Source organism: Schistocerca gregaria, chromosome 11 (assembly GCF_023897955.1).
Source record: "Schistocerca gregaria isolate iqSchGreg1 chromosome 11, iqSchGreg1.2, whole genome shotgun sequence".
In the NCBI taxonomy this organism is placed as follows: domain Eukaryota; kingdom Metazoa; phylum Arthropoda; class Insecta; order Orthoptera; family Acrididae; genus Schistocerca; species Schistocerca gregaria.
In genome coordinates, this window is record NC_064930.1 from 112,837,582 (window position 1) to 112,981,760 (window position 144,179).

General features: G+C 44.8%; 1 protein-coding gene across 1 annotated transcript; it reads left to right on the forward strand.

Annotated features, from left to right (window-relative positions):
* The first annotated feature begins 15,556 nt into the window (after window positions 1-15,556).
* LOC126295053 (uncharacterized) lies at window positions 15,557-106,222 on the forward strand. The gene is made up of 6 exons (XM_049987301.1): window positions 15,557-15,564; window positions 17,734-17,906; window positions 38,769-38,896; window positions 52,602-52,777; window positions 78,672-78,880; window positions 103,317-106,222. The coding sequence occupies exons 1-6, from the start codon at window positions 15,557-15,559 to the stop codon at window positions 104,780-104,782; spliced, it is 2,160 nt and encodes a 719-aa protein (XP_049843258.1). The 3' UTR covers window positions 104,783-106,222.
* The last annotated feature ends 37,957 nt before the right edge of the window (window positions 106,223-144,179 follow it).

Below are 144,179 nucleotides of genomic sequence, written 5' to 3' on the forward strand. Positions count from 1 at the left end.
CTGTTTCAGCTCCTCGCCTGCACTGAGTGCTTAGCGAGTGGTGGTCTTCCAGTCCCTCTGCAACCAGTGACCAGGTGCTCTGAAAGACTGAGATATCCAGAGGACTTTCCAGGAGGCAGTGGTGGGTGGAGTTGGGCGGGGGATGGGAAACACAATAGAGGTACAGAATTTAGCACAGAGTTTTACTGCGAGTGGCGTCAGTAATGGTTCTATTCCAGTTGGGCTTTGAGTCGTGTTATTCGGTGCTTCTTCAGCTCCTCGCCTGCACTGAGTGCTTAGCGAGTGCTGGTCTTCCTCTGCAACCAGTGACCAGGTGCTCTGAAAGACTGAGATATCCAGAGGACTTTCCAGGAGGCAGTGGTGGGTGGAGTTGGGCGGGGGATGGGAAACACATTCGAGGTACAGTATTTAGCACAGGGTTTTACTGCGAGTGGCGTCAGTGATGGTTCTATTGCAGTTGGGCTTTGAGTCGTGTTATTGGGTGCTGCTTCAGCTCCTCGCCTGCACTGAGTGCTTAGCGAGTGGTGGTCTACCAGTCCCTCTGCAACCAGTCACCAGGTGCTCTGAAAGACTGAGATGTGCAGAGGATTTTCCAGGAGGGCACCAATTGAACATTGACTCTATCAAGTTGGGGCAGAGCAGCACTGTGACATGCAGCGTCCGATTACTTTGTGAATGTGAATACCGTGTGGCGAGGGCCTGCCATTTAATAGACTGATCACCTGGTGCAGGTCTTTCGAGTTGACAGAACTTCGGCGACTTGCGCGGCGATGGGAATGAAATGATGGTGATTAGAACAACACAATAGACAGTACCTGAGTGGAGAAAATCTCCGGGAATCGATCCCGGGCCCTTAGTATTGACATTCTGTGGCGCTGACCACTCATCTACTGGGGACGGATAATTATTTTATGGAAAGGCGTGTCCCATAGATGTCGAAAACAGGGCAAGTGAACAGTCTAGAAATGTAATGGCTGTAATCCATATTACCGGTTATGTACCTCCTCATTTTCAGATATTTTAAACCAGCATCCCGACCATGTACCTGTATTTACGGATGGCTCTAAACAGGGGGACTCTGTTGGTTGTGCTGTTGTTTTCCCTGATCGAATCGTCAAGTTGCGGCTTCCTGCAGCGTTTACTATCTTTGATGCCGGTTTGCGATCTTGCGGGCATTGGAGTGGATGAGATGTGTTCCCAGTCTTAAGTTCATCATCTGTTCTGACTCCCTGAGTGCCCTTCAGACCATGCAACACTTGTACCCAGCGGATACGGTCGTCCAGAACATCCACGATGCCCTACACCACGGCAGGGGAAGGTGGTTTCTTTCAGCTGGGTGCCGGGGCACGTGGGTATTTGGGCAAACAAACTGGCGGATGTGGCTGCCAAAGATGCATGTTCCCTCCCTCACGTTGTTGAATGTGGCATCCCACTCCATGCTGTTACCTCCCTTTTGCGTTTTCGTGTTATGCGTCAATGGGAAGAGGTGTGGCTGGCAGTTGGTGACAATAAGCTGCGTCTGGTAAAGGCCTCTGCGCGGCCATGGCGTACGTCCCACCAGTCATGCAGGCGGGATGAGGTTCTCCTGACTCGCCTCCGCATCGGGCACAGTCCCTTAACGCATGGTTTTTTACTCCGGCGGGAGGACCCCCCAATCTGCAGTGCTTGTGGCGTCCAGATTACTGTCCGCCACATTTTACTTGACTGTCTTCTATTCTCTGACCAGAGGGCGGTGGTTTCCTTGCCACCGGATTTGCAAGACGGCGCAACGACTGTGGTTAATGTCTTACGGTTTTGTGTCCTGTCCAATCTGTTGCCTCGGATTTTAGGGAGAGGATTTTAATGTGCTGCTGGATGGGTGGTTCACCTAGGTTTTCGGTGAGAGGTCCGCCAGTCACGATTACGTGCTTGTTTCACTTCGATTTCTGTTCTCTTTTCCTTGTGTTTCCTCTCCTTTTTTAGTGCATTTCTTCTCCTTTTGTTTTGCTTCTGTCTGTGAGGATTTGGAACTGCGTCAGGTCTGTGTAGTTTTAGCCGTTCTCTTTGTTCGCTGTCCGTCTTCGTCCCTTCACCGCATGTGTTCCTGTTTCTATGAGTTTGGGCGCTACACACACACACACACACACACACACACACACACAGAGACACGCGCGCGTATTCTACACCAAGTGGCTGCCCATACAGTGATGCCAGGTGATGGGTGAGACTGAGAACGATGAATGCAACATGGCACCATCCACTCCGCTCGGAGCCACGGATCGTTCACAGTGATGCCAGGTGATGGGTGAGACTGAGAACGATGAATGCAACATGGCACCATCCACTCTGCTCGGAGCCATGGATCGTTCACAGTGATGCCAGGTGATGGGTGAGACTGAGAACGATGAATGCAACATGGCACCATCCACTCCGCTCGGAGCCACGGATCGTTCTCAGTGATGCCAGGTGATGGGTGAGACTGAGAACGATGAATGCAACATGGCACCATCCACTCCGCTCGGAGCCACGGATCGTTCATAGCGATGCTGCAAACAGAACGAGGGCTCATACGGAATGAGGTGAGCCACAGCAGCGGCCGCCATGTTCACAGTCAGCTGACTCGCTGACAGTTTGCTTGTAAGAGTGTGCAGTAAAACTGTCGCCTCCAGCCGCTGTAACGGAGCGGTTCTAGGATGGAACCGCGTGGCCGCTGCGGTCGCAGGTTCGAATCCTGCATTGGGCATGGATGTGTGTGATGTCCTTAGGTTAGTTAGGTTTAAGTAGTTGTAAGTTCTAGAGATCTGATGACCTCTGATGTAGTGCTCAGAGCCATTTGGACCAATTGAACACATCCCGCCGTGTCGACTGTTATTGACTGCTGCTCTGTTAGTGTTTCACCCTCAGTGGCTGATGTGGACAGGAGTACTGTATGGAAGCGCGGATGAGTGGCCAGAGCGCAGACCTCGGGGTGTTTTGCAGACCGGCTGCCGGAGTTTGTGTCGTGCGGCGCCCTGGAGCAGGAGCCGGCGCCGTGGTCGGCGCTGGTCCGCGCGGCAGACGGCATCAGCGGCCACGGACTGCCGCCGCCTGCCGCTGGGGGCGAGGAGGGGGCGGCGTGCGCCGACGCGCTGGCCGAGCTGCGCCGCCTCACGCGGAACGAGTCCTTGCAGCTCGTCGGGGAGCTCATCTGCCGGATGGCCGACGACTGTGCCCACTCCTGCTCTCTACCGGGGTACGTACCCCACTAACCGTGCGACTAATCTCCTCTCCTTCATTCTGTTCTCAACGCTCTCACTTACTTTCCCTATTCTCCGCCAATCTGCCAATAAGCAGACATTAGTGAGACCCGAGGAAGCAGCCCGCTAATGCGATGGTCACTCCAAAAGATATGCACAGTATTATTTGTAAATACAATTCTCATACTGCATACTTGCACTGTGTAGATACATCCTTCCCGCTTGTTTTCAAACTTAGTTCAACCTGTTCCCGTGAGTGGCGCCGTCACAGCATGTCTTCAAGATGGCTGCTACACTTGACGTTCGTCAGAAGCAACGTGCTGTCATACAATTCCTGTGCTGTGAAAACGACACAGTAGGAAACATCCGCAAGGGCTTGAAAAATGTGTACGGAGATGCTGCTGTCGATCACAGTACAGTTACTCGGTGGACAAGCAGGTTACGTGACGAAAGCGGGCACGGTAATATTGAGAATTGCCCTCGCAGCGGCAGGCCTCGTACTGCACACACTCCAGACAATCTGCAGAGTTAACGAATTGGTGACTGCTGACAGACGCTTCACAGTGAGCGAATTGTCACGCTACGTTGGGATAGGGGAAGGAAGTGTTTGCAGAATACTGAAAGTGTTGGCGTTAAAAAAGGTTTGTGCCAGGTGGGTTCCCAGGATGTTGACAATGGCTCACAAAGAAACAAGAAAAACGGCATGCAGCGAACTTTTGGAACAGTACAAGATTGGTGGAGATGAATTTCTTCGAAGAATTGTTACAGCCGATGAAATGTGGCTCCGTCATTTTTCACCAGAGACGACGAGGCAATCGATGCAGTGGCATCATGCAAATTCACCCAAGGAAAAAAAAATCAAAACCACACCTTCTGCTGGAAAAGTTATGGCTACTCTCTTTCAAATTCTGAAGGTGGCAGGGGTAAAATACAGGGAGCGAAAGGCTATTTACAATTTGTACAGAAACCAGATGGCAGTTACAAGAGTCGAAGGACATGAAAGGGAAGCAGTGGTTCGGAAGGGAGTGAGACAGGATTGCAGCCTGTCCCCGATGTTGTTCCATCTGTATATTGAGCAAGCAGTAAAGGAAACAAAAGAAAAATTCGGAGTGGGTATTAAAATCCATGCAGAAGAAATAAAAACTTTGAGATTCGCCGATGACATTGTAATTCTGTCAGAGACAGCAAAGGACTTGGAAGAGCAGTTGAACGGAATGGACAGTGTCTTGAAAGGAGGATATAAGATGAACATCAACAAAAGCAAAATGAGGATAATGGAATGTAGTCGAATTAATTCAGGTGATGCTGAGGGAATTAGATTAGGAAATGAGACGCTTAAAGTAGTAAAGGAGTTTTGCTATTTGGGAACCAAAATAACTGATGATCGTCGAAGTAGAGAGGATATAAAATGTAGTAAAATGTAGACTGGCAATGGCAACGAAAGCGTTTCTGAAGAAGAGAAATTTGTTAACATCGAGTATAGATTTAAGTGTCAGGAAGTCGTTTCTGAAAGTATTTGTATGGAGTGTAGCCATGTATGGAAGTGAAACATGAACGATAAATAGTTTGGACAAGAAGAGAATAGAAGCTTTTGAAATGTGGTGCTACACAAGAATGCTGAAGATTAGATGGGCAGATCACATAACTAATGAGAAGGTATTGAATAGAATTGGGGAGAAGAGGAGTCTGTGGCATAACTTGACAAGAAGAAGGGAATGACTTCCATGGTACTAGAGCGAGCTGTAGAGGAAAAAATCTTTAGAGGAAGCCAGATTCTTGGAGGATACATCCAGAAAATAATTGAGGACATAGTGGCCAAGTGCTACTCTGAGATGAAGAGGTTGGTACAGGAGAGGAATTCGTGGCGGGCCACATCAAAGCAATCAGGAGGCTGATGACCCAAAACAAAAAAAAAAGGGGGAGGTCCCTAAAGTTTCGTCTCCAAATGTTGGAGACATCGTCAAAGGCTATAAAGGGTCAGGCAGCAGTGCAGCAGTTTGAAAGCTCTACAAACTCAGCAAGCGGAACTGTTGGTTCGCATCCACCCAGCAGTCCCAAATGCGACTGTTGCCGAGCTTGTGCTGGGGAACACTTGGCGCTGGTGTTCAGCACTAAGGCCAGCAACGTCTAATTTCAGTCATTCTTCCTTCCGTTAAAGTTGCTTGCGTGCTTTGTAATTTGTATGTCCTCTCTGTAAATTCGAGCACAGTAATATTGTTTCTGTATCGCAGAGATGAATTTTCAGTTTCCCTGGTCCCGGTGGAAGTTCTGCAACTGCTCATTTAGCTCTGTTTCACATGTGAAAACTGCTCTTCTGTTCATTAAGCAAAAAGCGAATACTTCTGTTTGTACAACATATGTGTGCTTCACCGTGTGTGCAAGACATTCTATACAGGGTGTTACAAAAAGCTATGGGCCTAACTTTCACGAAACAATCCTCACTCACAAAGAAAGAAAATATGTTATGTGGACATGTGTCCGGAAACGCTTACTTTCCATGTTAGAGCTCATTTTATTACTTCTCTTCAAATCACATTAATCGTGGAATGGAAAGACACAGCAACAGAACGTACCAGCGTGACTTCAAACACTTTGTTACAGGAAATGTTCAAAATGTCTTCCGTTAGCGAGGATACGTGCATCCACCCTCCGTCGCACGGAATCCCTGATGCGCTGATGCAGCCCTGGAGAATGGCGTATTGTATCACAGCCGTCCACAATACGAGCACGAAGAGTCTCTACATTTGGTACCGAAGTTGCTTAGACAAGAGCTTTCAAATGCCCCCATAAATGAAAGTCAAGCGGGTTGAGGTCAGGAGAGCGTGGAGGCCACGGAATTGGTCCGCCTCTACCAATCCGTCGGGCACCGAATCTGTTGTTGAGAAGCGTACGAACACTTCGACTGAAATGTGCAGGAGCTCCATCGTGCATGAACCACTTGTTGTGTCGTACCTGTAAAGACACATGTTCTAGCAGCACAGGTAGAGTTTCCCGTATGAAATCACGATAAGGTGCTCCGTTGAGCGTAGGTGGAAGAACATGGGGCCCAATCAACAAATCACCAACAATGCCTGCCCAAACGTTCACAGAAAATCTGTGTTGATGACGTGATTGCACAATTGCGTGCGGATTCTCGTCAGCCTACACATGTTGATTGTGAAAATTTACAATTTGATCACGTCGGAATGAAGCCTCATCCGTAAAGAGGACATTTGCACTGAAATGAAGATTGACACATTTTTGGATGAACCATTCGCAGAAGTGTACCCGTGGAGGCCAATCAGCTGCTAATAGTGCCTGCACACGCTGTACACGGTACGGACACAACTGGTTCTCCCGTAGCACTCTCCATACAGTGACGTGGTCAACGTTACCTTGCACAGCAGCAACTTCTCTGGCGCTGACATTAGGGTTATCGTCAACTGCACGAAGAATTGCCTCGTCCATTGCCGGTGTCCTCGTCGTTCTAGGTCTTCCCCAGTCGCGAGTGATAGGCTGGAATGTTCTGTGCTCCCTAAGACGCCGATCAATTGCTTCGAACGTCTTCCTGTCGGGACACCTCCGTTCTGGAAATCTGTCTGGATAGAAACGTACCGCCCCTCGGCTATTGCTCCGTGCTAATCCGTACATCAAATGGGCATCTGCCAACTCCGCATTTGTAGACATTGCACTGACTGCAAAACCATGTTCGTGATGAACACTAACCTGTTGATGCTACGTACTGATGTGCTCGATGCTAGTACTGTAGAGCAATGAATCGCATGTCAACACAAGCACCGAAATTGACATTACCTTCCTTCAGTTGGGCCAACTGGCGATGAATAGAGGAAGTACAGTACATACTGACGAAACTAAAATGAGCTCTAACATGGAAAGTAAGCGTTTTCGGACACATGTCCACATATTTTCTTAGTGTGTGAGGAATGTTTCGTGAAAGTTAGGCCATAGCTTTTTGTGACACCCTGTATACTCCTCCTGTGGCAAGTATTGGGCGTACATGCTTTACAGCGTTCAAAACATTCACGCTCCTTTGTTACTGGTGCACACACTGCAGCAGTACTGCGTTTTCTTCGTACTCTGATGATGTGGACGGTGACTGCTTCTACGAATGGGAGTAAATCTTTGGTTATTTTTGCTTGAGTAGCTCCATATCTTTAAGGAGATATTGCCCTATTTATCTATTCTCAGATTAATCATTTCTTCTGAAAGTAGTGTTCAAGTGGTCAGAGTGTTCCTCTAACTACTGTGGTGAGAGATTATTTAAGCCCAGCCCACCATGTTTTCATCACTGCTCTTTTCAATTTATGACAATGACAAATTCGGCAACTGTTGTTTTAGATATAATGCGATGTTCGGTTTTTTTGTCGTTACCATTGTTCTGCTTTGTATCAACACCACTAGTATTGCACCCTATGTGATCAAAAGTATCCGAACATCCCCAAAAAGGCACGTTTTTCATACTAGGTCCATTGTGCTGCCACCTGCTGCCAGGTTCTCCATCCCTGTTTCCGATATGACAGTCAAGTGGGAACGTGAAGGGATACGGACAGCACAAAAGCGTACAGGCCGACCTCGTCTGTTGACCGTCAGAGACCACCGACTGTTGAAGAGGGCTGTAATGTGTAATAGGCAGACATGTATCCAGACCATCACACAGGAATTCCAAACTGCATCAGGGTCCACTGCAAGTACTATGACAGTTAGGTGGGGTGTGAGGAAACATGGATTTCATGGTCGAGCGGCTGCTCATAAGCCACACGTCACGTCGGTAAATGGCAAATGACGCCTCGCTTGGTTTAAGGAGCGTAAACATTGGACTATTAAAGACTTGAGAAACGTTGTTTGGAGCGACCAATCACGGTACACAATGAAGCGATTAGATGGCAGGGTGTGGGTATGGCGAACACCTGGTGAACGTCATCTGCCAGCGTGTGTAGTGCCAACAGTAAAATTCGGAGGCGGCGGTGTTATGGGGTGGTTGTGTTTTTATGGAGGGGGCTTGCTGCCCTTGTTGTTTTGCTTGTCACTATCACAGCACAGGCTTACATTGGTGTTTTAAGCACTTTCTTGCTTCCCACTGTTGAAGGGCTATTCGGGAATGGCGATTTTATCTTTCAGCACGACCGAGCACCTGTTCATAATGCACGGCATGTGGCGGAGTGGTTACACAACAATAACATCCCCGAATGCACTGGCCTGCACAGAGTCCTGACCTGAATCCTATAGACCGTTGGGATGTTTTGGAACGCCGACTTCGTGCCAGGCCTCACCGACCGACATCGATACCTCTCCTCAGTGGAGCACTCCGTGAAGAATGGGCTGCTGTTCCTCAAGAAACCTTCTAGTACCTGACTGGAGGTATGCCAGCGAGAGTGGAAGCAGTAATCAAGACTGAGGATGGGCCAACACCATATTGAATTCTAGGATTACCGGTGGAGGGTGCCACGATCTTGTAAGTCATTTTCAGCCAGGTGTCCGGATACTTTTGATCACATAGTGTACGCCACGATGGACATTAGTCGACTGATCGGTGGAAAGTGTCAACAGAAGAGGCATCGGCGGAAAATACGAAGGTCACTCCAAAAGAAATCCACACAACTTTTTTTTAAAATTCATCATTTATTCTACATCTTTGAAAGTTTTACAGTGTGTAGATACATCCTTTAGGAACAATATTTTCATTTGTCCATATAATTTCATTGCGTCCCAACTGCGCCATCTTGGAACCAGGACTGTATACCCGCACGGTAAAATTCTGGACCGATCTGTTGGAGGCACTGTTTGGCAGCATGCACAAGGGAGTCATCATCTTCAAACCTTGTTCCAAGAAAAGAGAGTCTTTCAGCTTCCGAAAGAGATGATAGTCACACGAAGCCAGGTCAGGAATGTAATGCGGGTGTTTCAGTGTTGTCCATCCGAGTTTTGTGATCGTTTCCACAGTTTTTTTTTTTTTTTTTTTTTTTTTTACTGGCACGTGGCCGTGCATTGTCATGCAACAGCAAAACATCCTGCTTTTGCCGATGTGGTCGAACACGACTCAGTCGAGCTAGAAGTTTCTTCAGTGTCGTCACATACGCATCAGGATTTATGGTGGTTCCACTTGGCACGAGGTCCACAAGCGAGAGTCCTTCGGAATCTAAAAAGACCGTGTCGTTGTTGTGGTCTTCAGTCCTGAGACTGGTTTGACGCAGCTCTCCATGCTACTCTATCCTGTGCAAGCTTCTTCATCTCCCAGTACCTACTGCAGCCTACATCCTTCTGAATCTGCTTAGTGTATTCATCTCTTGGTCTCCCTCTACTTCTTATAAATAAATAGACACCCTAGCTGAAAACAGGCGTTGGTGTACTTCATTGGGGACATGTTGAAAATGTGTGCCCCGACCACGATTCGAACCCTGGATCTCCTGCTTACATGGCAGACGCTCAGTCCATCTGAGCCACCGAGGGCACAGAGGATAGCGCGTCTGCAGGGACTTCTGCCTTGCACGCTCCCCGTTCTTTCGGGAACAGATACTACCGTCATATATAGTTAAACACGGCTTCCCGGCCATTGACCTTCTTGTGCGAACGCACACGCTATGCCCGAACTTGGTAGATTAATCTGCCACGAGTAATGAGTGTGATGGGCAAACATCTCTTAGGCGCACTACGAATGTAGTGGTGTAGACATGTTGGGAATGTGGGTGTCACGGGGAGCGTGGAAGGGATAAGTCCCTTCAGGCGCACTATCCTCTGTGCCCTCGGTGGCTCAGATGGATAAAAAATAAAAAAATAAAAAAAGATGCATAGAGCGTCTGCCATGCAAGCAGGAGATCCCGTGTTCGAGTCCCGGTCGGGGCACACACTTTCAACATCTCCCCAATGGAGTACATCAACGCCTGTTGGCAGCTAGGGTGTCCATTTAATTATCATTTCATTTCTAGCAAAGCTGCATGGTCATCTGCGGTAACTGTTCTTTCGGGAACAGATACTACCGTCATATACAGAATTCCTTAACTTCATTGACTTCGTGACCATCAATCCTGATATTAAGTTCCTCGCCGTACTCATTTCTGCTACCTCTAATTCCTTTCGTCTTTCTTCGATGTACTCTCATTCCATACTCTGTACTCATTAGACTGTTCATTCCATTCAGCAAATCATGTAATTCTTCTTCACTTTCACTAAGGATAGCAATGTCATCAGCGAATCGTATTACTGATATCCTTTCACCGTGAATTTTAATTCCACTCCAGAACCTTTCTTTTATTTCTATCACTGCTTCTTCGATGTACAGATTGAACAGTACTGCCGAAAGACTGCATCCCTGTCTTACACCCTTTTTTAATCCGAGTACTTATTCTTATCATTCCATCTAGCTTTTTGTACATGTTGTGTATTATCCGTCTCTCCCTATAGCTTACCCCTGTCTGTCTCAGAATTTCAAACGTCTTGCTCCATTTTACATCGCTCAACGCCTTTTCTAAGTCAACAGATCCTACGAGCGTCTCTTGAGTTTCCTTTACTCTTGCTTCCATCAACAGCAACGTCAGAATTGTCTCTCTGGTGCCTTTACCTTTCCTAAAACGAAACTGATCGTCATCTAACAGATCTTCAATTTTATTTTCCATTCTCCTGTATATTATTCATGCCAGCAATTTGGATGCATGAGCTGTTAAGCTGATTGTGCGAGAATTCTCGCACATGTCAGCACTTGCAGTCTTACGAATTGTGTGGGTGATATTTTTCCAAAAGTCACATGGTACATCTAGGTGCCAAGTTGAGCAGCCGTTTTGTTGCACTTCCCGTAATGGTTCTAGAATTCCTAATGGAATGTTATCCATCCCTTCTGCCTCATTTGACCTCAAATCCTCTTAAACTCCTTTAAATCATGATTCTAATACTGGATCCCATAGCTCTTTTAAATCGACCCTTGTTCTTCTTCTATCACATCAGACAAATCTTAACCGTCATGGAGGTCTTCAATGTACTCCTTTGCATTTCACAGTGGAATTCCTGTTGCACTCTTACTGTTACCACCCTCGCTTTTAATTTCACCCAAAGTTGCTTTGACTTTGCTACATGCTGAGTCAGTCCTTCCGACAATCATTTCTTTTCGACTTTTTCACGTTTTTCATGCAGCCATTTCATCATAGATTCCGTAATTTTATCATTTGTTTCACCCTTTAGTGACTTGTATTTCTGTATCATCTGAACATTTTTGAACTTCCTTCTTTCATCGATCAACCAAAGTATTTCTTCTGTTACCCATAGCTTTTTTGCAGTTATCCTTTTTGTATTCTGTTTTTCTTTCCAACTTTTCAGAGATGTCTTCAACTGTACTATATACTGAATTATTCCTTACTGCTGTATCCATAGATTTACAGATCTTCAAACCTATCTCATCATTCCTTACTCCTATACCCCACATCTTTGTGTATTAATTCTTCCTGACTGATCTCTTATACTTCAGCCTACTCTTCATCACCACTACATTGTGATCTGAGTCTACATCTACTACTGGGTATGCCTTACAATCCATTGATTTCGGAATCTCTGTCTGACTATGATGTAATCTAACTGTAACCTTCCCGTATCTCCTGCCCTTTTCCAAGTATACATCCTCCTCTTTTGAGTCTTGAACAGAGTACTTGCTATTAGTAGCAGAAATTCGTTATAGAATTCAGTTAGTCTTTCTGTTCCCTCATTCCTTGGCCCAAGCCTATACTCTCCTGAACCATTTCTTCCACTTCTTCCTCTACACATGCAATCTCTTCTGGCATGGTTATTAGATTTTCATCTCCCTTTATGTACTGTATAAACCTTTCAATATCCTCATATACTTCCCCTATCTCTTCAGCTTGCGACTATCGATGTCGGCGTTGGTTTGCTGTCGATTCTGATAAGAACAATGGCGTCATTGAACAGTTCGCAGTAACACACTCTCTGCCCTACTTCACTGACTCTCTGCCCTACTTCACTGCTCACAGTGAACCCTACTCATGTTGTGCCATTTTCTGCTCACGTTGAAATTACCATATACTCATCCGAGCAGAAATCCTTGTCTTCTTTCCATTTCGCTTCACTGACCCCTAGTATATCTAGACTGCGCCTTTACATTTCCCTTTTCAGATTTTCTAGCTTCTCTACCGCAGTCCAGCTTCTGACATTCCACACCCTGACTGGTAGAACGTTATCCTTGGCAGTCCCGACCCAGATATCCAAATGGGGGACTATTCCGGAATCTTTTGCCAATGGAGAGATCATCATGACACTTCTTCAACTACAGGCCACATGTCCTGTGGATACACATTACGTGCCTTTAATGCTGTAGTTTCCATTGCCTTCTGCATCCTCATGCAGTTGATCGTTGCTGATTCTTCCGCCTTATAGGGCCAGTTTCCTCCGGTAGTAGAAGAGAGTGCCCTGAACCTCTGTCCACTCCTCCGCCATCTTTGACAAGTTGGTTGGCAGAAATAGGGTGACTTCTTATGCCAGAAGTCTTCGGCCACCAATTCTGATCATGAAGAAAATTTAAACGGTGGTGGGATTGAACCTGATCCACTTCTGGCACCAAATAAAGGGAGTTGGGGCTTTCTGGCACTAGATATGCAGCATCAGTCACAGAGGGGAGCAAAGACCATTATTTTGTCAGGGATGGCGGGAGGGAAAGCGACACTTTGCGGATGGTGGAGGTGTTTCTTCAAATGGTTCAAATAGTTCTGAGCACTATGGGACTTAACATCTGAGGTCATCAGTCCCCTAGAAGTTAGAACTACTCAAACTAACCTAAGGACATCACACACATCCATGCCCGAAGCATGATTCGAACCTGCGACCGTAGCAGTCGCGCGGTTCCAGACTGAAGAGCCTAGAACCGCTCGGCTACACCAGCCGGCTAGTGGTTTGTTCCTTTGACTCAGTGAGTGAGATGTGAGTGAAACCTTGGTGGTTCCACCATCAGTCATTTATTGACACATAAGGGCCTTTAAACAAAGAGAGTAATACATTGCATTTTAACTCGCAGCAGCGGTGTGGCGCGTAGTCGAAGCGTGCAGATTTCTGTGACTGCTGATGCGGCAATAGCTCGTGTTGCAGTGGAGCGCCAGACTGCGCATTCTTCCATTCAGTGCTGTACTCATGAGGCGCTGCGATGGCGGCGAGGTCTTCTCCTTGTCAATTCGCCCGTTCCGTTGCTGACATGCATGATGCGGGGTGCCCTTCCGGGAATCGAACCAGCGACCCTCAGTTTCGGAATCTCCTGGTGAAGTTCATTAACCTCTAGGCTCACAAGTGCCCATTTGGGGAGGTCGCACGCCCTTCGTCCTCACTAGCCGCCTACATAAGTACCACACGAATTTTATCTAATAACATCTAGGATGGCATCTTCTGCGTTGAGCCATTGACACGGTACCGACATCTCCTTCTATCGAACAATGTAGTGGCTAAGACGTTGCAGTGAAGTATGATGTCCTGTAACTAACCATCAGTCCATCTGTCCAGGCGACGTTTGTATGTCTCTTGTTTCTCCCCTCAAAGGACCCTGACACGCCCATTTGCCAGAGGTACTTCTTCACTGTTTTCGCCTATCTCTAGGGTGGCAACAGATTCTTGAGTCGTTGATCTATGCTTCTCACGCTGGGTAGAAATGTTACGAATGTCAACACATGCGCCGCCTATCCACGCTGGCGTGGTTGGGCATTGCCCTGTCGTCCTCTCCGGGTCGCCGCATACGTCACGTATATGAATTCAGTATGCTGACAGTTCCTGGAGCAGTGATTGCTGCTGCGCAAACTCCACTGGTCATCAGCCTCCTTGTTCAGCTATATTGTGTATTATGTGTTGACAGTGGGGACCTAGAAACGACGGAGAGGCTTCGTCCCACCGTAGTGGTTCACAACCCCACAACAGGCCACAGCAGTCCACCCACCCCACCGCCGCCCCACACTGAACCCAGGGTTACTGTGTGGTTTGACTCAAAGTGGACCCCTGGGAAGGTCTCACACCAGACGAGTGTAACCACAAACGTTTGCGCGGTAGTGGTATGATGGTGTTCGCGTACTTGGAGACAGTGTTTGGACAGCCGACATAGTGTAACTGAGGTGGCGTAAGGGGAACCAGCCCGCATTTGCAGAGGTAAATCGCCTTAAAAACCGCCCACAGGCTGGCCAGCGCACCAGACCTCCACAGTAATCCGCCGGCCGGATTCGTGCCGGGGACCGCACCGGCACGCCTTCCCCCCCCCCCCCCCCCCCCCCCCCCCCCAGGAAGCAGCGCGGTATACCGCGCGGCTAGCCGGGCGGGCGCTCGTTGGACTGCTACCGCTTCCGAATGTTGTGGCTTAAGGGGGGCAGGACGTCAAACAGGCCGACTTGGAGCAGGAGAGGCACCACAGGACATTTTAATTTCCACCGTCTATACTTTTACAAATAAAGTCATAAAACTTTGTCAGCATGAGCACGAATTCACACTATTAGCAGTGGAACTTCGAAAATAATAACGAAATGATTTTTATTACGTGTGAAATTTCATCATTTTTTTCACTTCTTAATAGCAGCATTTGTTGCTATAGGTATACTTTTCTTCATAAGTAAGAGAGATCCTTTGATGATTTTGCACAGCATACAAACCATACTTAAAGGTTTATAAAACTCTAGAATTTTCCAAGTCTATTAAAAACTGTGGTAAAAATTGAGGTAAATAACTTTAAAATTTGTGTTTTTTTGTAATCATGAAGTTTAAAATATAACAGCTCATTCGCTTCTTCATAAATTAAATAAATTCTAGAGTTTCATACACCTGTAAGTACGGTGTGTATGCTGTGCAAAATTCATCGAAGAATCTCTCTAGCTTATGAAGAAAAGTGAACCTATAGCAACAAATGCTGCCACTGGTAAGTGAGAAAAATGATGACATTCCACAAGTAAAAAAATTTATTTTGTTATGTTTTCGAACTTCCACTGCAATTAGTGTGAATCCTGAATCCTTGCTGGTCATGCTGACAAAGTTTTATGAGTTTATTTGTAAAAGTATAAACAGTGGAAACTAAAATGTCCTGTGATGCCTCTCCTGCTCCAAGTCGGCCCGTTTGACGTTCTACCCCCCCTTAACGTATCAAAGTCTCTAAAATGTTCACTTAACCTGTAATAAGTTTTTACGCAATTTTTCTGCCGGATCCCTGCTTTGAACAACCATAAAAAACACATAATTACTATACACAACTATTTGTAACAAGTAATTATAATACAAATTATTATAAACCTTAATAAGGGGCCATGTTATTAATAGCATTGCGACAACAGCATCCACTCAGTGGTTGCCTCTCCTATCCAGTTTTGTCCCTACTAATCTCGCAATCGGAGATGGCAAGGTACTAATTCTTCAGACAGTGTCCAACAAGAATTGAGTCCTAAATAGCGTGCCACAGTAGAGCAACTGAGTATCATTGCACAGTGTGGTCTTCCTCGTCACGAAAGCTCAAGATTCAACCTCATCCAAATGGCACACAGGAGACACGGCTACGTCCTGGAAAAGTGGCTTTTGGTGGAAGCGCTGCCTGAGGCTGTGGTGCCGAGGAGCAGACGCTGAGACATGTCGTGCGGGCAGCGCCCGCCCCACGTTTTCGAAGGTGGTCTGCCGTGCTGGTCTAGTCATAGTTCTGGCTGATGGCTGTACAGGGTGTCCAGAAAAGGACTCCCTGATTTCAAAATTAAATATCTCGAAAACAAAGATCGATGGAGGAGTGCAGTAAACGGTATGTTTGAAGTAATAGTTACAAAACCTGCTAACAGATGGCGCTGTAATCGCCATACGTAATGCCTAGTTTAAATAGTGATCCGAAGCCCAGAGCGATCAGTTCCACTACTGAAACTTGAAAGGAGGTTAGCGTACCGAAGGAAGAGATTAAAACCATGTACTCCGTTGAACAACGCGTGTTTCTGGTGCTCGAGTACCACAGGTTAGAAGAGAGTCCTACGGCAACAAGGCGAAGTTTTCAAGCACGATTTAATATTCCAGAGGGACCAGATGCGAAAACCACTCGTACGCTCTTCGCACAATTTCAAGGAACAGGCAGCGTAACTGATGATCTAGTGGGGCATGTTGGCCGCAACCAAACCGCAGTTAGCCTGAAAATATCGCCACAGTTTCTGGAATTATTCAGCGACATCCAATGTCATCCGGCCGTAGAATTACATCTGAGACTGGTTTGAAGCGTTCCTGCGCGCAGAAAATACTGAGAAGGAGCCTACTCGTGTTTCCATTCAAAATTCAAACGCACCAGGCCATACCCGTACGAATTGTGCAGCAAAGGGTTGCCTTTGCTAATCAGATGCTTACAGTGATTGATAGTGAAGGATTTGATGTTGGCTGCATCCGGCTTACAGATGAAGCACACTTCCACCTGAATGGATACGTGCATGAGCAGAACTGGCGATTTTGGGGTTCCGAAAAGCCATATTGGTGTGAAGCGAAACGCCTGTATTCTCCTAAAGTTACTGTGTGGGCTGCAGTATGCAGGAGAGCCATTGTGAAGCGAAACCCCTGTATTCTCCTAAAGTTACCGTGTGGGCTGCAGTATGCAGCAGAGGCATTATTGGGCCTTTTTCATTCGAGAAACGGTCGCTGGTACACGTAACGTTGTAATTTTGGAACAATTTGTCGCCACACAACAAGCGTTAGAGGATCGACCAGGTACTGAATGGTTTATGCAAGATGGAGCCCGACCACATCGGACCGAACAAGTGTTTCGCTCTCTTGAGGAATACTTCGGGAATCGAGTCACTGCTTTGGAATATCCCAAATTTACTGGTGCAGGCACGGATTGGCCTCCATATTCGCCGGATTTGACTCCCTGTGACTTTTTTTTGTGGGGCACAGTGAGAGACACGGTCCACCCAAAGCATCCCGCCACGCTGGGCGAGCTCGAATCGGCCATGTCTGATCCATTTCGGCTGAGACACTACGAAACGTGATGGCGAATTTCATTCTTCGTTTGCGCCACCTCTGTAGTGCCAATGGTGAACATTTTGAAAACATTGTGATGTGATTGTTTGCAAAGATTGTTTTCATAAGATTATTTCACTTATGTATGCTGATTTGAGCTGTACAGCGTTCAGCGCCATCTGTTAGCAGCTTTTGTAACTAACATTTTAAACTGCTGTATAAACTTCTTACAGCTTTCACAATAAACATACCGTTTACTGTATTCCTCTATTGATATTTGTTTTCGAGATATTTAGTTTTGAAATCAGGGAGCCCTTTTCTGGACACCCTGTATGTGAATTCTTGCATTTCATCAGCAATGATCAGTTCGCCAGAATATGTCAGCAGACTCGCGTACCTGTCATAATTTACGCCAGGATACCCGTCTGGCACCTTGACCCGTCACTAATGGGCTGGCAACGTCTGTCAATGGGAAAAATAAAAGCTGAACAAAGGGCAACTTGGGTTAAGCTTACACTATTCTATTCTACAAAATACGGTTAAGTTCCAGAATATGGTCTGTTGCGTCAGCTGACTGCATTTTATTGTTTGAAAGGTTGGACAACTTGGCATGGAACACGACAACGCTGCAGACACAGGACCTGCGGCACCGCGTCCTGTCCCGGACGTGGCACGCTGTTCGCCGCATCACCAGAGCCATGGTCGCCAGGAAAAGCTGTGAGATCAACTACGGACCTACTTACGAGTGGAAGGACTTCAACAAAACTGGTGAGTATCACATCTGGAAGTACGTTATTGCTAAATAACGCGCAATGTGCTCATTAAGGTATTCCACAAAAAATCTCCTCTAAGTTAATGGACGAAAGAAGATGGAGTTCCTCCAGATTGAAAACCCTGTCTGTATTACTGTACATAAAAATAAAAACATTAGAACTAAATAATAACGGCACTGGAGAGAAGAAATAGTTATCAACTAACAAGCTATTGCATCTAACAAGGGGAGATCACCAACATGGTCTCGTATTAAAAAAGCACACTTGCAAGATGTCAGTCCCAGCTGTCGCCCTTGGGCGGAGATTTGGTCCATAATACTGACACTACACCGTTATGACCTTCTGAACAAGCAGATTTGGGCCATAATTCTGACACTACGCAGTTATGACCTTCTCAACACGGAGATTGGGGTATAACTGACACTATGCAGTTATTACCTTCTGAACACAGATATTTCGGCCATAATTCTGACACTACGCAGTTACGAGCAACTGAACATGGCGATTTGGGCAATAATGCTGACACTATGCAGTTATGACCATCTGAACATGGGGATTTGGACCATAATCATGACAATACACAGTTATGACCTTCTGAACACGGAGATTTGGGCCATAATTCTGACAATACGCAGTTATGACCTTCTGAACAAGGAGATTTGGGCCATAATTCTGACACTACACAGTTATGAAATCCTGAACATGCAGATTTGGTCCATAATTCTGACACTATGCATTTATGACCTTCTGAACACAGAGATTTGGGCCATAATTCTGACACTATGCACTTATGACCTTATCAACACGGAGAATTGGGCAATAATGCTGACACTATGCTGTTATAACGTTCTGAACAAGGAGATTTGGGCCATAATTCTGACGCTGTGCATTTATGAAATCCTGAACACAGAGATTTGGGCCATAATTCTCACAATACACAGTTATCACCTTCTGAACACAGAGATTTGCGCCATAATTCTGACACTACGCAGTTATGACCTTCTCAACACGGAGATTGGGGCATAACTCTGACACTACGCAGTTATTACCTTCTGAACACAGATATTTCGGCCATAATTCTGACACTACGCAGTTATGACCTTCTGAACACGGAGATTTGGGCTGTAATTCTGACAATACGCACTTATGTCCTTCTGAACAAGGACATTTGTGCCATAAATCTTACCATACACAGTTATGACCTTCTGAACACCGAGGTTTTGTCCATAATTCTGACAATACGCACTTATTTCCTTCTGAACACGGACATTTGCGCCATAATTCCTACCATACACAGTTATGAAATCCTGAACATGGAGATTTGGGCCATAATTCTGACAAAACGCAGTTATGATCTTCTGATCATGGAGATTAGGGCCATAATTCTGACATTAGGCAGTTGTCACCTTCAAACACAGAGATTTGGTCCCTAATTCTGGCACTACATAGTTATCACCTTCTGAACAGAGAGATTTGGGCTACAATTCTGACACTACATTGTTATGACCATGTCAACAAGGAGATTTGGGCCATAATTCTGACAATACACACTTATGTCTCTCAGAACACGGAGATTTCGTCCATAAATATTACCATACACGGTTATGAGCTTCTGAACACAGAGTTTTGGTCCATAATTCTGACAATGCGCATTTATGACCTTCTGAACAAAGAGATTTGGCCCATAATTCTGATAATACGCAGTGATGACCTTCTGAACACAGAGATTTTGGCCATAATTCTGACACTACATAGTTATGACCTTTGAACATGGAGATTTGGGCCATAATTCTGACAATATGCGATTTTGACCTTCTGAGCATGGAGATTTGGCACACCATACACAGTTATGAACTTCTCAAAACGGTGATTTGGGTCATAATTCTTACCACACACAGTTATGACCTTCTGAACACAGAGATTTGGGCCATAATGCTGACATTATGCAGTTATGACCTTCTGAACACGGAGATTTGTGCCACAATTCTGGCAGGACACAGTTATGACTTTCTGCACACGGAGGTTTTGGCCATAATTTTGACAATACGCAGTTATGACCTTCCCCAACTGAAACAAGCGATGTCACTCTATCATTATATCATTACGTGGTAACCAATGCGAGGATGTGTTGGAAAAGACACCGCCCATGTACTGTAATATTAAGCAACAGACTTGACAGCACAAAGATGGTTGGTTGGTTTCGGGGAAGGAAACCAGACAGCGAGGTCATCAGTCTCATTGGATTAGGGAAGGATGGGGAAGGAAGTCGGCCGTGCCCTTTCAGAGGAACCATCCCGGCATTTGCCTGGAGTGATTTATGGAAATAACGGAAAACCTAAATCAGGATGGCCGGACGCGGGATTGAACCGTCGTCCTCCCGAATGCGAGTCCAGTGTCTAACCATTGCGCCACCTCGCTCGGTACAGCACAAAGAATTTTAAACTAAGTGTGAAACGCCCCTTTGAAAAATTGTGCACGACTGTGCTTAAACTGACACACAATATTTTTAGCGCAACGCAATCTGACTTTCAATAATCCCTACAAAAGAATGGCCCTGACTAACAATAACCTATACCTTTCACAAATCACTTACCTCACAAAAATCTTCGTTACTCAAACTACTGCAATACAGCGAGCGCCACTACTGCCAGCAAAATAAAAGATTCAAACTACTGAATGCACCAACTACTGATAGGCATAGTTAGCAAATGAAAGATTTTAATAGAGAACAAACAATGTATTTACCTTAAGAGTCATAATATATATATATATATAAGTTCATGACATCCAGTCTTACAAATTTCAAAACTCCGCCATCTCTCTCCCCACGTCCACCACTGCTGGCGGCTCACCTCCAACTGCGCAACGCTACGCGCTGTTAGCATCCAGCTGCCGTTGCCCAACACTACAATGGCAGACAACAATGCCAACCGGCCACAGACTGCACACGGGACAGCCAGTGATTTTTCATACAGAGCGCTACGTGGCGGCGGCGTTACCAATAAAAAAACCTAAACAGCCTACTTACAAGTGCATCACCGGCCAATGGTGTGACATGCTTCCCAAACTTCAGTATCATAGCAACACCTTGCCCTCTCCACGTTGCGAGTATCATTGCGAACATGGATAGATGACTGAGCAGTACGTCCATTAACACTTAATTCTTGAACACATGATCATCAACGTACACGAGACAGCGCTCAACATATTTCTGTCCCCTCGAGCATAGCGTTTAGTTTACGAGCTATCTCTCCGCGTATGGGCGTCTCAGAGCATTCTCGCCATCTTAGGGTAAAAGACCATCCTCACACTGTCATTGACCAACCAGCCCCGCATTACAGATAGCGAATTAATCTGCAACCGGCCGTAAGAAGGCCACTACTCTCCACGTCTCGTAAATGGATTGAGCTTTCCGAGTCCTAACCCGCCCACGTGCACGAGATCCGACCGTGTCGAGGAGCGTAGCGTCCCTTATCGAAGTATAGTAACAGATTCCAAAGTGCGGCCATATAATAGCAGACAGTTAAGAAGCACAACAAACGATTGATTTTATACGCGATGGAGCCCCAGACGGATGGTGCACGATGCATTTTTACATAAATCAACCAAGCTATCAACTCTAAAGCACTGTTCGACAGTCTAGGATCCGCACCTGGAATGTAATGGTAAGAGAGAGAACGTAAACACACGCACTCCTAAGATTACAACGTTCTGCACTGAAAACCTGGCTATAATGTCAGATCGCATACGTTTCCGACCCATCAGACACACATCCTTCTTCCCGGTTTCTCTATGCTGAACTATGTTTTCGAATAGTAAAACATTTGAGTTGCATGATACGAGCACAATATAGCTTTGCGGAGACGTATAGTGTTCACTCTTCACATCCGATCACGGTTCAGAAATTATACGATGTCTGCATTAGTCCTATATACACTCCTGGAAATTGAAATAAGAACACCGTGAATTCATTGTCCCAGGAAGGGGAAACTTTATTGACACATTCCTGGGGTCAGATACATCACATGATCACACTGACAGAACCACAGGCACATAGACACAGGCAACAGAGCATGCACAATGTCGGCACTAGTACAGTGTATATCCACCTTTGGCAGCAATGCAGGCTGCTATTCTCCCATGGAGACGATCGTAGAGATGCTGGATGTAGTCCTGTGGAACGGCTTGCCATGCCATTTCCACCTGGCGCCTCAGTTGGACCAGCGTTCGTGCTGGACGTGCAGACCGCGTGAGACGACGCTTCATCCAGTCCCAAACATGCTCAATGGGGGACAGATCCGGAGATCTTGCTGGCCAGGGTAGTTGACTTACACCTTGTAGAGCACGTTGGGTGGCACGGGATACGTGCGGACGTGCATTGTCCTGTTGGAACAGCAAGTTCCCTTGCCGGTCTAGGAATGGTAGAACGATGGGTTCGATGACGGTTTGGATGTACCGTGCACTATTCAGTGTCCCCTCGACGATCACCAGAGGTGTACGACCAGTGTACGAGATCGCTCCCCACACCATGATGCCGGGTGTTGGCCCTGTGTGCCTCGGTCGTATGCAGTCCTGATTGTGGCGCTCACCTGCACGGCGCCAAACACGCATACGACCATCATTGGCACCAAGACAGAAGCGACTCTCATCCCTGAAGACGACACGTCTCCATTCGTCCCTCCATTCACGCCTGTCGCGACACCACTGGAGGCGGGCTGCACCATGTTAGGGCGTGAGCGGAAGACGGCCTAACGGTGTGCGGGACCGTAGCCCAGCTTCATGGAGACGGTTGCGAATGGTCCTCGCCGATACCCCAGGAGCAACAGTGTCCCTAACTTGCTGGGAAGTGGCGGTGCGGTCCCCTACGACACTGCGTAGGATCCTACGGTCTTGGCGTGAATCTGTGCGTGGCTGCAGTCCGGTCCCAGGTCGACGGGCACGTGCACCTTCCGCCGACCACTGGCGACAACATCGATGTACTGTGGAGACCTCACGCCCCACGTGTTGAGCAATTTGGCGGTACGTCCACCCGGCCTCCCGCATGCCCACTATATGCCCTCGCTCAAAGTCCGTCAACTGCACATACGGTTCACGTCCACACTGTCGCGGCATGCTACCAGTGTTAAAGACTGCGATGGAGCTCCGTATGCCACGGCAAACTGGCTGACACTGACGGCGGCGGTGCACAAATGCTGCGCAGCTAGCGCCATTCGACGGCCAACACCGCGGTTCCTGGTGTGTCCGTTGTGCCGTGCGTGTGATCATTGCTTGTACAGCCCTCTCGCAGTATCCGGAGCAAGTATGGTGGGTCTGACACACCGGTGTCAATGTGTTCTTTTTCCATTTCCAGGAGTGTATAAGATGATAGCTAGTAGCGGGGGATACATCGTAGAAGGAAACATAAACGCGTAGCAGCAGCGTCCGACATGTGAAAATTACAGGTCATTCCGTCATTAACTCTGTAAACAGCACATGAGTCCGGCAAATGTGTACACAGGGTTTGCACCGCATCACAAGCTCTTACCACTAAGTTATTTATGACCCTGAAGTCTCCATTTTACACTCAAGATGCGACAGGAGGTCGCATAAAATCAAAATTCGTTTACAGGAATGTGCCACGTTTCAACAGACATGAGATGAAAGTCCTCTGATGACCGAGAGGTTTACCGTTAACGATCGCAAATAGACACTGTTTTAAACCACATACGGAACACGTAGCTCTATACGAGTAGAATGCAGGCTATGTCACGTGAATCATGCATCCGGATGGAACACGGCAAAAAAAAAAAAAAAATGACCTGCACCAACTTCTCCTTCTCTAGAATGAACCAGTCAACCTTTAAAACGCATCTCGTTACAGCTCTTTCTCAATCGATGGACACCTCCACTCTCTGTTATCCTGTAACGCAGATGCAAGTAAGTTTAAAGGTGAGACGATCTCTGAACTCCTCAAAAGCACCAAGTACACTACTCAACTCCCATTTATCACTGATATCTCAATAGACATACAGTATAACACTGACTCAACGGGAAACAATTGACTACCTCCCTGATTCCCTTTTGTTTCGATGTCGATGTTTCCTCGCATTCCTCTTTTTGGCCTGATACCATGTACAAAGTGTTCTGTGCGAACCAGAACATACACAAGTACTTCCTCAATTTCCCCGCATTTCCGTCTTTGCGTGTCAATGTAACACAGCTGCCAACACCTGGCCCAAATGCAGTAATCGGGAGGCGTAATATAGCACTGTACTCGACTGTATCCAGTCACCTCCAAATTCGGGGAGCATTTGCTCTGTCTTCTGCGTGTCTGTGTATATGCACGCCTCTCAGACGATCTCAGAACACGTAGTAGACCCGAGTTAGCATTGGCATGCATATAGACTTGGTGGAGGTGCTGCCTCTAACTGTTTAAATAAAGACTGGTGTATGATTTCGACAGCTGATGCTTAACAAGCAGAGTCTTTTAGATGGACTTTCATTTTGACAATTTACGACTTGTTTGGCTACCTGGACGTAAATGTATTATTTACGACTGGTTCGCATGTCTGTAGGCTGTGCAATGCGTTATTTCGGACGGTTTCCAATTAGCAAGAGTGTGTGTAGAGCTTTATAAATGAGTTATGTAGGAGTATTTTGCAGGCCTCTATGCTATGGGGCATGTCAGAGCGTGTGTTCTGTGAAACATATTCTCCATACCTACATAAATTGCTCCCAACTAAATAAAGTGAACTCCTTCCTCTCTCCATCAGCCTAGTGCCGGATGAGTCCTTTTACCAGCAACCCCTAAGAAGAGATTGCGCCTTGGAGGCTTAGGTTAGTGGTGGTGAGGTTTGTTTGCAACAGTTTTCTTAGGTTGGTAGCGAAATCCCAAGTGAACTTTCTTTACTGCCAGAATTCAAACTCGTCGCCGGTTCCTAGGAAGAGGTGGCGGTCGGGACCTTGAAAAGTAGTTGAAAGTATAGTGAGCCCCTGTTCTTACCTATATGAAGTCGAATCACGTGGCTAATGCAGTAGCCAGCAGGAATGCAGCACTGTAAGGTTACAGGGGGGGAGGGGGGGGGGAGCTGCTAGGTCATGAATGAACACCGTGCTGATAGTGGGAAAATGTGGAACTTCTCATTTGACAATTGAAAATTAAACTTTTAAATTGACTTATTGAATATGATTAAAATTGAAATGGAATTAAGTACTTAGGTAATTGATAGGTTACATGCACAATGTGAGTGTTATTTTAGTTAGCATATTTATAGAAGAGTGCATCTGGCACAAGCATAAAGCTGCGGGCTTGAGGCTGCGATGTAAGCGGTCGCTCACGAGTCGCTGATGCGGCGAGTATCCGGTTACAGAGTGCGTGTGGGAAGAGCAGACGAACTTCTGTCATCAGCACCCTCTGGTGGGCACGATATGAAGTAAGCCAATTGGGCTCTGGAGCTCATGGTGGATACACCGGTTGCAGCCATGTTGAATGATGGTACTTGCGTCATGATCTCACATCACGGTGGCGTCCTCTGGTGGCGACGATATGACTAAGCTAGTAGGAGTCCAGACTCAGTGGAGAACACACCTGCTTGAAATTGGTTAAATAATATTCCTTTTTTCCCGCCATTTCCTTTGCTTAGTAGAGACAAGTGTGGTGTGACGAATTATCATCTTGGAATTTGAACTTCACGCCCTTTTTATGACCGAGGGGGGCGTCGCACTTTCCTGCCAAAATTCAAACTTTCCACCAACTGATAGTGCAACTGTATCGGCATCATACTGGCATATTGGTGAGGCATTCGCCTTAATGGACGACAATTGGCTCCCCATCGTGCACATCTTGTGAATGACTTCCTCCAGCATAACGACATTGCTCGACTAGAGTGGCCAGCATGTCCAGACACGAACCACATCGAACATGCCTGGGATACGTTGAAAAGGGTTGTTTATAGGCGAAGTGACCCACGAAGCACTCTGAGGGATCTACGCCAAAGCGCCATTGAGTAGTGAGGCAATCAGGACCAATAGTGCCTTGATGATGGCTTGGTTTGTGTGGGTTGAAGGGACGAAAAGCCGTCGGTGCCTGCCCTGATGAACTTTTGGATAGTATGCCGCGAGAAACACAGGCATGTATTAATCCAAAAGGACGTGCTAGTGGGTATTAGAGGTGTGTACAACAAACTCGACCACCACTTCTGAAGGTCTCGCTGTGAGGTGGTACAACATGCAATGTGTGGTTTTCATGAGCAATAAAAAGGGCGGAAATGATGTTTATGTTGATCTCTAATTTTCTGTACAGGTTCCGGAACTCTTGGATTCGAGGTGATGCAAGCCTTTTTCTGATGTTTGTATGTAAGTGCTGGAGAATATCAGTACTAGAATATTGCTAAACAATGTTGACCATATAAGTGCATGACATTGACATACTATCTGCTGATATTGCTTACATGTTTCTCATGTGTTCTACTTGTAGAACAAAGGTACTAAACACATGGGGCAGATGTGACCGGCTCCACACACCCACTCCCACGCTTTCAACATGAAGCGGTAGTAGGGCTCCGGATGTCTCCCCAGTGTACAGTACTTTGCACTTGCGCGTTAGGCAGTTGCAGTAGGGCGGAGCCAGTGACAGGCAACCTTGCATGTGCAGAACTTTAAAAGCTGTGCATTCAAGAGGACTAAATTGAATATTATCATAATTATGGCCATTTTGTAAGAGGGAGCGGGGGTTTGGTTGCTAGGGTTGAGATCTTGCTAGTGTACCTTTTGTTCTTAAGACACAAGGTCAAGTTGGTTGTGTTTACTTGGAAGGTTGCAAATAATAAATATGTACGTCGAGGACAGATTTCAGTTGGTGTCAGATAAGAAGAGATCATATTAACACAGGCAGTACAGCACACCGCCTCTGGCCTGGACAAGGGCCTGAGTCCACGAGTCTCTCCAGTCGTGCCGTGTTCCGCTGACGTCACTCAACAGGTCCCGTAGAGCCGCCAGATCGCAGGGACGTTGAGACTTCTGCTTTCCACACCCCCGGTGCCAGACATTTCGTGTGAGACTGAGATCGGACGGTTTTGCGGGCGCATCGGGGTGCGACAGGAAGCCTGGGTGGTCATCAAGCCAGGAGCGTCTCCAAGCGGTCCTGTGAACACGGCTGCTGTCTTGGGACCGTCCACAAAATACTGAGCATGAAGATAGGGCACAGGTCCGGGATTTAAAAAGTCACTACGTGATGTGATGCGATCTACACTGCACGTACTCAAAACTTCAGCACAAATCTCTAACACATGACGTTTTAAGACTCCTGTTCCTTGTTGTTCTGATAAAAGCGACAATTCAGAAAGGTGCTGTCATTTTCTTCCGAAATGTTCCGATCTTTGAGGCCATATGGTTCGAAGATTGACCTGCTAACACACGTACGCTGCAGAGGGTATGGGGATCAAATGATAATTAAATCGACACCGTAGCTGCAAACAGGCGTTGATATGCATCATTGGGACATTTTCCAAATATGTGCCCCTACTGAGACTCGAACCCGGGATCTCCTGCAATGTAGTTGTGTGGACATGTTAGGAATGTGGATCTCACGGAGAGCGTGCAGGGGATAAGTCCCTGCAGGCACACTCTCCTTTGTGCCCTCGGTGGCTGACGTGGATAAAGCGTCTGTCATGCAAGCAGGAGATCCCGGGTTCGAGGCCCGGTCAAGGCACACATTATCAACATGTCCGCAATGACGTATATCAACGCCTGGTTGCAACTAGGGTGTCTTCATTCTAGAGATGCTGCACTGTCATCAGTGGAATCTGTTCTTTCGGGAACAGACACTACCAACATATAACGGTATGGGAATCCACTACACGATGCCAACCCCAGCAGAACAGACTGGTAGATCCGGTGTCCTTAGAAATAGTTTAAGGGAGATTACAAGCAGTAGCCGATTTTGGCACATTTTGTACATTTATTAATTTCTTTATGCGTTTCTTTCATCTGATAAAATTAAGGCATTCTTGCAGTCTCTTTCATATAACCTGACATCTTAGTGATTCAACATTACAATATACGTAGTACACGAGTAGCACGCAGTAGTCATAATTATACTACTACTAACAATAACAATGTAGACAGATATGAACGCATGTTTCTCTAGATGGGACTTGCACAACTGTTGATATTCACCATCAGAGATAAAATCAAATACAGTTGTAAAATTTTGCAACGGCAGAAGGTTTTATCATTCATGACAGAAATTAACGTATGGAGTTTCGTAAATTCCATATGTTATGCTTTATATCAGAAAACACATACTACTAAACCTGTACCTCATCCGCGCGGGATTAGCCGATCGGTCTGAGGCGCTGCAGGCATGGACCGTGCGGCTGGTCCCGGCGGAGGTTCGAGTCCTCCCTCGGGCATGGGTGTGTGTGTTTGTCCTTAGGATAATTTCGGTTAAGTGGTGTGTAAGCTCAGGGACTGATGACCTTACCAGTTAAGTCCCTTAAGATTTCACACACAGTTGAACATTTTTGAGCTGCACCTGTGCATCTTTATAAGTTGACATAGATGTAAAACAGTGTAAAACATCAAATTTGCAACAACTGTTTCAAACTGTCGATGCATTATTTTATATTTTTCTTCGACTTTCTATTAATAATTTACATAATCAAAAAAAGAAAAAATAAATACCCACGCCAGGTTTGACCTTACAGCGTAGTGAAAGAGAGGGAAGTCCCTCTCTCTCTCTCTCTCTCTCTCTCTCTCTATCTCTGTCTCTGTCGCTCTTTGTTTTAACTTGCAACAGTCGCTAGCTGTCGAAAGCTCTTGCTTCCCCACAGGAAGTATGCTTGGAAAAGGATCGTGGCAGAGGGAAGTTACAGGTGAGGTTACCTCCTGGTCAGACAGAAATTGGACTGTGAGACATACCCTGGGGCAGATATAAGCTGAGATGTCAATTCAATAGCGGTGAAGAATGGATTGAAGTGTAAGAGAATGGTCTGGAAGAATGAATGCGGAAAGAAGTGGGTCACTGATGTGAAGGGCAATCATGAAATGCATCTGAATTTCTCATAGGCTGTAGATACTACGTTGATGGAAACCACATAGGCAGTTCAGCTGAACAGTAATGGACACCTATGAAAAAAAAAAAAAACAAAGATATAAGGCGTCAACGGAAAAAAAACCTTAGGAAACAGAAAAAACACTTCAGTTCAGGTGTGAAGAAGAAATGACAATGGTAAATGGAAGACACTTGAGATCTCATATAAGAGTCATAGAGTAAACAGTTTTAGAAGGCTGAAGCGACAGGTAACATGCCTTCGCAGTCTCTGAAATCATTGGCGGAAATGTCAACCCTAACTATTCATGTTGGCGTCTAGAATATACGAGGATGGCGGTATACTCTTAGACACAATCCTGAAGACCAGAGCAGATATTTGCGAGGCCTGTCACACAATTAGAATAACACGTCATGTATGAAATTTGTCGAAGGGAATAATACACTATGTGGTCAAAAGTATCCGGACACCTGGCTGCAAATGACTTACAATTTCGTGACGCACTCCATCGGAAAGGCTGGAATTCAGCATGGTGTTGGCCCTCCCTTTAGCCTTAATGACAGCTTCCGCTCACGCAGGCATACGTTCAGTCAGGTGCTGGAAGGTTTCTTGGGGAACGGCAGCCCATTCTTCGCGGAGTGCTGCACTGAGGAGAGGTATCCATGTCGGTCGGTGAGGCCTGGCACGAAGTCGGCGTTCCAAAACATCCCAAAGGTGTTCTGTAGGATTCAGGTCAGAACTCTGCGCAGGCCAGTCCATTACAGGGATGTTATTGTCGTGTAACCACTCCACCACAGGCCGTGCATTATCAACAGGTGTTCGATCGTATTAAAAGATGCAGTCGCCATCCCCGAATTGCTCTTCAAGTGGGAAGCAAGAAGGTGCTTAAAACATCAATGTAGGCTTGTGCTGTGATAGTGCCACGCAAAACAACAAGGGGTGCAAGCCCCCTCGATGAAAAACACGACCACACCATAACACCACCGCCTCCAAATTGTACTGTTGGCACTACACACTCTGTCTCTGGAAGTTCACAGGCCTCTCACCATACCCACACCCTGCCATCAGATCGCCACATTGTGTACCGTGATTCGTCACTCCACACATTGTTTTTCCACTGCTCAGTCTTCAAATGGTTAAGTTCCTTACACCAAGCGAGGCGACGTTTGACATTTACTGGCGTGATGTGTGGCTTAGGAGCAGCCGCTCGACCATGAAATCCAAGTTTTCTCACCTCCCGCCCATCTGTCATAGTACTTGCAGTGGACACTGATTCAGTTTGGAATTCCTGTGTGATGGTCTGGATAGATGTCTGCCTATTACAGATTATAGTCCTCTTCAACTATCGGCCGTCTCTGTCAGTTGGCCTGTATGCTTTTGTCCTATACGTATCCGTTCATGTTGCCACTCCACTACCACATCGGAAACAGTGCACCTACGGATGTTTTAGGAGTGTGGAAATCTCGCGTACAGACGTATGACACAAGTGACACCCAATCACCTGACCACGTTCAAAGTCCGTGAGTTCCACAGACCGCCCCATTCTGCTCTCTCACGATGATTAATGACTACTGAGGTCGCTGGTATGGAGTACCTGGCAGTAGGTGGCAGCACAATGTACCTAATATGAAAAAGGTATGTTTTTGGGGGTGTCCGGATACTTTCGATCACATATTGTATATACAGAGGAATGGAAAAGAAAATAGAGGATATGATAATAGACGATCAATTTGGCTGTCAGAAGGGTAATAGTACGTCTGATGTTCTGATTGACGAGGGAAGCAAAATTTGAAAATAAAATTGACATATTCATAGGGCCTCTAGACCTAGAAAAGGCATCTGGAACCGTAAATTCGTGGAAAATGTTGAAAATACTGAGAAGAGTACGGTTCAGCGAAAGACGAGTAATGTGCAAGACATACAAGAACCAAGAGGGAACAATATGAACGCAAGACTAAGAATAAAATGGTGTATTGTCTACCTGCCAGCCGGCCGCTGTGACCGAGCTGTTCTAGGCGCTTCAGTCTGGAATCGCATGACCACTACGCTCGCAGGATCGAATCCGCCTTCGGGCATGGATCTGTGTGATGTCCTTAGGTTTAGATTTAAGTAGTTCTAAGTTCTAGGGGACGAATGACCTCAGATGTTGGGTGCCATAGTGCTCAGAGCCATTTGTACCACCTTCCTGCCAACGTGTTCCATATGTTCTATTCTTGACGGTTCTGCTGATAACCTGATCATTTCTTGTCTGATCAGTCCACCTAATTTTCAACATTCTTCTGCAGCACCACAACTCAAACGCTTCGATTCTCTTCTATTCCGATTTTCCCAATGTCCTTGATTCACTTTCATATAATTCTGCGCCCCAAACGTACGTGCTCATTTATTCGTCCTCAACCTAAGATCGACATTTGATATTAGTTGACGTACTTTGGCCAGGGACGTCCTCGTCTAGTTTTGATGTCCTCTTTAATTTGTCTGTGATGAGTTATTTTGTTCTCGAGGTAGCAGAATTATTCAGTTCGTCTAGACTTTCGTCTACAATTTTTATGTTAAATTTAACACTAATTTCATTTCTGTTACACTTCACTAATTTAGTCTTTCTTTGGCTTAGTCTCACTTCATAGAGAGTGCTCATTAGACCTCATATATTCGTTCTTGTCAGCAACCTGAGTGTGAGAAGCTAATTGTGCCGATGTTCTCACACTTACCCGCCCTTATCCGCAACCATCAGGTGTGGATGATATTTTCCTGATATTCTAGTGGTATATCTCCAAAATCATAGAGTCTACAAACAACTGGAATAATATTTTGGTTTCCCAATCAACAGTTTTCGAAATTCCGAAGGACTGTCCCGCATGCCTAATACATGATTTGGTGGCGGGTCTTCCTGAACTCTGTTTGTTCCTAGTGGCTGGATAGGTAGCCATCTCGACGACCTCCGACCAGGCCACCCGAGCAGAAAGCAGCGCCGACCTGACGACCGAAGGCAAAAGCGACACCCGCCGCCGCCGAACACCACAGTACGCCACGCAGGGTCCCAGCTGACACTGGCTCTGCACTGTGCTGCCAGCGGTGTGGTGTCAGTGGCGACCACAGATCTCAACCCAAATACCAACAGTCTATCTGTGATGGTCTGTTATCTCGACCCCAACCCATCGCTACAAGTTCTGCCGTTTTTGCCCTACAGCCAAATGTGAGTGTAAAGTGTCGGTACAGCGCTCTCACGTCCTCATACCGAAGATTCACCTACAAAGTCACAATGATGCCCGTAAACTGAACGTGCGCGTTCTTTGGACATTTTCTTTCGCGGTCTGCCTCTGAATAACTGCAGTAGCGTTAGACACACACAATAACCATCGTGTACTCACATCATTCGCCATCTGTAGGTATACACTGTGTCGTCAAAAGTATCCGGACACCCCCAAAAACATACGTTTTTCGTATTAGGTGCATTTTGCTGCCACCTACTGCCAGGTACTCCATATCAGCGACCTCCGTAGCCATTAGATTTCGTGAGAGACCAGAAGGGGGCACTCTGTGGAACTCACAGACATCGAACATCGTCAAGTAATTGGGTGTCACTTGTGACATACGTCTGTACGAGAGATTTTCAAACTCCCCTAGGTCCACTGTTTCCAATGTGACAGTCAAGTGGAAACGTGAAGGGACACGTACAGCACAAAAGCGTACAGGCCGACCTCGTCTGTTGACTGACAGAGACCGCCGACAGATGAAGAGGGTCGTAATGTGTAGTAGACAGACATCTATCCAGACCATCACACAGGAATTCCAGGATCCACTGCAAGTACCATGACAGTTAGGTAGGAGGTGAGAAAACTTAGATTTCATGGTCGAGCGGCTGCTCATAAGCCACTGATCATGCCGGTAAATGCCAAACGACGCCCCGCTTGGTGTAATGAGCGTAAACATTGGACGACTGAACAGTGGAAAAACGTTGTGTGGAGTGACGAATCACGGTACACAATGTGGCTATCCGATGGCAAGGTGTGGGTGTGACGAATGCCCGGTCGACGTCATCTGCCAGCGTGTGTAGTGCCAACAGTAAAATTCGGAGGCGGTGGTGTTCTGGTGTGGTCTTGTCTTTCATGGAAGGGGCTTGCACCCCTTGTTGTTTTGAGTGGCACTGTCACTGCACAGGCCTACATTGATGTTTTAAGCACCTTCTTGCTTCCCACTGTTGAAGAACAATTCAGAGATGTCGATTGCATCTTTCAACATTATCAAGCATCTGTGCATAATGCACGGCATGTGGCAGAGTGGTTATACGACAATAACATCCCTGTAATGGACTGGTCTGCACAGAGTCCTGATCTGAATGTTTGGGATGTTTTGGAACGCCGACTTCGTGCCAGGCCTCACTGACCCACATCGATACCTCGCCTCAGTGCAGCACTCCGTGGAGAATGGGCTGCCATTCCCCAAGAAACCTTCCACCACCTGATTTAATGTATGCCTGCGAGAGTGGAAGCTGTCACCAAGGCTAAGTGTGGGCCAATACAATACTGAATTCCACCATTACCGATGAAGGGCGCCACGAACTTGTAAATCATTTTCAGCCCGGTGTTCGGTTACTTTTGATCAGACAGTGCATCTTTTCTGTTCTTAAAATAAGCTCGCATAAGGACTGAGGTCGAATAAACATCGCATAGGCCTAAAAGCAACGCAGTATGGTTTTTTAAAAGACAACATAGCTCCTATTAACTATAAAAATTTTTATGACTGTATTTTCTATTTTATGCTCATTATCAAGTGGTATACAGCAAAAGCTAAAAAATAAAGGACAGACGGCATGTACAGAACGGCACTATCAAGCCATCCATACGGTAGTTATATTATAAAAAATTGCTGAAACCAAAAATCACTTACTTTGTGCCTCAGCAGATGTCAAAATTTACGAACCTTCTGACATGTATATACCTCATCCTTGTACCTGTTTGTTGAGAGTACATCAGCGTAAGGATCATAGAAATGGCATAAGGTAGATTTATCGTTACCGATGGTAACATAAGACGCATCAAATCACTGTTCAGGTACACTGTTTACATGGCAAGTGAGGCAGTTGGTGGGGGAATATTTACACAAGTCGTTTTTTCTTTGCTGTCATCAGTGATTGTACATCCCACAGTAAACGTTTTGTATCAAAGTATCTTAATATCATGTTTGCATTCGAAAACAGAATTTGTCATTCTGTATTACGATACAGTCATATGATGTAAGGGAATAAGATAACGAATTGGTTCGTCCGCAGCTCGTGGTCGTGCGGTAGCGTTCCCGCTTCCCGCGCCCGGGTTTCCGGGTTCGATTCCCGGCGGGGTCAGGGATTTTCTCTGCCTCGTGATGACTAGGTGTAGGGTAGCTAGGTTTAAGTAGTTCTACCTTCTAGGGGACTGATGACCGTAGATGTTAAGTTTCATAGTGCTCAGATCCATTTGAACCAAGGAATTGGTTTATTATGGTAGGGTGTAACAACACATACGGTATCTACTCTCAAAGGCTTACAGTAGCTTGGATGCCCATAAAAACATGGCAGTAATTATCATTTTAGATGTGTATTCATGGTAGCAGATTAACATCACAAAGGCATAAATCGCATTCACAACAACCGTCGTACATGAATTGACCCACAGGACAGATAAAAAAAAGAAATACAATAAACTGAGATAAAAATGTCTGATGGGATACATCCCACAAATTACATAACATTATGTGTACCACCACCTAATTGTAAAATGTACTATTAATGTGTAAGGTACCATACCAGTAATAGTCATAGATTTCTATGGCGCTTAGGACTTTTAGGGGGAGACGGGCTATTTCTGTTGCTCTTGCAAAACACTTCATACAATAAGGACTACTCACATTATAAAACCAGCATAGACACGATTCTGTGCAAATCTTCACGTCCTAGGCCTGTGAGTTAGTCAAAGTCAAATAGGCAAACTACACATCCTCATTTGTGTTACCTTATATTATTATCACATAAAACTGAATGGAAATTATCTCAAGACCTCTTATTTCTTAAATCTTATTGCTGAGCAAGTCGTATGGCTGGTTTTTTAAGTAGTTGTATATTTTCATTTCTTCAAGTAGGTCGATACTTCTACCCTTAGGCAATTATGAAGAATATATATGAGTGAAAAATACGTTAGGTGGAGGTAGTCCTCTCGCCCTGCCTGATGTGCTCTTTAAATTTGTCGCTGGAATATGAGATTCGTAACGTCTGGTCAAGGAATCCATACTGTAACTCTTACGATTACTGACAGTGTATAGTCATCTACGCTGATAGTCGTAAATTAAAGATAACTGCAGAATGTGGTGCGACACAACGGGGCACTACACAAAACTGGCGCTAATAGCATAGGCACATAGGGAACACACACGACACAGATCTGTGAGTCCACTGTTTTGGTAAGTTGAAGAAACCGTCCCGAAACACGTATGCTACAAAACGCCACTCTTTGCTGCGCATGTAACCCGACATCAATACGGGATATGCACACGTCCACACGTACACAGGTCGCACAACGGGTTGGCATACTCTGGATCAGGTGGTGGAGCAGCTGCTGGGCTGTAGCCTCCCATTCTTGCACCAGTGCCTGTCGGAGCTCCTGAAGTCTCGTAGGGATTTGAAGGCGTGCAGCGATACGTCAACTGAAGAGCATCCCAGACGTGCTCGATGGGGTTTAGGTCTGGAGAACAGGCAGGCCACTCCATTCGCCTGATATCTTCTGTTTCAAGGTACTCCTCCACGATGGCAGTTCGGTGGGGCCGTGTGTTATCATCGATCAGGAGGAAGGTGGGACCCACTGCACCCCCCAAAAGGCGGACATACTGGTGCAAAATGACGTCCTGATGCACCTAACCTGTTACATTCCGTCTTTTTAATATTTTTTGTGGGAGCTAAAATTTAAAAAACCTCTCTCACACCGGCTTGATTTAGCTTCACTGATCAGGATACTAAAAAACTTGCGTATATTAAGGGAATTTTCATTCACAAAGCAGGCTTATCACATTCACACAGTTCAATCCTGATTAAACTAGCTTAACTTAAATTCCATAACACAGTGAAGCAATTTCGAAGTCTCGGTGCGACGAAAATTGTCAGTCGATCTCCTGAAAACATTTCTAATAATCATTAAATTTCGGTGACCACATGGGGAAGACTGGAGATCTGCTGGTAAGACTGTGTTAGCCCATTTATTGAAAGTAATAAACTGGATATCTTGAGCTTACAAAACGGCAGGTTCGTCCAGTGTAAATAAGACGTTCCCCACTGATCCCTTGCAACACAGCGTAGTAAGCAGACACTGTCCATAATAATCAGTTAAATAATACGCGAACACACTTACTTTAGTTTAGTTCATGTATTAAATTCCTTCTCATACAGAATCTCGTCAAGATGGCGACTAACTCAACAACATGCATACACATCCTCCTCCTTTCACAGCTAATCGGCAAGCATTGCCTCATTCTTTTCATAAAAGAAAACAGATAGCAGAGCAGCTATTCCATGGAGTAAATGCATGCTCCAAGGAATAATAGGGCTTGAAACTACTTTGCATTAATAATCATCGTATATTAAAGTTTAGGAATCGGTAAGATAAGAAGAGATATTTCGTGATATGTTAGGTTAGGTTAGTGTTTAACGTCCCGTCGACAACGAGGTCATTAGAGACGGAGCGCAAGCTCGGATTAGGGAAGGATTGGGAAGGAAATCGGCCGAGCCCTTTCAAAGGAACCATCCCGGCATTTGCCTGAAACGATTTAGGGAAATCAAGGAAAACCTAAATCAGGATGGCCGGAGACGGGATTGAACCGTCGTCCTCCCGAATGCGAGTCCAGTGTGCTACCACTGCGCCACATCGCTCGGTTCGTGATATGTACTGAGTTACATAATTTATAAAATTTCTGAAAATATCGTGGAGACTGCAAGAGACATTACACTCTGTCAAAGACATGCAGGGGTGTACGTGCACCAATCATAATCCCATCCCATACCATTAAACCACTACCTGAATGAGATTTTCACTCTGCAGCGGAGTGTGCGCTGATATGAAACTTCCTGGCAGATTAAAACTGTGTGCCCGACCAAGACTCGAACTCGGGACCTTTGCCTTTCGCGGGCAAGTGCTCTACCAACTGAGCTACCGAAGCACGACTCACGCCCGGTACCCACAGCTTTACTTCTGCCAGTACCTCGTCTCCTACCTTCCAAACTTTACAGAAGCTCTCCTGCGAGACATGCAGAACTAGCACTCCTGAAAGAAAGGATATTGCGGAGACATGGCTTAACCACAGCCTGGGGGATGTTTCCAGAATGAGATTTTCACTTTGCAGTGGAGTGTGCGCTGATATGAAACTTCCTGGCAGATTAAAACTGTGTGCCCGACCGAGACTCGAACTCGGGACCTATGCCTTTCGCGGGCAAGTGCTCTACCAACTGAGCTACCGAAGCACGACTCACGCCCGGTACTCACAGCTTTACTTCTGCCAGTACCTCGTCTCCTACCTTCCAAACTTTACAGAAGCTCTCCTGCGAGACATGCAGAACTAGCACTCCTGAAAGAAAGGATATTGCGGAGACATGGCTTAACCACAGCCTGGGGGATGTTTCCAGAATGAGATTTTCACTTTGCAGTGGAGTGTGCACTGACATGAAATTTCCTGGCAGATTAAAACTGTGTGCCCGACCGAGACTCGAACTCGGGACCTTTGCCTTTCGCGGGCAAGTGCTCTACTTACTCCGCAATATCCTTTCTTTCAGGAGTGCTAGTTCTGCATGTCTCGCAGGAGAGCTTCTGTAAAGTTTGGAAGGTAGGAGACGAGGTACTGGCAGAAGTAAAGCTGTGAGTACCGGGCGTGAGTCGTGCTTCGGTAGCTCAGCTGGTAGAGCACTTGCCCGCAAAAGGCAAAGGTCCCGAGTTCGAGTCTCGGTCGGGCACACAGTTTTAATCTGCCAGGAAGTTTCAAACCACTACCTGCATACAGGTCCCTTTCAAGGGGTTGGTATCTGGTTCCTGGTTCACGCCAGATGAAAACCAGGCGAGAGTCTCTGTTCAGACTATACCTGGACTCGTCCGTGAACATGACCTGGAAGCACTGTTCCAATGACCACGTATTGTGTTCTTGACTCCAGGCCTTACGGGCTCTCCTGTGACCGGGGGTCAGTGGAATGCACCTTCCAGATCTCTGGGCGAATAAACCGTGTCTGTTCAGTCGTCTGTAGTGTGTCTGGAGACAACTGTTCCAGAGAGAGGCTACCTGCAGTACTCCGTGGCCGTCTGCGGGCGCTGATGGTGAGACATCGGTCTCCTTGTGGTGTTGTACACTGTGGACGTCCCGTACTGTAGCGCCTGGACACGTTTCCTGTCTGCTGGAATCGCTGCCATAATCTTGAGATCACACTTTGTGGGACACGGAGGACCTGTGTGTTTGACAAGCCTCCAGTCGCCCTAGTATTCTACCCCTCATGACGTCATAAATATGTGTTCTTTGAGCCATTTTCAACACACAGTCACCATTAGCAGGTCTGAAAACGTCTGCACTCTTACTCGCTGCACCGTACTCTGACATGCACCAACACACCTCCGCGTATGTGGACTGCTGCCAGCGCCACCTTGCGACGACCGCACGTCAAATGCACCGCATGGTCATACCCCCAAACCGACCATTGTTTCACCATGTATCATCATTATTATTTTTGAGCATGAGTGTAGTTTCAGAAGGTAACTGCTGCTAGCACACACTGTGTGACAGCTGCGCCCCGGCTCGTTCACCAGCACGTCTTCTCCCGGCCTGTGCAGGGCTGCAGGCGCAGGCGGCGCTCTACCGGGGCCGCCTCTCCAGCTACTGGCGGGACCTGTCGCAGCTGCTGTCGCTGAGCGCGGCGCACTTCTCACAGCTGTTCGTGCCCCTCGCATTCGAACATATGGCAAGTGGTGTTTTTTGCTCCTCTTATATACCACTAGGTGTGAGAAAATGACACACACCGGATGGTCATTTCACGGAATCTGTTTCCCGGTTTGGTTCACACTGGAGCTGTCTCTGGTTCTCCAGTTCTGAAGCTAACACTCTGCCAGAATTCTGAACCGACCTCTACTTTGTGGGGCTTGTGCGGTTTTGGCACAGCGAGGCAAACCTCTGAATGGTCAAGGATAGGGATGAAAATCGTCTGTATTTCCTGTTTTTGCTATTTTCCCTCTACTTCTTTTAGGAAACTTTGCATCAGATCCTGGTTTACTAGCCTAAGCCTGTTAGCTACATATTTTGTGGAGACTGGTCTACAGTCTATTGTCTGGAATTTTATGTCACCATATGCCTCTTTCTTCTTCGGAATCTTTACTCCTAGTGGAAGGAGGAAGGTAGGAGTCGGAGATTACATAGGCAGGAAATTGCAGTGTCTAATGAGCTAACAGATAAGTAAAGTTTTACGCACTGCTATGGATGCTGTCATGGAAAATATCATAAGGATATTCAAAAAGATTTCGGGCTTGCAGCCAGTCGTCGAAAACTCTATTGCACGATATTTCGGCTGGACAGCTGCCAGCCATCTTCAGGTAAGCTGAACCAGGACTGAAAAAGAAGTTTTTTTTAATACTTTATTGTCATTTTCACACCTGATACAGGTAGGCCAGGAGCGACATACTACGCCACTCTTCAGTCACAGATATGACTAATGATACAAAAGGAGACAATAGAAAAACAGGCCTGGTGGACATACAAGCGTAAACATACAAAATAAAAACACACAGAGCCGTTCACGGGCGCAGTGTCCAAAATAAAAATGTTCAGAAACGCGGACACGCACAGAGATGACAGAGACGACACACGCGAACGCTGGAGCACAAACGATGAAACACTGGAACATGAACACGACAGCACACACAAACACTAGGCGATGATCTCCAGTGCGCGAAAGTTTACTATATGTGTAAGAGTCTGGGGACCTGCCAAAAATGGGAAAAGGTGGGAGAGGGGAGGTTGTAGATGCCAGTGGCAGAGGAGATAGAAGGGGGAGGAAAGAAGGTAGGGGAAGCCTGGGAGGAGGAGGGACAGAAGGGAGAGAGGGTGCCCTTGGGAAAAAATACAGGGTGGTAGAGGAGGATCAAAGTTCGTAGATGGCAGGGGATGAGGACATCATCAGGCAGGGAGAGTTGGTGGAAGCCACCTTGGGCGAGGGTATGGAGAGATGGAGAGCAGGTGGGATGTGGGAATGCAGGTGTGGCAGACGGGGGTGGGAGAGGATGGGAGAGACAGGCAGGTGAGGGGGATCAAGTTTGAGGGAGGTGTAAAGAATCTGTATCCGTTCGAGGAAAAGGAGGAGGTGCAGGAATGGGATGAGGTCATACAGGATCTGCGTGTGGGATGGGAGGCGGATGCGATAGGCGAGGCAGGCCGCATGGCGTTCTAGGATTTGAAGGGATTTGTAAAAGGTAGGAGAGGCAGAGATCCAGGTGGAACGAGCATAGCAGAGGATAGGGCGGATAAGGGTTTATAGGTGTAGAGGATGGTGGAGGGGTCGAGAACCCATGTGTGGCCAGAAAGGAGCTCGAGGAGATGGAGTCGGAAGTGTGCCTCGACTCGGATTGTCCGGAGATGTGGGATCCAGGAGAGGCGACGCCAAGATACTTGAGGGTGGGAGTGAGGGTGATAGGACGGCCGTAAATGGTGATATAGAAGTCGAGGAGACGGAAAGAAAGGGTGGCTTTGCCTACAATGATCTCCTGGGTCTTGGAAGGATTGACCTGGAACAACCACTGGTTACACCAAGCAGTGAACTGGTCAAGGTGAGATTGTAGAAGGGGTTGGGAGCGTTGCAGGATGAGGGCGAGAGGGCGAGGGCAAGGAAGGAGGACGGAGGGGGGGGGGGGGGGGGTGACGGTGACGGCATGTCCGCCGTATACAGAAGGTATGGAAAAGGGGAGAGGACGGAACCTTGGGGCACACCGGCGGAGGGGTAGAAGGTGTAGGAATCCGTGTTATGGATGGACGTAGTTGATAGGAAGGGTGAAGGTTTGGAGCTTGAAGAGGAGAGCGGAATGCCATACATGGTCGTAAGCGCGTTCAAGGTCGAGGGAGAGGAAGATGGCGAAGCGAAGAGAGATGAGCTGTTCGGAGAGGAGATGAGTGAGGTGAAAGAGAAGGTCATCAGTAGAGAGGGACGGTCGAAAGACACACTGGGCAATGGGAAGGAGGCGGTGCTGGCGGTGATGCAAGTGGATGCGTCGGGTAAGAATGAAACGAAGACGTCCACCGCTCTGTCTTATACAGGTTGTTACAAAAAGGTACGGCCAAACTTTCACGAAACATTCCTCACACACAAATAAAGAAAAGATGTTATGTGCACATGTGTCTGGAAACGCTTAATTTCCATGCTAGAGCTCATTTTAGTTTCGTCAGTATGTACTGTACTTTCTCGATTCCGCCAGTTGGCCCAATTGAAGGAAGGTAATGTTCGGTGCTTGTGTTGACATGCGACTCATTTCTCTACAGTACTACCATCAAGCACATCAGTAAGAAAGCATCAACAGGTTAGTGTTCATCGCGAACGTGGTTTTGCAGTCAGTGCAATGTTTACAAATGCGGAGTTGGCAGATGCCCATTTGATGTACGGATTAGCACGGGGCAATAGCCGTGGCGCGGTATATTTGTATCGAGACAGATTTCCAGAACGGAGGTGTCCCGACAGGAAGACGTTCGAAGCAATTGATCGGCGTCTTAGGGAGCACGGAACATTCTGGCCTATGACTCGCGACTGGGGAAGACCAAGAACGACGAGGACACCTGCCATGGACGAGGCAATCCTTCGTGCAGTTGACGATAACCCTAATGTCAGCGTCAGAGAAGTTGCTGCTGTGCAAGGTAACGCTGATCACGTCACTGTATGGAAAGTGCTACGGGAGAACCAGTTGTTTCCGTACCGTGTACAGCGTGTGCAGGCACTATCAGCAGCTGATTGGCCTCCACGGGTACACTTCTGCGAATGGTTCATCCGGCAATGTGTCAATCCTCATTTCAGTGCAAAAGTTCTCTTTACGGATGAGGCTTCTTTCCAACGTGACCAAATTGTAAATTTTCACAGTCAACACGTGTGGGCTGACGAGAATCCGCACGCAATTGTGCAAACACGTCATCGACACAGATTTTCTGTGAACGTTTGGGCAGGCATTGTTGGTGATGTCTCGATTGGGCACCACGTTCTTCCACCTACGCTCAATGGAGTACGTTATCGTGATTTCATACGGGAAACTCTATCTGTGCTGCTAGAACGTATGCCTTTACAGGTACAACACAACATGTGGTTCATGCACGATGGAGCTCCTGCACATTTCAGTCGAAGTGTTTGTACGCTTCTCAACAACAGATTCGGTGACCGACGGATTGGTAGAGGCGGACCAATTTCTTGTCTACGCAACCCCGGTACCAAATGTAGAGACTCTTCGTGCTCGTATTGTGGACGGCTGTGATACAATACACCATTCTCCAGGGCTGCATCAGCGTATCAGGGTTTCTGTGCGACGGAGGGTGGATGCATGTATCCTCGCTAACGGAGGACATTTTGAACATTTCCTGTAGCAAAGTGTTTGAAGTCACGCTGGTACGTTCTGTTGCTGTATGTTTGCATTCCATGATTAATGTGATTTGATGAGAAGTAATAAAATGAGCTCTAACATGGAAAGTAAGCGTTTCCGGACACATGTCCACATAACATACAGGGTGTTTCAAAAATGACCGGTATACTTGAAACGGCAATAAAAACTAAAGGAGCAGCGATAGAAATACACCGTTTGTTGCAATATGCTTGGGACAACAGTACATTTTCATTTTCAGGCGGACAAAGTTTCGAAATTACAGTAGTTACAATTTTCAACAACAGATGGCGCTGCAAGTGATGTGAAAGATATAGAAGACAACACAGTCTGTGGGTGCGCCATTCTGTACGTCGTCTTTCTGCTGTAAGCGAGTGCTGTTCACATCGTGCAAGTGTGCTGTGGACAACATGGTTTATTCCTTAGAACAGAGGATTTTTCTGGTGTTGGAATTCCACCGCCTAGAACAAAGTGTTGTTGCAACAAGACGAAGATTTCGACGGAGGTTTAATGTAACCAAAGGACCGAAAAGCGATACAATACAGGATCTGTTTGAAAAATTTCAACGGACTGGGAACGTGACGGATGAACGTGCTGGAAAGGTAGGGCGACCGCATACGGCAACCACAGAGGGCAACGCGCAGATAGTGCAGCAGGTGATCCGACAGCGGCCTCGGGTTTCCGTTCACCGTGTTGCAGCTGCGGTCCAAATGACGCCAACGTCCACGTATCGTCTCATGCGCCAGAGTTTACACGTCTATCCAGACAAAATTCAAATGCGGCAACCCCTCAGCGCCGCTAGCATTGCTGCACGAGAGACATTCGCTAACGATATAGTGCACAGGATTGATGACGGCGATATCCATGTGGGCAGCATTTGGTTTACTGACGAAGCTTATTTTTACCTGGACGGCTTCGTCAATAAACAGAACTGGCGCATATGGGGAAACGAAAAGCCCCATGTTGCAGTCCCATCGTCCCTGCATCCTCAAAAAGTACTGCTCTGGGCCGCCATTTCTTCCAAAGGAATCATTGGCCCATTTTTCAGATCCGAAACGATTACTGCATCACGCTATCTGGACATTCTTCGTCAATTTGTGGCGGTACAAACTGCCTTAGACGACACTGCGAACACCTCGTGGTTTATGCAAGATGGTGCCCGGCCACATCGCACGGCCGACGTCTTTAATTTCCTGAGTGAATATTTCGATGATCGTGTGATTGCTTTGGGCTATCCGAAACACACAGGAGGCGGTGTGGATTGGCCTCCCTATTCGCCAGACATGAACCCCTGTGACTTCTTTCTGTAGGGACACTTGAAAGACCAGGTGTACCGCCAGAATCCAGAAACAATTGAACAGCTGAAGCAGTACATCTCATCTGCATGTGAAGCCATTCCGCCAGACACGTTGTCAAAGGTTTCGGGTAATTTCATTCAGAGACTGCGCCATATTATTGCTACGCATGGTGGATATGTGGAAAATATCGTACTATAGAGTTTCCCAGACCGCAGCGCCATCTGTTGTTGACAATTGTAACTACTGTAATTTCGAAAGTTTGTCCGCCTGAAAATGTACTGTTGTCCCAAGCATATTGCAACAAACGGTGTATTTCTACCGTTGCTCGTTCAGTTTGTATTCCCGTTTCAAATATACCGGTTATTTTTGAAACACCCTGTATTTTGTTTGTTTGTGTGTGAGGAATGTTTCCTGAAAGTTTGGCCGCACCTTTTTGTAACACCCTGTATACTGCACTGATGCCGCACATGCGTTGCAGCCGCGGAGACAGGAGGGCCACACCGCCCAGCGGCAGCGCCCTCGCTGGTGGGACTGCAGCACTCACCTGCCGTCGGTACTGTCGCTGGCCGAAGCTATCCAAGTCTTCTGGCGTCTTCGTCTCGAGCTAATTTCGGAGATGACGGGGTTCCACGCGTTCTTCAGTTGGTAACCACGGTCACGGTTCATCCCGTGATACGTATTTCAAAGTATTCTTTGATAATGGAGTCACAAAAAGTTGTTGCGGGGGCAAAATCGAAGTTTTGTCGTACTCTATTGAATGTCCGTTGGGAATAGAATGTACCGCAACTGCAGACTTACTGGGTTCTACGGTCGCACGTTCGAATCCTGCCTCGGGCATGGATGTGTGTGATGTCCTTATGTTAGTTACGTTTAAGTAGTTCTAAGTTCTAGGGGACTGATGACCACAGATGTTAAGTCGCATAGTGCTCAGAGCCATTTGAACCATTTCGAACTTACTCGGTTGCCGTAGGCGAGTGCAACGTTGATGTTCCGTACAACGCGCTTCCACTGTACTCGTTGGCTGTCCTATATAGGGCACGGTATTTTGTAAATTCCCGCCTTCCGCAGCAACAAATGATCCTTCACCGATCTCAGCAAATCCGAAATCCTAGAGGTGGACGAAAAATCAAATGGTTCAAATGGCTCTGAGCACTGTGGAACTTAACTGCTGTGGTCATCAGTCCCCTAGAACGTAGAACTACTTAAATCTAACTAACCTAAGGACATCACACACATCCATGCCCGAGGCAGCATTCGAACCTGCTACCGTAGCGGTCGCTCGGTTCCCGACTGTAGCCCCTAGAACCTCTCGGCCACTCTGGCCGGCTACGAAAACTCACTTTCACGTGAAAATGATTAAGAATCCTCGCTGTTTTGAAGGAGATATTTCCAACGAAAGGAAGAAATGCTAGCGACTTGGGTGGCGCGTTCTCCTCTTTGTCCATTTCCCGGTTCCTGGCTCAAGTTGAGAAGGCCCTGCTAAATTGCTAGCTAGAGTATCCATTGTCTCTGAACACCGTCCTTAAATGTGCAAATTCCTTAGGCAAAGTCTCTGCAGGCGACACCGTATGCGCCCTGTGCACAATGGTTTAAAGCACACTCATGGTCTGGGATGGGTGATGGCAACTTGAAGAATCCAAGAACAAGTCAGTGTGAGTGGGCCATTAACTTTTCTTCTCCGTGGGGCCACACTATGAAAGTGTCATCGACGTATCTCCAAAAAACAGTTGGTTTTAAACCACTGATTCAAGTGCTCTCTCCTCAAAATCCTCCATAAAAAGGTTCGCCACCAGAGGAGACAAAGGGCTGCCCATGGCGACCCCGTCAGACTTCAAAACACGGCCGGCTGGTGTGCCCGTGCGGCTCTAGGCGCTTCAGCCTGGAACCGCGTGGCCGCTAAGGTCGCAGGTTCGAATCCTGCCACGGACATGGATGTCTCTGATGTCATTAGGTTAGTTAGGTTTAAGTAGTTCTAAGTTCTAGGGGACTGATGACCACAGCAGTTAAGTCCCATAGTGCTCAGAGCCATTTTGTTCAAATCATTCCTGGTTAAACATAAAACAGTTTCAGGAAAGAACATGCCGAAGCAAAGCAGTGATGTCGTATTCAAACTGTTGACCAATTAGCGGCAAGGAATCCGCAAGACGTACTTTTGTGAAAAGGGAAACTACATCAAAACTCACTAGAAGATCCGAACTACTTAAGTGGAGAGCCCCCAATCTGTTGATAAAATCAGCACAGTTCCATATATAGTGTGAACATTTGCCAACAAATCGTCTGAGCAAAGAAGTTAGACGTTTCGCTAAATCATATGTGGGTGCGTCAATATTACTCACTATAGGCCGTAAATTTTACGTCATAAGCATACTTTGCCAAGGGTCAACAGCAGCTGACACGAAAATCATAGCATAAGCAGACGATGTGATTGTATAGGAAGACCATGAGCAGAAATTGAAGAACGTTAACTTATTAGTCTACAAACAGTAGAACATAACTATATCTATCTCATGCACACTGATACAAGTCATAAATCAAAGCGCATTTATTTCAGAAAAGTCAAAGTTCGTTGATGTTGTTTTAGTATTAATCTGTAAGTATTCTACGATATGAAACTTCCTGGCAGATTAAAACCGTGAGCCACACCGAGACTCGAACTCGGGACCTTTGCCTTTCGCGGGCAAGCGCTCTACCATCTTGAGCTACCCAAGCACGACTCACGCCCCGTCCTCACAGCCTCATTTCTGCCATGGCAGTGAGGACGGAGCGTGCGTCGTGCTTGGGTAGCTCAGTTGGTAGACGACTTGCCCGCGAAAGGCAAAGGTCCCGAGTTCGAGTCTCGGTGTGGCACACGGTTTTAATCTGCCAGGAAGTTTCATATCAGAGCACACTCCGTTACAGAGTGAAAATCTCATTCTATGGTAGACTATAATTCATGCCATAGTAATAATTGGCATTCAGAAGAATTGCGTAAGTTGACATCTGGCCCTATACTTCTCCGTAACATGGAGAATCGTCGAGTTCGCATCTCCTAATCAGCGTGTGTACCAACAGAGGGTTCTGTACAAACTCCCCATCCTGAGAATCGATAATCCCAACGATTTTTGCCTGTTACCGATAATCGATATCGATACTGGCAACATACTGGTCCTGCAATGTATGTCCAAATGGCAAAAGATATTTTTTTGTGAGATAATTATAACTTAACAAGTTGCTGATTTTTTTCCTTTACTTGTACTGGAAAACTTAGTTGTTGCAAAATCTCACGATTTTAAGTCAATGGGGAGCACCCTATAAGTTTCGATGAAAGAGTTTTCGATTATCAAAATATGTGGCAAATATGGCCGTAACTGTTGACTGGAGTGACTTATAAGCTTACAATTTTTACGCCGCCAAGGGTCCATAGACGTTCGTATGTGACATAAATTTGAACTTGATACCCAGAACTGATCGAGTTCTAACCGACGGACAGGCAAATAGACAGAGTGATAAAAAGTAATACGAAAAATATTTTCTAGAGTTATATAGTTGCAAATTCACGATTTTCAGATTTTTTCCTTTATTTGTACTGTGAAATCTTGCTTCTTTCCAAATGTCATGATTCTAAATCAACGGGGAGCTCCTTTAGATTTTTGTGAGTGAATTTCCGAGTATCAAAATATGTAATATAAATGGCCATATCTTTTGATTGCTTGGGCTTAGAAGCTTACAATTTTTACCACGCCAAGGGACCATAACCTTAATATGTGACATAAATATGAACTTCGTACCCGAAACTGGTCCAGAAAAAAGGATCTTAACGCTCGGCCAGGCAAATAGACAGATTGATAAAAAGATGACAAAGAAGCATTTTTTCGTGTTATATAATCACAGATTAATAATTTTCCGATTGTTTTCCTTTACTTGTACTGTGAAACCTTGCTTCTTGCCAAATTTCACGAGTCTAGATCAACGGAAAGCACGTTTCAGGGTTTTACGAATGAGTTTTCGATTATTAGTATATGTGACATAAATGGCCGCATCTTTTGATTGCAGTGACTTGTAAGCTTACAATTTTGATACCTCACTGTGGCCACAGACATTAATATATGTCATGAATTTGAACTTGATACGTATTCCAGTTCCTAGCACAAAGCGTTCTTAACAATCGGATACTAAGCGATTCTATAAGAGTTCCATTTTTACAGACTGAGACATGGAACGGTAATCATTCCACAGTATTCTCTTTTCATCCATGGGAGTTAGTCCGAGACATCTTCTCCGAACTGGTTTCTCTGTTAACGTCAGCTAGAACAACGGGGACATGCTAATTTTTCCCCTCTGAAACTCGCAAGGTCAATAAACCGTGCTACATTCCTTCAAATCTGCAATATTCGAAACGTATTCAGATATACACGACATCGTTTAAGATGACGAGCAACAAACGGAAATTTTCGGCAAAAGCAGCCAGACAACGATCAAACGCTACAAAATTTTGAGTCATCTACATCTACATGGATACACTGCAAATCACATTCAAGTGCCTGGCGGAGGGTTCATTGAACCACCTTCACAATTCTCTGTTATTTCAATATCGTATACCGCGCGGAAAGAATGAACATCTAGATCTTTCCGTACGAGCTCTGATTTCCCTTATTTTATCGTGGTGATCGTTCCTCCCTATGTAGACCGGTGTCAACAAAATATTTTCGCATTCGGAGGAGATAGTTGGTGATTGGAATTTCGTGAGAAGATTCCCTCGCAACGAAAAACGCCTTTCTTTTAATGATTTCCAGCCCAAATCCTGTATCATTTCTGTGACACTCTCTCCCATATTTCGCGATAGAACAAAACGTGCTGCTCTTCTTTGAACTTTTCCGATGTACTCCGTCAGTCCTACCTGGTAAGGATCCCACACCGCGCAGCAGTATTCTAAAAGAGGACAGACAAGCGTAGTGTAGGCAGTCTCCTTAGTAGGTCTGTTACATTTTCAAAGTGTGCTGCCAATAAAACGCAGACTTTTATTACCCTTCCCCACAATATTTTCTGTGTTCTTTCCAATTTAAGTTGTTCGCAATTGTAATACCTAGGTATTTAGTTGAATTTACGGCTTTTAGGTTAGACTGATTTATCGTGCAACCGAAGTTTCACGAGTTCCTTTCAGCAGTCATGTGGATGACCTCACACTTTTCGTTATTCGGGGTCAACTGACACTTTTCGCACCATCCAAATATCTTTTCTAAATCGTTTTGCAATGTGTTTTGATCTTCTGATGACTTTATTAGTCGATAAACGACAGCGTCATCTGCAAACAACAGAAGACGGCTGCTCAGATTGTCTCCAAAATCGTTTTTATAGATAAGGAACCGCAAAGGGCCTATTACACTACCTTGGGGAACGCCAGAAATCACTTCTGTTTTATTCGATGACTTTCCGTCATTTACTATGAACTGTGACCTCTCTGACAGGAAATCACAAATCCAGTCACATAACTGAGACGACATTCCATAATCACGCAATTTCAATTCGAGCCGCTTGTGTGGTAGAGTGTCAAAAGCCTTCCGGAAATCCAGAAATACGGAATCGATCTGAAATCCGTTGTCAACAGCTCATGCGAATAAAGAGCTAGTTGTGTTTCACAAGAACGATGTTTTCTAAACCAATGTTGACTGTGTCTCAATAGACAGTTTTCTTCGAGGTAAATCATAATGTTGGAACACATATGTACGAAAATGCTGCTGCACATCGACGTTAACGATATGGGTCTGTAATTTAGTGGATTACTGTTAGTACCTTCCTTGAATGTTGGTGTGTCCTGTGCAGCTTTTGGTATGATCTTTCGTTAGCAGACGGTTGTATATGATTGTTAAGCATGGAGCTAATTGATCAGCGTACTCCGAAAGGAACCTAATTCGTATACAGTCTGGACCGGAAGACTTGCTTTTATTAAGTGATTTGAGCTGCTTCACTACTCCGAAGATATTTACTTCTACGTTGCTCATTTGGGAGCTGTTCTCGATTCGAATTCTGGAATGTTTATTTCGTCTTCCTTAGTATCTCCATTACTATCGCGCAGAGAACGCACTGATTGTTTCTTGCGGCTAACATACTTCACATACGACCTGGATCTCTTTGGATTTTCTGCCAGGTTTCGAGGCAAAGTTTCGTTGTGGAAAATGTTAAAGGCATTTGGCATTGAAGTGTGTGCTAAATTTCGAGCTTCTATAAAAGATCGCCAATCTTGGGGATTTCGCGTCTCTTTAAATTTACCAGGTTTGTTTCGTTGTTTCTGCAACAGTATTCTGGCCCGTTTTGTGTACCAAGCAGCGTCAGCTCCGTCGTTTGTTAATTTATTTGGTTTAAATCTGTCAATTGCTGCCGATACTATTTCTTTGAATTTAAGCCACATCTGGTCTACACTTATATTATTAATTTGGAATGTGTGGAGATTGTCTCTTAGGAAGGCGTGAAGTAAATTTTTATCTGCTTTTTTGAATAGGCACATTTTTCACTTGTTTGTCGAGGATTGGGGATTACGATATTCAGTCTCGCTACGACAACTCTGTGTTCACTAATCCCTGAATCGGTTTTGATGTTCGGTATTAACTCAGGATTATTTGGTGCTAAGAGTTCAAGCGTGTTTTCACAACCGCTTACTATTCGCGTGGGCTCGTGAACTAACTGCTCGAAATAATTTTCAGAGAATGCGTTTAGCACAATTCCGAATGATATTTTATGCTGTCAAACTGACATTTCATGTGTGCACAATTAATTCAGATAATTTTTATGGTATAGAGGTGGCTGATGTCTATGATTGCGTTTGCAAACGGCCACAACATGTGTTCAGGTTTCCCACAGCATTGGTAACGAGTAAGATTTTGACGGAGTAGTCAACAATCTGACGGTTCTGTTTTCGAAAATGGTTCAAAAGTTTGAACAGAATCTCCTCCGAGTCCCATCCACGCCATGTGGCTCTGCACGTAGGAACTAGAGGCTGCTGGCAGCCACAGAACAGTTCAGTTCGGACATATCGTCACGAGGGTACGCACCCATACATTCAGACGTTTGTAATGTCAACTGCCAAGAAATATCTGCAGCTCTCTTGTCTGGCCCAGAAGTAGGGAATAGACAACATCCCATTAGAACTATTGATAGCCTTGGGAGAGCCACCCCTGTCAGAATTCGACCGTCTGGTGAGCAAGATGTATGAGACAGGCGAAATATCCTCAGACATAAAGAAGAATACAACAATTGCGATCCCAAAGAAAGCAGGTGTTGACACATGCGAAAATTACCGAAGTTTAATAAGCCACGGCTGCAAAATACTAACACGAATTCTTTACAGAATAATGGAAAACCTGGTAGAAGCCGACTTCGGGGAAGATCGGTTTGAATTCCGTAGAAATGTTGGAACACGTGAGGAAATACTGACCTTACGACTTATCTTAGAAAATAGATTAAGGAAAGGCAAGCCTACGTTTCTAGAATGTGTAGACTAAGAAAACGTTTTTGACAATGTTGATAGGAATACTCTCTTTCAAATTCGGAAGGTGGCAGGGGTGGAGCCAAACGCTATTTACAATTTGTACAGAAACCACATGACAGTTATAAGAGTCGAGGGACATGAAAGGGAAGCAGTGGTTGGGAAGTGAGTGAGACAGGGTTTTAGCCTCTCCCTGGTGCTATTCAATCTGTATATTGAGAAAGCAGTAAAGGAAACAAAAGAAAAATTCGGTGTAGGAATTAAAATCCATGTGGAAGAAATAAAAACTTTGAGGTTCACCGATGACATCGTCATTTTGTCAGAGACAGCAAAGGACCTGGAAGAGCAGCTGAACGAAATGGACAGTGTCTTGAAAGGAGGATATAAGATGAACATCAACAGAAGCAAAACGAGGAAAATAATATGTAGTCGAATTAAATCGGGTGATGCTGAGGGTATTACACTAGGAAGTGAGACGCTCAAAGTAGTAAATGAGTTTTGCTGTTTGGGGAGCAAAATAACAGACGATGGTCGAAGTAGAGAGGATAGAAAATGTAGACTGGTAATGGTAAGGAAAGCGTTTCTGAAAAAGAGAAATTTGTTAACATCGAGTATTGATTTACGTGTCAGGAAGTCGTTTCTGAAAGTATTTGTATGGAGTGTAGCCATGTATGGAAGTGAAACATGAACGATAAATAGTTTAGACAACAAAAGAATAGAAGGTTTCGAAATGTGGTGCTACAGAAGAATGCTGAAGATTAAATGGGCAGATCACATAACTAATGAGGAGGTATTGAATATAATAAGAGAAATTTGTGGCACAACTTGACCAGAAGAAGAGATCGGTTTGTAGGACATATTCGGAGGCATCAAGAGATCACAAATTTAGTATTGGAGGGCAGCGTGGAGGTTAGAGTCGTAGAGGGAGACCAAGAGATGAATACACTAAGGAGATTCAGTAGGATGTAGGCTGCAGTAGGTACTGGGAGATGAAGAAGCTTGCACAGGATAGAGTAGCATGGAGAGCTGCATCAAACCAGTCTCAGGACTGAAGATCACAACAACTCTTGTCTGATGTCATAGTTTGAGAAATGTGTGTATTTAATACAAACCCACTAGACATCTGCTGTGCATTAATGTTTTAATGCCTGCAAAACTGAATGTGCTACACTCATGCGCTGGCAGTATTTTAAGTTTTATGTGATAGTGGTACATGTAACTGTAAATTAAATCAGGCTGCTGCTTGTGAATGTTATGCACGTAATCTGAACGGTTTTCTGTGTTTCTCAGGGTAACCACACGAGTGATCAGCAACTCCACGTGTGGATTAAGGACGTGGAACGTGTGAAGGACATGCTGCACACGAAATTAACCGGATTGGTACAGGACATGCAATACGCCAGCAAAGAGATAGAACACTTCGAGGTGGAAGAAGACAAGGGCAAGCCGGGTCGCTTGATACTCAGGTATATACCAGCGTACACTCAACTCTTTGTTGTACTCACTATGATTTATTACAGTTTATTTCACTGTTTTTCCATGGAAGTATTCATTACTGTTGCGGAAAATACTGAGATCATTTAATTCATGCCGGCCGGGGTGGCCGAGCGGTTCTAGGCGCTATAGTCTGGAACCGCGCGACCGCTGCGGTCGCAGGTTCGAATCCTGCCTCGGGCATGGATGTGTGTGATTTCCTTAGGTTAGTTAGGTTTAAGTAGTTGTAAGTTCTAGGGGACTGATGACCTCAGATCTTAAGTCCCATAGTGCTCAGAGCCATTTGAAAATTCAGAACGGAGTAAAGAACAAAGACTGATAGACAATAGGGAAGGATATGGTTACAGAGCTAGTCATTTACAAAAAAACTTTCGTTCCGTCTAGACTTCCATTTTTTGGTTCGTATTTAGTCTTAAAATGTGCCACGTATAACGCAGCAGACGAGAGGATAAAACAGACACAGCGAATGGTGTTACTAGTTTGACTAGAGGAAGTATTGATGGTTGCAGATACTACCGAAATTTTCATAATTGGTGGAAACAATGATGTGAACCTGACAAAAAATTGAGATCTAATGCGAGACAAAACAAAGTCACCTGAGGGAGAAATTACGCTAATGCCGTGTAGTAGCGACTCTAGCCCAGATAGTGGCACCCAGTCGGCGAGGGAAAGAGGCCACAAGTCATGTTCATCCCAATAGACGTGGGAAAATCCAAGCAGCGATGAGGGAAGATGGGAAGATGGCAACAGAGGAGAGGAAGCGTAGAGGCATCGTTCTTCTATTTTTTCCCGTGGTTAGTGTGTTTAAAAAAAGTCCATAGAATAGAGTATAAATACTGGAGGCTGCGAGCGAGGGGTTTGTGTGGTGTTGGAGATATGCTGGCAGTATGGAGGGTGATAAGGTGGCATCCAATGTGGTGATGGGTGAGCTCTCAGTAGGCACGGCTTGTGGCGGTGTTCTTGAATTATTTTAGGTGGCATATAGTGGAACAGCTATGTAGGCAGAAAACATGGATTAGGATGGACAATTAGACTCAGTCAGTTGAATGAAAGACTTCATCAGTTATACCTGAAGAAGTTGGTAGGGGAGTCTGGAGATGGATGTGCCTGGGAAGCGGACAAGGTCTTCTGAAACGAAGATGATCAGCTGACATCCCCAGTTAAGTTCATCATAGGAACTGATGTGGATAAACAGGGGTGGAGAGGCAATGGTCAGTGTGAAGAAGGAAATTACACACATCAAAAAAAGTTTTGCTTCGCCTCAGTTCCGAGTGTTAAGGAACCTGTACAGAGATTGGAATAGAGATCAACATAAACATCATTTCTGCCCTTTTTATTGCTCATGAGACCACACGCTGCATGTTGTACCACCATACAGCGAGACCTTCGGAGGTGGTGGTCCAGATTGATCCACACTGGTGTCCCTAATACCCAGTAGCACGTCCTCTTACACTGATGCATGCCTGTATTTGTCGTGGCCTACTATCCACAAGTTTATCAAGGCACTATTGGCCCAGATTCTCCCACTCCTCAACGGCGATTCGCCGTACATCCCTCGGAGTGGTTGGTGGGTCACCCCTTATCAATCTATCCCAGGCATGTTCGATGGGGTTCATGTCTGGAGTACATGTTGGACAGTCTAGTCGAGCGATGTCGTTATCCTGAAGGACGTCATTCACTGCACGATGGGGGCACGAATTGTCGTCCATGAAGACGACTCCCTCGCCAATATGCTGGCGATATGGCCGGACCATCGGTCGGCATTCATGTTTTGTACAGCCGTTACGGTGCCTTCCGTGACCATCAGCGGCGTACGTCGGCCCCACATAATGCCAGCAGGGAACCTCCACCTTGCTGCACTCGCTGGTGTTTAAGGCGTTCAGCCTGACTGGGTTGCCTCCAAACACGTCTCCGACGATTGTCTGGTTGAAGGCCTATGCGACACTCATCGGTGAAGAGAACATGGTGCCAATCCTGAGTGGTCCAATCGGCATGTTGTTGGGCAAATCTTTACCACATGGCATGGTGCTGTGGTTGCAAAGATGGACCTCGCCATGGACGTCGAGAGTGAAGTTGTGCAACATGCAGCCTACTGCACAGAGTTTGGGTCGTAACACGACATCCTGTGGCTGCACGAAAACCATTATTCAAGAAGACGGCGTTGCTGTGAGGGTTCCTCCGAGCCGTGATCCGTAGGTAGCGGTCATCCACTGCAGTACTAGGTCTTGGGCGGCCTGAGCGAGGCATGTGATCGACAGTTCCTGTCTCTCTGTACTTCGTCCATGTCCGAACAACATCGCTTTGGTTCACTCCGAGGACGCCTGGACACTTCCCTTGTTGAGAGCCCTTCCTGGCACAAAGTAACAATGCGGACGCGATCGAACCGCGGTATTGACCGTCTATGCACGGTTGAACTACAGGCAACACGATTATCCCACTCCCCAACGGCGATTCCCTCAGACTGGTTGGTGGATCACGTCCTCCTAAACACCTCTTTTAAATCTATCCCAGGCTTGTTAGATAGTGTTCGTGTCTGGAGAACATGCTAGCCATCGAGCGATGTTGTTATCCTGAAGGAAGCCATTCGCAAGATGTAAACGATGGGGGCGCGAATTGTCGTCCATGAAGAGGATTGCATCGCCAATACGCTGCAAATATGGTTGCATTATCGGTCAGAGGACGGCATCACATATCGTACAGCTGTTACGGCGTCTCCTGTGACCACCAGCGGCGTACGTTGGCCCCACATAATGCCATCCCAAAACAGCAGGAAACCTCCGCCTTGCTTCACTCGCTGGACAGTGCGTCTAAGGCGTTCAGCCTGACTGGGTTGCCTCCAAACACATCTCCGACGATTGTCTGGTTGAAGGCATATGCGACGCTCATCGGTGAAGAGAACGTGCTGCCAAACCTGAGCGGTCCATTCATCATGTTGTTGGGTCCATCTGTACCGCACTGGACAGTGTCGTGGTTGTAAAGATGGACCTCGCCATGAACGTAAGGAATGAAGTTGCGCATCGTGCAACCTATTCGGCACAGTTTGAGTCGTAATACGACGTCCTCTGGCTACACGAAAAGCATTATTCAACATGGAGGCGTTGCTGTCAGGGCTTCTCCGAGATATAATCCGTAGGTAGCGGTCATCCGCTGCAGTAGTAGCCCTCGGGCAGCCTGAGCGAGGCGTGTCGTCGACAGTTCCTATGTCCCTGTATTTCCTCCATGTCCCAACAACATCGCTTTGGTTCACTCCGAGACACCTGGACACTTTGAGAGTCCTTCCTGGCACAAAGTAACAATGCAGATGCCATCGAACCGCGGTATTGACCGTCTAGGCACGGTTGAACTACAGGCAACACTTGTCGTGTACCTCCTTTCTCGTGGAATGACTGGAAATGATCAGCTGTCGGACTCCCTCCGTCTAATAGACGGTGCTTGAGCATGGTTGTTTACATCTTTGGGTGGCTGAAAATGGCTGAGCACTATGGGACTTAACAGATGAGGTCATCAGTCCCCCAGAACTTAGAACTACTTAAACCTAACTTACCTAAGGACATCACACACATCGATTCCCAAGGCAGGATTCGAACCTGTGACGGTAGCGGTCTCGCGGTTCCAGGCTGAAGCGCCTAGAACCGCTCGGCCACAGCGGCCGGCATCTTTGGGTGGGTTTGGTAACATCTCTGAACAGTCAAAGTGACTGTCTCTGCGTACAGTATCCACAGTCAATTTCTGTCTTCAGGAGTTCTGTGAACTGGGGGTGATGAAAAACAAATTTTATGTGTGTATGTGGTATAGGATGGCTCGAACAGAGACTGTTAGTAGCACAGATCACTGTTTGAGTTGTAAAATACACACTCAGAATAAAGTATTACGCAAGGTTATTGTACATGATTTGTAGCCAACTGGGGCTGTTTTTGAGGAACACTATTGTTACTCCATATTGGTTATTGCGTGGGAATTTTTGGTTCGCTACTCCACCTCTGTCATCGACACTGTGAGTGGGTTACTGATTCACTGTACATAGAGACCTGCAGATAGTGTGGTGGGATAAAAGTACGGATAGTCTGTCCGGCACTGGGCATGAAGGTAGGAGTGGTTGGGGAGGTGAGTTGAAAAACGGAGATGAGTAGATTGTAAGACAGGGGTGCACTACACAAAGGAAGCTGCAACTTGGGTGGCAGGTTACTTGTGAGTGCACACAGGCGGTTTCACGCTGGGCAGCAGTTTGAGGTACTGTCATGGTCACTTGTCAGCCGGTACACATATAGGGAAATCAGACCGCTTTCAGAATATGAATTATATCAGTAACTTTTCCAAGTATTTGTAACAAATTTCCCGAATTTACCGCCGTCCACAGAAGTTCTCAGCCTCAAATTATTCTTGAAATTGAGAGCTGTCTAGTATCCGAAGTAAAAAACTCGGAGATATTTAACGAGTCTTGGACTGTTCATGGGGAAGACACATTAGATGCCGTAGGAGGGGAAGTGTTCATTGCATCATCATCATCATCATCATCATTTAAGACTGATTATGCCTTTCAGCGTTCAGTCTGGAGCATAGCCCCCTTATAAAATTCCTCCACGATCCCCTATTCAGTGCTAACATTGGTGCCTCTTCTGATGTTAAACCTATTACTTCAAAATCTTTCTTAACCGAATCCAGGTACCTTCTCCTTGGTCTGCCCGACTCCTCCTACCCTCTACTGCTGAACCCATGAGTCTCTTGGGTAAACTTCCTTCTCCCATGCATGTAACATGACCCCACCATCTGAGCCTGTTCGCCCTGACTGTTACATCTGCAGAGTTCATTCCCAGTTTTTCTTTGATTTCCTCATTGTGGACACCCTCCTGCTATTGTCCCCATCTGCTAGTACCTGCAATCATCCTAGCTACTTTCATACCCGTAACCTCAACCTTGTTGATAAGGTAACCTGAATCCACCCAGCTTTCGTTCCCATACAACAAAGTTGGTCGAAAGATTGAACGGTGCACAGATAACTTAGTCTCGGTACTGACTTCCTTCTTGCAGAAGAGAGTAGATCGTAGCTGAGCGCTCACTGCATTACCCTTGCTACACCTCGCTTCCAGTTCTTTCACTATGTTGCCATCCTGTGAGAATATGCATCCTAAGTACTTGAAACCGTCCACCTGTTGTAACTTTGTTCCCCCTATTTGTCACTCAATCCGTTTATATTTCTTTCCCACTGACATTACTTTCGTTTTGGAGATGCTAATCTTCATACCATAGTCCTTACATTTCTGATCTAGCTCTGAAATATTACTTTGCAAACTTTCAATCGAATCTGCCATCACAGCTAAGTCATCCGCATATGCAAGACTGCTTATTTTGTGTTCACCTATCTTAACCTCACCCAGCCAGTCTATTGTTTTCAACATATGATCCATATATAATATGAACAACAGTGGAGACAGGTTGTAGCCTTGTCTTACCCTTGAAACTACTCTGAACCATGAACTCAATTTACCGTCAACTCTAACTGCTGCCTGACTATCCATGTAAAGACCTTTAATTGCTTGCAAACGTTTGCCTCCTATTCCATAATCTCGTAGAACAGACAATAACTTCCTCCTAGGAACCCGGTCATATGCCTTTTCTAGATCTATAAAGCATAGATACAATTCCCTGTTCCACTCATAACACTTCTCCATTATTTGCCGTAAGCTAAAGATCTGGTCCTGACAACCTCTAAGAGGCCTAAACCCACACTGATTTTCATTCAATTCGTCCTCAACTAATACTCGCACTTTCCTTTCAACAATACCTGAGAAGATTTTATCCACAACGCTGATTAAAGAGATACCTCTGTAGTTGTTACAATCTTTTCTGTTTCCATGTTTAAAGATTGGTGTGATTACTGCTTTTGTCCAGTCTGATGGAACCTGTCCCGACTCCCAGGCCATTTCAATTATCCTGTGTAGCAATTTAAGACCTGACATTCCACTGTTCCGACTTAATTTCATCCACCCCAGCTGCTTTATTGCACTGCAATCTATTGACCATTTTCTCCACTTCCTCAAATGTGATCCTATTTCTGTCATCATTCCTATCCCATTCTACCTCGAAATCTGAAACATTACTGATTATATTCTCACCTACATTGAGCAACTCTTCAAAGTATTCCCTCCATCTGCCCAAGGCATCCACAGGATTCACCAGCAGTTTTCCTGACCTGTCCAAAATACTTGTCATTTCCTTCTTACCTCCCTTTCGAAGACTGCTAATTACACTCCAGAATGGTTTTCCAGCAGCTTGACCCATAATCTCCAACCTGTTTCCAAAGTCTTCCCAAGATTTCTTCTTGGATGCTGCAATTATCTGTTTGGCTTTGTTTCTTTCTTCAACATAACATTTTCTGTCTACCTGAGTTGTAGTATGTAGCCATTTTTGATACGCCTTCTTTTTCCTTTTACAGGCTGCCTTGACTGTGTCATTCCACCAAGCTGTTTGCTTCATCCTACCTTTACACACTACTGTTCCAAGACATTCTTTAGCCACTTCTAGTACTGTGTCCCTGTACCTTGTCCATTCCTTTTCCAATGACTGTAATTGACTACATTCAACTAGATGGTACCTTTCTGAGATCGCTGTTATGTAATTGTGCCTGATTTCCTTATCCTGAAGTTTCTCCACTCTTATCCTCCTACATATGGACCTGATCTCTTGCACTTTCGGTCTCACAATCCCAATTTCACTGCAGATTAAATTATGATCAGTGTCATCAAAGAATCCCCTGAATACACGTGTGTCCCTCACAGCCTTCCTGAATTCCTGATCTGTTATTATACAGTCAATGACAGATCTGGTTCCTATGCCTTCCCAAGTATACCGGTGAATGTCCTTATGTTTAAAAAAGGAGTTTGTGATTACTAAGCCCATACTGGCACAGAAATCCAAGAGTTGTTTCCCTTTCCTGTTGGCTTCCATATCCTCTTCAAATTTACCCATAACCTTTTCACACCCTTCTGTTCGATTTCCAATCCTGGCATTAAAATCACCCATGAGCAGAACACTGTCCTTGTCCTTTACTCTAACAACTACATCACTGAGTGCATCATAAAAGCTATATATCTTATCTTGATCTGTCCCTTCACAATGCGAATATACTGATGCAATCCTAATTTTCTTGCTAGACACTGTCAAATCTATCCACATCAGTCGTTCGTTTACATACCTTACTGCAACTACGCTGGGTTCCATTTGTTTCCTGATGTAAAGCCCTACACCCCATTGTGCTATTCCTGCTTTGACTCCTCTTCTTTCTCACCCCTTACCCGAATGTCACTAACAGCTAAAACATCCAGCCCCATCTTACTTGCAGCCTCTGCAAGCTCTACCTTCTTCCCAGAGTAGCCCCCATTGATATTAATAGCTCTCCATCTCATTACCATTTGTTTGCCAAGTCATAACTTACGAGTCCCTGGTTTGTCAGTTAGAGGTGGGACTCTGTCACCTCCAAAGGTCTCAGGCATTTTGCTCTGATTGTTGCCAGCATCATATTTAAAGTACCAGGGAAGCAGGTTGCTAGCCTTACTTGCCCCGAGTCCCATTGGGTTTTACCCCTAACGGTTGAGGGACTAACCGGTGGATTTGGTAGTCTTTGCCGTATGAGCACAAAGGTGACCACGCCTCAGAATATGTCCGAGATGCCCAGCCTTATTCCAAAGTAACTGGTATCCCGACTGTCGGGACCACTTACTTGGCCACTCATACGTTGCCCGTGGTTCATGAACTAGGACATGACATTGCAGTCGACAACAAATATTCTGTCTACTGAGGTTGAGTTGGAGTGTGACAGTGACGTTTTCTGGTTGCGCATAACAAGAGTAGGTGGAACCATCTTTATTGTTGGCGGTTTTTGCCGCCCAGCTGATTCTGCTGAGACAGATGTAGAGTCATTCGAAGAAAGTTTATAGTCAGCTGTGCATAAATACCCAGGTCACGCGACACTAGTTGGTGGTGACTTTAACCCACCAAGTATAGAGTGGGACGCTATAGATTCATTGCAGGGGGTACAGACAGACAGTCATGCATAATACTTTCGAACAACTTTTCTGAAAACTGTCTTGAGGAGCTAGGTCGGCAGCCTATGCGCAATGGAAATATCTTAGACCTTGTAGCTACAAATAGACCGAACCTAATCGACAGTGTTCCTATGGAAACAGGGCTTAGCGATCATGATGTCACTATAGCAACTACGATTACGAAAGTTAATAAATCAGTCAAAAATGCTACGAGAGTGAATCTGCTAGATGTAGGAGATAAGCAGTTATTATCATGTCACTTATACAGTGACCTGACAATACTTCCAGTGAAATGGATGTAGAGGAATTATGGGCAAAGTTTAAGTACATTGTAAATCGTGGTCTGGAGAGTTATGTGTTTAATAAGTGGATAAAAGATAGACAAGACCCACCATGGTCTAAAAACGAAATTCGATGGATTCTGAGGAAGCAGAGGCCGTTGCACTACTTTTCAAAAGGGAACACATAAATGACGACAAGTAGGAGATATTCGTGCCTGTGCAAAAAGATCAATGGGCGAAGCATAAAAACAGCTACCATACTCACACCTTACCAAAACTTCTGGCAGAGAATCCGAGGAAATTCTGGTGACAGGTAAAACCACTAAGAGGCTCCAAGGCTTTCCTTCAGTCTCGGGTTGACAGATCCTGTTGGGCAGCTGAAGATAGTAAAACGAAAGTCGAAATTTTAAATTTCACATTCAACAAATCGTTTACACAGGTGAATCGTATGAATGTACCGTTTATTTGACCGTCGGACAGACTCCCGTATGGGTGATAAGCATAACTGGCATAGGGAAACAACTGAAAGACTTGAAATGAAATAAACCGCCAGGTCCGGATGGAATCCCAGTTCGGCACACTGGCCCCTTAGTTTAACACAAATCTCTCGCCCAGCACGAAGTTCCAAGCGACTGGCAAAAAGTGCAGGTAACTCCAGTGTATAAGAAAAGTTAAAGAACGGACCCAGAAAATTATGCACCAATATCCGTAACTTCTGTTTGATGTAGAATCCTTGAATATATTCTCAGTTCGAAAATAATCAACTTTTTAGAGACTGAGGACTCAGCTTGGTTTAGAAAGCATCGCTCGTGCGAAAATCAGCTTTTCCTTTTCCCACATGGTATCCTGAATGCTGTGGATGAAGGGCAACAGGCAGATTCCATATTTCGAGATTTTCAAGACGCATTTGACGCAGTGCCCCATTGCGGACTGGTAACGAAGTTCGTAAGGCAGTGTGTGTGGTCTCCTGATCTTCATTTCTTACATATTCCGGCCTCACCATCGTAGTGTGGGTATCAATACGTTTCATTTGACCCAACCTCGGTAGGGCAGAGTCAGTTTTACATATTTCCATTTAATTGATATGCAAATCTAATAAATAAATCGCAAGTGCACACCGAGATTAAAAAGTCGAGGCTGCCGTACACAAACATTCAAGACACGACAGCCACAGGAGTTTTTGTTTGGTGGAGTCTACCAGCCCACTGGAAAGTCCGTAGGAGCGTGAGTTAGCACACAGCTGCGCCGGCCGGCTGACCGCCCACGGACCAAAACAGTTTTTGCCAGAGAAAAGGGATAATGGCCTGTGTGTTCACCTTAAAAGCAAAACCCACTGTATTGTTTGGGAGAGCCCCGGCATACGAATTTTTTGATGGACCTAGTGTGCAGTATCAGAGTTCTCACAAGTTGACAGTAAACGCGCAATGCAGATGCTATATATTTCCGGATTGGTCACCTTAGCCATTCTCCCATTTGTAAGAGTAATGCTTATTGGTGGACTATTTCTCACGGAATGAGCGCGAGGAGTGAAGGGAAGAGAGCGGATGATATACCCTTTTGCTTTTTGTGTGGAGAGAGTCCTTCCGGTGACGCTCTAGAAGCGAGAACACGTAGCGGGAGTGAGTGGGATCGTGCGTGTACGCACAGAGCGAGGAATGTGTGTATTAAGTAGTGTACTGAGGGAGCACCTCTGTCGCTAGCGATTAAGCATTTGTTCACTGTGTTGGCCGCCACACTTAATGTGCGCAGTGAACACAGACAGAGTATTAGTTAGCGCCTACGAGCGAACATTGAGTGGCATCGTAGTGGACTGGTTATTCGACTGGTGTACCACGCCAATAGTTAGACTAGCGGCAGATAGGAGTCATCAACTTCATCAAGGCATAGTGAGAGTTCGATTGGCGAAGGTCAATCCAGATAGAAAGACATAGTTTTGTTGTTTATCAGCGGCGAACGACGCAGGCAGCAGTCGTCGGAGCTCACAGTATTGTGTGCTACAGCGTCGGCGGGCCCCATCTTTCCTCCATTAGAAATAGCGTACTTCATTCACGCCACTCCATTACATTTCTCACGCAACAGCCTCTACCGTAATTAGAAAAATTCAATCGGATGATTATTGAAGTTGAGTAGGTGCGGTTCTCAGCCATTCTGCCGAGTAAATAACATTATTAAAGAAAAGGGATAAGAGAGCTTTCCCACACTTTGTATATAAATTTCATTAACAGGATTCCTATCCGTAAGTTGTAACCTCCTATTCCGAAAAGAGCCCGGAAATTTGTGTATCAGTTTATAAATAAAAGTTTCACTTGATTTTTTCAGATTTTACAATAAATACTACACTCCTGGAAATGGAAAAAAGAACACATTGACACCGGTGTGTCAGAACCACCATACTTGCTCCGGACACTGCGAGAGGGCTGTACAAGCAATGATCACACGCACGGCACAGCGGACACACCAGGAACCGCGGTGTTGGCCGTCAAATGGCGCTAGCTGCGCAGCATTTCTGCACCGCCGCCGTCAGTGTCAGCCAGTTTGCCGTGGCATACGGAGCTCCATCGCAGTCTTTAACACTGGTAGCATGCCGCGACAGCGTGGACGTGAGCCGTATGTGCAGTTGACGGACTTTGAGCGAGGGCGTATAGTGGGCATGTGGGAGGCCGGGTGGACGTACCGCCGAATTGCTCAACACGTGGGGCGTGAGGTCTCCACAGTACATCGATGTTGTCGCCAGTGGTCGGCGGAAGGTGCACGTGCCCGTCGACCTGCGACCGGACCGCAGCGACGCACGGATGCACGCCAAGACTGTAGGATCCTACGCAGTGCCGTAGGGGACCGCACCGCCACTTCCCAGCAAATTAGGGACACTGTTGCTCCTGGGGTATCGGCGAGGACCATTCGCAACCGTCTCCATGAAGCTGGGCTACGGTCCCGCACACCGTTAGGCCGTCTTCCGCTCACGCCCCAACATCGTGCAGCCCGCCTCCAGTGGTGTCGCGACAGGCGTGAATGGAGGGACGAATGGAGACGTGTCGTCTTCAGCGATGAGAGTCGCTTTTGCCTTGGTGCCAATGATGGTCGTATGCGTGTTTGGCGCCGTGCAGGAGAGCGCCACAATCAGGACTGCATACGACCGAGGCACACAGGGCCAACACCCGGCACCATGGTGTGGGGAGCGATCTCCTACACTGGCCGTACACCTCTGGTGATCGTCGAGGGGACACTGAATAGTGCACGGTACATCCAAACCGTCATCAAACCCATCGTTCTACCATTTCTAGACCGGCAAGGGAACTTGCTGTTCCAACAGTACAATGCACGTCCGCATGTATCCCGTGCCACCCAACGTGCTCTAGAAGGTGTAAGTCAACTACCCTGGCCAGCAAGATCTCCGGATCTGTCCCCCATTGAGCATGTTTGGGACTGGATGAAGCGTCGTCTCACGCGGTCTGCACGTCCAGCACGAACGCTGGTCCAACTTAGGCGCCAGGTGGAAATGGCATGGCAAGCCATTCCACAGGACTAATCCAGCATCTCTATGATCGTCTCCATGGGAGAATAGCAGCCTGCATTGCTGCGAAAGGTGGATATACACTGTACTAGTGCCGACATTGTGCATGCTCTGTTGTCTGTGTCTATGTGCCTGTGGTTCTGTCAGTGTGATCATGTGATGTATCTGACCCCAGGAATGTATCAATAAAGTTTCCCCTTCCTGGGACAATGAATTCACGGTGTTCTTATTTCAATTTCCAGGAGTGTATATTGCATATGCTTACGGCGGATATTCAAAACAATAAAATCGTGACACTTGCAAGCTCAGTTTGTGGTGTCCAACCACTCTCAACAGTAAAATGATTTGACAGCAATGAAAAAAAATAGAATTGATGTGCCCTGTCCCAGTATTGTACGTCAGTACAACAAGCACATGGGAGGAGTTGACCTTGCTGGTATACTGATAGACGTCTGCAGAGTACCAATGAAAACTAGGTGTTGCTACATGAGATTGTTTGGATTTATGCTAGATCCGAGTGTTGTAAATGCCTGGCTGGTATTTCGAAGAGAATCTATGGACAAGAAGACGTCACTGAAGTCATTCAGGGCAGATCTTGCCAATGGTTTGATGTTGTCAGGGAAAAGGAAAGTAGGAAGGCCCTCAATAGACATAACACCACCACAAAAGAAGAGGAGGAAGCCAACAGCTCCGACTGTTACACAAGATGTCCGATTTGATAATATGGAGCATTGGCCTGTATATGGTCCCAAAGGTCGTTGTCGTTATTGTCCATCTGGATTTTCAAAATGCAATCTAGTATTGTGCTTCGTTCCAAAGAGGAACTGTTTCCAAAAATTCCATTGCAAGAAGATCTAGAAAGGAAAATGAAACAGGTCTATTACACAGCAGGAACGCATAAATGTGATTATAAATTAAACTATTCATGTACAGGAAACGTTTTGCTTGAGGTTATTGGCAAATACTTTTTTTCTATAATATGTATAAATGTGTTCTACTGCTGGCAATGTTGCTTGTAAACAACGTTTCATAATTTTCATAATTTTTGTCAAAAATTTCTAAAACTGACTGAATTGCATTTCTTCAAGCATAATAAATAAATAGAAGCACAGAATTATTTTTTTTATTTTCGTCATTTGCCAAATAAAGGGTTAATGGGAGAGCTTTAGGAAAGTGTGATTCATCTGTGAAGAAGACCACGTATAGGACGCTGGTGTGACGGGTTCTTAAGTATTGCTCAAGTGTTTGGGATCTGCACCAGGTTCGGATTGAAAGAAGACATCGAAGCAATTTAGGGACGAGCAGGTAGATTTGTTACCGGTAGCTTTTAACAGCACGCAAGTGTTACAGATATGCTTTTGGAGCTCAGGTGGGAATCGCTGGAGTGGGGAAGACATTCATTTACAAAGAACACTACAGAGAAAGTTTAGAGCGCCGGCACTTGAAGCTGACTGCAGAACGATCCTACTGACGGCAACATACATTTATGGTATGCACCACTGGCCGGTGTTGCCGAGCGGTTCTAGGCGCTTCAGTCTCGAATCGCGCGGCCGCTCCGGTCGCAGGTTCGAATCCTGCCTCGGGCATGGATGTGTGTGATGTCCTTAGGTTAGTTAGTTTTAAGCAGTACTAAGTTCTAGGGGACTGATGTCCTCAGATGTTAAGTCTGATAGCGCTCAGAGCCATTTGAACCGTTTTGGTAGGGACCACGAAGATAAGATACAAGAAATTAGGGCTCATTGGGAGGCATAGAGACAGACGCTTCTGCCTCGTCCTATCAAGGAGTGGACCAGGAAAGGAAAAGACTAGTTGTGGTACATGCTACCCTCCGCCAAGCACCGTGTATGTAGATGTAGATGCAGAAGACGATAGCTGAGAGGAATCAATGGTTTCATGTCCATAAATTTAGTGAAACCATTTCTGGTTTGGTTTTTTTTTGGGGGATGGTGACTTCAGTTGGGTGTAGATGAGGACCATTAACAAGAGTTTATGACTGTGGTGATGATGCTACAATGGTGGCGGATGTGGTCAGAACTCCTGGAAATGGCAGTGGTGTGGGCGATGAGGGTTCAAATGGTTCAAATGGCTCTGAGCACTATGGGACTTAACATCTGTGGTCATGAGTCCCCTAGAACTTAGAACTACTTAAACCTAACTAACCTAAGAACACCACACACATCCATGCCCGAGGCAGGATTCGAACCTGCGACCGTAGTGGTCACGCAGTTCCAGACTGAAGCGGCTAGAACCGCTCGGCCACACCGGCCTGTCGTGATGGAGGGGTCGCAGTTTTGGGGCTTGCGGTGGTGTTGGTGACATAGCTGTCAACATTGCTGGAGAGAGAGTCGACGATAGTGTAGGTGACAGTGATGGTGCATTTTACGGTGACAGTGGCGAAGAAGTTGCCAAATTACGGCTCTTTGTGAATGCTAAAACAATGAAGAAGAAGAAGAGGAAGGGTGGGAGATTATCAGTGAAGAACCATTATGAGAGTACTGCTGAAAGAGCTGAGTTGTGCCGTAGTATAGTGGGTCGTATCAATAAATTGGAGAATATACTTCATACTGGAAATTTTGGGAGAACATTTTCATGTTCGCAGAGTACAGCGAGTCAGAGAACATAACAGGGGCGTTTCAAAAGTCCGCGCAGTGTCCGAGAGATGGCACCACCGTCGCGTATCGAGGTCATGTTTAGTTAGTAGCATCTTTGGAAAGAACTCACACCAAGTTTCAGCCACATTGGTGTATTTCTTTGTGTTTGGCACTCGTGTGAATCAAGGAAGTCGAGTGATTGTCAAAAAATGGACGAAAAAGAATTTCGTGTGGTGATTAAACGTTACTTTATGAAAGGCAAAACGCCCCAGGAGACTAAAGAGAAGCTTGATAAACATTACAGTGACTCTGCATCTTCGATTAGAACAGTTTATAAGTGGCTTCAAAGTTTTCGGAGTGGCCATATGGGCACAAGTGATGCTGAACGTTCTGGACGCCCTGTGGAGGTTACGACTCCAGAAATCATTGATAAAATCCGTGATATGGTGATGGATGACAGGAGAGTTAAGGTGCGTGAGATTGCTAGTGCTGTGGGCATCTCGAATGAATGGGTACATAATATTTTGCGTAAACATTTGGACATGAGAAAGCTATCCGCAAGATGGGTTCCGCGATTGCTCACGCTTGACCAAAAACGGAATCGTGTGAAGTGTTGCAAGGATGGTTTGCAGCTCTTTAGGAAGAATCCTCAGGACTTCAAGGGTCGTTTCGCCACTGTGGATGAAACATGGATACATGAGTATACTCCTGAGACCAGACAACAATCTAAACAATGGGTTACCAAGGGATAATCTGGACCAAAAGATGTGAAGACCATTCCTATGGCCTGAAAGGTTCTGGCGACTGTCTTTTGTGATTCGCAAGGGATAATCCTCATCGACTATCTGGAATAGGATAAAACTATTAGAGGTGAATATTATTCATCGTTATTGGACCGTTTGAAAACCGAGGTGCAAGAAAAAAGCCGCCGATTGGACCGTAAAAAAGTGCTTTTCCTTCAAGTAATGGGAACAGGATTCAAACTCGTTTCAAATCCCCCCTATTCTCCAGACTTGGCTGCCTCGGACTACTATTTGTTCCCCAATTTGAAGAAATGGCTGGCAGGACAAAGATTTTATACAGAGTAGGAGGTGAGTGCAGCAACTGATAGCTATTTTGCAGACTTGGACAATTCCTATTATTCGGAAGGGATCAACAAATTAGAACAGCGTTGAACGAAGTGTGTAAGTCTAAAAGGAGACTAAGTCGAAAAATAAGGAAGGTTTATCCCAAACACGTAAGTAGTTTTTATTTTTGCACGGACTTTTCAAACGTCCCTCGTACTCTACGCAAGAATGTGCTGAACGTGAGTAAAAGGGTGAGGGGTGTTGCTCAGAAACAAAGAGCGTTCTTCGATTTTGTATGAATAAAACTAGAGAAGCTTCTCACAATCGGAAGACATTAAAGTCAGCTCTGTAACATTCCCCAAGCTGAGTAGTTCTGCTGACGTTAAGTTTTACCGACTTTTTCACAGTAACTGCAGAATTCATGTTGCTTGCATGGCAGAAAAAGATATATGTAGCCCAACGAAATGGTGAAGAGAGAAACTGTAGAAGTTTATGTGAGTTTGACAATAACAACATTAGTTGGCTGGCGAACTTCCCACCAGAAAGTCACGAAAGAAGAGGGGACGACCTTTCAAAAGACGTTAACATTAAAATATTTTTGTTCCAATTTAGTAGACCCAAGTTTTCAGACTGCCGTACGATAAAACTTCGGTGTAGGCTTACACCAAGCAACCGTGTCACTGACATTTCCAGATGTTCACCATCGCGTCTTTTCACAGCATAAATCTCACGTTTTGTTATGTTAGAAATAAGTAGACGGATCAGAAAAATTAATAACTGGTGTATTACAAACCTAGCGATCTGTTTTTCGTAGCGAACCGAACGGGCGACCGCTTCCGTACATGACCACTGTACACCGTAGTTAACCAAAATTATCTCGTGTCAGAGAACTCTGAACGAGTTCCTGTTTGAGTAGATAAAGAGTCATGTAATCTTAAGATTTTGTTCGCTTAATGTGTTCGCCTAATTACTATTATAGAAAAGTTTTCCGCGTGTTGAAAATTCGGTAACATCGCAAGAAAATGCCTTTTCGTAAACTGTATATAATCGTATTAATAATTTGTTGCCGCACATGAAGTAAAATTGAAACGTAGTGCAACTCTGCCAGAAGACACTGATTCCGGTTCCGTACATGTCGCGTGTTTGAACAAGCTGAATGAAATGTAACATTTGTATTGCGCTGTACGTTAACCGGGACATAGACACGACGGAGAGGCTCCATCTCCGCCGCAGCCGCAGCGGTCCACAACCCCACGACGACTACCGCAGTCCACTTCACCCCTCCGCCGCCCCACACCGAACCCAGGCTTATTGTGCGGTTCGGCCCCCGGTGGACCCCCAGGGAACGTCTCACACCAGACCAGTGTAAGCCCTATATTTGCGTGGTAGAGTAATGGTGGTGTACACGTACGTGGAGAACTTGTTTGCGCAGCAATCGCCGACATAGTGTAACTTCAAATGGCTCTGACCACTATGGGACTTAACATCTTAGGTCATCAGTCCCCTAGAACTTAGAACTACTTAAACCTAACTAACCTACGGACATCACACACATCCATGCCCGAGGCAGGATTCGAGCCTGCGACCGTAGCAGTCGCGCGGTTCCGGACTGAGCGCCTAGAACCGCCTCCGTGCGCGGTCGAATCTCTCTAATTTTACATTCGTGATCTCCTCGGGAGGTATAAGTAGGGGGAAGCAATAGATTGGATGCCTCATCCAGAAACGCACCCTCTCGAGACCTGGCGAGCAAGCTACACCGCGATGCAGAGCGAGCGCCTCTCTTGCAGAGTCTGCCACTCGAGTTTGCTAAACATCTCCGTAACGCTATCACGGTTACCGAATAACCCTGTGACGAAGCGCGGCGCTCTTCTTTGGATCTTCTCTATCTCCTCCGTCAACCCGACCTGGTACGGATCCCACACTGATGAGCAATACTAAAGTACAGGTCGAACGAGTGTTTTGTAAGCCACCTCCTTTGTTGATGGATTACATTTTCTAAGGACTCTCCCAATGAATCTCAACCTGGTACCGTCCTTACCGACAATTAATTATATATGATCATTACACTTCAAATCGTTCCGCACACATACTCCCAGATATTTTACAGAATTAACTGCTACCAGTGTTTGTTCCGCTATCATATAATCATACAATAAAGGACCCTTCTTTCTATGTATTCGCAATACATTACATTTGTCTATGTTAAGGGTCAGTTGCCACTCCCTGCACAAAGTGCCTATCCGCTGCAGATCTTCCTGCATTTCGCGACAATTTTCTAATGCTGCAACTTCTCTGTATACTACTGCATCATCCGCGAAAAGCCGCACGGAACTTCCGACACTATCTACTAGGTCATTTATATATATTGTGAGAAGCAATGGTCCCATAACACTCCCCTGTGGCACGCCAGAGGTTACTTTAACGTCTGTAGACGTCTCTCCATTGATAACAACATGCTGTGTTCTGTTTGCTAAAAACTCTTCAATCCAGCCACACAGCTGCTCTGATATTCCGTAGGCTCTTACTTTGTTTATTAGGCGACAGTGCGGAACTGTATCTAACGCCTTCCGAAAGTCAAGGAAAATGGCATCTACCTGGGAGCCTGTATCTAATATTTTCTGGGCCTCATGAACAAATAAAGCGAGTTGGGTCTCAGACAATCGCTGTTTCCGGTAGCCCTGTTGATTCCTACAGAGTAGATTCTGGGTTTCCAAAAACGACATGATACGCGAGCAAAAAACATGTTCTAAATTTCTACAACAGAGCAACGTCAGAGACATAGGTCTATAGTTTTGCGCATCTGCTCGACGGCCTTTCTTGAAGACTGGGACTACCTGTGCTCTTTTCCAATCATTTGGAGCCTTCCGTTCCTGTAGGGACTTGCGGTACATGGCTGTTAGAAGGGGGCCAAGGTCTTTCGCGTACTCTGTGTAGAATCGAATTGGCATCCCGTCAGATCCAGTAGACTTTCCTCTGTTGAGTGATTCCAGTTGCTTTTCTATTCCTTGGACACTTATTTCGATATCAGCCATTTTTTCGTCTGTGTGAGGATTTAGAGAAGCAACTGCAGTGCGGTCTTCCTCTGTGAAACAGCTTTGGAAAAAGGTGTTTAGTATTTCAGCTTTACGCAACTAATGCAGCACCCCATGGGAACATCATTCCACTAAGTCGATGTCGTTGTTCCTGGGGAACGCTGAAAGTAGGATACAGTACAGTTTGTTCAAATTAGCTTAATTTGACGTAACGAAAGAACTGGTGCACATTTTGTGTCGATTTTGTGCGTCTTTCTCGGATAATTCTAAATAAATCTGAGTTTTCCCCCCGTTTTACTTTTTTCTCAATTTCAGCGCCACCTGTGAATGGTTTAAAAAAATGTACCAGACAAAACTTGATTACTTTTTTTATGGAGAATCCGAATCTGAAGTAAAACATGAGTGTTTGCATCCAAGATTTAAAAGTTGACCGCCAGCCCACCCAAGGCGGCGGCGGCTGGAGGTCACGTGTAGTATCATCTGATGTCCCCCTTTGAGCTTATGAAACTTGTCCTTCCCACTGTTTTCACCTGATGTATCGTTTTCGAGATAATCTCATCCGAAACTTCAGATGGACCAACCTGTATATTGGGACCAGCAGGCTTCGGTGAGGCTGGACGGAGAAAATGCAGAAGCCATAGACATTCTACGAGGTGCAAGGCAGGGTTGAATATTATCTCCACTGATTTTCAACATCTATTCAGAACACATCGTTAAGGAAACTCTTGACGAAGTAGAGATGGGAAAATATATCAAAAACATCCGATATACTGACGACACAGTAGTACTTTCTGATAGTGAGGATAGTTTGCAGTACCTTGTCGATAGACTTGCCCCAAAAAGCTATTAATATGGTCTAGATGTCAGCCCTCAAGAACGAAAACAATCATAATCAGGAAAAACAGAGTCTCTGCATGTCAAATTAAAGCACTCTGTCTTCAGGCCACAAGTGCCCCATCGGGACCATCCGACCGCCGTGTCATCCTCAGTAGAGGATGCGGATGCGGACAGGAGGGGCGTGTGGTCAGCACACCGCCCTCTCGGTTGTTGTGGTGGTTTTCTGTGACCGGAGCCGATACTATTCGATCGCGTAGCTCCTCAAGTGGCTTCACGTGGCTAAGTGCACCGCGAAAAGTGGCAACAGCGCATGGCGGCCCGGATGGTCACCCATCCAAGTGCCGACCACGCCCGACAGCGCTTCGGTGATCTGATGGAAACTGGTGTATCCACTGCGGAGCTTCCATACCGGCCTCCTACTTTAGGCAGCGTACCATTTCGTGTATCTTCTATAGTTCACGTATTACCATCTACAGTGGGTCATTTCTAAATTCCGCCAGTCCATTACTGGACTCACATGACACTGAGCCGTGCTCACTCCTAACTATGTGTTTTCGTGAATTTCGCCGTCTATCTGTGTTCGGTTTCCCACCGCTGTCGCAGTTACGTTGTGGTTCTTCTTCCTTCTACGTGTGGCAGCAGTGACGTGTATCGATATTTGCGCCGTGTACCATCTTTGGTTTGGTGCATATAGTTTTCGGCTCGGGGACCTGGAGGTAGTCGGTCGGTTGTTGAGGACGAGTGAAGTTATCTCCGCGCGGTGCAGTCAGCTGGGTCCGCTGGCGGTCCCTGTGCAGTGTCGAAGCGTGTGTGGAGCTGTCCGATGGCTACCAGCTTCGTGGACCCCGGACATCACAGTTGAGTAGTGGTTTGAACTACCCAAGCCACGTCTATCCACGTTGTGGTGGTTTGCTTCGATGGTTTGCCGATGGAGAGGTCTTCCGGTGAGCATCACTGCTGAATCCGGCCGGGGTGGCCGAGCGGTTCTAGGCGCTACAGTCTGGAACCGCACGACCGCTGCGGTCGCAGGTTCGAATCCTGCCTCGGGCATGGATATGGGTGATGTCCTTAGGTTAGTTAGGTTTAGGTAGTTCTAAGTCCTAGGATCCCATAGTGCTCAGAACCATTTTTTTCTACTGCTGAGATATAGCGGCCAGGCAGTGCAATTAACTGCTTTGGTAGACTACCATTTGAGTGTACCAGTGGCATTTTCTGTCTTGTGTTCGTTGGTGTTCCGGTTACCTGCCCTGGCCACTAACGTAATTTCAGGTAGCGCCCTTGCCTCACCTGTTGTCGCTGTCCAACACGGTGTGTAATTTTGACAGCTAATACATACTCGACTGCGGATTATGACGATTGTAACATTGCCGGTTTGAGTTCTGGTGTACTGATTGATGGGAAACAAGTCGATGTGTCGACCGGCCCATGGCCGCCCCCTGTTTGGGTTCCGACGGATCAAGTGTAGCTGGGCTCACCACCTGTCTCACCTAAGTGAACGACGGCAGACCGACCCCCTGGAAGCTTTCTGAGTGTCACCAGTGTGTAATTATCTGTTGTCAGCTATTTCTAATTTTAGGCTTATGGTTATTTGTTCTGTTTTCTTAAAATTTTGCAAAATTAATTTTTAAATTTATCTTTCAAACTTAAACACTGCGGCCTTCTGCCTTTAAATATTATAGTAATACATTTTAAAATGTTGACGTTTAATTCCGGCCCTCAGCCATTGGTATTGCACCTTGCATATGTTGCTTCTTTAAATTATTTTATGGCTACCTTAAAGGTGGGAATTTATGGAGATGGGACCTGGATAAACTGAAAGAACCAGAGGTTGTGCAGAGTTTCAGGGAGAGCATAAGGGAACAATTGACAGGAATGGGGGAAAGAAATACAGTAGAAGAAGAAAGGGTAGCTTTAAGGAATGAAATAGTGAAGGCAGCAGAGGATCAAGTAGGTAAAAAGACGAGGGCCAGTAGAAATCCTTGGGTAACGGAAGAGATAGTGAATTTAATTGATGAAAGGAGAAAATACAGAATAGCAGTAAGTGAAGCAGGCAAAAAGGAATACAAACGTCTGAAAAATGAGATCGACAGGAAGTGCAAAATGGCTAAGCAGAGATGGCTAGAGGACAAATGTAAGGATGTAGAGGCTTATCTCACTAGGGGTAAGAGATACTGCCTACAGGAAAATTAAAGAGACCTTCGGATAAAATAGAACGACTTACATGAATATGAAGAGCTCAGATGGAAACCCAGTTCTAAGATGAGAAGGGAAAGCAGAAAGATTTTGAGGGTTCCATTCACATCGTAAGATGTACCTGATACATATCCATCGAATCGGTCTACAAAACACTGACCTTAGGACCAAGTTTTACGACCAAGAATTGCTGTATGATAACTTGTCAAACGAGAGACTCGCGCCAACCACTCACGAAGTGAGACCCAGCAAATGGTTCAGAACCAAGTAAAGAAACATTTGTATGGAATATTGGTGTGTTATTTTGTCAAGTTTTACGTGAGCAAACTTATTCTTCTGCACGTCAAAGCTGTAAATATATCAAACATAGCAGTGTGAGCCCCTGATATGCGCACTTCCGAATCTAAGCAGAAATATTATACACACAGAAAAAAAGTTTTCCATCACCCCGGTTCCCAGAACTCCTGAAGACAGACATTGACTGTGGATACTGTACGCAGAGACAGTCACTTTGACTTTTCAGAGATGTCACAAAACCCGCCAAAAGATGTAAACATGCACGAGCAGCGCGTATTAGACGGAGGGGGTTCGACAGCCGATCAGTTGCAGTCATTCCACCAGGAAGGAGGTACACGGCTCGTGTTGCGTGTATTTCAACCGTGCCTAGACGGTCAGTACCGCGGTTCGATAGCGTCCGCATTGTTACTTTGTGTCAGGAAGGGCTCTCAGCAAGGGAAGTGTCCAGGAGTCTAGGAGTGAACCAAAGCGACGTTGTTCGGACATGGAGGAGCTACAGAGAGACAGAAACTGCCGATGACATGCCTCGCTCAGGCCGCCGGAGGGCTACTACTGCAGTGGATGACCGCTACTTACGGATTATGGCTCGGAGGTACCATGACAGTAACGCTACCATGTTGAATAACGCTTCTCGTGTAGCCACAGGACGTCGTGTTACGACCCAAACTGTGCGCAATAGGCTGCATGATGCGCAACTTCACTCCCAATGTCCATGGTGAGGTTCATCTTTGCAAACACCACACCATACTGTGCTATACAGATATACCCAACAACACGCCAAATGGACCACTCAGGATTGGCATCACATTCTCTTCACCGATGAGTGTCGCATATGCCTTCAACCAGACAATCGTCGGAGACGTGTATGGAGGCAACTCGGTCAGACTGAAGGTCATGGAAGGCGCCTTAACGGCTGTACTATAAGTGAATACCATCCTCCGACCGATAGTGCAACCATATCGGCAGCATATTGGCGAGGCTTCATGGATTACAATTCGCACCCCCATCGTGCACATCTCGTGAATGACTTCCTGAAGGATAACGACATCACTCGGCTAGAGTGTCCAACATGTACTCCAGACATGAACCCCATCGAACATGCCTGGGATAGATTGAAAAGGGGTGATTACAGACGATGTGACCCACCAACCACTCTGATTGATCTACGCCGAATCACCGCCGAGGAGTGGGACAGTCTGGACCAACACTGCCTTGATGAATTTATGGATAGTATTCCACGACGAACACGGGCATGCATCAATGCAAGAGGACGTGCTACTGGGTATTAGAGGTATCGGTGTGTACAACAATGTGGACCACCACCTCAGAAGGTCTCGCTGTATGGTGGTACAACATGGAATGTATGGTTTTCATGAGCAATAAAAAGGGCGGAAATGAGGTTTATGTTGATCTCTATCCTAATTTTTTTCTGTCAGGGTTCCAGAACCGAGGTGATGCAAAACTTTTTTTGGTGTGTGTAAAAATAAAATAAACACACACTTTTTGTAGCTGCAAAGAGGGATTTACCTTAAGTCATCATATCGTGCTGTCCTTAACCATTGGATGTGGGAAGGAAAGAGGCGAGTATGGGGTGCAGGGTCTCAGGGGAGGGTGAGGGAAGGAGGAAAACCCGCTCTGGGAGAAGGGGGGGAGAGGAAAAAGGGGGCCCTCGGGAGGGGGGAGGGAACAAGGCAAGGTTATAGTTGGAAGGAAGGGGGAGGTGCTGAAAATTGCCCTGATGAAGGAGATGAAGGGTGTGGTGGTGGAGAAAATGAGGGATACAGCAATAGAGGCGCGGCGACGGGCGGGGGGTGGAGAGGAAGGAGGAAACCAGAGGGTGGGGGGATCAAGCCTGCAGACAATGTAAAGGATGCGGAGAAGTTGGAGGAGGTGGGGGAAGGGGATCAGTTCATATAGGAGCCGTGTGGGGGAAGGAAGGCAGATACGGAAGGCAAGGCAGTGCGCATGGGTTTCGAGGATTTGGAGGGGCTCGTAAAAGCGGGTGGGGGCGGAGATCCAGGCAACGCTGGCATAACAGAGGATAGGACAGATGAGGGATTTGTAGGTGTGGAGGATGGTAGAAGGATGCAATCCCCATGTCCGGCCAGACAGGAGTTTCAGAAGGTGGAGGCGGGAATGGGCTTTCTGCTGGATGGTCTGGAGATGAGGGGTCCAGGTGAGGTGTCGGTCGATGGTGAGGCCAAGGTATCTCAAGGTGGGGGTGCCGCTCCAGTGCTCGCTGCGTCCCTTTATACCGTTGTACCGCGCGACTGCGCATGCAGCTACAGATGCAAATGCGCCAGAGACGTTGGTCGGCGGCAGAGACGTGCATAATGCGTGAGTTGTATCTATGACTCCGCAGTCGATCTGTGTTGGCATGTCGATATATCATTGTGAGCTGCACTGTGACGACGTCTTTGTGAGTTTATCACACCAAGTGCCGGATTCCATGATTTGTCAAGCTTGAAATCACTATCTCTATTAGTTAATTTGGTCGTCAAGTGAAAATTGCCGCCTTCACTATCGAGTCCCATAAAGGTGATGTGGTTGCCAAAATTTCGACTTTGTCATACAACATACCGTGACCAGTGTCAATGCAGCGCTCCGCCACTGCCGACTTGTTAGGTTCTAAAAGTCGTGTGCACCTGCGGTGTTCTGTACATCTTCCTTGGACAGTACGAGTTGTTTTTCCAATGTTAGAAAGGCCACATTCACATGGAATTTTGTAAACTCCAGATTTTCTGAGCAGCAAATCATCTTTGACGGAGCCCACGAGTTCAGCTGTCTTGGGTGGAGGACGAAAAATCACTTTTACTTTGTGTCTGCTGAGGATTCGTCCTTTTTGATCAGAGGCTACCCACATACGGCAGGAAGGCCATCGATTTAAACGTTTCTTCGTCTTCTTCTGCTTTCTTTGTGGCCTCTTTCGACCTTGATAAATCATGGACTCCGGCACTTGCTGTAATAAACTCGCAAAGACGTCGTCACAGTGCAGCTCACAATGATATATCGACATGCCAACACAGATCGACTGATGAGTCACAGATGTAACTCGCACGTTCTGCACGTCTCTGCCGCCGACCAACGTCTCTGGCGCATTCGCATCTGTGACAGCATGCGCAGTGGCGCGGTACAACAGTATAAAGGGACGCAGCGAGCACTGGAGCGGCAGTCTTGCGGCTCACTCTGAAGATGGCTGAACGTTATACAGCCGAAATATTAGAAGAAGGAGAATTCTTGCGGCTGCCCCCCGAAACTTGATGGAACAGTGTGTATTGTATTTCACGTCTCAGTTTTATTATGTGTACAGTTTAGTCAACACAAATGTGGACAACTTACCTTCATCTATAAGAAATTTTAACAAGTCATTCAGATCCTTAACACGAATACCACATGTTCACTCTCTTGCAATGCATGCGAAATTCTTCTTTAAGGAAAAGACTTATTCTGCGGCAATTGCTGCACTTCTGCTGTTTAATATGTCTAAAACCAGCTCAAAAGATATAGCAGCGCAGAACGGAGTAAATGATCTGCAAGAAATAGTTAAAAATCTGTATCTGGCTTAAATGCTCTGAAATCTGAAGTTGTTACCTCGATGTGCTAAAATGCTGAAAAACCAATGCGTCTGCGAATGTTTGCTGTGTTTGTGTGCTTCCTTTAAACAATATAAGCGCTGCAGTCATGGACCGTGCAGCTGGTCCCGGCGGAGGTTCGAGTCCTCCCTCGGGCATGGGTGTGTCTGTGTTTGTCCTTAGGATAATTTAGGTTAAGTAGTGTGTAAGCTTAGGGACTGATGACCTTAGCAGTTAAGTCCCATAAGATTTCACACACATTTGAACTTTTTAAACAATGTAAAAGTTCGAGGTTTGAGTCGCAGTCTCACAGACAGTTTTGATGTACCGGAACGTTTCTAATCCATTGCTGAGTGTAAATCCAGTGTGGATACTTTTACATTCTTGCATCCAGTGTACACGCCTGGCTTCTAACTGTTAACCTCGCAGGTTGTGTGTGCCAGGCGGCCGCTGCTGAGCGAACAGCTACTGCGCCACCAGCCGTGGAACCTCTCCTTCCACGACGACTTCAGCGGGCTGTGCGAGCAGCGGCAGCCGCAGGCGTCGCGGATGTTCGGCCTCGCTGCCACACTGTACGCCTTCTACCGTGTCTACTGGTACACTGCAGCCGTCTTCATGGATAGGTCCTACGAATTTAGTTTCAAGCCTGTGGGTAAGTTTAATACTGGGACCGCTACACTTCACGGTTATCCACTGCCGACTGCCCAATTATGTGAGGAATGAGGTTCAAATGTCCTTTTGAATATCTAGTTTTAGATCCTACGTGATTTTGTATGTCTCGCAAGATGCTCTTTCCAGGGTCAGTTTTTCGACTGCTTGGCAACTGTCCATCTGGACCTGTTACAAGCTAACTACGTCACATAAATTATGGAATGCTTAGAGAAGAATAAAAGGAGCAAATTTTTATGCGACACAGATGTCACACGCTCGTGGTCCGTGAAGGTTGCGGCGCTACTGATGTTCAGAGACTGTGTGATGTTTTGGAGATGTTAACTCAAGTGCGAACACGCCAGGTTAGCCGAGAGCGCTAATGGGCTGCTTGCTTAGGGTAGGCGCGCCGGCCCCAGATCGATTAACGACTCGGTGTGATCGCTAGCCTGGGTGTGCTTTTAGGCGGTTTTCCACATCCCACTAGTTTAATACTGGGCTCGTTCCCACTTCCCGCTCAGTTACAAGACTTGCAGAAATCTGAAACACGTTCGCACTATTTCACGGTTTACACTAGACGCCGAGAGCTGGGGTACACTATTTCTGTCCCAAGGGGTACAGCGTGGTGACAGGAAGGGCATCCAGCCACCGTCTGAAGCTAACATTGCCAAACTCCATAGTAACAACCCAGACCCAGCAGTACCTGGTGCAGGATTCAGATACAACAACATCAACAACTCAGGTGCGAGCTGGGTGCTAATGATTGTATGACACACTCGAAACAAGTGGGTGTTTCACAAATAGTGCTTGCAGCCTCAGCGTAGCTGCAAGTAGCTCAGCTGGAGTGTCTTCCAGTGCCTGGTACACCAAACAACTCGTCTCCGTCCTGTAGCAGGCCCGCAACATCTCTAAAAGAGTATTCATCCTACACCAGATTGAACACCATCAGTAGAGGTGCAACATTTGAGTCACATAAAAAAGTGTTCCTTTTTATCTTCTCTAAACACTCTAACACGTAGTTTTTTTCAGAGCCAGTATAAGGCTTGCTTTGAAAGCAGCTGTTGGTTTGTGTAAAATAACGACTACTGACAAACTAATTTTTTTATTAATACTGTAACTAATTTCTCTCTAGTATGAAATTGTTCGTATTTACTAATTTTATTTGACGAATAATACACTATGCGATCAAAAGTACCTGGGCACCCCCAAAAAAACGTTTTTCGTATTAGGTGCAATGTGCTGCCACCTACTGCCAGGTACTCCATATCAGCGACCTCAGTAGTCATTATACATCGTGAGAGAGCAGAATGGGGCGCTCCATGAAAATCGCGGACTTCGAAAGTCGCCAGATGATTGAGTGTCCGGTCATGCAGTAGCGTTCTCGCTTCCCACGCCCGGGTTCCCGGGTTCGATTCTCGGCGGCGTCAGGGATTTTCTCTGCCTCGACTGGATGTTGTGTGCTATCCTTAGGTTAGTTAGGTTTAAGTAGTTCTAATTTCTAGGGGACTGATAGATGTTAAGTCCCATAGTGCTCAGAGCCATTTTTGATTGAGTACGCCACGCAGTGTCCCAGCTGACCCTGGCTCTGCACTGTGCTGCCTGCGGTGTGGTGTCAGTGGCAACCACAGATCTCAACCCAAATACCAACAGTCTGTCTGTGATGGTTGGTGATCTCACCACTCTGTTATCTCGACCCCAACCCATCGCTACAAGTTCTACCGTTTTTGCCCTACAGCCAAATGTGAGTGTAAAGTGTCGGTACAACGCTCTCACGTCCTCATACCGAAGATTCAGTCTCCTACAAAGTCAGAATGATGCCCATAAACTGAACGTCTGCGTCCTTTGGACATTTTCTTTTGCGGTCTGCCTCTGAATAACTGCAGTAGCGTTAGACACACACAATAACCATCGTGTACTCACATCATTCGCCATCTGTAGGTATACACTATGTAGTCGAAAGTATCCGGACACCCCCAAAAAGATACGTTTTTCGTATTAGGTGCATTTTGCTGCCACCTACTGCCAGGTACTCCATATAAGCGACCTCCGTAGCCATTAGATTTCGTGAGAGACCAGAAGGGGGCACTCTGTGGAACTTACAGACATCGAACATCGTCAAGTAATTGGGTGTCACTTGTGACATACTTCTGTATGAGAGATTTTCAAACTCCCAAACATCCGTAGGTCCACTGTTTCCGATGTGATAGTCAAGTGGAAACGTGAAGGAAAACGTACAGCACAAAAGCGTACAGGCCGACCTCGTCTGTTGACTGACAGAGACCGCCGACAGTTGAAGAGGGTCGTAATGTGTAGTAGACAGACATCTATCCAGACCATCACACAGGAATTCCAAACTGCATCAGGGTCCACTGCAAGTACTATGACAGTTAGCCGGGAGGTGAGAAAACTTGGATTTCATGGTCGAGCGGCTGCTCACAAGACACACATCACGCCAGTAAATGTCAAACGTCGCCTCGCTTGGTGTAAGGAACTTAACCATTTGAAGACTGAGCAGTGGAAAAACAATGTGTGGAGTGACGAATCACGGTACACAATGTGGCGATATGATGGCAGGGTGTGGGTATGGTGAGAGGCCTGTGAACTTCCAGAGACAGAGTGTGTAGTGCCAACAGTACAATTTGGAGGCGGTGGTGTTATGGTGTGGTCGTGTTTTTCATCGAGGGGGCTTGCACCCCTTGTTGTTTTGAGTGGCACTGTCACTGCACACGCCTACATTGATGTTTTAAGCACCTTCTTGCTTCCCACTTGAAGAGCAATTCGGGGATGGCGACTGCATCTTTTAATACGATCGAACACCTGTTGATAATGCACGGCCTGTGGTGGAGTGGTTACATGACAGTAACATCCCTGTGATGGACTGGCCCGCACAGAGTCCTGACCTGAATCCTACAGAACACCTCTGTGATGTTTTGGAACGCCGACTTCGTGCCGGGCCTCACCGACCGACATCGATACCTCTCCTCAGTGCAGCACTCCGCGAAGAATGGGCTGCCATTCCCCAAGAAACCTTCCAGCACCTGACTGAACGTATGCCTGCGTGAGCGGAAGCTGTCATTAAGGCTAAAGGGAGGGCCAACACCGCAGTGATTTCCAGCATTTCCGATGGAGGGCGCCACTTTTAAGTCATTTTCAGCCCGGTGTCCGGATACTTTGGTCACATAGTGTATTTCGATTTGTAACTGAACAATTAATTGCACAGGATAAACTGTTAACATTATTCTAACAAATAGTTTATACTACGGACTGTGGTAGGACTGAGGAAACTCTGTACTTTCAGCAGTGGTACCTGTCTGATAAATAATTCTGTTTGTTCGAATGACTATTTCTTTTAAAAATTTATTGTTTTCTTCTTGTTGCTAGACTTTATCTCTTACTCGATCGTTCCATCTGCCTGCCGTGCACCAGATTTGAAAGAAGTTGTAATTGTTCATTTCGCTCTTTGTAACTGACTGATAGGTTATTGCTCGGTATGGAGCAATTCCATTTCAATGAAAGGATGGGTGTGTGGGGAATGGGGGGGGGGGGGGGTGACACCGAGCTTGTGCTCTGTCCACGGGAAAATTAATGATGCCTGCCAGTATCGCTCTGACCGCTTCATGCAACGGATTGGTAGTGACTAATTAAGAAACATGATCGGCAAGTGTTACAACAGATAAAGAAGTAAGTTATCATAAGAATATTCTTATATTAGAACCAGGACTCTAATACTGCAAAGACCGGCCTTTACAAAATTTCGTCTGTCGCCAATAGTTTACTGCTGACACTCATGAACACAACAATGGCGCCTAAACGGAAATACTCATTGTTAGCAAGTTACTAAACAAAAAGACGTGTTGGGGAATGAGGCACGCTTACCCCATCTGTTGCTAGACTGTGCAGCTCTCTGCAGCGTGTGTATAACTGTAATGGACGCGGAGGATAAATGTGTGAGCTGAAGTTAATGTTTCAATCCCTTGGAATACTAGCGAGTAGCGACAAGATATTACAGAGTGAGTAGCGACGAAAGCTCACAGCAGTTTATCTGGCAGCCAAGCCCGACATTGAAAATATCTTCAGGGGAAAGCTGTCGTGATAATCCAGAGAGATCGGAGAGATCGTGGCAGTTCGGTCGAGATAACAAAAGAGGGGGAGGAACGGTTGCGAATCTCTTCTGAGCACGTGGCAATGTTGGATTGCGACGTCCAGCAGGTTGCCGTCGCCGCTTTTGAACCGTGGCTCTTTACTTCCGGCTGCTTTACGCATCACTGTCCAGCAGAATCGTAACGAGACAAGGCGGCAAGTCCTTGAGCCAAATTCGGAAACATTTTATCACGTACGAGTGACCGGCCCAAGAAACCCTACGACGTCAAGAATTAGGACTAATTTCAACTGCTGCCAATGACAGCGGCCACCATCTACCTGCTGGTACACAGAAAGCTGATCATGCCTTCATTCCTCAGAGGTTTTCCGTCCTGCCTAGGTGGCAAGAGGCGCAAGGAATGACATTTTCTGCATCAGGGCGCCTCTTTGAAAATTAGATGCCTTTCACATTTTCAGCGGTTTCTAATGGCTTTCACTATTCGGAAAAAAATTTGTTATCACACGATGGTCGTATCGAAAATCAAATTCAGAAACGTTCTTCTCCGGTACTTAAGTAATCTGGCCCCGACTGTCACTTTACTCTCTGTTTTTCCTATAAGGGGGAATACACACATCAAAAAAAGTTTTGCATCACCTCGGTTCCGAGAGTTCCTGAGCCTGTACAGAAAACTGGAATAGAGATCAAGATAAACATCATATCCGCCCTTTTTATTGCTCATGAAAACTAGACATTGCATATTGTACCACCATACAACGAGACCCTCAGAGGTGGTGGTCCAGATTGCTGTACACACCGGTACCTCTAATACCCAGTAGCAACCACAAGTTCATCAAGGTACTGTTGGTCCAGATTATCCCACTCCTCAACGGCGATTCCCTCAGATTGGTTGGTGGGTCACGTCCTCCATAAACACCCCTTTTAAATCTATCCTAGGCTTGTTAGATAGGGTTCATGTCTGGAGAACATGCTGGCCTCTATAGTCGAGCGATGTTGTTAGCCTGAAGGAAGTCATTCGCAAGATGTCCACGATGGGTACGCGAAGTGTCGTTCATGAAGAGGATTGCCTCGCCAATACGCTGCCAATATGGTTGCATTATCGGTCAGAGGATGGCATCACATATCGTACAGCCATTGCGGCGCCTTCCATGACCACCAGCGGCGTACATAGGCCCCACATAATGCCACCCCAATACATCAGGGAACCTCCATCTTGCTGCACTCGCTGGACTGTGTTTAAGGCGTTCAGCCTGACTGGGTTGCCTCCAAACACATCTCCGACGATTGTCTGGTTGAAGGCATATGCGACACTCATCGGTGAAGAGAACGTGCTGCCAATCCTGAGCGATCCATTCATCATGTTGTTGGGTCCATCTGTACTGCGCTGCACGGTGTCGTGGTTGTAAAGATGGACCTCGCCATGAACGTCAGGAGTGAAGTTGCGCATCGTGCAACCTATTCTGCACAGTTCGAGTCGTAACACGACGTCCTCTGGCTGCACGAAAAGCATTATTCAACACGGTGGCGTTGCTCTCAGGGCTCCTCCGAGATATAATCCGTAGGTAGAGGTCATCCGCTGCAGTAGTAGCCCTCGGGCAGCCTGAGCGAGGCGTGTCGTCGACAGTTCCTATGTCCCTGTATTTCCTCCATGTCCCAACAATATCGCTTTGGTTCACTCCGAGACGCCTGGACACTTCCCTTGCTGAGAGCCCTTCCTGGCACAAAGTATCAATGCTGATGCGATCGAACCGCGCTATTCACCGTCTACACACGGGTGAACTACAGACAACACGAGCCGTGCACCTCTTTCCTGGTGGAATGACTGCAACTGATCGTCTTCGGACTCCCTCCGTCTGGTAGGCGCTGCTCATGCATGGTTTTTTACATCTTTGGGAGGGTTTAGTGACATCTCGGAACAGTCAAAGGGTATGTGTCTGTGATACAATATCCACAGTCAACGTCTGTCTTCAGAGTTCTGGGAACTGGGGTGATGGAAAACTTTTTTTTTATGTGTGTATTTCCCCATTAATGGGAGGGGGGATCGGAGCTTAAAGTTTCTCATCATCAGGCCTTTGTCCTTCATTAAATTTCCTGTCCTCAGTGTGTCATGGCATGCGGGCTTGTGACACTGTTGAGTGTAACGCATGTGGTGCCGACGATGATCGCCAGTGGCAAATCGTCAGTCGACCACCACAGAGGTGTTGTACGCCTAAGCAGCATTGCCAGGCGCCAATGAGAAAGGAACAGAAAGCCACTCCTCCTGTAGTTTCGAGGCGCGACATAGGCTGCGACAATACCCAGTTGCGTGGAGGAAGATAAGCGTTTCTCCCTGCTTACATGCGCAGAGGACTCTCAATTTCTTTCTCGTATCTTGAACTAACCACACACTCCCAGCGTACAACAGACTCAAATTAAGAAAGCAGCAAACTTGACATATGTGGGTATTCCATCATTCAACCATCCTCTTTACTTGGAAAAACCCGCTGAATGAGGCGGTGCTGTGGTAAGCTGCTGGTTCCAAACTCGATTTTCGATGAAAATTTCGTTTCTCTGTGATGTCCCTAAACAGCTTAAGCTGAATGATACGATGGTTCCTTTGGATGGATGCAGCTGTCTTGCTTCCCCATATTTCCCAATTCTAGCTTATGCTCTGTCATCAACAGGACATTAGCCCCTAATCTTGTTTCTTCCTTCGTCTTTCCAAAATCCTGCTTATGTCTTGCTTCCACCAATATAGCCTGGATCTCTGCACTCTCAAAATTTTACCATTCTTTACAGTCTTAGAACACGATGCACTCTGTATCGTCTCTCCCCTCCGACACCGAACCTCTACCATCTAATTAGATTGCCCTCTCTTCTGAAGTTCCTCTAACTTTGTCACAAAATGTATACGTTCCATAAACTTGGGGATCAAGAGCAGTTTTTTCTCCCCTATCCCATGCATACCTTCTGCGCCTCTACCAACATGTCATACCCACCCTCCATCTGCGCCTCTTCCGTATCCTGTTCCAGCGAAACTTCAGCTGGCTGTTTCTTTCTGTTCCAGAATAGTATGTTGACACTTACTCATCCAACCAGTTACAATCCTAGCGTCTATATCTCTTCAATGTAGGCCGAGTGGTTCTACGAGCTACAGTCCGGAACCGCGCGACCGCTACGGTCGCAGGTTCGAATCCTGTCTCGGGCATGGATGTGTGTGATGTCCTCACGTTAGTTAGGTTTAAGTAATTCTAAGTTCTAGAGGACTGATGACCTCAGAAGTTAAGTCCCATAGTGCTCAGAGCCATTTGAACCATTTTCTTCAATATGTAAAGGTTCCCGCTTCCAGCCTCCTGACCATCATAATCACTCCCTCACACCTCCCTCTTCCCACATCAACTTATCATATTTCCCACCCTTTCTGGCCTCCCCCTGCATCATACTGTATTACTCTCATAGCATTTATTGGGAACTGACTCCCAATGACTTGCCAGAAGCACTAGCTTTATCTTCACCATAGCACCATCATCAACTTCAACAACTGTGTGTTCGTTTAGAGACGATGCCTTTTATTTTTTTGAAACCTATCATATTATTCATTCAAACAATACAAACCTCTACAGGCATTTTAACCACGATAGGCTGAAGAGCAGCAACGTGTCTGCAGCTTGCCCACCACCCCATCATGTGGTGGGAGTGAAATGAATAACAAAGAAAATGAAGTGTCTACGACAGGAATCTTTTGGAACTTATTCGTCGTACTGCGTCTACACTTGCGCTCAACACGCCAATGAACTATGTACATTGGGTGATGTATAGCGTTTCAGAATCATTCTTCTTTGATTTATGCTCTGAAAGTGAGTGGTGCTCGAGAAAAGCGACTGTCAGGACGTCTCAGAAGGCAGAAGGTGAGGCTGTCCTCAAGCTGAAGCCTGGTTTGGTCACTGCAGTGCCTCGCCAGCCACGGCCCTACTGCGGGCTGTGCTCGCTGGCCATCTTCCTACTTCTGAACTACATTACCCAGTTAATTATTGTGGGGCGCAGTTAATTATTGGGCCTGTGAACCCTTCTGCAGTCCCGACATTTTCCACTGCGATAAATCAGTGTCAGAGGTGAAAGAAGTGATAAGTGACAGAAGGAGTCTGGGGAGCAATCCGTGAATCCCACATCTCTGGAGTTCTAGTCCCACATTCATCCACTGAGCTACTGAGCCGCATGTGCCGCAATTGCATTTATTGCTGCATTATTATCGTCACAAAAGGCGCTGGTCAGGTGATGTAGTACTTTTAAATTTCTGTGCGTGTTTTTGAGTTTATTCTAACAGAATATTAAGAGTAAACCGTTCATTGTGCTAAAGGTATTTCCTAAATCTTCAGCTACTGTTGTTTGTTGTGCTTTTCCTCGACATTCTCGCACTAACGAAACAAACTGGTGATAAAACTGCTCCGTCACTTGTCTTAAATCTGCGTCATTGGGGTCACTAGGTTAGGGGACAAAAGTGAAATATCAGGAAGACGCGAATTCAGCCTGCATCCTCTTTCAATGTACAGCATGCCCGGATGTCCCCATAGAGTTATGTCAAAAGAGTATGTTCCCTGTTGAGGTACTTAGATATGAAAAGTAAGTGTCCAGCGGATACACAAAGAGCTATGTGCCTCCATGTCCCCCTAGCATTTTTGCTTATCGGCTTTGCAATTCTGCTTAGAAAGGCTTCCTGTACACTTGCGTCAATTTTCCATTGGTCTTTTAACGTTGAGCCACATGGGACTTAATTTATCTTCATATTGAGTTACTAGCGCGGTTGTGGTTGTTGTCGTCTTCAGTCCTCAGACTGGTTTGATGCACCTCTCCATGCTAATATATCCTCTGCTTCTTCATCTCCCAGTATCTACTGCAACCTACATCCTTCTCAATCCGCTTAGTGTACTCATCTCTTGGTCTCCCTCTGCGATTTTTACCCTCCACGCTGCCCTCCAATACTAACTTCGTGATCCCCTGATGCCTCAGAACATGTCCTACCGACCGATCCCTTCTACTAGTCAAGCTGTGCCACAAACTCTTCATCTTCCCAATTCTATTCAATACCTCCTCATTAGTTATGTCATGTACTCTTCTAATCTTCAGCATTCTTCTGTAGCACCACATTTCGAAAGCTTCTATTCTCTTCTTGTCTAAACTATTTAGCGTCCACGTTTCACTTCCATATATGGCTTCACTCCATACAAATACTTTGAGAAACGACTTCCTGACACTTAAATCTATACACAGTGTCAACAAATTTCTCTTCTTCAGAAACGTTTTCCTTTCCATCGCCAGTCTACATTTTATATCCTCTCTACTTCGACCATCATCAATTATTTTGCTCCCCAAATAGCAAAACTCATTTACTACTTTAAGTGTCTCATTTCCAAACCTAATTCCCTCAGCATCACCCGACTTAATTCGACTACATTCCATTACCCTCGTTTTCCTTTTGTTGATGTTCACTTTACACCCTCCTTTCAAGACACTGTCCATTCCGTTCAATTGCTCTCCCAACTCCTTTGCTGCCTCTGACACGATTACAATGTCATCGGTGAACCTCAAAGTTTTTATTTCTTCTCCATGGATTTTAATACCTACTCCGAATTTTTCTTTTGTTTGCTTTACTGCTTGCTCAATACAGATTCAATAACATTGGGGAAAGGCTACAACCCTGTCTTACTCGCTTCCCAACCACTGCTTCCCTTTCATGCCCCTCGACTTTTATGACTGCCATCTGGTTTGTGTACAAATTATAAATAGCCTTTCGCTCCCTGTATTTTACAGCTGCCACCTTTAGAATTTGAAAGACAGTATTCCACTCAACATTGTGAAAACCTTTCTCTAGGTCTACAAATGCCAGAAACGTAAGTGTGCCTTTCCTTAATCTATTTTCTAAGATAAGTCGTAGGGTCACTATTGCCTTAGCTGTTCCAAAATTTCTATGGAAGCCAAACTGATCTTCCCTGAGGTCGGCTTTTACAAGTTTTTCCATTCGTCTGTAAAGAATTCGTGTTAGTATTTTGCAGCTGTGACTTATTAAAGTGATAGTTCGGTCATTTTCACATCTGTGAACAGTTGCTTTCTTTTGGATTGGATTTTATTTTCTTCTTTAACCGTCTCTCATACACCTTGCTCAGCAGATGGTAGAGTTTTGTCAGGGTTGGCTCTACCAAGCCCGTCATAGTTCTAATGGAATGTTGCCTACTTCTGGGGCCTTGTTTGGAGTCAGGTCTTTCAGTGCTCTGTCAAACTCTTCACGCAGTATTGTATCTCCCATTTCATCCTCATCTACATCTCCTTCCATTTCCACAATACTGTCCTCAAGTACATCGCCCTTGTATAGACCCTCAATTTACTCCTTGCACCTTTGTGCTTTCTCTTCTTTGCTTAGAACTGGGTTTCCATCTGAGCTCTTGATGTTCATACAACTGGTTCCCTTATCTCCAAAGGTCTCTTTAATTTTCCTGTAGGCAGTATATATCTTGCCCCTAGTGAGATAAGCCTCTACATCCTTACATTTGTCCTCTAGCCATCCCTGTTTAGCCATTTTGCACTTCCTGTCGATCTCATTTTTGAGACGTTTGTATTCCTTTTTGCCTGCTTCATTTACTGCATTTTTATATTTTCTCCTTTCATCAATTAAATTTAGTATCTCTTCTGTTGCCCAAGGATTTCTACTAGCCCTCGTCTTTTTACTTACTTGATCCTCTGCTGCCTTCACTACTTCATCCCTCAGAGCTACCCATTCTTCTTGTACTGTATTTCTTCCCCCATTCCTGTCAATTGTTCTCTTATGCTCTCCCTGAAACTCGGTACAATCTCTGGTTCTTTCAGTTTATCCAGATCCCATCTCCTTAAATTCCCAACTTTTTGCAGATTCTTCAGTTTTAATCTACATTTCATAACCAATAGATTGTTGTCCGCATCTGCTCCTGGAAATGTCTTACAGTTTAAAGCCTGGTTCCTAAATCTCTTTCTTACCATTATATAATTTGATACCTTCTAGTATCTCCAGGATTCTGGCGTGGTGAGTGTGGTGTCACCGCCAGACACCACACTTGCTAGGTGGTAGCCTTTAAATCGGCCGCGGTTCGTTAGTATACGTCGGACCCGCGTGTCGCCACTATCAGTGATTGCAGACCGAGCGCCGCCACACGGCAGGTCTAGAGAGACTTCCTAGCACTCGCCCCAGCTGTACAGCCGACTTTGCTGGCGATGGTTCACTGCCTACTTACGTTCTCATTTGCCGAGAAAATTGTTTAGCATAACCTTCAGCTACGTCATTTGCTACGACCTAGCAAGGCGCCATTATCAGTAACAATTGATATTGTGAACTATGTACCGTCAAGAGCGACGTTCATCATTAATGGATTAAAGTTAAGTATTCCACCAGCTACGTCCGTTTTTTCTAAATTCTAATTTCCATGTTCTGTTCCAGACCTCACACCAGCCTGAGTGAGCTAAATCACGTGCCTTTCGGCCTCCTCTAGTAACACGGTGTTGGCTCTCCTGCCAACCACAAAAGCAAGATCCAAAATTTGTCATAGTCATTTCTAAGGGTTGTTGAGGTGGTAATGTTGGGATTTCATGGTAACCAGTTTAATGTTGCTTCAAATGTTGCAGAAGCACACACAATCCGAGGCCAAATTATTCAGTAAGGGTCCGCAGCTCGTGGTCGTGTCGTAGCGTTCTCGCTTCCCACGCCGGGGTTCCCAGGTTCGATTCTCGGCGGGGTCATGGATTTTCTCTGCCTCGTGATGACTGGGTGTTGTGTGATGTCCTTAGGTTAGTTCGGTTTAAGTAGTTCTAAATTCTAGCGGACTGGTGGCCGTAGATGTTAAGTGCCATAGTGCTGAGAGCCATTTGAACCATTCATTAAGGAACATACGTGCCCTAACAACAAAACCTGATTCTAGCTGCGAGCTACTATAACCACACACGATCCTTGCCATCGAGCTGACTTACTGGACACTGCTGTTGTACAGTCAAATGAAGGTTCTTAGTCATGTAAGCTTCAAAAGAATGTGCTCCAAAGAGGCATTATGATTAGATCCTGGCTCATATAACGTGAGGTGTGTGAGGTAACGGGCGAATTGCGGCACCCTGAAAATATTTTGAGTTCGGGGTTGGCAGAGTCGCACGGGCCGTTCGGCGGGCCGACCACGTGGTGCCGGACACTGGCTGGGAATTCCATATTGACGCTGTGTCGATGAAGGAAATTTGTATGCCGGTAGTGCCGAAGATGGTGGACTTTGTGAAACCATAATGGCAGACATTCCGCAGTTCATATAGAAATTAATAATATCCAGATGAATGATGATATCTCAAAAAGAAACATGGACATTACCATTATTTTCACGACAATTCTGATGGTGTAATCAGATTTTCACTATCTTTATTACTTTAAAGTTTAGTATCTGACTCTAAATTATACAAGTAACACCCAGCAACGAATTCCCAAAATATAAACGCTTCATCCGATTTTGTCGATCGCTATGTCTTTAGAAAGCAATCAGTGCGAACCTAAATTGGTATAAATTACAGGCATGTAAATTGAATAGTACACGAGTTGTTGGAGGTCAAAGTGGCCGATTACTATCCATCGCGTCAGGCCATAAGTACTCCACAGTTAGACGAACAAACGGTACCAGCTTGTTTATAACTATATTTATTCAGCTGTTTATTTGTTTATGTTGTTGTTGTTGTTGCTGTTGTTGTTGTGGTCTTCAGTCCTGAGACTGGTTTGATGCAGCTCTCCATGCTACTCTATCCTCTGCAAGCTTCTTCATCTTCCAGTACCTACTGCAGCCTACATCCTTCTGAATCTGCTTAGTGTGTTCATCTCTTGGCCTCCCTCTACGATTTTTACCCTCCACGCTACCCTCCAATACTAAACTGGTGATCCCTTGATGCCTCAGAACATGTCCTAACAACCGATCCCTTCTTCTAGTCAAGTTCTGCCACAAATTCCTCTTCTACCCAATTCTGTTCAATACCTCCTCATTAGTTATGTGATCTACCCATCTAATCTTCAGCATTCTTCTGTAGCACCACATTTCTAAAGCTTTTATTCTCTTCTTGTCCAAACTATTTATCGTCCATGTTTCACTTCCATACATGGCTACACTCCATACAAGTACTTTCAGAAACGACTTCCTGACATTTAAGTCTATAATCGATGTTAACAAATTTTTGTTCTTCAGAAACGCTTTTCTTGCCTTTGCTAGTCTACATTTTATATCCTCTCTACTTCGACCATCATCACTTATTTTGCTCCCCAAATAGCAATACTCCTTCACTACTTTAAGTGTCTCATTTCCTAACCTAATTCCCTCAGCATCACCCGACTTAATTCGACTACATCCCATTATCCTCGTTTTGCCTTTGTTGATGTTTATCTTCTATCCTCCTTTCAAGACACGGTCCATTCCGTTCAACTGCTCTTCCAAGTCTTTTGCTGTCCCTGACAGAATTACAGTGTCATCAGTACACCTGCATCTTTTTATTTCTTCTCCGTGGATTTTAATACCTATTCCGAATTTTTCTTTTGTTTCTTTTACTGCTTGCTTAATATACAGATCTAACAATAGAGCTAGAGTCTACAACCCTGTCTCACTCACTTCGCAACCACTGCTTCCCTTTCATGCCCCTCAACTCTTATAACTGCCATTTGGTTTCTGTACAAATTGTAAATAGCCTTTCGCTCCCTGTATTTTACACCTGCCACCTTCAGAATTTGAAAGAGAGTATTGCAGTCAACATTGTGAAAAGCTTTCTCTAACTCTACAAATGCTAGAAACGTAGGTTTGCCTTTTCTTAATCTAGCTTCCAAAATAAGTCATAGGGTCAGTATTGCCTCACGTGTTCCCATATTTCTACGGAATCCAAACTGATCTTCCCCGAGGTCGGCTTCTACCACTTATCCAATATATACTATTCGTGAAGAAACTCATTAAATAGTCACTGTGTGTTAGGAAGCACTGAGACATTAGTCTATGGCCTACCTTTGTTGTTTTCCTTTGAAATATGTTTATTTAATTTGTTTATGTATTTAATAATGTGTCTTAGAGCGTGTTTATGGTCCAGCCGTAGGAATATTTGTTGAATTTCAACATATTTAAATGTAGATCCAGTATTTCGAATGTGTCTGATTATGTTTGTGTGGGTGCGTTGGCTTGAAGATATGGCGGGAGCGCTCTAGCCAATCAGAGCGCTCGTGGGTGGGGAGACTGGAGGAAAGCCGGAGAAGAGCTTCGTTTCGAGAGAGGACACGGTGGTGCGAGGAACAGAACGGCATAGCACAGGGGAGGTGCTGGAGGTAAGGGTTGCGAGGAAGGAATTGGAGTGTTCAGCGGTTGGCGCGCCGCCACGGCAGATAGAAATACTTGTGAACTGCAGTGAAGACGTAGTCTGCGTTTAGAAGTGAATATCTCGAGAGGTATGTTCTTGCTCATAACTAATTACGAAAAGTAGGAATCGATTGTTTCCCCGTAATTCAGCTCGTATTTTATTTATTTTCTGGACCATTTGCAGAAATATACCGATTCCTCAAAAGTACTTGTACTGTCGTACTCATCATTTAAAGTCGTTAAGATAGTACCTGCAGATTTTATTTAACTGCAATCTTTCATTTCTAAATGTCTTTGTTACGTTCAAAATTCGCAGTTGCCGAGTGATAGGAACCTTCCACCATTCGATTGATGCGTATATTCATATTGTATAGTGTAGACTCAGCATGCATCGGAAACATGGACTACCTATGCCAAACAAGAACGTCGCCTTAATGCTTTCCACATGCGGTGCCTGACATCCATCCTCGGAGTAACGTGGAAGGACCGATTGACCAACGAAGCAGTGTTATCTAAAACTAACTGCAACATTATTTCAGCTATCTTGAAGCAGAGATGACTCCGCTGGCTGGGAAACTTCCACCGTATGGATCCTGGCAGATTACCACATGAGGTGATGGTTGGAGAGATCTCTATAGCCAAAAGACCTGTAGGACGTCCTGTATTGAGGTTCAAGGACTCCTGTAAACGAGATGTGGAGAGCTTTGGAATCGACACAAACAGATGGGAGGCACGGGCTAGCATGAGACCAGAGTGGCGTGATGACGTATCATCTGGAATGTCGAAGCATGATGAAGGCTTGTTAGACAGATTAAGGCGGAAAAAGCTTCGCAATGCTACCACTGCTCCTGCCTCAGCAGCCAGATACACTTGTGACAATTGCTGCAAGAGATGCCGTGCTGCCATTGGCATGACAAGTCATATGAAAGAATGCAGCCCATAAACACAGACACTGCTACAATCCTTTCACCTCTGAGTCAGAGGGTACGTAGTTGAGGGCCACACCCCATCACACCACATCATTTCATTTTGTTTTTTGAAAGCCCGCAGGTAGACTCCTTTACAACTCTTGCTGATAATGGGCATTTTCCTTAGACAAGAAAACAATATTTCTCCCGTGAAAACTGCGATATATGGCAGGTTTATCAGTAAACAAGACTCTTGAGAGAGGCACTGCAGAAGTTGTCACAAATCGTTGCTCCATATCACTGTCAGATAATTCAGTTACAAACGTCGGCCGAAATCATTTCGTAGTCAATTTTTTTTCCGTGTGGTCGTGCATTGTTGAGCTCTCTCGCTTCATCTTATACTTTCCCCTCTTTGGGGAAGTGTGTGTGGGAGTTTGTAGCCTTTTGGCTTTTACTCCCCTGTGTACTTGTGTGTGTGATTTTTAGCTGTAGTTTTTTTGGTTGTCTGTGATATGTGATGAATGTTCTGTGTGTGTCTGGTACTTGCCTGAGGTTGGCGAGAATATTGGTGTTTCTTGGGAAGGAGCAGGATTGAGGATTGGATATTGGGATTTAATCTTTGACTTAATCGTCAAAGATCGTCATGGGGCGTTTGTGTTTATCGCGGGACATGTCATACCGGCCTAAGGAGTGGATAAGGTTATTCTCAGACCTGGAAGAGCTCTCGTAGAAAGCCCTTGCCAGATCCTGGAATCTTTCTTTCAGGAGTGGTATTTCAGCAGCGGCGTGCAGATCGTCTGTGGGGAATCCCATGGGTAGGTGCAGTGCCCTCCTGAGGGCGCGGTTCTGCAGCCTCTGGAGTTTGTCCAGGTGCTCCTTCGCCGCGTATCCCCAGACAGGGCACGCATATTCCATTACTGGCCGGATCAGGGCCTGGTAAACGTTTACTCCTATTGTGCAGGGGAGGGAGCTGGTTGTGTTAAGGATTGGGTACAGGATGGACATTCTGGCGCAGACCTTCCTGTGGATCTCGTCTATGTGGGGTTTCCACGTAAGGCGAGAGCCCAAGGTTACGCCAAGGTACTTGGCGGTTCTGCGCCAGGGGAGTTGGGATCCATTTAGGTGAAGGTGGAGGGGGGGGGGTGTTGAGGAGGTTCGCGCCTTCCGAGCCTACGGGTAATCAGCTTAGCCTGCGTCTTTTCCGAGTTGATGGTAATGCGCCAGCGTCGGGCCCAGGTTTCTGTGTCATCTAGAACCCTTTGTAGCCTACGAATGACCAGGTCCTTGTTCGCATTTCTAGTGTAGAAGGCTGTGTCGTCTGCATACTGTGCGGTGTGCACCAGGGGGGCGGTCGGCGTGTCCGCAGTGTACAGACTGTACAAAACGGGCCCCAGGACCGATCCCTGTGGCACCCCAGCACGAATATGCCTTTTGGTGGAGGTGGCAGTTTCTACTTTGACAGAGAAAGTTCTATCCGTGAGGTAGCTTTTGATCTGCTTGACTATGCTCCCGGGGAACCCTTGTGTGTATAACTTGTAGAGAAGCCCTCTATGCCATACTGAGTCGAAGGCTTTGGCTACATCTAGTAGCACTATCCCGCAGTAGCCTCTGTGGTTGAAACCCTCTGTGGCTGCTTCAACCACTCTCATGATCTGTTGTGGGGCAGAGTGGTTCTGCCGGAAACCAAATTGGAAATCCGGCAGAAGTTGCTCTCTGGTAATGTGTTCCTGTATAGGTCTTAGCAGGAGGCGCTCATAGATCTTGCTGAGTGTCGGCAAGAGGCTAATCGGCCTGTAGTGCTGCGGGAATAGAGGGTCTTTCCCTGGTTTGTGTATCGCGACCACTTCAGCGTGTTTCCAGCAAGCTGGGAACTCGCGGGAACGAGTAATCTCGTTGAAGACGTTCGCGAGGTGTGTGATTGCCGTGGGTGGGAGGTTTTTAACTAACTGGTTGGTGACACTGTCGTGTCCTGGCGCCTTTTTCAAGGGGAGGGACCTGATTACTTTTGCCACTTCTTCGGGGGCAAATATTGTGGGTTCGTCCTCTGGGTCCTCCTCAGCATTGAGGAAGACAGCCAGTTGGCGACGGACCACCTCTTCGTGTTCATCATCCTCGGGTTCTGCCGCCTGAAACTGCTTCTCGAAGGAGTCGGCGAGGGCGTTGGCCTTTTCAGCGTTGCTGTAGGCCAGACCCCTTTCTCCATGCAGTGGCGGCATCCTAGCGCGTCTTTTCCTAGCGCGTCCTTTCACCTCTGAGTCAGAGGGTACGTAGTTGAGGGCCACACCCCATCACACCACATCATTTCATTTTGTTTTTTGAAAGCCCGCAGGTAGACTCCTTTACAACTCTTGCTGATAATGGGCATTTTCCTTAGACAAGAAAACAATATTTCTCCCGTGAAAACTGCGATATATGGCAGGTTTATCAGTAAACAAGACTCTTGAGAGAGGCACTGCAGAAGTTGTCACAAATCGTTGCTCCATATCACTGTCAGATAATTCAGTTACAAACGTCGGCCGAAATCATTTCGTAGTCAATTTTTTTTCCGTGTGGTCGTGCATTGTTGAGCAAGATACTTGGAAGTCCAACTCCTCTTTTGCGAATGGATTTCATTGGAGACTGCTCATCTGATTAAGAGACGGTGGCACACGCTTCCCCCCACGCTTTATTGCTTCCAATACCCTGCTTGTCTTTCAGACAGACGGAAAAAAACAGGACATTTATCTCAATCAGGCAGGGCTACATTACGACATGGACTGTGGCAAATCGTCTCATCACAACTTTCATAGCTTTTCCTATCTGTGGATGCTCATGCACCCACAAATCCGCCACTAATCTCTCATTTCCAGTATAACTGTGGCTCCATGGGTTCGGAACTCAAAGACTGCAGTGCTGAAACAAAAATACAATACTGATAACATTCTTTTTTGCCAGTTTCAAAGAAGGAATAACAATAAAACCTGTCTGCAGCTCGTGGTCTTGCGGTAGCGTTCTCGAATCCCGCGCACGGGGTCCCGCGTTCGATTCCCGGCGGGGTCAGGCATTTTCCCTCCCTCGAGATGTCTGGCTGTTGTTGTTTCGCCCTCATCATCATCATCATTCATCCCCATTAGGTCGGAGGAAGGCAGCGGCAAACCACCTCCGGTAGGACCTTGACTAGTACGGCGGTGCGAGTCTCCCGCATCGTCCTCTACGCTCCTACGAGTATATGAGGCCTCCTCACCATCAACAATAAAACTATGAATTTCCACATTTTTATTAAGTCAATACCGATGCACGGATTTCTTCGACACCTAGTAGATGAAATAGACTTGCATAGTAAAAATGACATCTGTTTACATAATTCTGGGTAACTGAACCTGGATAATGTAGATTGAAACGCTCCTATAGTCCCGTTTCATTATCATTTTATTTGCTTTCCAGTGCACTTTGCATCCCACGCTACTGGCCATTAAAATTGCAACACTAAGAAGAAATGCAGATCATAAACGGATATTCATTGGACAAATATATTATACTAGAACTGATATGTGATTGCATTTCACGCAATTTGGGTGCATAGCTCCTGAGAAATCAGTACCCAGAACAACCACCTCTGGCCGTAATAACGGCCTTGATACGCCTGAGCATTGAGTCAGAGATTGGACGGCGTGTATAGGTACAGCTACCCGTGCAGCTTCAACACGATACCACAGTTCATCGAGAGTAGTGACTGGCGTGTTGTGACGAGCCAGTTGCTCGGCCACGTTTTCAGTTGTTGAGAGATCTGGAGAATGTGCTGGCCAGGACAGCAGTCGAACATTTTCTGTATCCAGAAAGGCCCGTACATGACCTGCAACATGCGTCGTGCATTATCCTGCTGAAATGTAGGGTTTCGCAGGGATCCAATGAAGGGTAGAGCCACGGGTCGTAACATCTGAAATGTAACGTCCACTGTTCAAAGCGCCGTCAATGCGAGCAAGAGGTGACCGAGACGTGTAACCAATGGCACCCCATACCATCACGCCGGGTGATACGCCAGTATGGCGATGACGAATACACGCTTCCAATGTGCGTTCACCGCGATGTCGCCTAACACGGATGCGACCATCGTGATGCTGTACACAGACTCTGGATTCATCCGAAAAAATGACGTTTTGCCATTCTTGCACCCAGATTCGTCGTCGAGTACACCATCGAAGGCGCTGATGTCTGTGATGAAGCGTCAAAGGTGACAGCAGCCACGGTCTCCGAGCTGACAGTCCGTGCTGCTGCAAAAGTCGCCGAACTGTTCCTGCAGATGGTTGTTGTCTTGCAAACGTCCCCATCTGTTCACTCAGGGATCGAGACGTGGCTGCACGATCCGTTACAGCCGTGCGGATAAGATGCCTGTCATCTCGACTGCTAGTGATACGAGGCCGTTGGGATCCAGCACGGCGTTCCGTATTACCCTCCTGAACCCACCGATTCCCTATTCTGCTAACAATCATTGGATCTCGACCAACACGAGCAGCAATGTCGCGATACGATAAACCGCAATCGCGATAGGCTACAATCCGACCTTTATCAAAGTGGGAAACGTGTTGTTACACATTTCTCCTCCTTACACGAGGCATCACAACAACTTTTCACCGGGCAACGCCGGTCAACTGCTGTTTGCGTATGAGAAACCAGTTGGAAACTTTCCTCATGTCAGCGCGTTGTAGGTCTCGCCACCGGCGCCAAGATTGTGTGAATGCTCTGAAAAGCATATCACAGCATCTTCTTCGTGTCGGTTAAATTTCGCGTCTGTAGCACGTCATCTTCGTGGTGTAGCAATTTTAATGGCCAGTAGTGTACATTACAGTTCGGGTGTTTTCGTACCGGAGGAGACTGAGCTATGATTCAGTCTAGCCATAGGTCTTCCATATTTTTTTTTATATGTAACCCATCTCACGAGTATGATTCCATACAATGTTTATCCCTTGTTCTCCTCTTCCAAAACTCTCTGGCATGCGTGAGTGAATGAATGTGGGTGTGTTTCATTTTGCTGTACGGTGGTTTAGTCTGCTGCAGGGAGTCAGCGGTAGTCTTACAGAATGGCCACCCTTGTAGTTTTCAGGCAGGCAAAGAGGTTTGCTACCCTCGTGTGAAAGTTACCGGTGTCAGGTTGGTGGCGGCAGCCTCATCTCTTGGTTTACCTGGCCACGGGAGAGCGTGGGAGAAGTTTCAGTGTGAGACGGGCAGTCTGCTGCCAGTGCTCCGAGGGCCTGCAGCCGAGGGGGGAGTTGACTGGACCGCTTGGCGCCTTGTCACTTAGCGAGGGGGCAGCTTTTAGCTTTCGGCCTCGCGCTTTGTCTTACGCAGATTGTTATGCTGGGTCGCAGCAAGGGAGTGCAAGACTTTTGCAGACCTTCATTGTGATTCCTAATGGCTGACTTTGGTTCGTAAGAAGAACGTAGCACAAAGGTGTTGCATATGTTGACGCGATCTCACGTAGGAAGTGCGCCTCCGTTCATTGTGAATGTTTTGAGTGCCTGCGACTGCGTGTACATACATTCTAATCTTTCCGAGTCTTGATAATTTTTGCCTCTTTGTGAATTTTCCTTGTTTTATTTCTATATGTCCGTCTTAAACCGTCCACGTGGGTTACTATTAGAGTTTGTAGGGCCTTCGTCTATTCAAATTTGTCCTCTGTAAAATGTTAATTGCTCGCGTTTGTGTGGTTTAATGTTGCTGAAATTTGGCCACAGCACGTAGAAATCGTGTCTCCGCGAACTACGTGGCCACACGAGTTAACAGTGGGCCTAACTCTCTCGTGCAGCAACGTTCTTGCCGCAGTGGATACACCGGGTCCCGAGATCACCGAAATTAAGCGCTGTCGGGCGTGGTCGGCACTTGGATGGGTGACCATTCAGCCGCCATGCGCTGTTGCCATTTTTCGGGGTGCACTGAGCCCCGTGATGCCAATTGAGGAGCTACGTTCTTGCCGCAGTGGATACACCGGGTCCCGTGAGATCACCGAAGTTAAGCGCTGTCGGGCGTGGTCGGCACTTGGATGGGTGACCATCCGGGCCGCCATGCGCTGTTGCCATTTTTCGAGGTGCACTCAGCCTCGTGATGCCAACTGAGGAGCTACTCGACCGAACAGTAGCGGCTCCGGTCAAAAAAAACCATCATAACGACCGGGAAAGCGGTGTGCTGACCCCACGCCCCTCCTATCCGCATCCTCCTCTGAGGATGACACGGCGGTCGGATGATCCCGATGGCCCACTTGTAGAATGAAGACGGAATGCTAACTCTCCTGTGACCCCTGTCTCTGTTCTAGAGTTTATTTATTGCTCTGATTTTGGAATATTTGCCAGGTGATCAAAAAGTCAGTATAAATTTGAAAACTGAATACTGAATAAATCACGGAATAATGTAGATAGAGATGTACAAATTGACACACATGCTTGGAATGATATGTGGTTTTATTAGAACCAAAAAAAATACAAAAGTTCAAAAAATGTCCGACAGATAGCGCTTCATCTGATCAGAATAGCAATAATTAGCATAACAGAGTAAGACAAAACAAAGATGATGTTCTTTACAGGAAATGCTCAATATGTCCACCATCATTCCTCAACGATAGCTGTAGTCGAGGGTTAATGTTGTGAACAGCACTGTAAAGCATGTCCGGAGTTATGGTGAGGCACTGGTGTCGGATGTTGTCTTTCGGCAACCCTAGAGATGTCGGTAGATCACGATACACTTGCGACTTCAGGTAACCCCAAGGCCAATAATCGCACGGACTGAGGTCTGGGGACCTGGGAGGCCAAGCGTGATGAAAGTGGCAGCTGGGAACACGATCATCACCATAAGACGCGCGCATGAGATCTTTCACGCATCTAGCAATACTTTTTTTTGTTCTAATAAAACCCATGTCATGCAAAGCATGTGTGTCAATTTTTACCTCTCTATCTAGATTATTCCATGGTTTATTAAGTTTTCAAATTTATACTGAGTTTTAGATCACCCGGAATATCCTGTCCGGATTATTCAGTTGTATTTGTGGTTTGTGATTTCATGTTAAGTGCGTAAGCATGTAAGCATAGCCTTCGTTGAGGCTGTTTTCCAAACCGAGGTTCAACTTTAAATGCAACCGTGATATTCAGATTTACTCTTTTATTTAGTAATTTCTGAACACAGCGGAACAAACCTCCTAGCTTCGTTGCATGTTGGTGTTGGGGCCGTCCTTGCTGATCTTTGAGTGAATGTGGGTCTGAATGCGAGTATTAAACATTTCCCGTCCCCCTCTAATTATGACTGCGATTCTAAATTAATAGATTCTGTTGTAAATTGTATAGTGTATCACAAGCAATCGTATGTAGTTACCAGGCAACAGCAGTTATGTAGATGTCTTACATCAATGACTTAAGAAATAAATAATTTTATTTCAAGTCTTATCCACTGTACCGATGTGATGTCTCCCTTACCTAAGCCATTTACCTCGTAGTTTCCTTGTTACCCCATTCATAGTGTTTCCATGCAAACAGGTCCCATAATTAGTGCTCCCTTTTTATTTAAGAGAAATTCTTTATAATAGATCTTGCTCTCAGGAATGGTGCTGCAAGCTGCTTTTATTGACAGTGTTCACACGCTTTCTACTTTATTTTAATATTTGATATTTGTGGCCAATCCCTGTATCATATTATTTATTACATCAACTGAGAAAAACTTTTTAGAGTACAGAAGCGAATAGTAAGAGTAATGTGTAGTGTAAATCCAAGAACATCATGTCGAAACCTATTCAAAGAAATGGGCATACTAACCACAGCTTCTCAGTATATTTATTCCCTAATGAAATTTGTTGTAAATAATATGTCCCTTTTTCCAACTAACTGCAAAGTACACAGCATCACTACTAGGAATAAAAACAATATACATAAAGATTTAAAATCACTTACTCTTGCCCAGAAAGGAGTCCAGTATTCAGCAATGCATATTTTCAGTAAGATACCAGCAACCACCAAGAGTTTAGTTTCAGACAAGGCACAATTTAAACATAAGTTCAAAGAATTTTTGGTGGCCAGATCCTTGTATTCCATCCATGAATTTCTCAACAAGTGTAGTAAACCATTTTAATGAAAATTTATTATACTTTAATTTTTGACAATACTTGGTTGTAACAGCCAAGTAACTACCTACTGTATGAATGATGATGTATGAAAAGCAGATATTAGTCTTAAGTCTGTAAATATTCGAAGTTTAATTTTAAATCTTGTACATAATTTGACTGTTCTTAACTGAGGATCATTCAAATGAATCGTTTACTTTTTGACAACACTTGGTTGTAATAGCCAAGTAACCTTCTATTGTGTGAATGATGGATGTATGAAACGCAGATATTAGTCTTAAGTCTGTAAAAGGTGGAAGTTTAATTTTAAATCTTGTACATAATTTGACTGTTCTTAACTGAGGATCATTGAAACGAATAATTTAGTTTAATTTTTGACAATACTTGGTTGTAATAGCCAAGTAACTAGCTACTGTGTGAATGATGGATTTAATGGAAGCAGAAGTAAGTATTAAACCTGTAAATATTATGTTTAATTTTAATTCATATATATAATTTTACTGTTTATTGACTGAGTATCATTAAAATTAATGAAACTCAAGTTTATCTCATTTCATCTTTGTAATGTGTTTATCTGACATGTTCCACACCCAGGAGGATCCCCTCATTTGTGGGTCTATGGAATGAATGGTTAATCTAATGTAATATAATCTAAACATCCCATTCTTTATAAATGACTTTACAACAAATGTTATTTTATGAGTTTTTGTTATGACTAAATTAATTAATTTTCCAATTCAGTCGAACTTCTCATTAGCCATGTGGCTAGAGTTGGTGGCGACCCCATATTTTACTTTGATTTTAATATCAGATAGCATTTCCATTTGCGTGAGGCTCTTCTATCCATCAGGATATAGCTCAGGCTCCACTCATTTCACAAACGCCACTTAAGTGCACGTCACTTACAAAGTAAACGATGACCAATCTTATCACCCAGAGGAGAGTTTGGATTCAGCTGCCTGCAGTGTACGGGCACCACCTACTTGCTGTCATTTTTTTTGCAGACGAGAAGTGGCAGTTGGAGGACAGAAGCAACACTACCGTCTCCGTGGGCACTGACTGCATGCAGCTGTTGATGAACGCCCTGGACAACCCCACGTGTCCACTGGAAGACCTGCCACTGGAAACTGTTACCCGGCGCTTGCAGTGCCGTGCGCAGCTGTGGGACGACATGGTGCAGAGGTCGCCCCACGTACCCGTCACCAGCTACCTGGCCTACACGCAGAGGGCGAACGTCAACCTCTGCCTGCTGGCCTGGATGGCTGTCAACTCGTTTGGCATTTGTCAGGACGTCCCATTTAGTATGATGCAGTCAGTGCACGATGCTCGCTGCTATTTCGATAGTCCTGACGATCAAGCGTGTCTGCAATCGAACAGTGCGGATGCCATCTGCTCTGTTTCCAGAGCTGTTCTGTTGCTGAAGTGTCACGACTTTTCCTTCTTTAAGCCTTCCAATAGTTGTCGGGTCCTTTTTTATCTATTTAGAGAGATCCCATTGACGTATTCTATGCTAACAGAACAATCACTGGCCTACAAAGCCACTTTAAACAACGCCACCTTGAGATACAAGGATTTCAAAATTGACAGTTTAAAGTATTTAGAAATCTCACTTATAGTGATGAATATTATTTTCCGCTTTTCGACTGCCGGAGTGTACATGTACCTTCCCCAGTTACGTAACCTGCCTGGAAAGGTTTTCTTGTCCTTTCAGATCACTGGCATAATCCAGATCCTGTGTTCTGAGGTGGTGTACCGTATGGCAGGTTTCCCTGACTTACCTACAGCGGTGCTGATAGATAGCGCCCTCACACTTCTCAGCTGTATCTGGCTAAACATATTCTGCTACGAGATGTACGCCTGTGTTCGTCATCTCAGGCTTCCTAACGACATACTGCCTGCTGAACTAAGCCAGTTATTCTGCCGTCAGGTGCTGTTGGCGTTAATACCGTGGAGTGCAGTATGCGTGGCAGCTGTCGCTTTGGAAAAGACCAGTAGCCACTACCTGATCCACAGTCGTATACTGGTCCTAGTAGGGACTTCGATGTCGGTGACTTTCAATTTGGTTTGCCTCGGACTGGTCGGATACATGTACCTACGTACTCGGTATTTCATGCGCCGACTCAAAATCGTTGGTAACAATAAATTTGCCTCAAAGAAGCAATGTCTTTTTATGTCAGTCAAGGCCGTTATCTTAAGCGGACTGGGCATTATAATTAGGATCGGGTTCCAGCAGGCTCAGGGGGTGGCGCAGTTTGTGTATTACGTACACCTGGGTACGATGGCGCAAGGGCCGGTGCTGTTCGTCTGCTTCATCTGCAACGGGACGACGCTCCCCGTGCTGAAGGACAGGATACTCGGGTGGTGGAGCCCGGCCAGCGTCCCCGCAGGGCAGGAGCTGTGCTCCGCAGCCGAGAGGAACCTGGCCAGGAGGAACAATGAACAGCCTGTGCTTGCAGAATCCTCGCTGTAGCTTCACTGTCTTCGCACCAGACTGCACTTAAGGCCAGCAGTCTACCTGGCATGACAATATTAAATGTGATATCGTACAGCCAGTACTTCTCTTTCCTAATGTCTACTTCATTTACAACTGTGGGCTTGCTTGTAAATGGCAGCCGCTGTCTACATATTCTAATGCTCTGAGGGCACTTACTAAAACTGTTAGGAAACGCATTGTGTACCCTAACACACACAACACATATACATACCAGGTGATCAAAAAGTAAGTATAAAGATGAAAACTGAATAAATCACGGAATAATTTAGATAGAGAGGTACAAATTGACACACATGCTTGGAATGACATGGAGTTTCATTAGAACCAAAAAAATACAAAAGTTCAAAAAATGTCCGACAGATGGCGCTTCATCTGATCAGAATACCAATAATCAGCGTAACAAAGTAAGACAAAGCAAATATGATGTTCTTTACAGGAAATGCTCAATATGTCCACCATCATTCCTCAACAGTAGCTGTAGTCGAGGAATAATGTTGTGAACAGCACTGAAAAGCATGTCCGGAGTTGTGGTGAGCCATTGGCGTCGGATGTTGTCTTTCAGCATCCCAAGAGATGTCGGTCGATCACGATACACTTGAGACTTCAGGTAACACCAAAGCCAGTAATCGCACCGACTGAGGTCTGGGGACCTGGGAGGCCAAGCATGACGATAGTGGCGGCTGAACAACAATCATCACCAAACGACGTGCGCAAGAGATCTATCACGCGTCTAGCAATACTTTTTTTTGTTCTAATAAAACCCCATGTCATTCCAAGCATGTGTTTCAATTTTTACCTCTCTATCTAGATTATCCCGTGGTTTGTTAGGTTTTCAAATTTATACTGAGTTTTTGGTCACCCGGTATATAGTGCTAATTACCATATGTTGTCTGGAATAAGGAAGTTTTATAGATGTGTGTGAAAGTTGTACTTCTATATGATTTGTAATTTAAGTACCGTGGCAGAGACATTCAAATCTTTACAAAATCAAAAGATTAGGGCAATGGCTGAAGTAGTGTGTGGATGAACGTGTAAATGGGTGTGTTGAGCTTATTAGTGAGTCGATTCCATAGGGTGGCTCAAACAGGTAGAATAAAACAAAGTAATAAATAACTGTCTGTGTGAAATGTGGCTTGAAGTGAAGGCAAAGTGTTGAAGGATAGTGTTATACCAGATTAGAGTTATTGCGTTTGTGAGACAAGATGGTGACTTCTTAAGCTACAGGTTCGTCAGGGTACTGCATCAGATGTTAAAAATTAGTTTTCCATGTGTTAAGGAGGCATTTATTGAAACAGAACTGTGGAAGAATAAACATGTGCCAGTAGAGTGAGTCCTGGAAGACATGTGCCATAGTAGCTTAACTAGAATGAGACAGTAAGCCAAATTTATTGTGATTCGTGTTCAAATAAATCCTGGGTGAGAAAAGTAAACGAGTGCCTGTGTCAATTTAATATCCAGCCTAACTGAAACGACTGCGATAAATAATACAACGTGGACTGATTTTCGGAAACTGATCATCACACATTTAGCAGGCATCCACAACGCTAAGAGCGATTTTCGTGAACCAAGAGTTGTCATACTGGAAGCAGCGGAACCAGACTCTGCAGCGTGACTGCCTGCCGTGGTTCGTCACGGGGCAGGTGCCGGGTGCAGTCCACCCGCACTCTACCCTGACCACAGGGGGGCGCTCACAGCAGGTGCGGGCCGGGCTGGCCCCGCTGCCACAGCCCCCCCCCCCCCCCCTTTCCTTCAGCGTCACGCCAGCTCACACCCACTGTCAGACCGACCCTGCACCATTCCTGGCTCCACTCGGTGTTCCAGAGCCGTCACGTGTCGCCCTAGAGACGCTTACTGGTGGACCCAGACAAGTCTCATGCACAGATACACGCATAAAGTCAGTCTGACACGAGGGTCGCCAGCCAAGACTTGACCCGTGAGACAGGACTGTAATTAATATCCTCATGCTACCTACATTATGTGATCAAAATTATCCGGACACATGGCTGAAAATGAATTACAACTTCTTGGCGCCCTCTCTCGGTAATGCTGGAATTCAATATGGTGTTGTCCACCCTTAGCCTTGATGGCAGCTTTCTCTCTCACAGGCATACGCTCAATCAGGTGCAGGAAGGTTTCTTCGGGAATGGAAGCCCATTCTTCACGGAGTGCTGTACTGAGGAGAGGTATCGATGTTGGTCGGTGAGGCCTGGCATGAAGTCGGCGTCCCAAAACATCCCAAAGCTGTTCTGTAGGATTCAGGTGCAGGCCAGTCCATTACAGGGATGTTATTGTCGTGTAACCACTCCGACACAAGCCGTGCTTTATGAACAGGTCCTCGATCATGTTGAAAGACGCAATCGCTATCCCCGAATTGATCCTCAACAGTGGGAAACAAGAAGGTGCTTAAAACATCAATGTAGGCCTTTACTGTGATAGTGCCACGTAAAACAAGGAGGGGTGCAAGCCCCCTCCATGAAAAACACAACCACAATATAACACCACCGCCTCCAAATTTTACTGTCGGCGCTACACTCGCTCGGAGAGGACGTTCACCGGGTATTTGCCATACCCACAGTCCGGAGAAAAAAAATCGGAGGCCTTAGAACGTGAATGCACTTCGTACAACATGTTCACTCATGGCGTACCAACCATTAATTTCTGGAACCAATACACGAGATTACAGAATTATCCGATTCCACCAGTCCACCTGACGTCATCAATATGACGGAAATGGCTATTCTGAACGTCTCCAATATGGCGCCAGTGGCGTCACTATATACAGACGGCAACAAACACGAAAATACATATAAATAAGACAACAACATCTCCCTCTGAAAAATACAATCAAAGTAACAGGACAACCACGTGAAATTGGAGGTTTTTACAGTTCTAGATGGTTCAAATGGCTTTAAGCACTATGGGACTTAACACCTGAGGTCAAGGAATGAAGCAAAAATGGTTAAAATGGCTCTGAGAACTATGGGATTTAACATCTGAGATCATCAGTCCCCTAGACTTAGAACTACTTAAACCTAACTAACCTAAGGACATCACACACATCCATACCCGAGGCAGGATTCGAACCTGCGACCATAGCGGTCACGCGGTTCCAGACTGAAGCGCCTAGAACCGCTCGGCCGCAGCGGCTCGCCGTTTTAGGGTGAGGACAAGCTAAATATAATAGTAAAAAGAAAACCACAAGATGATACCAAAACACAAAATGACGAACAAAAAAAAATTGCAATATACCTCTACACCAAAAAGAAAAAAAGAAAAAAATTTGTAGGCATCGGACACTTCCCTTGACCTACATAGGTCAACCACAGGCGATGATACCAGAACACCAATACCTACAACTGAAACAACGATAATTGTAATCGAACGTTTCCCCTAACATAAACTGGTCAACAACAGATGACGATACCAAGACAGCAACGTCTACAACTACGAAAAATAAAACAAAAACCATAACCTCAAAAATCCACAAATCAAACATCTCTGTATAAGTTAAAAAACTTTCAATACCTCCTCCACACACACACACACACACACACACACACACACACACACACACACACACACACACACACACACACAAAAACACACACACACACACACAAATCAGGCGGCACCATGAAACACAACAAGACGATATCTACAAACACAACCAACTCATAAACCCCATGCCGTAATGACGTCACACACCATAACATCCTTACGTCACGGGTCAAAGCAGACAGTTGGAATCAGACGCTTCCATTGACCCCAATACACGTATTGAGGCCTTTCCTCCGATAATTGTGGTGACAACCATTCTCGCAGCCGATATTTCTTCAGCAGTTGTTACATGTACTCACTTGTTCCACAGCACACGTGTCACTCAGACAGAACTGGTGCCAGCTGCCTGTGTAACTTTCGCCTTTCGAGAGAAACTAAAAAGAATTCAAGGAATAAAGCAACATAATCGGACAAGAACAAGCCGGATTCAGCGGCAACCATAGCACAGGTATCCCAGTCCTATGACTCAGCAGCAAAGCGACACAGGCTCAACGCAACACTGCAGACGCAACGGCAGCTCGCTTCCCGGTGGACAGCGAACGCCTGTTCTGTCACGCTAGGCTACTCTTTGAAACGTTACGTTTCAACTTCCCACGTGAAACGTTGTGGGGAACAGGTAAGTACGAGGCCTACTCGGTGATCGACGCTCGACAAGTTCTACGCCAGCCTCAGAGACGCCACCGGGAACAGCAACGTATCCACTACTACACACAAGCAACGCAGCTGACGCCGCCAAACCTCGGCCGAGGGAAGAAAGAACAGCCCCGCACACAGATGACCCTGCATACTGGTGTCACCGCCCAACATGAGGCAGAATTAACGAGCACGTCGGTCCCTTCCCAAACAAGCAGCAATCTTCGCTAACCGAGTCGTGTTCAAGAACCAACCCTGCAAAAAGTCAGTAAACATTGTTCTAGGACCGACACCTTACTAATTTGCAAACACGGGGACTAAAGAAGCTAAATATTGTACTCTCCATCCCAGATCACCCCACAAGCACATTTAAAACCCCTTTCACTCACTTAGACAAAATATTAAACTGGGTGAAAAACAAAACAGACAAAAATAGCAGAGAATACACTCATGCTATTACGACTAGTGAAACACACAATGATCAACCAGCACCACATCAAATATTCAATCACCCGGAACTTGAACATGCATTGCAGACATGGTTAATGTCAAGCAATCAAAACTAATAAAATGGTTCCAATGGCTCTGAGCACTATAGGATTTAACATCTGAGGTCATCAGTCCCCTAGAACTTAGAACTACTTAAACCTAACTAACCTAAGGGCATCATACACATCCATGTGCGAGGCATGATTCGAACCTGCGACCGTTGCGGTCGTGCGGTTCCAGACTGAAGCGCCTAGAACCGCTCGGCCACAGAGGCTGGCAATCAAACTAAGAAGGTCATATCTAACAAGAGGATCCTATGAGTAACTGAAAACCTAGCATATGACTTTCCTAATGCCTCTCTAACGACACACTGAATACAAAAAAAGGGAAAGACGCTAGATATAGGCTCAGTAGTTTAAAATACACTGGGTCCATGAAATCTATGCTTCAGCACCAACCAGGGACCTTCAATTTTTTTTATCATCAGTCTACTGACTGGTTTGATGCGGCCCGTCACGAGTTCCTTTCCTGTGCTAACCTCTTCATCTCAGAGTAGCACTTGCAACCTACGCCCTCAATTATTTGCTTGACGTATTCCAATCTCTGTCTTCCTCTACAGTTTTTGCCCTCTACAGCTCCCTCTAGTACCATGGAAGCCATTCCCTCATGTCTCAGCAGATGTCCTATCATCCTTCTCCTTATCAGTTTTTTCCACATATTCCTTTCCTCTCCGATTCTGCGTAGAACCTCCTCATTCCTTACCTTATCAGTCCACCTAATTTTCAACATTCGTCTATAGCACCACATCTCAAATGCTTCAATTCTCTTCTGTTCCGGTTTTCCCACAGTCCATGTTTCACTACCATACAATGCTGTACTCCAGACGTACATCCTCAGAAATTTCTTCCTCAAATTAAGGCCGGTATTTGATATTAGTAGACTTCTCTTGGCCAGAAATGTATTTTTTGCCATAGCGAGTCTGCTTTTGATGTCTTCCTTGCTCCGTGCGTCATTGGTTATTTTACGGTCTAGGTAGCAGAATTCCTTAACTTCACTGACTTCGTGACCACCAATCCTGATATTAAGTTTCTCGCTCTTCTCATTTCTACTACTTCTCATTACCTTCGTCTTTCTCCGATTTACTCTCAAACCATACTGTGTACTCATTAGACTGTTCATTCTGTTCAGCAGATCATTTAATTCTTCTTCACTTTCACTCAGGATAGCAATGTCATCAGCGAATCGTATGATTGATATCCTTTCACCTTGTATTTTAATTCCACTCCTGAACCTTTCTTTTATTTCCATCATTGCTTCCTCGATGTACAGATTGAAGAGTAGGGGCGAAAGGCTACAGCCTTGTCTTACACCCTTCTTAATACGAGCACTTCGTTCTTGATCGTCCAATCTCATTACTCCCTCTTGGTTGTTGTAGCTTACCCCTACTTTTTTCAGAATCTTGAACAGCTTGCACCATTTTATATTGTCAAACGCTTTTTCCAGGTCGACAAATCCTATGAAAGTGACTTGATTTTTTTTTTAGCCTTGCTTCCATTATTAGCCGTAACGTCAGAATTGCCTCTCTCGTGCCTTTACTTTTCCTAAAGCCAAACTGATCGTCACCTAGCGCAGTCTTAATTTTCTTTTCCATTCTTCTGTATATTATTCTTGTAAGCAGCTTCGATGCATGAGCTGTTAAGCTGATTGCGCGATAATTCTCGCATTTGTCATCTCTTGCCGTCTTCGGAATTGTGTGGATGATGCTTTTCCGAAAGTCAGATGGTATGTCGCCAGACTCATATATTCTACACACCAACGTGAATAGCTGTTTCGTTGCCACTTCCCCTAATGATTTTATAAATTCTGATGGAATGTTATCCATCCCTTTTGCCTTATTTGACCGTAAGTCCTCCAAAGCTCTTTTATATTCCGATTCTAATACTGGATCCCCTCTCTCTTCTAAATCAACTCCTGTTTCTTCTTCTATCACACCCTCATAGAGTCTTTCAATGTATTCTTTCCACCTATTTGCTCTCTCCTCTGCATTTAACAGTGGAATTCCCGTTGCACTCTTAATGTTACCTCCGTTGCTTTTAATGTCACCAAAGGTTGTTTTGACTTTCCTGTATGCTGAGTCTGTCCTTCCGACAATCATATCTTTTTCGATGTCTTCACATTTTTCCTGCAGCCATTTCGTCTTAGCTTCCCTGCACTTCCTATTTATTTCATTCCTCAGCGACTTGTATTTCTGTATTCCTGATTTTCCCGGAACATGGTTGTACTTCCTCCTTTCATCAATCAACTGAAGTATTTCTTCTGTTACCCGTGGTTTCTTCGCAGCTACCTTCTTTGTACCTATGTTTTCCTTCCCAACTTCTGTGATGGCCCTTCTTAGAGACGCCCATTCCTCTTCAACTATGTTGCCCACTGCGCTATTCCTTATTGCTGTATCTATAGCGTTAGAGAACTTCAAACGTATCTCGTCATTCCTTAGAACTTCCGTATCCTACTTCTTAGCGTATTGATTCTTCCTGACTAATGTCTTGAACTTCAGTCTATTCTTCATCACTACTATATTGTGATCTGAGTCTATATCTGCTCCTGGGTACGCCTTACAATCCAGTATCTGATTTCGGAATCTCTGTCTGACCATGATGTAATCTAATTGAAATCTTTCCGTATCTCCCGGCCTTTTCCAAGTATACCTCCTCCTCTTGTGATTCTTGAACAGGGTATTCGCTATTACTAGCTGAAACTTGTTACAGAACTCAATTAGTCTTTCTCCTCTTTCATTCCTTGTCCCAAGTCCATATTCTCCTGTAACCTTTTCTTCTACTCCTTCCCCTACAACTGCATTCCAGTCGCCCATGACTTTTAGATTTCAACTACCCATACTTTAAATATCTATGTATTTCCCAACACATTATCCTTGAAGTTACATCAGACATATTCTGACAGTCAGTTATAAACAATGAAGAAACACACCAACTAGAAAGTAAGATGTTGTAACACAGATTACATTATATAATATTAGATTCACTTTCATTCCAGTTGATCTGTAGTGAGGAGGTCCTCCAGGATGTGGAACATGACAGAAAAACAACAATACATAGCAAATATATACGTACAATTGAAACAAATGAGGTAATGTACCTCCCATAGCTCCCGAGTGGGATTATCGTCAATTTTTTTAAATGAACACTGTATGAAAGAATCATTTTACAAACACTAATGCAATGAATTTAAAATAAAAAAAGGTTTTTTATTTACAAGGTAATAAACATGTAATACAACTACTATAATATTTATTTACAATTAACACATTACTTCACTGAAATGGTGCAGAAGTTAGATTGAACTTACACACACACACACACACACACACACAAACACCCCCCCCCCCCCCCCACACACACACACACACACACTTATTTACAATGGACACATTACTGCAAGCACTGAAATTGTGCAGAAGTTATATATGTATATCAGTTGGTTCTACTGAGAAATTCATCAATTGAGCAGAAGGAGTTGGCCACCAATAAATCCTTTAAGGTTCTCTTAAACTGAATTTCATTGATTGTTAAGCTTTTTATGGCTGCTGGAAAGCTATTGGAAATGTGTGTTCCTGATTAATGTACACCTTTTTGTACAAGAGTAAGTGACTTTAAAGCCTTGTGAAGATTATTATTATTTCTAGTGTTGATTCCATGAATTGAGCTGTCGGTTTGAAAAAGTGATATATTTTAATGACAAATTTTATTAAGGAATAAATATACACTCCTGGAAATGGAAAAAAGAACACATTGACACCGGTGTGTCAGACCCACCATACTTGCTCCGGACACTGCGAGAGGGCTGTACAAGCAATGATCACACGCACGGCACAGCGGACACACCAGGAACCGCTGTGTTGGCCGTCGAATGGCGCTAGCTGCGCAGCATTTGTGCACCGCCGCCGTCAGTGTCAGCCAGTTTGCCGTGGCATACGGAGCTCCATCGCAGTCTTTAACACTGGTAGCATGCCGCGACAGCGTGGACGTGAACCGTATGTGCAGTTGACGGACTTTGAGCGAGGGCGTATAGTGGGCACGCGGGAGGCCGGGTGGACGTACCGCCGGGACAATGAATTCACGTTGTTCTTATTTCAATTTCCAGAAGTGTATTTGGAAGCAGTAGTTAGTATCCCAAGTTTCCTAAACAGGCTTCTGCAGGATGTTCTTAAGTTCACACCACGTATAACAGAAAGATGTTGTTTGGCCTTCACTCTGAAGACTGCTTTTAAACACAGCTCTCCATTCCACTCTATCCTGTGAAAGCCTCTTCCTTTCCAAATAACTACTGCACCCTACATCCTTCGGAATCTGTTTCTGTATTCACCACTTAGTCTTCTTCTGAGATTTTTACCCCCCTCACTTCCCTTGGTTATCTCTTGATGCTTCAGAATGCGTCCTTACAACCGATCCCTCCATTTCGTCAAGTTGTGCCACCCATTTCTTGACCCTTCATTTCTACTCAGTACGGTATATCCTCGCTAGTTGGGTGATCCACCCATCTAAACTTCAACATTCTTCCTTAGCACCACATTTCAAAAAGTGCTATTCTCTTTTTGTCTAAACTGTTTATCATTCATGTTTCACTTCCATACATGGCTACACTCCATACAAATAGCTTCAGAAATAACTTCTCAATACTTAAGTCTATATTTGAAGTTAACAAATTTTTCTTCCTCACAGATACTTTTTTCCCGATTGGCGGTCTACATTTCATGTCCTCTCTACTTTGGCCACCACCAGCTATTTCGCTGCCCAGACAGCAGATCTCATCTCAGTGCTTCATTACCTAATGTAATCCCCTACGATTATCTGATTTAATTTGATTACACTCCATCATTCTAGTTTTGCTTTTGTTCATCTTACATCCTCCTTTCAAGACACTGTCCATTCCGTTCAACTGTTCTTCCACAGCAAACCTCAAAACTTTCATTTCTTCTCCCTGAAATTTAACTACTGCTCCAAATTCTCTTAAATGCGACTCGACCCTTATAACTGCCCTCTGGTTTCTGTACAAGTTGTAAATAGCCTTTCGTTCACTTTATTTTACCCCTACTATCCTCAGAATTTCACACAGGATATTCCATTCATCATTGTCAAAAACTTTATCTAAGTCTACAAATGCCATAAACGTAAGTTTAACCCATCTTCTAAGATAAATTGTATGGTTAGTACTGTCTCACGTGTTCCCACATTTCTGTGGAATCCAAACTGAACTTCCCTGATGTCTTCTTCTACCAGTTTTCTCACTCTTCTATAAAGAATTCTTGTTAGTATCTTACAATCATGACTTATTAAACTGATAGTTCAGTAATTTTCACACCTGTCAACAATTTCTTTCTTTGGAATTGATATTATTATATTCTTCGTTATGTCTAAGGGTGTTTCGCCTTTCTCATACATCTAACAGAAGGAAGAGTTTTATCATGGCTGGTTCTCCATGGCTATCCATAGTCCTGACAGAATATTGTTTACTCCTAGGGCCTTGTTTCAAATTAGATATTTGAGAGCACTGTCAAATTCTTCTTGCAGTATTACATCTCCTATCTCATCTACATCTATGTCCACAGCCCTTTCTGTAATATATACTATAACTGACATAACTACATTAGCTATAAACAAAAACTGTATGACTTCATGACAGCAGAAATAATAAATATGATGTACTATGCTATTGTGCACACAAAAACATGCATCACTATACCATTTAGAAGATTGTAGTTTCTACTACATAACATAGCACTTAGCTAATTTTCGTTAAAATCTGACTGAAGCAATTAGTTTATAAACTCCTTCGTATCATACTAGAGATTATTTTTTTTAAATTAGTCGAAAGGCTACCAAAACACGGGAACAGGACACAAAATGCCTTGACGTTCGACAAAGAACCCCTTGTGATGGTTCTTTTTTTTTTTTTTTTTTTTTTACATGGAGGTTTTAACCCAGCCATAAGGCGAATGACAGGACTCGACAAAAAGTATCACATCGTCCTCCAGTCCACCAGCGTTACATGCTACACCCAAGTCAAATAGAAGACTAAGATTAAAGATAAACGGTGTGACAACGCCATTAAGCGCTTACTAGTTCTAACAGTAACACGTTTGGCAAGGCACTCTGCTGCTTGGACTAAACTTAAAGATTTTCATTTTTACCTCTCGCCTGCAAAACGTGACTGTAATTGGGTTCGGCAACTTAGAAACTGACATTTTTTAACTAGGTCAGTTTGAAATAGTCAACGAATGATCTTGATCGTAATCACATGTTATTAAGGCCTGACTTATCAGGTGACGATAATAAGCGAACTTATGTATTTCTAAAACATTAATACTAAATTACAAAATCTTTTAGTTTTCTTGATCGCAAAAACACAATGATTTACTATTCATTACAAGTTTTGGTTACGAAACAACCATCATAGGGCCTGTAAAAGAAACAAGAAACAGAAAATTACTTTACGTTTAACTGACCTTAAAAATCTCAATAACATACTATAATTGAAGGTTATATAGTATGAAGCGACAATTTACCACTCATGGTAAATACTACGTGACTATGAATCCTGTAGGCTTGAACGAGATGACCTAATAGCATATCTTGGAACTATGTATGTAAATGGAAAGTACCTGTCAGGTCAATGTGAACAGTAAACTGTTTTAAGATATCACAAAAACAAGCAAAGAGAAATAATAGTAACAATGACATGTAGACTATTACACCAACAAAGTTACAGAGTGCAACTCTGAACGTATAGGGACAATCAAAACACACCCTTTCGTTAAAAATAAAGGCACTAGACAGCTTAAAAATAGAAATTAATTTAATGAAGAGATTCTCTCGTTACTTATTTCGCAGATTGGTATGAGCGTAAATTAGTAAGTGTAGCTGTCTTTTTCGGCCTATCAGCTGCTTACGACACTGCTTGGTGAGAAGGACCTCTTTAGGAATTCAGGATTGTTATCCCATATCGTAAATTTAAGGATTTAGTTTATAACATGACGAGCAATAGATAATTTCATATCTCCTCTGACAAAGGCAGATGTAGGGTACTTAGACGGAATAATGTTTCACTTCAAGCATCTGTGCTGGGGTAATACCTCTTTGGTCTGAACACGCACAGCTTACTGGAATGTCTTCAAGCATATTGTTTTATGCTGATGACATTTACTTGGTGGCCCAGGGCCACAACGTTTCTGATGCTAAAAAATCTTTATTCACACATAGGGAAGTCTCGATGTATACTTCAAGAAATGGTGGCTCCATCTAAATCCTCAGAAAACAGTTATATCTACATTATATCTATGTACAAGACAGTGAGATTACACACCATACGTCAGATTCAGAGGCCAAGTCTTGCTGTATTGCATTTTACCGTAATACCTGGCGCTATGTAGAACTCTTAACTTACAAGTTATGGCAGCTTAAGTCAAAACGAGATAGAACAGCCTTCAAAAATTTGTTGGTACCTTATGGGGAGCTAATGCCCCTGTTTTAAGAGCCATAGCTTTAACGTTATCATAGATGCTCTGTTACTGAATATTATTGCTCGACCAGGAGCAATAGCGCCACTCAATCAGGCATTACGAGATGTATTCAGAGTACAAACACCCTAAGACTTCCTGTTCTCAGCATCACCCCACCTCCAGCTGTGAGAAGATCAGCTCTCCTAAAGGTCTGGAAGAACATCCACAAGAAATCTCAGCTACCCATTGATCGAGATACTGCATAGTGAGAATGCCAACGCTTCAAATCAAGGAAAACAGCAAAAAAACTTGTGGTGTCCTCTTTCATTGTCAATCATTCATGGGAAATTCAATAAATGCAGTCATCAGTAGTCAACAAACATCTAGTCAAAGACCCTTTCATGCAGAGAGGATTCGATCTCCGCAGATATCAGTAGAAGATCATGAACTGGATTAACACTGGACAATGCAGATGTGCTTATCTAAACTATGGGGGCTCGGTGTTCTTTCACAGACAATTCAGTGTCACTTTCTAAATATTCAGTTTGCTCTAGCCTCATTATTATAGTAACAACAACAAGGTCACACGTTGCAACACCCTCTGAGGCGGTTGCATGCCCCTCGCCCGGTCATGACGTCACATGATGATCCAGTTGAGCTAGTCCAGAGATCTCTTTATCCTCAAACGTGCTGATTCGATTATCTCCGTGTTTAATCATCAGGAATGTAGTTACTCTGGGCCTGTCTCCTGGCTTTCAGCAGATAATTACGCACGGTCTCAACAGTTATGCTGCTCCCACGGTGCTGGTTCCTCGATCCAGGGGTGCACTGGGCCGTGCATACTGAACTGGCACCTACTGACCAGACCCGCTGTGCAGCGTCATTTTCATGATGCCTTCACTGCTCAAAATGTGTGCAATTGCCCTGCAATTTTACTGTATAATTTTTGCGTTACTGCATTAAGTCTTAGGATTCCAAGGGCATCTATAGTGCAGAGAGATATATAAACTACACAGCCATGTCATATTGTCAGTTCATTTCAAGAATGCTACTCATCGGCAGTGCACACACGTCAGCAGGATGTGGTTCCAAACATCCAAATATAAGCTTAGTATATGTTAGTGAACGCCAGGTTATAGTAGAAAATTACAATGTTTGCCATAATGCTAAAACACAGTTTACAGAGATGCAGTAGGCAGGGCAATGTAGGCTGATGAAGCTCACTGAGAGGTTGATGACAACACACTATGATCCATCTCAACTTCTTTCTGGTGTGAGCATCTGCAGCAGTAAGGCAGCTATCATCGACCTGTATAAAACTGCTACATTTAAGTCCTCATCACCATCACGACAGGGCTCTTCACAGTGTGTTTATTTAAAACTTTGAAGTGTTATGAAGTTGTATTGGCTATAAAGTGCAAAAGTGATTGCGACAGACAAAGTCGGTGTCAACCATACACTACTGCTTATTAATTTCAACACATCCTGGTATTTCAGATTTACGACACAAATCAAACGTTATTTCTCATAAAATATAATATAATTAACTTCCATATGTATAATACGATCGCAATCATTATATTTTATTTTCATCAAAGTACCCTCCTTTCGATTTAATGACTGCCTCACAAACTCCAGACATGCGGTCAAACAGATTTTGTAGAAATCGTGAATCTATATGATTCCAAACATCCTTAACAATATTCCAGAGACATTCCTTGCTGGATATATTAACTTCCCTGATACGTCTGTCCACTTCATTATAGGCCATTTCAATGGGATTACAATCGGGGCTGTGGAACAGCATGCCATATCATTCAGTACTTTCCGTTTTTCCTTTGATGCATTGTAGTTCGTACAGTATACCGACCGATGTTTTGGGTCATTACCTTGTTGTAAGGTGAGCCCTTTCCCTGTTAAGCGCAATCCACTTCGTACTGCATGACACTGGCGTATGCAACGGTACTCCTTCTGGTCCATATAAGCTTCTATTTTTACAATGTCGCCAACTGTAGCTCCGGCAAGACATCCCCAAACCATAGTAGAAGCTCCACCGGGTTCAACTATAGGTACATCACACTGCTGGCCTACCCTTTCCCCTACCAATCGGCGAACAAATATTCTCCTTCTGGTTCCAAAAATCTCGAACTTTGATTCATCGATAAATAACACCTTCGTCCACTAGTCCGATGTCCAATCACGATGTTTTCTATCCCATTCAAGTCTCTTCTGTTTACTTATGGGCCTTATAAGGGGTTGCCTTTCTGTGACACAGCCTTTCAATCCGGCTTCAGCCAGTCTCCTTTCTACAGTTGCAACACACATTGTTGCCGAGTTCATTTCTACCAATTCTGCACGAATCTATCTTACTAGTAATTGTGAGATATCTATCGTCGCTTTCAGTCGTTTTACGAGGTCGTCCCGGTCCTGGTATGTCCTTATTGGCAAACAAAAATCTGTTGTTTTCGGTTGATGAAGGGCGTAGTGCACTCCCTCTGTAGACACACTACACTGTTTCGCAATTTGGCGAATAGATAAACCCGCTTGGCTGAGTGCTACAATTGCAGCGCGTTTTTCTATGTATATGTCCACTCGTGGAGCCGTACTAGTGATGCGCAGACTTCAATGCCATGAAGGAACTGACCTGCAGGAGCCACATACTACGTATCGTAGCCATGCTTGCCGTTCGCTGCGGACATCACATAACTACACAGGTGCACCAAATGTGGCGTCCGTCGGCAGATAGGTAAACAAACATAGCGGGTAGGTATATAACGTTTATGTACACAACATTGTTTGTTAGATACTATTGTATCTCAATGACCACAAATAAAACTCATGACATGTGTACAAATGTTGTACTATTTCTTTGCTTCCTCGACTGTACCCACGGTATTACACCTTATCTTCAGAGAACTAGATGTCATTTATTGCTTATATTGAAATTAATGAGCGGTTGTGTATGTGAAAGCGTTATTTAACGATTTTGTAAGTTAGGTACATGAAGCGTACCATACAAGACAATTTAGAACAAAGCATAAATGTATGTATGCTTGCAGTACCGAAGTCTGCTACTGCAACTCCTATAAATATTAAATCTGTAAAACTTGGTTTACAAATGGAGAACCGAAATATATCGTTCGTCCTGATGGTTTGAACACAATACAAACAGAATTTATGGGGTATAAAAAAATCCATTTAAACAATACTGTAGGAATGTAAGGCAGAATGAACAATAAGAAATATGTCAACAACATATTTCTTTTATTTTCTGTGCGTAAAAAGCGCTAATAAACAAAACTACACTCCTGGAAATTGAAATAAGAACACCGTGAATTCATTGTCCCAGGAAGGGGAAACTTTATTGACACATTCCTGGGGTCAGATACATCACATGATCACACTGACAGAACCACAGGCACATAGACACAGGCAACAGAGCATGCACAATGTCGGCACTAGTACAGTGTATATCCACCTTTCGCAGCAATGCAGGCTGCTATTCTCCCATGGAGACGATCGTAGAGATGCTGGATGTAGTCCTGTGGAACGGCTTGCCATGCCATTTCCACCTGGCGCCTCAGTTGGACCAGCGTTCGTGCTGGACATGCAGACCGCGTGAGACGACGCTTCATCCAGCCCCAAACATGCTCAATGGGGGACAGATCCGGAGAATTTGCTGGCCAGGGTAGTTGACTTATACCTTCTAGAGCACGTTGGGTGGCACGGGATACATGCGAACGTGCATTGTCCTGCTGGAACAGCAAGTTCCCTTGCCAGCTAGGAATGGTAGAACGATGGGTTCGATGACGGTTTGGATGTACCGTGTACTATTCAGTGTCCCCTCGACGATCACCAGAGGTGTACAGCCAGTGTAGGAGATCGCTCCCCACACCATGATGCCGTGTGTTGGCCTTGTGTGCCTCGGTCGTATGCAGTCCTGATTGTGGCACTCGCCTGCACGGCGCCAAACACGCATACGACCATCATTGGCACGAAGGCAGAAGCGACTCTCATCGCAAAAGACGACACGTCTCAATTCGTCCCTCCATTCACGCCTGTCGCGACACCACTGGAGGCGGGCTGCACGATGTTGGGGCGTGAGCGGAAGACGGCCTAACGGTGAGCGGGACCGTAGCCCAGCTTCATGGAGACGGTTGCGAATGGTCCTCGCCGATACCCCAGGAGCAACAGTGTCCCTAATGTGCTGGGAAGTGGCGGTGCGGTCCCCTACGGCACTGCGTAGGATCCTACGGTCTTGGCGTGCATCCGTGCGTCGCTGGGGGCCGGTCCCAGGTCGACGGGCACGTGCACCTTCCGCCGACCACTGGCGACAACATCGATGTACTGTGGAGACCTCACGCCCCACGTGTTGAGCAATTCGACGGTACGTCCACCCGGCCTCCCGCATGCCCACTATACGCCCTCTCTCAAAGTCCGTCAACTGCACATACGGTTCACGTCCACGCTGTCGCGGCATGCTACCAGTGTTAAAGACTGCGATGGAGCTCCGTATGCCACGGCAAACTGGCTGACACTGACGGCGGCGGTGCACAAATGCTGCGCAGCTAGCGCCATTCGACGGCCAACACCGCGGTTCCTGGTGTGTCCACTGTGCCGTGCGTGTGATCATTGCTTGTGCAGCCCTCTCGCAGTGTCCGGAGCAAGTATGGTGGGTCTGACACACCGGTGTCAATGTGTTCTTTTTTCCATTTCTAGGAGTGTATGTACAATGTATATTTGTATTTTATTGCAATAGCAGCAGTGGGAAACAAATATTATGCAACATATTTGCAGATATGATAAACAGGTCATACTATTTGAGACGTGGTATGTACTGGTATTATGGAAAACGTGGAAGGGAGGACCCACCAATTTAACTGCCTTTTCACACAACTTGTTTATTTAACAATATATAATCATAAATTTGTTTTCTTTACAAGTTAACCAATTTCTGAAATGAATAACCCTTTACAACAGAAATCAAAACAAGAATAATGTGACAATAATAACGAGGGCCCGGACCTGCAGCCCACCCATTATCGGGTGGAAAAGTGGTATCTCTTATTAAATGCCCTTCTGCAACACCGGAAAACATATAATATTGATGACAACAGTGTTTTAATTACTCAAACAGGTGACATAAAAAAGTTTTTTTTTAATTTGGAAACTGTATATCGAAAGGTTAGGGGTTAAGATGCGCACCTATGCTTAAAGGTTTAACAAATTAGGAAACAATTATGACAATGGTAAGGCTTGGTTCAAAGCTAGCAACCTTTTCATTTCAATCAACAACAAAGGTGTGACTGGATCCCAAGCCGTCCCTTTTGACAATCTCATTCTGACTGTTAATACACTATGTCAAAAGTTAAACTGCTTGTCAGTCATGAAGGCCACTCTCAAGGAACGTTTTAAAACATTACGTCTGAGCACTTATAACTAGGGAACTCACTCGGCAGAACTACAAGACCCCGTTAAAAGTACACCAATAATGAACGAGTCTTTCAGAGACAGAAACACACAGCTTAGTACAACAGGTAGTTCAGATTACCTCAAATGCAATTATAATCAAGGAATTGAACCGGTTAGCATCTAAACCTAATTACAAGACCCCTGATTGTTCAACAGCAATTTGTGCCTTGGTAAAATTGTTCCGACTGTATTTCGGACCAGGGGCTGATTCATTAAAACATTAAAGATCGGATATAAACCAGAATCAGAACAAATTTTCAAATGACAAATGGTGTCTAGTACAACACTACAGCCTATAGTTACGACCAAAGAGCCGACCAAGTAAAACTCTGAGGGTTGGGTACAAATCAGAAATAATTAGGGATTAAGGTAGACAATGGCACAAATCACCACGAGGATTACAGAATATTACTTCCCTTTATCAGTAAAGTGTTGCATGGATCCACATTGCGCCGCAGCAGTTACTGAGTGGTGCTGATGCCAGCCAGGTAGAAGAGGGCAGCCAGGCCACGAACAGTTGTCTGAAACGAATGTTGCCAACCAACCGATGGAATGACGGCCTGCTGTCTGTAGTCGACGCTGACCCCAGTGAAGTACTCCGGTATCTTTGCTCCTTGCACAGCTCGTGGCTTCGGTTGCTCGGACCTCCTGACCACGTCTTGTCGCAACACTTTCGCCAATTCCCAAATTTCGTGACTCCTCTCTCGGGCCGGCGAACCCGTATATATATCAGCAAGCAAAGAGCTTCTGAGGACACAACACACAGATATCAACTCTTCCTCATAAATATTGGCAACGAGCCACAAGAGGCATTGTCGATACTACCCTTGAGCTAGTGGTACCAGACATATAAAGCAAAATATTTAATAAATTTCATTTTCTACTTTCTGTGACTGATTATTGTATAAAACCTATACACCGTGATGAACCCAAATATATGAAAAATATTGAAAATCAAATAAACAATCTGAAACAGCTGACAGGCAACTTCAGCAGGTATTATCTTTTTGTTGACTGGGTACCATGTCTCTTATTTTAAAATGAAAGAAAAGCACTAAGTCTGCAATGGTGATTTCCAAAATGCACGATGAATTTTTGCCCGTTCTTCCCCAAACTGGTAAAACTTGCATAGTGCCTCCCCACCCCCTACCCCCCAACAACCTCCACCCACTGTATTACGTACTTGATATTCCATTTATGAACAAAGGTACCAAAATACTTGGTAAAATTTATTTTGTTGTTATAGCTTCTTAACCTATGTAGTTATGGGTTAGGATGCGAGATTCTTATTGAGATGTTTACTGATACCTGTAAAATTTCAAAGAATGGAGGCAACTTAAAACGAAGGATTGGCACAGTAAAAAGAATTTGGTAGCAAAAGCAGCAGGAACAAAATGCTACCTAAGGAACCATATGCTTTAAGAACATAAACAAAAGAGATAGTCTCTACCCAATGCACTTTTCAAACAAAAGTCATAAAGTTCATGAATGACAAATTATTCTCTCTGAATGTAAACATATAAAAGTTGTTTGCCTCAATGAACATTAGCTTACATATGACAATATAAAAATTTTAATAAATTAAAAAATTTGGAAGTATTAAACAGCTTTTGCAAATGAGAAAAATCACGTAGATGCTCCTGTATTCTTATTATTTATGATAGAAGTGTGAAGTAAGAAAAGATAAGAAACAATTTTAATTATTTGAAGGAAGAGAGTACTGAAAGCTGCTGTGTGGTGTTAATGGACCTAAACATCATTGTACTTTCTACACCCATCCAAAATGGCTTTGCATCGCTGCGGTTCTGAGAGTTCCAGAACCTGTACAGAAAATTGGAATAGAGCTCAACATAAACATCATTTCTGCCCATTTTATTGCTCATGAAACCCACACATTGCATTCTGTACCACCATACAGCGAGACCTTCAGAGGTGGTGGTCCAGATTACTCTACACACCGGTACCTCTAATACCCAGTAGCAAGTCCTCTTGCATTGATGCATGCCTATATTCGTTGTGGCATACTATCCACAAGTTCATCAAGGCACTATTGGTCCAGATTGTCCCACTCCTGAACGGCGATTCGACGTAGATACCTTGCAGAACTAGCACTCTTGGAAGAAAGGATACTGCGGAGACATGGTTTAGCCACAGTCTGGGGGATGTTTCCAGAATGAGATTTTCACTCTGCAGTGGAGCGTGCAAGGTTCGCAGAAGAGCTTCTGTCAAGTTTGGAAGGTGGGAGACGAGGTACTGGTGGAATTAAGGCTGTGAGGGCGGGTCGTGAGTCGTGCTTGGATAACTCAGTTGGTAGAGCAAAGGTCCCAAGTTCCAGTCTTGGCCCGGCACACAGTTTTGATCTGCCAGGAAGACTCATATCAGTACACACTCCGCTGCAGAGTGAAAATCTCTTTCTATCCCAGAAATGTATGGTAGGGTTCGTGTCTGGAGAACATCCGGACCACTATATTCGAGTGATGTCGTTGATACGAAGGAAGTCATTCACAATAGGTGCACGATGGGGGCACAAATTGTCGTCCATCAAAACGAATGCCTCAACGATATGCTGCCAATATGGTAGCACTGTCAGTCGAAGTATGACATTCAGATAACATACAGCTGTCACAGTGCCTTTCATGACCACCAGTGGCGTATGTCGGCCCCACGAAATGCCAACCCCAAAACGACAGGGAACCTCCACCTTGCTGCACTCGCTGGACAGTGTGTCTAAGGTGTTCAGCCTGACCAGGTTGCCTCCAAACACGTCTCTGACGATTGGTTGAAGGTATATCCGACGCTCATTGGTGAAGAGAACATGATGCCAACACTGAGCAGTCCATTCGGCATATTGTTGAGCCCATCTGTACCGAGCTGCACGGTGTCGTAGTTGCAAAGATGGACCTCACCATGGACGTCAGGAGTGGAGTTGCACAACACTCAGCCTATTGTACACAGTTTGAGTTGTAACACAGCGTCCTGTGGTTGCTGTCAGGGTCCCTCTGAACCATAATCCGAAGGTAGCACTCATCCACTACAGTAGTAACCCTGGGGCGGCATGAGCGAGTCATGTCTTCGACAGTTCCTGTCTTCTCTATATCTCCTCCATGTCTGTACAACATCGCTTTGGGACACTCAAAGACACCTGAACACTTCCCTTCTTCAGAGCCCTTCCTGGCACAAAGTAAGGATGCGGATACGATCGGTATTGACCGTCTAGCCATGGTTGAACCACAGATAACACGAGCCGTGTACCTCCTTGCTGGTGGGGTGACAGGAACTGATTGGCTGTCGGACCCCCCCCCCCCCCCATCTAATAGGCGCTGCTCATGTATGGTTGTTTACGCCTTTGGGCTGGTTTAGTGACATCTCTGAACAGTCAAAGGAATTGTGTCTGTGATACAAAATCCACAGTCAACGTCTGTCATCAGGAGTTCTTGAAAATGGGGTGATAGAAAACTTTTTTTGATGTGTGTATAATAGTGTAAGATTAGATATTCTAATTGTTGTGTACAACACTGTCCATTGCCATTAGTTAAGTTTACAGGATCTTTTTAATTATATGTGTTCATTCCACAACATACATGAAGAGTACACACTTTAACAGCATCTCAGTACAAAAAATGATTGAACCTGTGATATTGGGAAGTTTAACTATTTATTGTACTTAACATTGACAATAGTGTTAAGTGTAATTCAACATTGAGAACAAGTGTGATATACAGCACTCTGTGCAAGTGTATCTTCGCTTGTAATGCTTAGTTACCTAAGAAACAGTGTCCCTTCCAGACCGCAGACCTAGAGAGTAGTCAGTTGTTTCCTGGAGATGGCCTAATAAGCCAGAAACTAGTTCGAAATAAAAGAAAATCAATAGAACAAACTCAACCTTAAAAGTGGAATTGCTCTATCAATGAAGTAATGGAAGAATCCATAAATAAAAATAATTTAGAGATTTCTTTTGTCTAACAGGTTCATGCAAGGTTCAGGCAAGATTTGGAGTCACAATAGCCACATAGTTTCCTATGATTTTATTTAATAGCATCTGCAGCATACCAGCACATACATACCACTGAGAGATTAGAAGCAAATGGCATCATACATCCTTTGTTTGTAAAGAAAGTTCCTACTGACTATATAGTGGAGATGCTGAGTCACAGATAGGCACAAAAAAAGAATGTCACAAATGAGCTTTCCGCCAACAAGACCTGTGTCAAGAATAGATGACACACACACACACACACACACACACACACACACACACACACACACACAATTCACACATACATGACTTTGGTCTCTGGTGGCTGCTACCACACTTGTAACATTTTTACATTCAATCCTGGATTTTCCATTGTTTGATCTTTGTTGATAAAGGAAATCCAGGAGTTAGTTTAGAATGTAACAACATTATAGAACGCTGTTAAGTTGGCTCGAGATAGGTGTTTAGATGACTTTTCACAGGGATGTACAAACCGAGTTCAGGAACACAAAATTTTACCCCATGGATAAAGCAATTTATTCTCACATGTATCGAGACCTATATGATACAAAGACAACATTGGCTGATGACAGTAGACTGAACACTGAGGTTGATAAGTGGCATAAGGTATCAATGAATCATATAATACATTACAGACATTGTACAGATGGCAACAGAGAAGTGAAACCATTACTTTTCTGCTATCATAGCAGTAGGCAAAGAGATCTTTCAAAGACAGATGGGGATAGTTGTGAACAAGATGCAACATACAAACAACAACATACTCTCTAATTTTTTATAGCTGTTAAGGCTAATGTGGGCTATTTTGTTGCTGGTTTCTTTTTCATTCGGGTAGAAAATGGAACATCAATTCAAGAAGCACTGGTAATTTCCTAGGGCTAGAACAAGGATTGGAATACAACCTGCTGGGTAACTGATTTTTCAGAGTCTGAGACAAAAGCAATTGAATAAGTATTCCCTCAGTCGAAAGTTTATATGAGCCAGTTTCATCTGAAACAGGCACAGGAAAGGTGGCTAAAAAAAGGGGGATAATCTATTTGCACCACAAGATATGAAAACATTTGAGGATATGTGGCAACACACTACAGAATCACCAACTGACAGAGAATTAAAATTCGTATAGAAGAGTTACCAACATATGAGTTTTCTAGAAGAAACAAAAAGGCATGTCGGTTCTTCAAACAGCAGTATCTATTGGTATGAAAAATATGGGTGACAGCCTTGGAGGACAAGTGCAGTTTTGACACCAACAACACTACAAATGCTGTTGAAGCCATGAACTAGATGGTGAAACATTTTTTTCCTCATATAGAATACAGACAGGACATTAACAGGGGTTACTATGGTACGCATAAATTATCTTCTTCCAAGTATTTATAAAATGTACCGTCTGCAGAATCTTCCATCAAATATTATAACAAAATATATTCCACTATTTTTTTAAAGAAAAGCAAAGGTGTTTGTGTTACATCGTTCAGTGACTTGAAACAACAAAAGTTGATTTAACAGTAACATTAGTAACTATGATATCTGATGGTTGGTTTTGTGTGGAGAGTGCAGAGACGAAATACTGTAATACTTTCAGTTTGATATGCCAAATTGCAAATGTGAAATTTTCAGACTTAAATACTCGTGCAATCATATCTGTGCAATCTTATTTTTTAATCAGAGTGAGGTTTAGATAAATTGCCAGAAAGTTATAGTAGTCAGCCATTAATGCATCTTGATGAGACACATGGGGTTGACTCTAGCAGAATCAACTCTGCAGTAATTTCACATACAGTCAGTAGAATTGAGGGAATCAGCCATTAATGTGTCTTGATGAGACACATGGGGCTGGCTCCAGCAGAATTAACTCTGCAGTAATTTCACACACAGTTAGTATAGTAGAGGGAGCTATAGATGGACCAGTTGAAGGAGCCACAGAGTGACCAGTAGAGCGCGCTGAGACATCAGACACTCCTTTGTCGCAACTCAGAACAAGGGAGTTGTCCAGGCCTATTTCCAATATTATGTTAAACTGTAACAACAGCGATTTATTACAAAAAGTATTTGGATTTCTCATAAACTATGTCCAAAAATTCCAATCAGCAAACCCTCAAGTTTGTGGTCTCCCCGTAGCTGCACTAAATCAACATCTGATCGACAGAGAGAAGGAAGATGTTATGAACCATATGGGATCTGGCCTAAAGACTCCATAGCATTCTATAGAGTCAGAAATGATAAAGCGCTTATTTATATTTTACATAGCTTTGTCAATGAAAAATGAAAAATAGCTGTTTGTCATTTGGGTTTTTTCAAATGGAATGCTATGAAGTCTTTATGGTAGGCTCTGTTTTTAAACTTTACTTCCAGTGTCTGTATGATGTGTAGACGTTTGTAATGGCACACCGAATGATGGTAAGTGAGGATGGCCTTTTGGGAGCTACATTCAGGCAGACAATGAGAATGTTGTTCTCCGTATATTTCACTTTGTCAATAAATCTGCGTTATGGTGCTCCTTTTGCTATACTATTGCTATTTTTATTAGCAGCAATTAGAGCTTTACTATCAGGTTTCTGCCTAAACACTTTCTGTAAAATCAGGACTTATTCTTAGAAACCAGATAATTGTATCACGAAAACCAGTTTTTGTGATTTCTCATTCATAAAGTACTGAATAATAATAAATGACATTTGCATAGACGCTCAATTTTGATGTCAACCTGAAAAAGGAAAATAAGCTCTGAGAGTTTCTGTAGATATTGTAAGAAATATGTGGAAATGAGTCCACTTATATATCAATGATTGACAAATTTTTCATACATGCATGACTCGAATGTCATTATGACAAAATTAAAATATGTACATTTCATTTATAAAACGAAGTAAATGTTCTCACTGACTAATGCTAGTTGAATCTTGATTGGCCATCTTTGCTCCCCGGCATTCATTGTGCCATTACTACACGTCATACAGAAACTGCTAACACTGTAATTAAATTTTAACCACTGTGATTGTGAATCTCAAATCAGCATTACTGTGGACTGTTGAGAAAACTTGCCTTAAATCTTAAATCAGCTGTAGATAAAATATAATTTTCTGTGACATGTAGAGGAAACTGTACTGGTGAACCAATTAAACTACTAAATATTAAGTGTTTGCGACTAATGTACACTTCATTACTATCAAAGGCCGTGTTACAGGCAACGATTATGTGGACATTTTAGGTGATTAGGTGCACACCATGATTCAAATGTTGTTCCCAAACAATGACGCCATATTTCAGGACGATAATGCCCCTATTCACACAGCCATTGCAGTACAATCTTGGTACGACGAGCATGCAACTGAACTGCAGCATCTTCCTTGGCCTGAACAGTCCATGGACTTAAACATTATCGAACCCTTGTGGGTATTATAGGAGCATAGACTCTGGAGTAGATTTCTGCCTCCTTCATCACTCAGGGGTCAGAAGAGGTTATTGTCAAATAGTGGCATAACATTCCACTGGAGACTATACAATCATTATATGCCAGTATTTCAAGAGGAACTGTTGCTGTATTACAGGCAATGGGTGTCTAAGCCATTAATAATAAACCACTTTCAAGTAAGTACAGGAGCTGTCCACATTATTTTGCTTGTCCCCTGCAGTTTGTCAGAAATCTCAGAACTTCTCATTACAAGAAGTATGCAGCCTTACATGGGTAAAGGAAATACAAATCAGGTTCTCAACAAGTGCTTTATTGACGTACCACAGAAAAATTTTTGTCTTCTGCTACTATAAAATTCAAAAGTGCAACAAAATTTAAATACAGAGTCAGGCATAAACAGCACCTTCATTTGTCTTGCAGATAGATCTTTGTCATTTCTGACCTTCCAAGTCGGCTGGAGTGGCCGAGCGGTTCTAGGCGCTTCAGTCTGCAACCGCGCGATCGCTAGGGTCGCAGGTTCGAATCCTGCCTCGGGCATTCATGTGTGTGATGTCCTTAGGTTCGTTAGGTTTAAGTAGTTCCAAGTTCTAGGGAACTGATGACCTCAGAAGTTAAGTCCCATAGTGCTCAGAGCCATTTGCACCAATTTGACCCTCCAAATGCAATGTTTTGAGGCCTTCATGTCAGACCCTGCATGGTTTTCGGCATGTTTCTTCTCTCTGTTGTTTAGATGTTGGTGGTGCAATTAAGGAGGGACCATCAACTTCAGGGTTTGCTGACTGCAATTCTTGGAATCATTTCTAAGCATACAAATATTTTTGGCATGTTCCATTCTTGCTACTTTTGTACTTGATATTGGAAAATTGTTTTCACAACTCCTTTGTTGCGAATTGCAGCAAATAAGTGTATGATGCTTCAGCGAGCTAGATTCTTTTTCCCTCTACAGCCCCCTTTACTCTGCTTTGTATAATTTATTGCAGTGTCAATTACGTCAATTTACTAGAGACAACCCTGTGTGTCGATTCCTATAACTGCCTGGCAATTAATCAAAATCAAATTCTTTGTAAAAAAAAATTGCAAAGATATGCTTGCATGGGTATTTATGCCTTTGGAAACCTTCACATGTGCAATTTGGTTTATCAAGGTCTACAACATAATTACAGTCTTTAATCTCTGCACTCTCCCAACAAAGCCAACTGTCAGATATCATATTCACTGGTGTTGCAGTTAACTCAGTTTTTGTTGTTTCAAATCGCTGCATGATGTGTCACAAACATCTTTGCTTTTTTGTGCAAAAATAGTGGAATATCTTTTTTTATAAAAGTTAATGGAAGATTTTGCAGACAGTACACTTTATAAACGCTTGGAAGAAGATAATTTATTAATCCCTTAGTAACCCCTGTTAACGTTCTGTCTGTATTCCGTATGAGGAACAAAAATGTTTCGGCACGTTGTTCATGGCTTCACCACCATTTGTAGAGTTAATGAGTCAATACTGCATTTGTCCTCAAAGCCTTTCACGCATCTTTTACATACCAATAGCCACTGCCATTCAAAGAACTGACATGCCTTTTTGTTTCTCCTAGAAGCCTTATGTGTTTGTAACTCTTCTATACGAATTCTAAATTCTCTCTTAGTTGGTGATTCTGAAGTGTGTTGCCATATGCACTCAAATGTTTTCATATCTTGTGGTACAAATAGATTATCCCCCTTTTTTTAGCCACCTTCCCCATGCCTGTTTCCGATGGCACTGACATAAATAAACTTTTGAATGAGGAAATGATTGTTCAATTGCTTTTATCTCAGACTCTGAAAAATCAGTTATCCACCAGGTGGTATTCCATTCGTTATTCTAGCCCTAGGAAATCTCCAGTGCTTCATGAATGGATCTTGCATTTGCTACCTGAATGAAAAAGAAACCAATAACAAAATAGCCCACATTAGCCACAGCTATCAAAAATAAGGGAATATCATATGTTGTTGAAACTTCCTGGCAGATTAAAACTGTGTGCTGGACCGAGACTCGAACTCGGGACCTTTGCCTTTGGCAGGCAAGTGCTGTACCATCTGAGCTACGGTAGGAGACGAGATACTGGCTGAAGTAAAGCTGTGAGGACGGGGCGTGAGTCGTGTTTGGGTAGCCCAGTTGCGAGAACACTTGCCCGCGAAAGGCAAAGATCCCGAATTCGAGTCTCGGTCCAGCACACAGTTTTCAGCTGCCAGGAAGTTTCATATCAGTGCACACTCCGCTGCAGAGTGAAAATCTCATTCTGGCTCATCATACGTTGTTGTTTGTATGTTGAATATTGCAAACATCTATCCCCATGCCTCTTTGAAAGATCTCTTTGTCCACTGCTTTGACAGCAGAAAAGTAATGGTTTCACTTCTCCATTGTTATCTGTACGATATCTGTAATGTGTCATATGATTGATTATTTATGCCTCACATCATCCTATGTCTACTCTCATCAAATAATGTTTTCTTTGTAACATATGGGGCCCAATACATTTGACGATAAATTGCTTTATCTGTGGGGTAACATTTTGTGTTCATTTGCCTCGGTTTGTACGTCACAGAGAAAAAGCGATCTACAAACCAATCTAGAGCCAACTTCATGACTAAGTGGTGTCGTTCTGTAATGGACCACAATTTGTATTTCCCTTACAATCTTTCATTAAAATGTGTGCGCATGTGCATGCTGATTTTCTGGAGAAGCAAACTGATGATATTTTCAGCAACCTTTGAGATTCTAAAAGGGACTGCTTTAGAAATGGAAGTGTCCTGAATCTCTATGAAACCATGACATGCTTTCAATTTTTCTGTACATACTGTAGATACTTCTTCAGCTGGTTATTGTGCATTGTTGCCATAGATGCAGTATTGATCCTATCAGCTGGTAAAGCTAAGATTTCCCTCCACTTTGAGCCATATCAGTGCAACTACAGTTGGGATATCGTTTTCTGCATTTGCGCTGAGAAATCAGAAACCCAGTACACTGGATTGCACACCATGGATCAACACTTACGAAAAGATGTGTAGCTCTTCAATGCAGACTCTTGATACAATTACAGACCTGAATGGAAAAACATCCTAAGTCCACTGAACAAAATATTTGAGAAGAGGTAAAAAATGTTATAATTGGATATGGTTTTCCTGTATCAATGTAATTTTTAGTCACCACTTTTGAATTGCTCACTTTTATATTTCCTGCATATTTCAGAGCGCATACTTTAAGAGAAAATGAATAATATATAGTCACAGGCTTCGAATGTTTCTCAATGCATGGTAAAAAAGTAGACATTGACGAAAGAAAAATTATTTTTAATTACTTTTAATTATTTTTTCACTCCTAACATCGTTTATGGGATTGAATATATGAATAAAAAATAAGAATCTTTGTAAGTAAAAAAATGTAATTCATAGTTTTTTTTTTTTGTATAATGTAAAAGAACTCACTTTTTCTTTCACTGTGTTGTTTCTTCTTCTCCTAAATCCATTGCTGTTACTTCCAGTTGAGACTATCCTCTGGTGATAAGTACCTTACCAGACGTTTCAGATCTTCCAGCTTTTCTGATTTTATGGACAGTGTATTTATGTACAGTGACAGAGTGTGAAAGTGATCTGCTGGGAAAGATCTGTACACGCCCACCAAGCTCTGTTTGACTCAATGTCCAGGCGTATCAAGGCCGTTATTACGTCCAGAGGTGGTTGGTCTGGGTACTGATTTCTCAAGATGTATGCACCCAAATTGCATGAGAATGTAATCACATGTCAGTTCTAGTATAATATATTTGTCCAATGAATACCCGTTTACCATCCGCATTTGTTGTTGGTGTAGCAATTTCACTGGCCATTAGTGTAGAAAACTTTCAGGTATACTATGGGCAGGCAATTAGAAGAAATAGACAAAATCTGGAGGCAATGAAGATAGATGTTTCGGCCATATTCTTCCATAAGTCCTGTACTGATGATGTTATGGATTGTGTCTATCAGGAGAAAATTCGTGGTGCAAACACAGTAGGGCTGAGGCAACTGGAGAATCTTATTCCCACCAGCATTCTCTTCCTGCTGCTGTTATTACAGCAATTAAACCTATTTTCAGAGACTTGGATCATCCTGACCTAAGAAAATCTGTGCATGGGCAGGCACAGAACCCAATTGAATGTTTCAACAACATAATTTGGAACCGCCTTCCTAAAACTGTATTTGTAGGCATACATACAATGAAACTAGGAGTTCATGATGCTGTTATTACATTCAACTGTGGTAATATTGGAAAGTGTTGGGTACTGAAAAAGCTGGGAATTAATCCTGGTGAAAATATGATCACTGGGCTGCAACACTTGGATAAAATGAGGATAGCCGATGTAGACAGGTCTGTATCTAATATGGCCAAGAAAGCAAGACAAACGTCCAGGAAGGTGAAAAAGAAGTTGGAAGAGCATCTAGAGGTCAAAGAAGGGCCATCATATGCAGCAGGTCAGTTTTAATTAACTGTAAGTAACAAATTTCAAAAGGTTTTTCTTTAAAGTCAATTTCCGACAATCTAAAATTTTCAGTAAATATGCTCCATTATATCAGAAACTATCATCGATAAATTAATTAAATTTTCAGAGACTCTGCTTAACACAAAAAGCCATCTCTGGTACTACATTCATTAATATTCACCCATTAGGAAGTTCACAAAAAAAATATTTCCTGGAGAAAAAACTTAATATTTTTTGTTAATAATTTTAAAAAAGTGTTTCTTAAAAACTATAAAATGGATAAAGTAGCTTTAGTACAGTTGACTCTACCAGCAACATGTAACGTACAGTAAAAATATGAAGGTCCTGCGGCAAATAATTTTTTTCAGAAATGGGTCAAATGTAATTTCTAAGACTTTCCCGGCGATTTGTTGACATCTCGTAAAATCGGGTGTACTGCCGGTGGTCCGCGTCTTCCCAACACGATATTTCGACGTCGTAACTCGGCGTCTTCATCAGGTGTTCCCTGAGACTGGTTGGCGAGCTGACCTCGTCCCATATTTATGCCTGGGCGGTGTGTGGTGCTCCCTATGCCGTCCGCGCCCGCTGTGGCCATTTCTGTCGGTGGTATCAGTCCCTAGGCGCTTCCTCTTCGGTCCGCGCCCGTTGCGGCTCTCTTCTGAGGTATCGGACGTCCCAAGGCGTTCCCTATTGGGTCCGCGCCCGATAGGCGCGATCCTAGCACTATCATGGCTCTGCTGAAGCGCCTTATGCTGTCCGCGACCACGGCGAGTTTCTCTCGTGGCCGAGCCATTGTCCTGGCCTTCTGAACCAGGTATGCGCAGCAGAACCCTGAAGAAACACAATATCAAGAGTGTGTTCTGCTCACCTAACAAGATCAGGACGCTCCTTGGAACTGTCAAGGATGGTTTGGGGTTAAGGAAACCTGGTGTCTACCATATACCGTGTGAATGCGCGATGGCTTACATCGGTCAAACTACAAGAACCAATGTCTAAGAGTTTCTATCTCACTTGGTGACACAAAGAGACGACAAATGTTCTGCAGTAACTCCCTAGCAAGACTTGGACTTACTGACAGGTTACAGCTGACATCCAATGCTCGTGCACAGTTACTTCAGCACGCAGGTCTCTTCTTGATGGCACTGCCGCTCCACGGTCCGTGATTCTCACAGACAGCGTGTCCTTAGTGGTCAGCGTGACGGTTTTCCGTCCCAGGGGCACGGGTTCGATTCGCTGCTGGACCGGAGATTTTCTCCGCTCAGAGACTGGGTGTTGTATTGTCTTCATCACCGTTTCATCCCCATCCTACGCGCAGGTCGCCCAATGTGGCGTCTAATGTAATAAGACCTGCACCAAGGCGGCCGGAGCAGCCCCGCACGGGGGCTCCAGGCCAATGACGCCAAACACTCGTTTCCATGTTTCTACAGACTGCGTGGCTGGTTTTAGGGCAGCGATGTTCCTGCTGCGGACAGTCGTCCGTGTTACTTCTGGTACCGACTGTCACGGACTTCTTGTGTGGTACCTCAGAACACCACACAGTGCTTCTCAGTGGTTCGGTAACATCTTTTATCCATCATGGAAAAGAACGAATTTAAACGCACTAAATGAAGCAGGCAAAAAGGAATGTAAAAGTCTCAAAAAGAGATCGGCAGGAAGGGCAAAATGGCTAAGCAGGGATGGCTAGAGGACAAATGTAAGGATGTAGATGCTTATCTCACTAGGGGTAAGATAGATACTGCCTACAGGAAAATTAAAGAGACCTTTGGAGATAAGAGAACCACTTGTATGAACATCAAGAGCTCAGAGGGAAACCCAGTTCCAACCAAAGAAGGGTAAGCAGAAAGGTGGAAGGAGTATATAGAGGGTCTATACAAGGGCGATGTACTTGAGGACAATATTATGGAAATGGAAGAGGATGTAGGTGAAGATGAAATGGGAGATATGATACTGCGTGAAGAGTTTTACAGAGCACTGAAAGACCTGAGTCGAAACAAGGCGCCGGGAGTAGACAACATTCCATTGGAACTACTGACAGCCTTGGGAGAGCCAGTCCTAACAAAACTCTACCATCTGGTGAGCAAGATGTATGAGACAGGCGAAATACCCTCATACTTCAAGAAGAATATAATAATTCCAATCCCAAAGAAAGCAGGTGTTGACAGATGTGAAAATACCGAACTCTCAGTTTAATAAGTCACAGCTGCAAAATACTAACGCGAGTTCTTTACAGACGAATGGAAAAACTAGTAGAAGCCGACCTCGGGGAAGATCAGTTTGGATTCCGCAGAAATGTTGAAACACGTGAGGCAATACTGACCCTACGACGTATCTTAGAAGCTAGATTAAGGAAGGGCAAACCTACGTTTCTAGCATTTGTAGACTTAGAGAAAGCTTTTGACAATGTTGACTGGAATAATCTCTTTCAAATTCAAAAGGTGGCAGGGATAAAATACAGGGAGCAAATGGCTATTTACAATTTGTAGAGAAACCAGATGGCAGTTATAAGAGTCGAGGGGCATGAAAGGGAAGCAGTGGTTGGGAAGGGAGTGAGACGCGGTTGTAGCCTCTCCCTGATGTTATTCAGTCTGTATATTGAGCAAGCAGTGAAGGAAACAAAAGAAAAATTCGGAGTAAGTATTGAACTCCATGGAGAAGAGATAAAAACTTTGTGGTTCGCCGATGACATTGTAATTCTGTCAGAGACAACGAAGTACTTGGAAGAGCAGTTAAACGGAATGGACAGTGTCTTGAAAGGAGGATACAAGATGAACATCAACAAAATCAAAATGAGGATATGGAATGTAGTCGAATTAAGTCGGGTGATGCTGAGGGAATTAGATTAGGAAATGAGACACTTAAAGTAGTAAAGGAGTATTCCTATTTGGGGAGCAAAATAACTGACGATGGTTGAAGTAGAGCGAATATAAAATGTAGACTAGCAATGGAAAGGACAGCGTTTCTGAAGAAGAGAAATTTGTTAACATCGAGTATAGATTTAAGTGTCAGGAAGTCGTTTCTGAAAGTATTTGTATGGAGTGTAGCCATGTATGGACGTGAAACATGGACGATAAATAGTTTGGACAAGAAGAGAATAGAATCTTTCGAAATGTGGTGCTACAGAAGAATGCTGAAGATTAGATGGGTACATCACATAACTAATGAGGAGGTATTGAATAGGATTGGGGAGATGAGGAGCACTGGAGGGCAGCGTGGAGGGTAAAAATCGTAGAGGGAGACCAAGAGATGAATACACTAAGCAGATTCGGAAGGATGTAGGCTGCAGTAGGTACTGGGAGATGAAGAAGCTTGCACAGGATACAGTAGCATGGAGAGCTGCATCAACCAGCCTCAGGGTTGAAGACAATAACAACAGATACAACAGGGAAGAAGAGATTTCCAAAAATTGCACCAAAAAGATGGAGTTATTCAAGTCGCTTGGTACAAACTTGGGTAGATCGTAGGACCAAAATTGTGGGCCCTAAAACACTAATCATCATCATTCGGAAATGAGAATTTGGCGTTGTGAAAATCCACAAAATTGGGCCACAACTGCTGTTAATCAAAAATGTCGACTTCCCGTGATGTTACGAGATTTTGAATTTAACTTCCATTTGTGTCCGTTGGGAGAGCTGTTTTCACTGTCAGGTGTTACATTGATTGTGCAGACAAAGTCCACAGACATTACATTTTGCAGCAAAGAAGTGGAAGACTCCAAAGAAAAGCCGAGCACTAAAAGTTGCAACGGTTTTGAGAAAATATGGTGCAAGGCAGAAAGGATATGTGATACTCCAAGGACGAGAAGAAAGGAAAAACGCACAGAAGCATCTGTACAGGAGAAGGTACCTTAAGAAAGTTTATCGAAATATTTGACTTAAAGAAGTTATCAAATTTGCAGGTGTAATTCCCGAGGAAGCATTTCAGAAATTAAGTACAATTAATGTAAAATGTTTTGACCTTGTTATGTAAATTATGAAGCTGTAGCTTTTAGTGCTTGCCTTTTCTTTGAAGTCTTCCACTTCTTTGCTGCAAAATGTAATGTCTGTGGACTTTGTCTGCACAATCAGTGTAACGCCTGTTAGTGAAAACAGCTATTCCAACAGACACAAATGGAAGTAAAATTCAAAATCTCGTAACATCACGGGAAGTCCACATTTTTTATCAACAGCAGTTTTGGCTCAATTTCGTGGATTTCGAAACGTACAAAGTCTCAATTTCAGATGACGATGATGATGATGATTGGTGTTTTAGGGCACACAATTTCAGTCCTACGATCTGCCAAAGCTTGTACCAAGCGACTTGAATAACTCCATCTCACATCACAACATCGCAGAGCTACACTGTGTCATCAAAAGTATCCGGACACCCCCAAAACATACGTTTTTCATAGTAGGTGCATTGTGCTGCCACGTACTGCCACGTACCCCCGTACCAGTGATCTCAGCAGTCATTAGACAGCGTGAGAGAGCACAATGGGGCGCTCCGCAAAACTCATAGACTTCGAATGTGGTCAGGTGATTGGGCGTCAGTTGTGTAATACGTCTGTACGCGAGACTTCCACACTCCTAAGCATCACTAGCTCCACTGTTTGCTATGTGTTAGTGAAGTGGAAACGTGAAGGGACACGTACAGCACAAAAGCGTACAGGCCGACCTCGTCTGTTGACTGACAGAGACTGCCAACGGTTGAAGAGGGTCGTAATGTGTAGTAGACAGACATCTATCCAGACCATCACACAGGAATTCCAAACTGCATCAGTATCCACTGCGAGTACTATCACAGTTAGGCGGGAGGCGAGAAAACTTGGATTTCATAATCGAGCGGCTGCTCATAAGCCACACATCACACCGGTAAACGCCAAACGACGCCTCGCTCGGTGTTAGGAGCGTAAACATTGGGCGATTGCACAGTGGAAAAACGTTGTGTGGAGTGACGAATCACGGTACACAATGTGGCGATCCGATGGCAGGGTGTGGGTATGGCAAATGTTCGGTGAACGACATCTTCCAGTATCTGTTGTGCCAAGAGTAAAATTATGGTGTAGTGTTTCTCATGAAGGGGGCTTGAAGCCCTTGTTGTTTCGCGTGACACTATCACAGAGCAGGCCTACATTGATGTTTTAAGCACCTTCTTGCTTCCCAATGTTGAAGAGCAATTCGAGGATGGCAATTGCATCTTTCAACAGTATCGATCACCTGTTCATAATGCACCGCCTATGGTGGATTGGTTACATGACAGTAACCTCCCTGCAATGGACTGGCCTGCACCGTGTCCTGGCCTGAATCCTGTGTTTTGGGATATTTTGGAGCGCCGCTTCGTGCCAGGCCGTACCAACCGACATGATACCTCTCCTCAGTGCAGCACTCCGTGAAGAATGGGCTGGCATTCCCCAAGAAATCTTCCAACATCTGATTGAACGTATGCCTGCGAGAGTGAAAGCTGCCATGAAGACTAAGGGTGGGCCAACACCATATTGAATTCCAGCATTGCCGATGGGTGGCGCCAAGAACTTTTAAGTCATATTCAGCCAGGTGTCCAGATACTTTTGACCACATAGTGTAAGTCTGTGAAGGAAATACGAAGTTTCTTGTACCGAAATGAACTTCACGCTGGACTTTCGTATTCTGCACACTCTGAGAACTGGTTTTACAGTATCGGCTACGTGTTCATCCATATAACGGTCGTTTTCCGCCCTAGGAATGTGTAAGGACGAAGTCGTCTCTCCACACTCCCCACTATGTCCACAGAAAAGGATCTGTTGGTGCAAATGAAAGTTCGAATCTCATAGAGGAGTTCTGCTACAAAAACCACAGAGAGGAGTTCCACTGCAGATAAAACCATTGTGAATGAGCAATGTGACATATAGCCTACATATGAGGTGCATTCAAGTTCTAAGGCCACCGATTTTTTTTCTAATTAACCACTCACCCAAAATCGATGAAACTGGCGTTACTTCTAGACGTAATCGCCCTGCAGACGTACACATTTTTCACAACGCTGACGCCACGATTCCACGGCAGCGGCGAAGGCTTCTTTAGGAGTCTGTTTTGACCACTGGAAAATCACTGAGTCAATAACAGCACGGCTGGTGAATGTGCGGCCACGGAGAGTGTCTTTCATTGTTGGAAAAAGCCAAAAGTCACTAGGAGCCAGGTCAGGTGAGTAGGGAGCATGAGGAATCACTTCAAAGTTGTTATCACGAAGAAACTGTTGCGTAACGTTAGCTCGATGTGCGTGTGCGTTGTCTTGGTGAAACTGCACACGCACTGCCTCTCCCAGACGTTTTTGATGAAGTGCAGGAAGGAATTTGTTCTTCAAAACATTTTCGTAGGATGCACCTGTTACAGTAGTGACCTTTGGAACGCAATGGGTAAGGATTACGCCCTCGCTGTCCCAGAACATGAACACTATCATGTTTTCAGCACTAGCGGTTACCCGAATTTTTTTTTGGTAGCGGTGAATCTGTGTGATTCCAATGAGCTGACTGGCGCTTTGTTTCTGGATTAACAAATGGCATCCACGTCTCATCCATTGTCACAACCGACGAAAAGAAAGTCCCATTCGTGTTGTCGTTGCCCGTCAACATTGCTTGGCAACATGCTACACGGGTAGCCGTGTGGTCGTCCGTCAGCATTCGTGGCACCTACCTGGATGACACTTTTCGCATTTTCAGGGCGTCATTCATAATTGTGTGCACAGAACCTACAGAAATGCCAACTCTGGAGGCGATCTGTTCAACAGATCTGTTCTCTCCACTTTCTTGATCGTGTCATCAGACCGGCTTGTGCGAGCCCGAGGTTGTTTCGGTTTGTTGTCACACGATGTTCCGCCTTCATTAAACTGTCCCACCCACGAACGCACTTTCGACACATCCATAACTCCATTACCACATGTCTGCTTCAACTGTCGATGAATTTCAATTGGTTTCACACCACGCAAGTTCAGAAAACGAATGATTGCACGCTGTTCAAGTAAGAAAAACGTCGCCATTTTAAGTATTTAAAACAGTTCCCATTCTCGCCGCTGGCAGTAAAATTCCATCTGCCGTACGGTGCTGCCATCTCTGGGACGTATTGACAATGAACGCGGCCTCATTTTAAAACAATGCGCATGTTTCTATCTCTTTCCAGTCCGGAGAAAAAAAAACGGAGGCATTAGAACTTGAATGCACCTAGTACAGCTGATGAGTTTCACGTTGCATACCTTATTTTCAGGATACGCCACTGTTACAGAGATGCTTCATGAACTCAAATGGGATTGCCTGGAGGGAAGATGACTTTCGTTTCGCAAAACACTATTAACAAAATGTAGAGAACCGGCTTTTGAAGATGACTGCAGAATATTTCTACTGCCGTCAGCATCCATTTCGCGCAAAGACTATGAACATAAGATAAAAGAACTTACAGCTCTTACGGAGGCATGTAGACAATCGTTTCTTCCGTCACTCTAGTTGCAAGTGGAACAGGGAAGGAAATGAGTAGTGGCGTTGCAAGATATCCTCCCCCAAGCACCATGCAGTGGCTTGCACAGAGGTAGGCCTATGTAATGTAGATCAGTCGCTCCAACAATCTAAGCATCTCTAACATTGTACGAGGTGCATTCAAGTTCTAAGGACACCCATTTTTTTCTCCGGAGTGGAAAGAGTTAGAAACATGCGCTTTCTTTTAAAATGTAGGCGCGTTCATTGTCAATACGTCCCAGAGATGGCAGCACCGTACGGCAGATGGAATTTTACCGCCAGCGACGAGAATGAGAACTGTTTTAAATACTTAAAATGGCGACGTTTTCCTTACTTGAACAGTGTGCAATCATTCGTTTTCTGAACTTGCGTGGTGTGAAACCGATTGAAATTCATCGACAATTGAAGGAGACATGTGGTGATGGAGTTACGGATGTGTCGAAAGTGCGTTCGTGGGTGCAACAGTTTAATGAAGGCAGAACATCGTGTGACAACAAACCGAAACAACCTCAGGCTCGCACAAGCCAGTCTGACGACACGATCGAGAAAGTGGAGAGAATTGTTTAGGGGGATCGCCGAATGACTGTTGAACAGATCGCCTCCAGAGTTGGCATTTTTGTGGGTTCTGTGCACACAATCCTGCATGACGACCTGAAAATGTGAAAAGTGTCATCAAGGTGGGTGCCACGAATGCTGACGGACGACCACATGGCTGCCCGTGTGGCATGTTGCCAAGCAATGTTGGCGTGCAACGACAGCATAAATAGGACTTTCTTTTCGTCGGTTGTGACAATGGGTGAGATGTGGTTGCCATTTTTCAATCCAGAAACAAAGCGCCAGTCAGCTCAATGGAATCACACAGATTCACCACCACCAAAAAAATTTCTGGTAACCGCCAGTACTGAAAAAATGATGGTGTCCATGTTCTGGGACAGCGAGGGCGTAATCCTTACCCATTGCGTTCCAAAGGTCACTGCGGTAACGGGTGCATCCTACGAAAATGTTTTGAAGAACAAATTCCTTCCTGCATTGCAACAAAAACGTCCGGGAAGGGCTGCGCGTGTGCTGTTTCACCGAGACGACGCACCCGCACATCGAGCTAACGTTACGCAACAGTTTCTTCGTGATAACAACTTTGAAGTGATTCCTCATGCTCCCTACTCACCTGACCTGGCTCCTAGTGTCTTTTGGCTTTTTCCAACAATGAAAGACACTCTCCGTGGCCACACATTCACCAGCCGTGCTGCTGTTGCCTCAGCGATTTTCCAGTGGTCAAAACAGGCTCATAAAGAAGCCTTCGCCGCTGCCATGGAATCATGGCGTCAGCGTAGTGAAAAATATGAACGTCTGCAGGGCGATTACGTCGAGAAGTAACGCCAGTTTCATCGATTTCGGGTGAGTAGTTAATTAGAAAAAAAAATCGAGGCCTTAGAACTTCAATGGACCTCGAACTAGTCATGATCAACTTTAATAAAACCGACAACCTGCTACGGAGGATTCCTGGCTGGAAATGGAGGGGAAAAGCTCCTGTGAACATGTGTCCAGAAATGCTTCGTTGGCATGGTAGATGGCGCTGACCAATGATAGTTCCTCTGACCACGTGATGTGCTCGTTGTTTGTTGTAGGCGGTGTGATTAACACATCATACTGTATGTAGCAGAATTGTCCAATATTCATGTCATAATTATCGGCCAGTATCTTCGCTTACAGCACTTTCAAAAATCTTCGATAAAGTAATGTACTCAAGAGTGGTTAGCCATCTCAACAGTAATGGGATACTTAGTAAATCACAGTTCACATTTCAAAAATGTTGTTGCACTGATTCAGCAGTATACAATTTCACTGTCCACATAATAGAGCCTTTAAATAGTAAAATGTCACCAATAGGAATTTTCTGTGACTTGTCCAAAGCATTTGATTGTGTGAACCATGAAAATATGTTACAGAAATTACAGTTCCATGGTATGAATGGAATAGCATATGATTGGTTTAAGTCGTACCTACAGAACAGAAAGCAAAAAGTTTCCTTATATAGGTCAAGTGATTCATCTAACTGGGGTGAAATTACGTTAGGTGTTCCACAGGGTTCAATCATGGGTCCCCTTCTGTTCTTGATATATGTCAACGACCTCCCTTCCTATCTGAAACAGGAAGCTGAACTGGCACTGTTTGCTGATGATACAAGCATCATTATTAATCCAGTAAAAGAAACTCCCATTGAAAATGATACAAATAAGGTCTTTGGAAAAGTCATTAATCGGTTTTCTGCAAATGGGCTTGCTCTAAACTTTCAAAAAACACAGTACATCCAATTTTCTGCTGCAAAAAGTACAGTTCCTTCAGTAAATATAACACA

What these genes read in the sequence shown, in the direction of transcription:
- LOC126295053 (XM_049987301.1), top strand. An exon ending in GAAGGACTTCAACAAAACTG is followed by an intron (nt 17,907 to 38,768) that starts GTGAGTATCACA and finishes CGGCCTGTGCAG; the next exon opens with GGCTGCAGGCGCAGGCGGCG. An exon ending in CCCTCGCATTCGAACATATG is followed by an intron (nt 38,897 to 52,601) that starts GCAAGTGGTGTT and finishes TGTGTTTCTCAG; the next exon opens with GGTAACCACACGAGTGATCA.